This window comes from Rousettus aegyptiacus, unplaced genomic scaffold (genome assembly GCF_014176215.1).
Source record: "Rousettus aegyptiacus isolate mRouAeg1 unplaced genomic scaffold, mRouAeg1.p scaffold_m13_p_10, whole genome shotgun sequence".
Classification (NCBI taxonomy): domain Eukaryota; kingdom Metazoa; phylum Chordata; class Mammalia; order Chiroptera; family Pteropodidae; genus Rousettus; species Rousettus aegyptiacus.
The window spans coordinates 96,754,564-96,895,545 of NW_023416285.1; the positions used below are offsets into that span (position 1 = coordinate 96,754,564).

The following is a 140,982-nucleotide window of genomic DNA, read 5'->3' on the forward strand; positions in this document are numbered from 1 at the left end:
TCTTCAGCAGACGCTCAACGGGCACCTGAGGGGTACCAGGCGCTGGGTTACATTTGTATAAATACAAAATTAAGCAAAACGCAGTTCCTGACTTAAGGAATTTACAGTCTAGAGGAGGGTTCCCACGGCCAGACAAAAAAAAAAATAAACGAGGGAAAAGACAAATGTCATTTGGCAGCAAGAAATCTAGCTCGCAGAGTACATGGGCTATACCCACTGGAAAGGCCCAGAACAATTCGGGAAGAATCCGGGCGGAGGTAGAATTCTTGTAGAGAAAAGTCTGAGATGCGTACTTGGTGATACGGTCCGAAAACACAGGCTTCATGAACGCCGTGGCTTACTGCCACGCTTGGTCCCCTTCGTATCCACACGCCCCTCACGAGAAGAACCCGCTCCACGCTCTGCTCAGCCTCCAGCGCGCAGTGACATGCAGGAAACACGAGCCGCGTCGCTCGGTCACGTTGCAGTTACTTTATTCCCCGTATGTTCGCTGAGCACCTGCTAGTGCATTATTCTGGGCCCTTGACTATTCACCTAGAATTACAGGCGAATAACACAAGGCTCTTGTTTTCGTGGAGTACAGACTCTGATGGAGTGTGAAAAACAAACAAAAAGAAAGAAAGAAATACGCAAAACAGCTAATGATAGGTACTTGGGGGGAAAAATAAAGAGGGTGACGTGCAAGGGAGGGGTTCGGGCGATCCGAAGCCACCCTGAGGTGCCGTATAGACTGACCGCTCCAGGACAGCGGCTGCGTGTCCCAGGCCGAGGAGGCCGGCGTGGGCGCCTGGCGGGAGATGTGATCTGAGCAGAGGCCGGGGTATCACGCCCCCACGTGGGGCATGCGGAGGAGAGACGTGGCCGGGGCCTCACGGGGAGCTAACACGACAGACCACTGCTTCTAGCAGCTTTTTACTGATGATCATGTAACAAAGAGTCTGGAGACGCAGGAACAGAGGGGAAGGAAACAGGTGGCCATGTCCGTAGGCCACGCGAAGGTGCAGGTGGCCCAGGCAGAAGCAGCAATAATGGGGCCCTAGAGGAGTGACAGGTTCGGGGCCTATTTGGAAGTGGGTTTGACAGGACTAGCTGGTGGACTCGACCTGGGGAATGAAAAAAAGGAGAGGACGAGTCGAAAGCCCCAGCGAACAGTCACCTTCCTTATTACTCTTTAGCCACAAGTCGCAAATCAGTCATTGTCCAGACACTTGAGCTGTATCTCCGCAAGACGGTTCTGGTTGGGCTAACAGACAAAGCAGAGGCCAACACTGAACAAGATCGGGCAGATCCTAGAAAACAGCCTAAGCATCGCTTTCCATCTGGAAAAATCAGTGGATGACATACGATCAGTTCCTCATAGGCCACCTAATTTCAAACTGGAAGTGACCCCTGTAAGAGTAACAGCGGTCTGGGTGGGGTCAGTAAGCACTGTGCTCACTTCCTCTCAAGAGCACCTCAAAATCACAACTGGGAGTCGCCTGCAGTCTAGCTGAACAGAAGTCTCATAACCGGGGACACGCAGAAGACTGTACTATATGACAATTTTAATCGAAAATATGCATATAAATTTTTAAAAATAAAATAAAGGTCCCAGAACAGTGCCCGACATATAGTAAATGGCAATAAACGTTAACTATTGCAATTAAAAAAATAAAAAGAATAGCAATTTAGACACTTAGGAGAGACAAAACTCTCGCCGGCGGGAGCCCACAAATCTGGGACTACGAGTCCACATGGCCCCTGTCTGTAAGCTGAACGGATGTCCCAGCCTTGGTAAAGCATCAGCTCATTTCAGAAAAGGGAGGGAGGGAGACAGGGAGGCGGGAGACCGGGAAAGGAGGTGCAGAAGGAAAGGAAGGAAAGAGAAAGCAAGACGGGCAGTAACACTAGGTGGCAGTGACTCCATGACTTAGGAGGTTTCCAACGGGGCCGCCTGTCAGCGTCACTGCCAAGGGCGATCCCCGCCTGAGAGCAGAAGCCCGGGATCCGGGTCGGACTCCTCTGCATCCCTCACCCCCGACCCGCCCCCCCCCCACACCCCGTTCTTCTGCGAAGAGAAGGATCAAGAAGGATCGCAGGGCGCAGTGCGTCTCAGACGCCGAAGGGGGGCAGCGGGCGTCCCGAGGCCTCGCCGCGCCGGCCTGAGGGTCGGCTTCCTAGACACGAGCGAAGGAGAAGGGTCGGGGTGGGGGGGACTCGGTGCAGGGGGCGCCCTCCCGAGGGTCCCCGCTGCACGCTCTCGGGGCCACTCGCGTCCCCCCGCGCTCTGCGGGGACCGTGCCCGGACCGCGGCGGCGGCTCTGAACGGAATTACGTCCCCCCAAAATTCAGGTGACGGAGCCCTGCGCCCAGGGTGCCCACCTCCGGGGTCAGGGGCTAATTCAGGGGAAACGAGGACCCAGAGCGGCCGACGCGACGGGGTCCACGTCCCTACGAGAGGTGCCCGGGAGGGGGCTCGCGCCGCTCTCTCTGCCGCCGAGGTCACGGCGGGAAGGCGGCCGCCTGCGCGGCAGGTGCCACACCTGCCGGAACCTGGGCCTGGGCGTCGCAGCCCCCGACGCGACAGCGTGACCGTCTTGTCTCTGTCCCCAGCGCGGAGCCCGGACGTTTCCCCGCTTCGCGGCAGGCCCGGCGCTCGGCGGCCGATGCGCCCCAATCCCCCGCGCGCCCTCCCTGGCCAGGCTCAGCTGCTGGGGATCGGCAATCGCCCCCGTGCCCCCCACGGGTCCAGCGGTTCCGGCGGTTCGAGCCCCACTCCGCGTTACCCGGCGATCCCCGCAGAGCCTTCTCCCAGGGGGGAGGGGGCCCGAAGACCCCGACCCTGCACAGAGGGGCAGCCAGGGGACAGGCACGCCGTGCACCTCGCGTGGCCCCGCATGCACGCTGCTCACCGCGGGCGCCGTCCACGCACGCTGGTCACCTTGGGTGCCGTCCCCGCACGCTGGTCACCTTGGGTGCCGTCCACGCACGCTGGTCACCGCGGGCGCCGTCCCCCGGCTCTACGGGGACCGCGGACTCGCCCAACACCGTGCTCTGCGCCCCGCGCTCTCGCCCTTACCTTCGCTGCCCAAAGCTGGGTGTCCCCGGGCGCTGGCTGCAGATGTAGGACCCAGCCCCGCCCACGGGCAGAATCAGGGGCCCAGCGGACCCCGGCCTCACGGTCCCGGGGAGCTCCCGAGGGCCCACGGAGCGGCTGGCCGAGGGCGGGTCACGGCCCCGGGGGGCGGCACGCCGCGGACGGCAGGTGTGACCGGGCAGGTCACAGCTCCTCGGAGCCCTCGTGCCTTTCGGACATTGGACTGGGAGACCCCGAACGTGCCATCCACCCCCCTGGCGACTCTGTCTGCCCTTTCCTGTCCTTCCGTCTGTAGAATGTGCAGAAATCCCAGGGCAATAGTTGCCCCGTGATTATCCGCTTATGAACTGACTTGACATGAGCTTGAACTGTGTGTGGCTGAGACTGCGACAGGGCTGACCTTGCCTGAGAGGTCGCCAGTAGCTCCAGCCTCCGGGGGCAGCAGACCGTGGCCGCTGTGGCCTCTGCAGGACTTGCTTTCGCAGCCGTGAGTGGGCCCCTCCCCCACCCCGGGGCTGTCCAGCTGCCTCGAAGGCCCTGGCGCCCTCTGCGGCCCAGAAACTGCCGGAGCGCATGGCACGTGGCGACTAACGCGCTGGCGCCTGCGCGAGGCCTGTGCAGCGCCGACCGTGGGACGCGGCCCCACAGCTGACAGACGGCCGCTTCTCTTTCTTGCAAACCCCTTAGCTGACGCAGCGGCTACGCTCCGCAGAGGCCTCCGAGCCTCCCTAACTCTCCCTCCAGTTAGACTGGAGTCTCAGACTCCTCCCAGGAGCCACGTGCCCGTCTCAGGGTCCTGACGCCAATGCTGATGGGGAGACCGGCCACCGAAGGGGAGCAGGCAGTCTCTCCCCCGTGAGCACACACGCAAACCCCCAAGGAAGAGCCTACGGGAGCTCGGACGGCGGATTCATACTCAGAAAACATGGCCTCGTGGCACTCACTCGGGCTGCAGGTCACTCAAAACAAGTACAAAGCAGACTAGTGGTGTTACTAGGTTGACTTGTCTCCTGGAAATGTAAGATCTTTCCAAAACTTCTTTACTAAGTGGCGTGAGTAAAAGTTTCCCCCTTTCCTATCCATCAGACAGAAATAGTCACACCTCAGAATGACTAAGTGTTTTTGTCGCCAGCCTCAGAAGACAGTAGCTGCGGGGAAATAACTGGGCCCCGCTCACCGCGCCGGAGATGTCTCCCGGCGACCTGGACGCTTCGGATACCAGGTCCAGGGCTTATTCCCACTGCCAACTCCTCGGAGGTGACAGGCAGTAACCAGGAGCCAGTCCCCTGGGACTTTAGAAAATGGACTGGTGCTCAACCTACTCTTTGTCTCACCTCTCCCAACCACCCGTGATGAAAACAAGAAGCCAGCTTCAGAAGAGACTCGTGGGCAGGGTGTTCGAAGCAGAGATTCTTGCCGCCTCCTCCTCCTCTAAGGAGCCTCCCGTGGGTCTCCATCAGGTTCCGGGGACCTCTAGTTTTCAAAAGCTTAAAATTTTTTAATTCCATTTTTTTTATATTTAAATTTTAATACAGGTCAGATTTGATGTTCACAAGCTAATTGGGGAGATGATATCCCATGTTGCAAATAATTATATTGCTAAACCAACACATGTAGGCAAGCCGCTATGAATTAATATTTACAATATTTAGAAATATTTTTCGACAATGCTATTACAAGCATTTGGCTGTATGTATGTTAAATGTTTGTAATCTTTAATAATCCATCTACGAGATCACCAGTAAGTAGCTCTTATTATATATAAAAAGTAGTCTATGGAGTTGTGTTTCATATTCTCTAAGAACAAAAGGAAAACCTGGAAATTTTGTATTGGTCAGTGGCCCACCATTGATAAGAGAATAAGGCAATTTGTTGAGATGTCTCCATTCGAGTTTAGCCAGGAAAAGGGAAATTCTTCGAGTTTTCACAGCGATGCGAGCTCACTGCTGGGAAGTGGTTACACTGACGGTGAGGCCCGAGAAGCAGCCTGAGGCGGCAGATAACCCGGAGGACAGAAATGGCAGGAAGTCACTGCTGCCCTCAGGCGGGGGGCAAGAGGAAGAAGCAGGGCCCCCTGAGACCAGGGGCCAGCACCACCCAAAGGAAGCCGGGCGCTAGGAGCTGGAGTCTCAGGGAGGCATGGCGGCTACCAGACCGGGGAGGAGGAGCAGAACGCCCTGTCCTCTGCCCTCCAGCCCCCTCCGATCGCTCTTCAATCGCTGCACCCATGGAAAGCCAGCGGACAGGGGAGCCTGGGAAACCCACCCTGCAGAGGGCAGACACTGAGCAGAGAAGGGGCAGGGTGGGGAACCGGTCCGTGGGCCGCAGGTGGAGAAGTGCTGTGAGCAAAGGTATGTTGCTGGTTAGGCGTGGAAAGGAGGGGAAAGCTGGTCCCCAAGGAAGAAGCTTGCCAAAGATAAATTACAGCCCAAGAAAGAATGCTGCATTATCAAGTTCAAGAGAAAGCCACGGGTAGGGAACAGGCTCCTGGTTCTGCTTATAAACTTGACTCCCAAATCTAAGAAAGTGCTGGAAAAACACAATACCTTATGTAAGGATATAAGACACAGCAAAAGTCATACTGATGTCATCTCTACTACAAACTGTTCTTTGCTCATAACGTCTTATGACCACCAGGTTTCAGAAATATGAATTAATCTGAGGTAAATAATACAGACTAGGTAAAAGGAAAAGGCAAAAAGACACCTGATTATCTTGGAATCTCCTACGAAAAAGAACTTTGTTTAGTATGAACGATTTTTTACGTATAATGAACTTTCCTCTCATTAATATCAATACTTTTCTCTCTTATCTTTACAGTGAATTGGAATAGACAATATCTCTGATTTATAATCAATTTTCTTATTCTTTGAGGTTTTTAATATGCAAAAGACTACTTTAATAAATTCTATATTTTACGAAAGTCAGTTTGGAGTTACGATGTATTAGCTTTAATTCTCAAACTGCATTTAAATGTTTGGTATTAGAACCTACATTTTATTGTACTTCCAAATTTAATACCTATGATGTATTAGAAATGCCAGGATCTGGATGGCCTGTAGATAAAGAAAACCAAAAAAAAAAAAAAAAAAAAGGAGAGAAAGGTGAATTAAAAAAGAGAGAAGAGAAAACAAGAAGAGAGGAGAAGACAGGAGAAATATCAGCGAGAATCGGAATCACAACCGTCGCACTATCTAGTGACTGGATGCGTGTAAATAATAGCTGCACTAACTATAAATTTATAATCCATTCAAAGACAATACTTTTCCTGTAAAAAGCCACTGGCTTACCCTTTCTGTGTCAATTTTTTTTTTTTACTTTTTAAATTATGCTTTGCATCAGGTAAATATATTACATTGTTTTTTCCTCATATCTCTATTTCCAGTCATTTCTTACTACTATATCATTCTGTTTTCCCAAATTACTTCTAAAACTTTTTCCCTTTAAACATCTAAAAATATTTTTAAAACCACTTAAGCATTAGTTTAATACTGTAGATTTAGTGAAAGCATAATTTTATAGATCCAACAAGCTCATTGATCTCAGGTTGGGTAGAGAGAAAAAAACAAACTTGCCTATAAGCATACCATAGGCAAATTAGTAAAAACAAAAGATAAAGTAAATCTTGAAAGCAAACAGAAATGACACACTACATACAGAAGACAACGAAGTATGACAAACTTTTTTGTTATAGTTGTTTAAAATTTTTTAGATTTAAATTTTTTTTAAGTTTTTGGTTCACAGAAAAATTAAGAAGAAGGTACAGAGATTTCCCAAATACCCCCTGACCCCAAATACACAGCCTCGCTAGTTACCAACACACCCCACCAGATGGTACGTTTGTTACACTCGATGAACCTACGTCAACACATCATTGTCACCCAGAGTCCACAGTTTACATCAGAGTTCACTCTTGGTGTTGAATGTTCTGTGAGTTTGAAAAAATGTAGAATGACATCTATCCATCGTTATCGCATCATCGGAGTATCTTCGCTGCTCTAAAAACCCTCTGTGCTCCACCTACTCATCCCCAGAGCGTAACCAACCTTTCAAAAGGAGCAGTAGAGGCCCAAAGACAAGGGAATGTCATATTTAAAGTTCTAAAGAAAAAAAAACGCTGTCAAACCAAAATATTCAATCCAGCGAAAGTGTTTTTCAAAATGAAGGCAAACTAAAGATTTTACAAATGAAAGAAATCAGATAGTGTGTCACTAGAGGACCTACATTTAAAGAATTGCTAAAGGAAATTACACAAGTGGACTCACAGACCTACAGGAAGAGAAGGCACCAGAAACATCAAATATGTGGATAAGTATAAATAATTTTTTAAAAGGACATATGACTGTTTAAAGAAAGGCTAATAAAATTGACAAAACTTCAGCCTAACTAACCAAGAGAGGAGGAGAGAGACAGATAGACAGAGAACCAGAATAAATAAAATTATAAATGGAAGAGAAGACTTTACATTTGTTACCACAGAAATATAAACGATCATAAGAGTATAAAAACAAACACATGGACCAGTGGAACAGAAAAGAGAGCCCAGAAATGAACCCATGTCTGTACACCCAGCTAAAAAAACAAGGGACCCGGGAACACTCAACGAGCAAGAGATATTCTCTCCAATAAATGGTGTTGTAAATCTGGATATCCACACACGAAGGAATAAAACTACCCCCCCCCATCTTACGGCATACGGAAAATTAACGCAAACGAAGCAAAGAATTTAACGTAAGACCTGAAGCCATAATTCTCCTAGAAGAAAATATAGGGAAAAAGCTCCTTGACGTTGGCCTTGGCAATGATTTTTTTTTTTTTTTTGGATATGGCCCTGATTATATCAAACTAAACAGCTTCCGCACCGCAAAAGAAAACCATGAACAAGATGAGCAGGCATCCCACGGAAGGGAAGCCATCACACGCAAGCCACCGATTTAATAAGGGGTTCATGCCCAAGGTGCTAACATAAGGCAATAGCAATAAATAAATAAATAAATAATAGCCCATTGAAAACTGGACAGAGGAACCGAACGGACATTTTCCCAAAGAAGACACACAGATGGCCATCAGGTGCGTGGCGAGGGGCTCACCGTCACTCACCATCAGGGAAATAAATGCAAACCAAACCTCAGTGAGATGGTGCCTCGCACCTGTCAGAAAGGACAAGAGGTACGTGCTGGTGAGGCTGCGGGGGAAAGGGCGACTTTGTCCAGTGCTGGTGGGATGTGGACTGACGGCCATTGGGGAAAACAGCATACGGTTTCCCCCCAAAAAAATTAAAAACGAAACCACCCTATGATCCCGCAATCCCACGTCAGCACCGCCGGGTTCACGACGGCGCTATTCGCAGGACCCAAGACGAGGGGACGGCCATTTGCAACAACATGGATGAAACTCGAGGGCCTTAGGCTAAGTGAGCTAAGTCAGACAACGGAAGACAAATGCCGGAGGATCCCACTTATACAGAGAATCTTTAAAAAATCAAAACTCGGAACAAAGAGCAGACCGCAGCTGCCAAGGGCAAGCGGGTGCGGGAAGCCGAAGATGGTCACGGGGCACCCACTTTCGGTCCCCGAAGGCTGAGTCGTCAGGGCCCAGTGTACAGCGGGCGGACCGAAGCATGGTATATACACATGAAAAGTTGCTGAAAGACTAAGCCTGAAAAGTGTTCACCGCAAAAAAAGGCCAGCTGCGTGAGGCGACAGATGTGTTAGCTAACCTCATCGTGGTAATCGCTTCACGAATTCCCACTTTCACGCTTTAAATTAGCCATTAAAGAATGAACCTCCAAACCTTAGACACCCCGCCATTAAACCCTAATGAAGGCAGAGCCCCGGGTCCATCCCCAACCCCGCTCTCCCTCCCTCTCTCCGCGACCTCACCTTGTGGTCCCAGGTGTGCCCTACACCCTCCAGGCGCTGAGTTGTAAGTCTTGTTTCTCAAAGCGCCCTAAGGACTTCGGGCTGAAGTGCGTCCATTGATCGTGATAAAAACCACACAGCTGGCCCAGCCACAAACAGGGGGGCCCTGGAGGAAGAGTCTGTGGAGATCCCCATGACGGACGTGAGCCCAGGTGAGCGCCGAGGACGCAGCCAACAGTAGCCTGGACCTATGGAACAGACGGTCTTTTAACAAACAGTGACGGAACTGGACGCCCACGTGGAGTGACATGTGCCCGGCCACACGCTGCACACGGTGTGCAGAAACTCACACAGACCGTCAGAGGCCACACTGCGAAATGCACCACTACAAAAGCCCTCGGAGACCCTAGGAGAATACCTTCAAGACTTAGGGGTAGGCGAATGTTTATTACGTAGGACCCAGAAATTAATAACTGTAAAAGAAAATGTCAGTTAATCATATTTCAAATTAATTATTTATCAAAATAAAAAAGGCATCAAAAACATTGATAAGAAAATGAAGGGGTAAGCCACAGACTGGGAGAAGCTCTGTAATACCTGTATCTGTAAAAAAAAAGAAAAGAAAGAAAGAAAGAAAGAAAGAAAGAAAGAAAGAGAGAAAGAAAGAGCCTGTATCCAGAATGTATTTTTAAAAATCCCTCCAATTCGATAATAAAAAGACATCCTTTTAAAAACATGGACAAAGTCACTTGAACAGACACCACACAAAGAAATTTGTATTAACAGCTAACAAACATATGAAAAATGCTCAATACGTTGTCATTAGGGAAATGCTCATTAAAACCACAAAGAGATATCACTACATACCCACTAACAGGGCTAAAATTCAAAATACTGAGCAATCGGAAATTGCATGCATTGCCAGTGGGAGTGTAATATGGTTCACCTGCTGTGGAAAAAGTTTAGCAATATCTTATCGCACTTTTTTCCCCATTACCCAGCAATTTCACTCTTAAATATTTACTCGAGAGAAATGAAAAGGCAGGCCCACTCAGACTGGCAAACCAGTGTTTACAGACACTTTATTCATGATGGTCCCAAACTGGAGAAAACACAACCAAACGAAGAATGAATAAACCTCAGAAAGATGAAAAGTTTGGGGTGCTCGGTCACACAGAGGGCCCTTTCGAGAGACCTGAGGTGTGCCTCAGTCAAACCAGGGGGCCCCTCAGCAAGCTTGAGGGGTGCGCCTTCATCCATGCGGCCAGTGCTGAAGACGGGGAAATGGCTATCTTGAAAATCTTTGCGGTTGTGTCTTGTACCAAACGGAGTGAAATCAGTAAAATTCAGTAACAATCCACTAACTTCTTAAGGAAAGCGTTTCAGCAGAAACACTGACGCTCAGGCTAAAGGGGACCATGGTCGCGGGGAACAAAGACGAGCCATTGCGCCCCCCCACACTGCCTGGCAGGAAGCAGGCTGATAAGACCACTCAACGGCAAACATGAGCCGCCTTCCGTGAAAAAGGAAGGATGGGCGACCCAGCGTCCAGAAGGGGAGGGTCCCCAAGCCAGGGGGGGGTTCCCAGGCCTTGACATCTAACCAGGCGACCCCCAGGGGGGTTGGGACCGCCTTTAACACGTTGGCAGGTTCTCACCTTCCTTTTCCCCATTTCGTGAGCCGCAAGGATCAGCAAATGCCACTCCTTGCCTAGCCCCTCGCGGTGTGTTGGGAGCGGACGATGTGCATGTGTCTTTAGTTTCACACAGCCACGGCTGGAGAGAAGTCGCACGCAAGCCACTGTGCTCGGCGGGTCACATCCAGTAGCCTCAGTCACCCCCCGCCCCCGGCTCCCCAACTTCCCCGGCGCCAATGGCGATTTCGGGTTGGAGCTGGGGAGATTCAGGTGAGACCGTGGACTCTGGATCGATGCTGTGGGATGAGACTCGCGGGAACCTTGCAAGGTGGATGTATTTTGCCCGGTGTCGATCGGCACAAACGGCACAGTCCTTGGGCAGCCCTGAGCCTCCCCAGGACCCAGGGGTGCTACGGCCACCCTAGGGACCTCCAGCCGTTAGAAACTAAGTTGGGCTGGTTCGAGTCTCCCAGAGCGAGGGGTTGAGTGAAACCCTTTGTGCGGAGGGCGTGCGGTCCTCACGGGCCAAGGTCGAGGCCTCATCAAGAAGAGGGCTCAGAAGAGCCCGAGTCTGATCAGGAAGACGGTCCTTGTCACCGGTGAGATCGACTGCACAGCCCCAGAGCACAGGGTCCTGGAGACATGTGTGGTTTCTTCTGCCGACACAGCAACTAGTTACCCCACGGGGGGCCTCCACACGATCAGAGTGTCTGCGAATGACTCCTCACTCCTGGGATTTAAGTCTCTGAAACTGAGAGCGATGAGCATTTGGGCTGGGTACAGACACTGCAGATCATATCAGGTCTTCTCCTGGTGTAGATGAGAACAGGGATAAGAAGGGAAGACCACAGAATACCCCTCTCATGGCTGATAACCGTCCGTGCCTGAAAGGACGGGAAGGGAGTCAACGGTAGTTTAAAAGCTGAGCTCCGAGGATAGAGCACCAGGGTTCAGAGCCTGGCCCTTCTCCCTCCGAGTCGTATAACCTCAAGGAAATTATTTGAACCCTGTTAAGCCTCATTTTTCCATCTGTAAAGAGGGTATAATATGGTAGCTGTCACATAACACCGTGTTGAGATCTCAATGCTTGTAAAGTGCTCGGCCTCAAAGCCTATTTTTATTAATGGTCAATAAGCCTTAGCTTACGGTTTTACAAATGGGAAAATGACAATCTAATGTAAAACTTGAACATTTATATATATGTTTATACTTTTTTTTATTCTTGCCGAAGTTTTAGTCGTATCTCAGAAGAGGGACTCAAGACGTTTCTGAGATTTTAAAGTCTGATTTAAGGTTTGTCATTCAATATGGGGCTTTACCAGCACTGGGTAAAGACCAAGATATAATAGTTCAGAGCCGGTGATTTAGAGCAATGCAAGGATTTCTAGGCAATAGGCTGGAATAGTCTTGGAGTCCAAACTATTGTGTGATGTTTTCTAAGGAGAGTCAATAGGTCTTTCATGAAATTCTTGAAATGAGCAGTAAGGTTAGCAAGAATTTCATTTCCCTGAGGGAGGAACAGCATATTTATGTTAATGAACAGATTGGAATAATAAAGTCCCACTCATGTGGACAATACTCTCTAATTTCTGTTTTCAATGCAGGGTAAAATTGTGGTTAACTCAAAATTCATTTCCATAGAAAACTTTCTAGGATAGATTTTTGCTGCAAACGTCAATTCCAAATTTCGTTTTGTAAAAGGTGCTGTTAGATATCTTTGTATTCATTCAGCACTTCCTGTCTCGCACAGAAGAAAAGGAACCATGAAGGGGAAAAGCTGGCCTGAGGCTGCAACTTCTCCACCGAGATTGCATAGTTGCAGAACTCAGAAGCAAGTTATGTAATGAACAATGCAGCGTGACAGCAAGGGTCCAGGCTCTTTGTTTAGCAGGCTCTTCAGGTTTATTTGGGGTCACGATACTGAAATCCTTTTCTTTTTTTCTTTCCTTTTTTTTTGGGGGGGGGGCGGTGGTGGTGGTGATGGAGAAAAGCATTGAAGAACATGGCGACAATTCTCCCTCCTTATCGATCTTCGATTCCGCTGTATCTTCTAATCACGCACCCGCCCTCCCTCTGGGCTGCACGTCCCCTGCTGATTCATTTTATAGTCTATAGACCAACAGCACAATCGCTCCCATCGCTAACACTTCGGATACCTTGTCCCTTTCTTTCTAGGTCCCTCTTATCTTTCAAAATACCATCCACTGATGAACCTGGCCACTGCTAACCTGGAGCCGTATCCACGTACACTTGACCGCGCACAATTTTCCGTTATTTTCAGTAGCTACCAGTACTTTGAAAAGTGAGAAATGGGTGAAGGTCGGCTACGTCCTCACTTGGTTGTAACGAAATCAAGTCACAGATCAAGTAGGGTGGCACGCAGAGACATTCCGTATACAACCACTTGACAGTGAGCAAATGGGAAGGCTTTGCAAGTTCTCTGACCTTCCAGAGAGCTGTCCGCATCCTGCACGAAACCACCTTGAAGCAGACGCAGCGCTGCAGAAATAGGGTTCTATTACCCTTACGCTTGTCATCAGACAATCTGAAAACCTTAGACCAACGTCTAGACACAGGTCCCTTCAGGCAGATACTTCACCCCTGTAAGCAATGTCTCCAAAATAGTTAGGCCACCCGTATATCTTGATTACCACTGATTCTACCATCAACGGCCCATTTCCAACAACTGTGTAAATTCATGAGCCTCTAATTTCACAAATAAAAATGCACTCTTAACATTCATGACGCTAATTAGAGGAAGAGCCTGGTGTCGATCAGAGATAAAAAGAACTAAATGTTTGTAGTAAATGCCCATGAAATAAGGCCTTTCTGATACTCCATAAGGTAAATTTCTAAGATGACAATTGTACCCTCTAGCAGACTTTCTCAATCGTTTTTAATCTGGAGGAACCCTTTAAATGATTTCTCGAATATAAAAGGTTAAATAACTATGATATATGTGGCATGTGGTATATGCAAGTGGAAATTTGTTTTCCTTGTTTAAAACAAACAAAAAATATGACTCTGTAACCAATCTTTGCTTGGAAAAAGAAAAACAGGTAGTTAAGCTTAGTTTATCTCTCTCAAAATTACGGTCTTCCTTTTCTTTAAAAATTTTAAGCGCTTGTAAAGAAAATATAACGAATGTCTGCTAAATCGGTAGCTTAAGCCAAAATAGAATTTCATTTTCTAAACTTAGCTCCATAGAGTTAATTCGAAGAAAGATTATGCGTTTACTTTAATGGTATTTACAACGTGAAATTTTATTTACAAACGATGAATAGCAAACCTTCTAAAAGCACAAGCCAAGGCGAAAGGAGTAAAAGATAGCTTCAGAAATGGTTTTACGGAACGCCGCGCGAAAGCAGCGCGAGTGTGGACGGGGGATCTCGAGGCTCAGAAGCGGCGGGCGAGCAGCCAGCACAGACCGCTGCGGATCGCTCCGCACGGCAGGTCCTGCTGCTTCCGCCTACGCCCCCCGGACCCTGCCCTCTCTAACCTGGGCCCCTCACTTGGCAAAGGCCTTTCTAACTTTCTTTCAGATCCTCAGATCCACTGGAGAAAGTCTTACCTTCAGATCCTCATCACACTTTGCCTGAAACGCTTCCTACCCCCATACCAGTTTTTTTTTGCCTGACTGGCTCATTCTCACCTTTAAATCTTAGCTAAATTAACACCTCCGCAAAGTGGGCTTCCTCCATCGTGCACCCAAAACAGCACCCGACCCTCGTTTGCAGCACCCTCTTCTTCTCCTTTGCTGCTCTGTTGTCTATTTATTATTTATTCATTCATGTGATTATTTGCTTTATGTCTGTCTCCATCAATACGATGCACACTCCATGCTTGCTTTGTTCATCTTTTCACATTAACTGGCTCCTAACGTTTAATATAGCTGGGCTGTAGTGAACCAGCCCGCTGTGTTGGAAGAAGGTCATACTCATCCACGAAAGACTTCATTTTGTGTTGGATAAGAGTCGGGTCAGTAAGTATGAGAAGCCTGGTGAGGAGGTAGCTTTCTCACCCCCATGGTAAGCATGGTGCACCCAAACAGAGTTGCTTTGTGAAAGAATTTAAGAAACAGAGCTATAATCATATGGGGAGATCAAAAAAACGGAGAAAGTGGATATTTGGAAGAATGGGAACGTAGGTAAGGTAAAACAGATTATGGACACCTTGCAAGCCAAGCACAGGACACATAGCTATTTGATTTCCTCCGAGAACCAGGCAAAAAAGGGTTAGCTTTTGTTGCGATACCACTAGTCAAGTTTAGCCATTAGAAAGGTCTTCCCATAAAAGCTACATGTCGCTGATACCATAATTAAAATGCCAAAGTTAAAAATGAAGAGGGAATCTTAAAAGCAGCAAGACAAAAGAGAAAAGCAGTTAGTTACCTACAAGGGAGCTCCCATAAGACGGTCAGCAAAAAACAATTTATAGGCCATAAGGGATTGGCATGAAAAGCAAGAAGCTACAATCAAGATTACTCAGCAAGGCTATGATTTAGAATCGAAGAACAGACAAAGAGCTTCCCAGTAAGAAAAAGCTAAAAGAGTTAATCACCAGCAAACTAGTATTATAAAAATTTTAAAGGGACTTCATTAAGAAGAGAGAAATATCAAAATGTGAATAATAAGATGACAGTAATGACATATCTACAACAATTACTTTAAATATAAATGGATTAAATGCCCCGATCAAAAGACACAGGGTGGCTGAATGGTTAAGAAAACAAGACCCTTATATACGCTCATTGCCTTCAAGAGACTCACGTCAGATCAAAAGACATACACAGACTGAAAGTAAAGGAATGGAAAAGGATATTTTATGAAAATGGAAACAAAACAAAACAAAGCAAAAAAGCTGGGGTAGCAATAATTATGCCGGACAAAAATAGACCGTAAAACAAAGGCTATAACAAGAGATAGAGAAGGACCCAGTTATCTCGCTTCCGAGTATCTCTCTGAGGAAACCCAAAACACTACTTCAAAGAGGCACGTGCATCCATACGTTCATTGCAGCATTATTTATAGTAGATGTGGAGGCAACCTGGGTGTCCATCAATAGATGAATGGATGAACAGAGAAAGAAGAGGTGGTGGGTAGATACGATGGAATATTACTCAGCCATGAAAAAGAATGCAGTCTTGCCACCTGCAACGATATGGATGGACCTAGAGGGCATTGTGCTGAGTGGAGTAAGTCGGACAGAGAAAGACAAGTGCCACATGATTTTAAATTATATGTGGAACCTACGGAACAAAATAAATAAACAAACAATAGAAACAAACCCATAGATACAGAGAACATTTTCATGGCTGCCAGAAGGGAGAGAGGTTGGGGGGATAGACGAAAAAGGGGAGGGGGATGAGAAGCACGACTTGCAGTTACAAAGCAGTCGGGGGGTGTAAAGTACAGCCCAGGGAATGTGGTCAGCAATGTCGCAGTAACTACGTACGGTGTCGGGTGGGGACTGGATTTACTGGGGCGATCGCTTTGTGAACTACGGAAATGTCTAATCACCATGTGGCACACCTGAAACGAATAAAAACTGTACGCCAACTGTAATGGAAAAACATTATTTTTTTAAAAAAGCCACACGTCATTGAAACAGATTAACAAAGAAGCCGGTTACATATCGACTCCAGAGAGGGGAGGGACAATCGGGGACCTGAAAACGGAGAGGAATAAGGAAACGTATTCTTCCAAATCAATTTGCACTTTGTCGCTTTTCTTCTTGAGTTCATCGGCCTAAAACAAATAATTTTCACTACGAGGTTTAGTCTCCACCCGCACGCATCCGCAGGCCACATGGGACCTTCGTAACTTGTAGCTGGGCCCGCTTTGTGGGTGCACAGCCCACAGCCTCACAGCACCCCACGCTCAGAAGGGTGACTCCAATGTTCTCTGTTTCGCTCCATGAAATTCCGCTCATTTCTGAACAAGCGATCCCGAATTTTCTATTTTGCACTAGACCGATTAGGAAGCCCGTCTTGCTTATACTACAAGTTCTGGGCTGCCTCATACTTAAAAATATATATATATATATATATATATATATATATGGCCCTGAGTTTTATTTCAAAATCTTATTTTATTATACGAATTTGGAAGGTACAACGTCCGCTCGCCCTTCCCAATTCCTGGTATTTCCACCGCCGTCCCTGAACTGCCTCATGATAAGCACGGATGAGACTTCTCCCTTAAGCGTGAGCTCCCGGAGAGAAAGCTCGCTAACTGACCGCACTTGCCCCAGGGGCAGGGCCTGGGCCTTCACTCTGTGCCTGCGGTCCCTGAGCCGCCACCGCACCACATCCACGCCTACACGGAGGAACACGGGCATGCACGGGGGCGGGGGGAAGGCGCTCATTCACTGGCTCTGTGAGCAGCCGAGCTGCAAACCAGCGCGTCCGCTGTCCTGGAGGTAAGCCACCCTCCCTCCTGTAGCTTCGAGCAGAAGAACGAGGCTTCTCTCCAGTGAAAGGGTGTCTTGAATTCCCAGGAGACAGGCCGTGGCCACAGGCGTGGAAGCGGGGGCCTGCCGGGTCAGGGCTGGGGAAGGGGTACCACTCGATCGCAAAGATCCTTTTTCTTGGCACTGGTCAGAGAAGAGGACAGAGCCAGCTGCACGTCCGCATGACATTACTTGGCCCTGCCTTGCACAATAGAGGAAAAAAACTGTCAGGGCGAACTTCCAGTTTATCTGGACGCAGCTGGGCGGAGGCCAGGGTCACCCCCTCTCCCCGCGCCCCGCCCCCGCTGGTCCCCGGAGCCGAGCGGCTCTCGGGGCCTGAGTCACCCGGCCTGGGCAGGGCCGAACGCAGCGGGCTCGCAGCCCTGACGCGGGGCGCGGCAGTCACGCGCCCTGCGCCTCCATCCTCGCGTCCGCGCACCCCGACTCCCGCGCGGGGGCACACGGCCTCCCCCCGGGCATGCCGCACACGCGCACCGTGCACGCGCGTGTCCGTCCCATGATGCGGCCGCACCGCGCGGGGCGCATTCGCGTCTGCGCCCCTCAGACGCGCGCGGCGTCTGGCCACGAGGACGCACAGCTGGCCGCGTGGACCCCGCAGCTCCGCGGGGCGCACGGTCCGCCGTGGGCTCCCCTCCCCCTGCGCCCCTGGGGAATGTCGCATGGGACAGACAGGCACCGGCCCCACATGTGTTAGGTCAGCTACGTGACGCTAGCCAGCGGCAGGGAGGACTCGCGACACACGGTCCTGGCCTCTTCTCGTCTGGGAGGAAACGGGCACCCGGGAGGCCACGGGGCTGAGGGGCGTCTGCGGGGCCCCACCACGCGCAGCCCAGGCTGGCCCCGCACCCCGCGGGCTCCTCGAGCAAGTCCACGCTCGGGCAGGACGTGCTGACACAGACCCCTGGCCGGGGACCCGGGGACCCGCGGTTCGGACCTCGTGGGCAGCAAGGGCCCTCGCGCCCTCCCGGGCCTCAGTGCTCACGGGGGAAGGACATGACCCCCGCCGGCCGCGCAGCGTGAGGGCCGCGTGGGCCACGCGTACTGAGTGGGTCGTGCTGGAGCTGTCCACCTGGCACAGGGCCCCCGGGGTGGTCCGTGGCTCCCCCCCCCCTCCCGCCCGCCTGCAGATCGTCGTGCGGATGACTGAACGTCCCTCAGTCTCACTTACCCCCTGCCCGCAGATGGAGAAAACAGCGACTGCATTGCGCAAGGGCCACGAGGCGCGGAGGACGAGGCGGGCCGGCCGAGAGCGCCCCCGGGGGCGGCGGGACGGCTTCTCCCGCCACGCTCCTCCCCCGGTCTTTCGCGTAGTCCCAGTTCTCCCAACAGTCTGCCGCGTTCCCAATTCCCTGAGTCTTTAGAGGGCGCGTCGCCATCCCCCGGCCGTGGACGAAGCCCGGACCAGCGTCGCCGTGACGGCCTGAGACTCCGGCCCACCGCGGCAGGACCTCCGCCGGCCGGCCACCACGGAAGCCCCGAGCCCAGACGGCCACCCCCGCACGCGCTCCCGCGCCCTCTGCCCCGGCCACCTCTCTTCGCCATTCCTGTTTTCTCGAGTCGATTGTGGATGTTCACCTTCAGCCCGCATCTTGCATCACTCCAGGAGCTGGCTGGGAGACCAGGACGTCGCCTCTCGGTCTCCCGACCACTAAGGTTAGTTTGGGGTCTCGGCCTCACTCCTGTCCCAGGACTCCTGGCGACCCTTCAGTCCCAGAGGCCTGTCCTTCGGGGCCTTTGAAGACTCTTCCTTTTCCTCCTTAATGGACTTCTCAGAGCCTTGGTGGGGGGCAAACTCTCTGGCCCCTCTCTGGGGACACAGTTAGGGGGAAGTAGACAGAACACTTGCTCCCGAAGATGTCCACATCCTGATCCCCCGGCTCGTGATTATGTGACCTCGCTCGGCAAAGGGGGCCTTGCAGGTGTGACGAAGGGTCTCGAGGTGGGGAGACTACCCTGGATGACCGACTGGGCCCAATGTGTCATCATGAGGGTCCTCATAAGAGACAACCGGCTGGCTTTTAACGTGGAGTGAGTCCAGAACGCAGTGGCCTCCGGAAGCTGGCAAAGGCAAGGAGCAGGTCCTCCTCTGGAGCGTGCAGACGGGGCTCGGCGCGGCCAGCACCTTGGTCTCAGAACTTCCGGCCCCAGGGCCAGAACAATACGTTTGTGTTGTTTTCGGCTAAGGTCGCGGCAATTCGCCGCAGCAGCAATGGGCACCTACCACGGGCGTGTGGGCGAGCAGGACGTTGGGAGCCCACCGCAGAGCCCCTGCCTCCCTAAGCCTTCCGATTCCCTCTTCTGCCCGCAGAGTCCTCCGGCGTGGGGCGCCACCTCCCAAGCCCGTGCTGCGGTCAGGCCACGGTCGATGCTCGGAGCGGATGCCGGGAGCCGCCGCCAGGTGATTACGCTCACACGCGGAGCCCGGGGTCTCCAGGACGTGGCCGCATCCCATGAACTCAGCCTCGCCTAACATGACCTTCTTTTCTTCCGGGCCCATGACCTTTACAACCTGCTCCCCCACCTGCTTTTCCCTGCCGATGTTAACTAGCAAAGTCTCGCAGCTGATGGAGTGGGTGAGGCTCCCACCTCTCCCCCTGGGTCTTACTGGGGGGCCTGGCTCTGGTGATGTGAGGGGTGGAGAAGCCGGGCAGTGGGAGCAGTCCTGTGAGAACAGGCATCCCCAGCAGGTCGTCACCCAGGTGAGACCTTCCCTGGAGCGACAGGGACCAGCGGTCTGTTCCTGCTGGTGAGGAAGGTCGTTGGGGTCGGAACCTGCCCGACGTCCTCCGCCAAGCCTCTTCCCCAGCACTGTTCTATTTTCACACACGCACACGCACACGCACACGCGAGGCTAGACACGCGGGGCCGCAGCTCCGATGCAGCAGCACACGGAGGCAGACCACGCCTGACTCGCGGTTGCTTCAGCCTGTGGCTACAAGACAAGGAGGTGGCTCTCGGGCACCCAGAGGTGTTCCTTGCTTCTGTTTCTTAAAAATGCGATTTAAACCTGAGCCTATCATCTAGGTTCTTCGTTGAGCTTCCGGCGCAGTTAAGAACAGGTGAGCCCTATTCTGAAGGTAGTAGGGTACCGCCGCTTTCAATCCAACCAGGTAAGACGGCCACTGCCAGGTCCCTATTTTCCCGAGGATACGGATACTAATGACTATCGGGTAACAACAGTTCAGCTGCAGAGAACAGTCTCCATGCTGCTGGGTTAAAAAACAGCTCTTATCACAGGCAATTAAACACATTCTGGAACCGCTGCAGAAGCAAACTCTGCGCTGTGCTTCTAAGAACGACTTTTAAATTGCACGGCAGAGCCTGGCAGCCACGAGAGCCGAGCCGCAACCCGACCTCAGGGGGCCGCCCCCCAAGGGATCCGCGCTGCTCCGCATTCGCTGGCTCCTGAGCCGCCCTTGCTGTCCCGGGACCCACGCGAACAGGAAGGAGGCCCCCTACCCGCCTCCGAGCCAAGTTCCAAGCCAACGTTTCTGCCCAGCAGACCCCGAATCATACCCAGAAAACCCAACCGCAAGGGCTTCTGGGAGACGCAGCTTCTGGGAACATCCCGCCCTGTGCTCTGGACAGGCCAGTGACAAGAGCAGCAGCCCACAGCGATGGACCCATGCCCTGGGGGCTCTGAGCGAGGGACATCGAGACGCTGTCTGGAGAACAGCCCGGTGCCGGCAACGCGAGCCAAACGGTGCACTGGCGAGTTCGGGCCCTGCCAGGCATCTCTTCTCTGCCCTCGCGCCGGAGCGCCCGCCCGCGTGGAGGGCCAGGCAGCCGCGGGCGGCACACGCCGCGCTTGGCCCAGAGGCTGGACCGCTGAATGCTGTTCCCTTGTTCTCCCTTTCTCTTGCTAGTTACTCTCTCTTGTTTTTAAAAGTCCCCCGATTTTATTTCAGAAAGGGAAAGATGATTTCTCTACTACATTCAAGATATACAGTCGAAGCAATACTGAGAGAAACATGGGTCCTCTCTGGGGAATTCCATCTGACAAGCGGCTCGATTTAAGATTTTTCTCAGCTCACCTTGCATTTGGTAAATGGAGGCCAAATATGCACTGTTTTCATTTTGAAATTTGGATCTATACAATTAACTAAGTGAAAGCGAGCATGCTATGTGAATGCTAAAGAATCACTCCTCATTTAAACAACAACAATTAAGCCATTGTTCAAGCCATACTGGTTTGCATATGCAAATTGTGTTTTTCTCTGCAACTGGAAACTCACCCATCACAGCTGCAAGAAAAACTGGCTAGTTTATGAAGTTTCCATCACTCTTCGTATGACCGACAACAACGCTTAGTTCTGCAGAATTAATTAGCATTTGCAAATTAAAAGATTCGCTTTCATTTAAGTCTACCTTTAACTCCTAGAATTGTGTAATTAATTCCTGAGAGAACTTGTGGAGAAGAATCATTTACTGGCAAATCAGACAGTAAGGCATTTAGGCCGGGACGCACGCTCAGGATGAGCCGGCGAACCGGGTGCTTCCGACAAAGCGAGCCCTTCTGAGTCACATGACAGAGACGGCTCTGAGAACCCGGCCAGCAGCTCACGCCGGCAGAGTCCCCAGTGACTAAGACCAATCTTGTTTTCTCTACACCTTTTCCACTTTCCCAGAAGTATTTTTAAACCATGTGCTGTTTTCTGCACTGAAATCATCAAGTCACCTCCAAATTTTACGATGAAGCAAGAGGAAGTCCATTCATTAATCACGGTAGTGACGGGCGCAGAAGGTGTTTTATCTCCCACATTTCCTGCAACCAGAAACCAATTGCTCCCTCCACACTCACAGTTTTGTTTTTTGTTTTTTCTCAACTCACACCGAGAAAGACTGGCTGGGTGTCGTTTATTCGGAGATGTACTGGGGGGAGGGGGTGGAGTGTATCTTAAAAGAGAAGCTATCTCTAAGCCCCTAAGCCAAATCATGGCAAGAAGGCAGCCCCCTTGTTCTACGATTACTTAGTCTAGAAGCCAGCTGTGGTCTCGGAGCAAGCCCGAGCATTTGTAGACTTTCGATCCGGATAATTAAGTATAGGAAAAACATCCAACGTTTCCCGCAATTTCCAGCCACGAATCACACGGTTCCTCTGGGTCTTAGAGAGCCCTTCGGGACAGACATGAGACTTTTCACAGAAAAAAAAAAAAAAGCCCAGTGGGAAATGTGCCTGGTACGGTTAAGAAATAATCAGTCACCTAGTTCAGGAGAGGGGACGCTTACGGAATTCGGGGGACATCGATTGGAGGAGCCAGGATGGGACGGGACCACGGAGCAAGATGACGATCAGAATAAGAAATCTGGACGTTTATTCCGCCAGCGGTAGGGTCTTACTCACTAGTCAGTGACTCGACTGCTCTCGATGACCCGTGGACCATGTGGCCCGGCAGTGGTGAGAACGCATCTCAAGCTGCACAGAACACAAAACACGCAGTGCGCTCTGGAACCAAACAGCTCCCCGCCCGCCAGGCATGGGAGGCGTGGAAAGTGTACGTAGCAGAGGCAAAGGCAAGACCTTGGTGTCTGAGGCTGAAGCCCCCGGCCTGGAAACCAGCGATTTTTGTGAACAAAGCCACTGATTTTTCTCAGAAACCATGCCCCCTGGATTCTGAGACTCGCGAGGTGCTTCTACGGTGTTGGCAAAGCATTAAAGGCTTCACCAGCAACATGGCAAAGAGCTAAAGTCGTAAGATGATTAGGCAGTCACGGACAACAACCTGAAGGCTATTTATTTGTTTCATACACTTGTACTCAAGTCGCTTGGGATGTCTGCTTTCCCTCTTCTCAAGCACTCAAAAATTCCTTCAAGCGATCTTGAAATGTACAATAACTTTTCCCCTTGCTTGGCCCATTCTGTTTTGAGATTAACTCTTCGAGATTCAGTTGTTTAAGCTTTTAGATCATTGTGACTCCATTACATGAGCAATTAGCCTCGAATTTGCTACAACTAATTATTTTAAAACACGTTCTAATACTTGCATTTCTTTAGGCAGAGGTAATACAATTGACAGAAATTACAAAAATTAGCTGAACCGCTAATTCTCCTTAATAACCCTGTTGTCTTTGGTAGTGTTCTGGTGATGTTTCTATTGTGGTGGTTTCTACTGAATAAAATGCTTGCGTGAGTTGGAAAAATCCTTAAGAGTGACATTATAGGGTGTCATTTTTTACCTATGGAAAAATTAAAACTCAAAAGTACTTCAGAGACATTACACGTTGCCTTCGTTTTAAGAGCTGTTTTTGTCTGAAATGGAAGAAAATCTACCATGGTTACCCAGAATTGACACGTCTCCATCAGTTAGAAATCACATAGCAAAGTGTGATTTCGATCAGTAGCTTGAGGCGTCCAACGAAAATGCTTCGACTTGCCGGTGCCTCCTTCCAAGGATGCTGAGCGAGCAGGTACGCTTTTTCACAAAAGAGAAAAACCAGTCCCTGTTCAAAACCAACATGGTGAGGTTTAGAACCCGAGCGGCATCTGTAAACCCACCAGCAGGCAGAGGGGGTAATTTAACGACAAAAAAGCCAAGGAAATGACTCTGCAGAGACCTCTTTTACCCAAAGCGGGCTACGGGGGTTGATGCAATCAACTTACTCCGGCTGTCCCGCTGAGTTTACGGTTTTCTTCTCCAAAAACACAAGGCCGACTCTTGCCACCGCTGCTGTCATCACCGAGGTCTGAACGTCCCCTGCCTCTGAACACCCATCTGCTACTCCATTCGAACACGACGGTCTCCAGGTCCCCCAAACGCATTAGCAACTCCGCCGCGTCTCGTCTCCGCTCGGGCTGTTACGGCTTCCTGCGCGGGCTCATCCCTCCCCGTGGAGAAAGCCCACATAGTCTTCCAGATCCAGCACGGTCCCCCCACGAAGACATTCGAGACGCCCTGCTTCCCAGAGGCACCACATGGGACAGGTAGTCCTTTACCTTCTGCTGTGTCCCTGCCTCCCCCCGCCCCCCAAAATTAATATGTCGAAGCCCCAAATCTGTCCACCTCGCTACGCACCGGACAGCCCCAGAGGAATGCGTCACGCTTCTCCACAGTGACATGCTCTCTTCCGTCGCAGTAAGGGAGCACCGCAAAAGCTCCAGGACTCAGCCCGGGCCCTCTCCTTGGCTCGTCCCCCACACCAAGCCCATCGGCCCCATGTGGGCTGGGGTCACGCTTTGCAAAAGGCCCTCTCTTTCCACGATTATTACCGGCTGTCCCCGCTCCGCTGCTCCCTTGCCCTGTGTCCTGGAGCTCGGGTCTCACACCAGGGAGCTCATGCCCTCACCCGCCCCGCCGCCCGCCCCGCCTGGTTCCATCCTGTGCTTGTCATGGCCTTAGACACCCGCCAGAACCCGTGGATTCTGTATCATCTCCTTACTCCTCACGATAACACCCCGGCCCAATTTCCCCTCCTTATCTCAGCCTTTCGTTGCCCTGTGGGTCGCTCTCTCTAATCCCCTGGATTTTTAGCTCCTCTCCTGTTACCTTCTATAATACGGATTCTGCCATAAATCCACGCACGCAGAAATGACCCTTCTACGACGCTCCTGGTTCCTTGACCTTCTTCTCCTGCTACTTCTCATCCCTAAAACTCACTCGCTCCCTCCTCTTGAACTTGTCATCGTCAGCAGTTAAAAACCTGCCATCACATTCTGTCTTTCTAGATCACCCTCTTCCACTGTGTGAGGTGATGGGTGTGTGTCGATTAACTTGATTCTGGGAATCATTTCACAATGTACAGGTACATCAAGCCATAGTGTCGTGCATGCTAAATATATTATAATTTTATTTGTCGATAACACCTCAGTAGAGCTGGAAAAAAATAATCGTCTTTGCCCCATCTACCCTATTATTTTTAATGAGAACTTCTTAGCTATGAGTTATTTATTGCTACATTAAAATCAATTTTTATATGTTAATTTTGTGTATGCTAACCTTCTAAGCTCTCAACCTTCTAATCCATTCATAGATTCTTTTTAGTTTTCTAAGTACACATATCTCATCTACAAATAATGATTAATAGATGTTTTTTCCCTGTATCCAGTCCTTATGGGTTTATTTCTTGCCTTGTTTTACTCTGCCAACTGGAACTTCCACTGTAATGCTGAAAAGTGATGAAAACCAACATTTCTGCCTTGTTCCTAATATCAGAGGAGAACATTTTTAGTGTCTGGCTATTAACTTGACTCTGGGTTTTTTATATATTTTTTTTATCAGATTAAAGAAGTACTCTTCCATAACTAAGAATTTTATCATGGACGGATATCAAATTATATGAGACGTTTTTCTGCATTTCTTGAAATGAGGGTAATTTTTCTCTTTTAATCAGTTATTGGGGTGACTTATATTGATTGACTTTCTAGTGTCAGACTAATCTTTCAGTTTTAGATAAACGCAGTACATCACAGTGGATTAAGATTACTGGAATTGTTTCACTCTCAGTTTGCATCTGTATTTATGAGTAAGATTGGATTGTGATTTTCTGTACATCCTCAAATTTGACAGATGAACTGGTAAAGAAAATGTGACATATACACACAATGGAACATTGTTCAGCCTTGGAACAAAAGAAAAAAAAAGAAACTCCTGCCATGTCGGACAACGTGGATGAACGTGGAGGGCATCGTGCGAGGAGGAGTAAGTCGGTCACGGAAGGACCGACGCTGTGTGACTCCGCTTACGTGAGGAATCTAAAATAAAAACAGCCAAATGGTGGTTGCCAGGGACCGGGGTGGGAAGGGGGTGGGGTGGACAGGGAGCCACTGCTCGACAGGTGAAGAACTCCAGATGAATGAGTTCTCACATCTGCTGCACAACCTGCCCACAGGTAATACTGTGTAATGCGCTCAGAAATTTGTCACGAGGCTAGATTTCATGTTGCGTTCTTAACACAATAAAATTATTTTTAAAATAAAAAGTGTCACTGGCTTCCTAATATATGTCGGGATACCTTTTTTTTCTAGTTAAGATCAGGTGTAAGACATATTATTTTATTAATTTTATGGTTTTTGACAAATGTATTAAGGAATGATTTGCCCGCAGTAAAATTCATACGTTTTAATGGCACAAGTCAATGGCTTTTACCGACTGTATATCGTGTATCCGCCGCCCAGTGGAGATATAGAGACTTTCCATCTCTCCCAAAAGGTCTCCCGTGTCCCTACCTCGTCAGCCTCCATCTCAGCCCCGCCCCAGGAAGCCACCGCCAAGGTGAGCAGCTGATACGCACAGTCACACCCTGTATGCTCGCCATCAGCTTCTTCCACTCGACACAAGGCAGAAGGGGTCCCTCCTGGACCAGCAGGACGCAGGAGGCTGGCGTAGCGGGGCGGTGGGGGGAGGCACCAAGGCCAGGTCCAGGCTGGCGGGCATCGCCCTGCATCCAAGGCGGGTGTGCGGGCCAGCCCTTTCAATGTCACCTCTCCTGGCTGAAGTCCACGCTGACAGGTGTCCCGTCCCGTCTGCCTGCAGCCGGCCTCTGCCTGCTTCTGCGTCTGCTACGGTGTAGGTGCAGCTTACGGTTCCTTGTGACTGTCGCTGTTTTCATTGTTGCTCTGAGGTGATTTTCGATAGGAGGAAAAAAAAAAAACAGTGTTCTTTTTGATCTGCCATTTTAACCCTGGAAGTCTAACCCTTAGCAGCGTAGGTTGGAGTCCGCTGCTCTCTCCGCCTGGAAGTCTCTGCTGCTCCAGCCCCCTCCCGGGGTCTGACTTAAATGTCGCTCCCTCACGGAGACTGTCGCACACCGCTCTGGCCCCTTACCTCTCATATCCGCCGCTGCACCTTCTTCGGGGCATTTATTATCATCTGAAGTGATCCTGTTCTCACGGTTTTTTCCTTATTGCGGCCTTTCCCTTACTAAACTGTATTTAATACTTGAAATAGTTCCTGACCCCAAAAGGCTTTAATGAATTTGTGAGTGACTGCACTGATAACGTTATTAACTGAATTTCTGGTTTATAAATCAGTCTCCTATAAGCCTCTTTAATATAAATTGGTCTCTCTGGGGCTGACCTTTCTTGATAGATTTTGATTCCATCAAAAACCATGACTATGCAAAGTCGAGGGGACTTGGGCACAATGCAGTATCTAGTCTAAGAAGCCACCGGTGTGACCCTCTGTCTCTCTCTTTCAACCCAGACTTGCAGCCTGCTGAAAACTCGTCTCAGCAGTAACCTGCTTTTAAGATCCTTCTGGCAGTTACTTTTCTGGAGAAATAAACCTTTAAATTCTAGGAGGTAACATTTTTCTGAAACTATCAGTGAAGAATGCAGATAGCCATCCCCTCGTTCCCAGATGTCACTGAGTTGCAGGCCTTAAAATAGGAATATTATCCTGGATTATCTGGGTGGGCCCAATCTGGCCCAATGAGCCAAGAGAGGCAGAGCTTTGTCCAGCTGGTGGTAGGAGACATGGGAGCAGTTGAGGCCGAGAGTCCACCAGCCGAATGGACCGGGCACCCCCTCGCTGGACCTCCGTCGCGGGGAAGACGCACAAGGACCAGAGAGGCTTCTAGCAGTATGAGCGGCTCCCATCTGGCAGCCAGTGAGAAAATGGGGCGGGGTCAGCTCTGTAGCTTTGAGAAGCAAACTTTCCACCAACCCACCCGAATGGGTCTGGAAGGAGACCCGCCCAAAGTCCCCCATGCGAGCCTGGCCGACACCCGGATCTCAGCCAGGAAACCTCGAGCAGCAAAGCCAGCTGGGCCGACCCGGCTCGGGCCTCCGGGCCAGGAGACGGTGGCTCTGGGATCCTTTAAACGGCTAAGTTCATGGTAACGTAAGAGCAGCAACAGGACTCGGAATACGGGCCCTGTTTCAAGACAGCGGGTCCCCACGTGGCGCTACTGAGTGGTCATCAACTTATAAATATTTTTATTGACTTCTTACTGGTTTCAGGATTCCAATTTTCTGAAGGAAGAGATTCCATTGAAAGTAAAGGATTCGCTCTTTGTTTTTATGTGTAAACGTATTGAATACTCCTTATGATCTGGGTCGCGTGAGGAAGGTGGGCGGGGGAAGGGGGGCCTGGGGAGCAGGAGTCAGCGCCGGGTGCAGCAGCGGCACGTGTCACGCGAGGGGCGGGGGGCGCGCGACACCAGCGCGCGCCTCACCGCGCCAGGCACCGACGCGCGTGCGCTGGGAACACTGCGTGGCCGCGCGGGGCGCGGGGCTCCCGCTGCCCGCGCGCCGCTGCCCCCGCTGAGCCGGCCCCGCGTGGGCGAAGCGCCCGGACGCGCCCCTCCCGGCCCACGGCAGGGCCTCCCCGGCCACCCACGCCGGCACTGGACGTGCTCGGCAAGGCCGCCCCCGGGAGAGGCGCGCGAAGCCTCGCCGTCCTGCCCCTGCGCGCGCGCCTCCTCCCCGGCAGCGGCTCCTCCAAGCAGCGTGCGACATTTCGCCGGGAGCGGTTTTCCCTGGCTGCCGGGTCACCCCACCTCCTGCAAGGCGCCCTCCAGAGCTCACACGACAGCATCTCATGAGAACAGGGTTCACGTAAGACTCACCCCCACATGTCTAACTGTGTTAGATGGTTACATTTCAGGAAATTCAAAGGGCTCTTTTCGGTTGGTTTTTTGTTTTTTGTTTTTGTTTTTTGCATTTCCTTCTGATTCACTGTGACATTCAGGCATGTGCTCACACAACTAACTGACTAGGTGCTCTCTAAATATTTATTGAGGAAGTCATTGATTTTGCATACAGAGGAAAGGCGACTGATTACGGTGGAAAACAGAACTGGACAAACATTAGCCCTGAAGGCGGATTCGCCGGAGGAAGAGCCCTTTGGGGCACGCCCCTGGGCTTCGCGGCAGGGCTGACAAGGGACACTCAGAGCCAACAAACGGGAAGGGCCACCAGGAAAGGTATTTTCTCCCGATTTCCTAGAATTTGAATGAAAAGAAGAAAAGAGTGGCCTCCTGAAAAAATGCTGGCAGCGTGAAAATGTCCAAGACGCCGAGGCCTCTGCGGTCAGGCCACCGCGGTTCGGCCCCAGGGGTGACAACAGATGCAGCCAGGCCCTGTTTTTCCAACAACTATGAAACTCGCAAAGGCTGACAGCCCTTCTCGAGAAGAAGTTCTAACGCGGCTGTCCGTGTTTAAAGGAGCTCCCCGCAAACACTCTTTCTGAGTTACGCTGTTCTGTTTTCTAGTGGAAATTCTAACCACAGGCTACCTTGTTTTCTTTCCTGTGTTTGAAAACCACATGTGTGTTACTGAAAACATTAGAGTGAAAAAATGAAATGGGAGACCGAAATGCGAGGAGCCCGTCGCTGGCAACGGAATGTCTCGCCGCCCGCGTCCTTGGAGGCAGCAGGTTCTGGGAAGCCGAAGGTGTGGCTTTTCGTTGTCGACCTCAGCTGAACACAAATCACGGTTACTTATCCAAAGTTAAAAAAAGAGTACGAATATTCGCCAGAGTTAGGTCGCTCTGTGCCTTACGGACTTTTCAAGCTGAAAGCCGCAGTGGCTAGTCCGTGGCTTGGCTCTAAGGCCTGGAGGGACACGTCGTCCACGTGGCTGGTCAGTGGTGAAGGCCGACACACACGTGGACGTCTGTCGCTCGGCGCGCACGCTTCCGCCACCCGCCCCTGCTCCCACCGCGATACGCCAGGCGCCATCGGAGAGGCGTACGGGGCACACGCCGAGCGCTCACCGAGACACTTCTGGGCGCTTGCCTTAGACGGGTCTTGCCCGCGAGGTGGGACCATGGAGCAGAAAAGGGCCGTAAAACGTACCGAGTGCCTGCTGCATGAGCCGGCGCTTTGAACGTCCAAGCGGCGGAAGTCCGGCCGGGCAGGAGGGGGCGGGGCCTCTTCGCAGCTGGACTCTGAGAAGGGGACATTCACACTCCCCTAAAAGCACAGCGCGGGCGTTCTCTCCGAAACTCTGACCTCCTCAGCAGCGCCAGAAACGTCCCCGGGACCACAGCACGCGCTGTCGCCACCCCGCCCGCTGCAGCAGGAAGAACACGGGGTGTGGGGGTGAAGGTCGGGTGGGGGTCGGGGCGGGGGGTGCTGGACGGCGGTCGGCCAGGCGCCCGCGGGCCCAGCGCCACCCGCTCGCTCATACTGCGTCCTTCTCCCGCCGCACAGCTGGCCCGCCGGTGGCCGCTCCGCGAGACGGTCCCACCCCAGCCCCCGGTCCCCGTGTGGCAGTCTTTAGGAACCCGCTTTCGTCCGGGTGACTGTGCGTGACGAGAAGGCCACCTCGGAGGGGCCACCTCACGGGATACGCAGGAGACGAAACCACAGATCGAATGCGATTTTTGTGAGCAAGGATGTTTTTGAAAAAACCGATAATGAAGGAAAATGGGTGTTTTCAAAAGGATCCTTCCGTCAGGCTAACAGAGACGTGGCCTTTGGGAGTTTAGCAATGCAGCTTTCGAAATAAACATTTGCAGCCCCTCACGCAGGGCGCGACTGAGAACTGAACGACTCGGAAGGACAGCGGACGGGTCCTCCTGTCCTGCAGAGCATTCCTTATCAACCCTCGGGCTCCGTCATTAGACCCTCGTCTTTACCTGCCTAATGTAGAAGATGTCCCCTGATTCTTTACTGCCTTTATTCGCATTCCATGGTGGGTCCTCTGCAACTTGCGCCGAAAGCAGCCCAATGGGTCGAAGTGCCCGGCCCGCCTGGCCTGCACCCGGTGCCTGTGCTCTGCTGGGTTCCGCTTTGAAATGAGCATCGACTGCCTTGGGCCCCACTCGGGAAATGCTCTATCTTTTTCAGATTTTTGAGGCATTCGCCGACCGACTACAATGTAGAATTCAAACTTTTCTGGACTGTGTTATCTCCGCTGAACAAGGCCTGGTGCAGGGAAGCGGGCGAGGCAGGGAGAGAAGATGGGAGCTCACGGCAGTGGGCCGCAGCTTGGGGTGAGCGCGAGGGGTGGCCGCGGGTGGGGGGGTGGGAGAGAGAGGGAGAGAGGAGAGTAACAAAGACGAGTAAGACTCAGTCTCAGGCAGACAGGGGGACAGGATTGACTCATTTGCCACAGCGTCTGCGCTCACTGAACCCTCGAGCGCCCTGTCACCTGGCCCACCGACCTTGTTTCTGGCACCTTGTTTCTGGCTCCTTCTTTTGGCGGCTTGACTCATACGGAAAAGTACAGGAGCCACAAAGGTGCAACCTGACGAATTTTTGCAAAGTGGGCATGATGTACCTGGGGACCCGCCTCCTCCATCGACCGCTATGCTATCACCAACTCGGCATCCGCCGTCCAAATGCCCTGTGCCGGACGCCAGGCCGCCTGCCTCCCCAAATGTAGCAACTACAACCCTGACCGCTCGTGACGTAAATTCCCTGGACCCGCTTTGGAACCGCGTGGAATGAAATCACGGGGTCTACACTGGCCTAGCCCTGGCTTCATACTCATCCTGGCCGCATCGCGCGGCGGGGTCTGTCCACGCGCCGTGTCTGCAGATGGCGGACCACGGTTAACGCACACCGCAGTGGGTGTCACTCGGGCTGCTCCCCGTGCAGGGAGCCGACAGGCACGTGTACCTGTCCGCGGGGCGCGTGCTCAGCCTCGGCACACACCGCCGACCCGTTTCGCAAAGCGGCGCCTCCACTTCCTCCCTGCGATGTGCGGAATGGCCTTGCTGTGTCCAGGGAGTCCCGAAGAGGGTCATGGAAGTCTTGGAATTCTCTTTCCCAAGCTAAGAAATAGAAGGAAGAACGCTAGTTTAGAAGAGAGCTCCATTCTATCCAAATAAAACTCCAAGGAGGAGAAAGTATGAATCTGCAAAAAGGAAACACATCATACGATCGGTTTTTTTAACGACTCCTTTGTGTGCTTGGACCCTGCGGGACACACCGAAGGCCGTAACGACCTCACGAGCCCACGGTCACAGACTCTCAGCCACCTTGCTGTCTGGTCTCTTCAGCTCTGGTTCTCACTCCCTCCTGGGAAGGATCGGCGCCTGGTGACGTGGCCACAGCTGGGAGACCATGCCGCACCCGGCCGCGTTCCGCCCAGAGCCTCCTTCTGCTCCGAGGGACTGAAGTCTTCCCCAGTTCTCTGGCAGGGCAGGCCACGCAACGCAGAGGTCCTCAAGCAACCGCTTGGAGACTTTCTCAGTGTGACTAAAATTTAAGCCGGATCTGCGGCCCTCCCAAATTTATGTAGCATCTAAACTTATTTACTTAAATTGACAATTTAGTGTGTCAATTGTTTTCACCTGTCCCAAAGTTTTCTCCTCCAGTTAAAAGCGCATGATCCAGTTAGGAAGCAGGGAGTTGGTGGTTTTCTTGTTCTGTGCAGGGGAAAAATGCCGAAAGGAAGTTACGTTGAGGGGAAAAAAAAAAATTAAGCCATTCTGTGGAGTTAAAAGGGCAAATTCGAACAGTACCGTTATTCATTTTTAATGTGTTTTTATATGTATGACAGTAAATTTTTGTCCTTTCGTAAAAGGCAAAGCAGCTGTTCCTATTTAGACAACCAGAGCACTCCTAAAAATCACGTCCATAATTCCTTGTAAAACAAAACAAAAACAAATCAAGGCAAAATCAAGTAGTAAGAACACTGATATCGTAGCCTGTGAACTGCAAATCGTGTGCGTGCGCGGCTGCAGCTGCCGGCGCGGGGTTCCTGCCCCGAGCCACGACCAGGCCCAGACGGCAAAGTATGAACCGTCGACCTTTCTATTTTGAGATTATGAGGGGTTTAAAATTTCCTTTATGTGGATTTTTATCTTTTTCAAATCTTCTATGATGACAACTCATTAGTTTATAATCGGGCAACGAGTAGAAGTTATTTTTAAAATAAAATAATTACAAAAATTATGTCTAGACAAGGGAATGTCAGGAAAGACACCAAATGTTCAGTGCCTTCGAGCTGGGGAATTATGGGTAATCTCTTTTCACTTTTCTCTAATTTCTAGACGTGTGTGTGCGTGTGTTTGCATGCCTAACTTTTCTCATAGGAACAATAATAAACATTATTTTTCAAAATCCGCATGCAGAATATGATCCCTATTCTTAGCCTCTGTCGTTAGTGGCCAGAATTCGCCAGATGCAGTTTGCACCGGTGTACATGGGACCCGCCTGAGTTTTGAGTCTGGCCCTGCCACTCACCCGCTCTGTGAGCTCGGGTGAGTTACTTATCCTCTCTGAACCTCCATAGTCTCATCTGTAAAGTGTGAATAACATCACCCACATTGCAGGACTGTTCTGAGGGTTAAATAAAATCACATAAATACAACAGCACGGTACATGTGTCCCCTAAAGGGTAGTTTAGATCATTCAAAGCACAACATTCTCAAAGTTTAGAGAGATAGATCACCACACTTTGGAAGTTTTATCTATTCAGTCTTCCCTCTGAAACTGACAGGATATAATATGTGTATATACTCATTTATTAATTGTAAAACAAACACTGAGAGGAAAAGATTTGCGGAATAATACACGGCATTTGTAATGGATTTAGAAAGATAGCATCTCTTCCAACTGCAAACAGATTACCACGTGTCTTTGGTTTTGAGCATAACATCTCTGCCGAGTTCTGATATGAAGTATGAAGAGATTCATGTTCGTTTTTCATTGTTTTCGATGTTGCATAAATGTGCAGATATAAGCCATTAAAGTGGCAACTTGAACACTACAGATTTTTCTCTAGTCATCACGGTACATTTTCTTCACATACGGGCCAATTCGGGCGTGTGCGCGTTATAATGTGTGAGACGCAGAGGAAACGTCTGGTTTCTGAGCGATGTGCTGAAGCCCAGTAGAGAGCTTCACTTCTTTTGTTTGCTGACTCTGCCTAGCAACGAACAGGGGGGAAAAAAGAAAAGGAAAAAAAAAAGAGAGAGAGAGAAAACATCGGCTTGGATCTCCTTACGACATATAAGCCCACATAAGTTTAAGGAATAACCAGTCTCTAGGGTTGCCCGTTGGGGTGAAAAACAACCATTTCAGGGGCGCGATGCTTAGGCTGGGGGACTCGATGCGACCCTACAACTGAGCACGCCTGACTCACGCGGCAGCCACACACACACGGTCGGCCTCGCCTCGGTGGGCCACCGTTCTAACCACTGGGAGAAAAAGAAATTCCTTCCATTTTGGCTCCACGAATCCTTGACTTTAGCGTGGCTGCAAGTGCGGCGCAGACAAAGGAGAGAGCAGTGATTTTCCGTGTCTCCCCGGGTCGGTCGTCAGCGTGTGACTCCCCTGACGGTGCTTGAAATTGTTTCCATACCAGTGAACGCAGTCAACCAGCAGGGAATACGACTAGAAGCAAATTACGTTGCACCCCTTGTCACTGACAGTTAGAACTTCCTTTTAATTGACACTTATTCTCAGAATTTTATACCTGGAAGAAACCCGGCAGAACATCCACGTAGCCTGACACACTTTTTTAAAATGAAAAATGCCCTTCTTCCATTTGCGTGTGTATATGTGTGTGTGTGTGTGTGTGTATGTGTGTGTTAATAGCAGAATAAAACCATCCACAGTACAACCATCCACAAAAGAGAGATCGAAACGTATGTAGTTTGCTCTAATGCGCCCTCATTGACAGATTTTCAAATCTGGGAGCAACTGCCTTGTCACACTGCAGAGACACAATCATCAAATTTACGAGTACGGCAGAGGGTTTTATGTCAGTCTGTTCCTCCTGGATTCACGGATCAATTCTCAGATTTATTGATCCCTTCTGGGGAGGACTCAGGGTTGCCGTTGCTTTTCCACTGGTGAACGAGAACCACTAAAATGTGGTCTGTATACGTTACTCTCTCTAGTCAATGTCTCTTTATTTTCAGACAAAATTTTATATCCATTTGGGCCGTACTCCTTGGGCTGATATCACTGACTCACCGAATCCAGAACGGTATCTGTGGGTTCTTAGAAATACAAGACCTGCCCCTTTTATCCTGAGTCTACCCGTAGAACTTACAAACACTTCCCAAGGTAGTGTTCACTCGTATCTATGTTAAAACAACTGAAAATGTTATTCGCTCTCTGATTCAGATGCTTAGGTTTATGATTAGCGTCTCTTGATTGGCAGTGATGACTTCAAAAAATAATCAGCATCTTTAGGACTGCAGAAGCTACCATCAAAATGAGACAATAATATTGTTTTTATAGCTACCCCACCTTTTAAAAAAATAATAATAAAGGAAGACTTTCATGTTCTGTTTCATTCTTTTATAATGTAATAATAATTGATGCTCAGGAAAAAATGATCTAAATGTTCTGCATCATTAAAGATTAATTTTTTTTTGTTTCCTGTAGTTGTATTAGTAAGTGGGCGTTTTGACATGTTATAATTTACCCAATTGGCCACTTGCACATGTGTTAATCCTCCTTAGAATACCTTATTAAACAGGACATTCACCAACACACTGTTTCAAGAGTTATGCTGTCATTTCAGGTCTTATCTTGTTTCTGCTACATGATGGCAAAAGTTATGGATTCAGGGGGTCAGCAGACTGGGAGTCGAGCCACGCCCACCGCTCCCAGCCTCCGTGAGCCTGGCCAAGTCCTTCGTTTGACCCCTAGGACTCAGCTGTCACATGTGTACCATCACGAGAATGTTACCCATCTCAAGGGATCTGCACAAGAATCAAATGTGATCACGGAGATAAAGTGCTCAAGGCCATGCCCGGACCCAGGCCCTCAACGCACAGGGCTGCTAGCTAGCATCGGGCCCCGGCCTTGCCTCTTCCAGAGCGAACACACAGGATCTGCCTCCCTTACCTTGCCTAAGATTTCTAGATTAACTTACAGTCACCGAGCAGTATCCCGTAAGGAACATTGTTCCTTCTTTACCTCAGAGCGAGGTCTGCATTCACTTTTCGCCATCCCCCTTCCCATCCCCCCATGGCTTGCAGGAGTCAATAGCCTATTATTGACAGAATTCAAGGTTTATTTACCCCTCAGGGAAGGCCAGTCTTGCTTATAACTTCTGATTCTCCTTGGAAGTCTAAGTTGGATTAAAGAGGGGAAAAAAACGTTTTCCCTTGTCCGAGCTGTACCTGTTCCTTGTCTGTACCTCTGCCACTTGGACCCAGAGCTCCTAGAATGAGTCTGACAATTTCTGAACAGTGTCACATTAGACTCCACACGTTTCCCAAGTCTCGGTGAGGGTAGGTCGCTGTGTTCTAATCCCACGCAGACCCTTCTGAGGATTCAAGGGGCTTGCTGTAGAGGCAGCCTCAGCCGGACCTGTGGACAGTAGACAGCCAGGTGGCCAAGCCCTCAAGAAGCAGCATGACCCAACTTCCTCCGACAGGTAACCTCTGCAGAGACAGAGCATAACAAGCAACTAGGTCCAAAATAAAAGCCAAACGAAGTCCTGGGCTCCCTTCTGCAAGTTCCAGGTTGAAGGAAGAGGGGCCCACCCACGATCAGCTCCCTGGGGTGCTCGGTCCATGGCTCTGGGTCCACAGCAGGAGTCGTGTGTCTTCAAGGCTGCGGCGAACCGAGGCAGCTGCCCCACGGCGTGTGCTCAATGCGATTCCAGGAAACTTCGGGGTAAAAACTGAAGGAGAAAGAGAAGCGAGCGCCTGCAAGTGCGGTGCGTTTCTTGTAACGAGCGGAGTCTCACCACCCACACGCAGGCCCCTCCAGGAAATGCCATTTCCTCTTCCAGGAAACAAAGGTGTGGAGGACTTCTGGGCAGCAGCCATGCCGATAAGATGACGAGACAAAGTCTGGTGGCAGACGGAACGCCTTGTGGCCTGGGGAAGGGGAAGGCTGGCCAGGCAGGGCGCCGGGGGCCCAAGTGCCCGGAGCTCTCCCCCACTCCTGGAGGGTATCAAGACCAGATCTGCATTTTTTTTTTCTTTTAGGTGAGACTCAAGGGGAAAAAAAATCCTTTAAAACAAGGGTGGGTCCCCAACCTCGGAGCTGCAGACTGGTACTGGGCCGGGGATTATACAAAACTGGGCCACACAGCAGGAGGTGAGTTGTGGGCCAGCGAGCGAAGCCTCATCTGTATCTGCAGCTGCTCCCCAGGGCCAGCATCACCGCCTCAGCTCCGCCTCAGATCCTCAGGCGTTAGATTCTCACAGGAGCACCCGTCCCTGGGGCTACAGAGGCCAGGGACTGCTGTTCTAAAAGACGTAGTCTTCACACTAATGAGCTTCCAATTTACAGGACTGGATGGTTATAAAATCGTAGAGCAGCACAAGTCTCCAAGACCAGCTGTCTGAAGAGAAAGCAGCAGAAAACGGGGGGTGAGGGGGGGTGGGGGGTATGGCTGAAGACTGGAGGTGGGAGTCGACAGGGCTTGGGGGGCTGCTCCACGCTGGCCTGAGTCTGAGTCCTGGTTCTGGTACTTTCTTGACTGGGGGATCTTGGTCAAGCTGCATAACCCTTCTAAGCCTCATGACTCCCACCTCTAAACTGGAGACGATGATGCTGAAGATGATGGTGACGGTGATGATGGTGATGGTGATAAGACGGAACATCCCCCTCATGAGGTTGTCGTGAGGCTCAAAGAGTGCATCAAAAGCGCCCATCGCGATGACCGCCGTGCAGGTCCTTGGTACCTAATCATCATTATTTGAAACTTTTTTCAAAAGCCACTGACTAGTGATGACTAAATTAAAAGGCCATATGAATTTCCCTTGAGCCCTCTATGTGCTTGGCCTCCTTCTCAAACAGTCAGTGAAAACCCCAGCGATGTGGACTGAGTAGGCTCCCCATCTCCTGGGTGGCTGCGCGGGGCAGCCACCGCCGTCTGCCAGCTCCTCCCAGTGGGATGGGCGGGAGAAGGGGCAAGAGGCAGGCACCTGGCAGAGAGAAGCGGGGCCTCTTGGGAACCTGGGGGCGTCTCAGCTCAGCCAGCTTGTTCCCAGCCATGGATAGGGTTTTCTGGCACATTTCAATAACAAACATACAATGAGCACCTACTACGTGCCAGGCTCCGGTGACATCGGGGTGAGCCGACACATGACCCGCACCGTCCGCCCTCACACCTTCCCGCTAGAAGCTTCCACCTGAGAGGTGGCGGCGTCTGTTACACAGTCCCAGCCTGAGGGGCCAGTCAGCACTGTCTGGATGCCCACAACAGGGACAAGGGACTAGCTCTCGCGGAATGTACGTTCATCCTTAAAATTAAGGCACCTGCGTTTGCTCTGCTGGAGAAAGCCACCCCAGAGTCTGGTTTCCCAGCCAGACGGCTCCGGAAGCTCATCAGGGCTCCAAACCCTGCTGGGCCTCGGTTTCCCGTCTTTAAATCAAAAGTTAGGAAGTAGCTGTAGTCTGAGGTCCTGCTCTGCCGGCCCACGGTCCTTCCAGGACCAGAAGCCCGCCGGCCCGCGGCGTGGCTCCTCCCACCTTAATATCTTCCGATTTCTCTATCTCTACCTCAAATAATAATGATTAATAATAATAATGATAAAGATCACCTCTGTGCTTCAGACTATCTGGTCTTAGTTCTAGCAACGAGAGCACTAACTAACCCAGTACATTTTAGTCATGTAGTGTCATCATTGAGGGGAAATAGCCCCGTCATAGTGACCTGACGCACAGTGTCTAACCTGAATGGGGAAAAAGGGATTCTTTGGCGGTCGGGAAAGCCCGCCCCAGTGACACTCGGCACCATCGTCATCAGCATCTCCGTGAACGGGGCATAGCAGCCTCCAAATGACAAGGGCACCGTAAAGACGCTGCACGGCGGCTTCGAGGACTGTTGGCTTTGGACGCTAGGAACAAAGCGACAGGTGCAGACAGACAAAAGCAAAATCGCAGGGGGCGGGCCCCGGAAAGGTCCCCCCCACACGCACACCCCCAGGCAGCACCGCCCAACCCTCCTCGGGCGCGGAACTGCCGAGCAGCAGCGCACGCGGCCCTTTCTGGGGTGAAAACAGACAAGACGGGCGACGCGGCCGTCGCCGAGTGACCGCGGGCCCCCCGCGGCAGGGTGGTCCCCGCCCTGCAGCGCGGCTGGCGGTGGGGTCGTGCGACCCCGCGGCCCGCGCCGCGCGCCCCTCCCCCGGCGGCCGCCGCGGGGCGCCCTGTCCCCGGCTCGGGGGGCGGGGCGGGGGCGGGGCGTCGCCGCCGCGCGGCTCTCGGGGTGACGAGCGCCCCCTGGCCGCGCCGCCCGCGGGCGCACCCGCCGCGCCGGCCCCGCCAGTGGCCGCGCCGCCGCCGCTCCGCCGCGCGCTCGGACCGCAGCCCACCCGGCAGGTAGGTCCCTGCGGGGCGCGGGGCGCGGGGCGGGGGGCGCGGGGCGCCGGCCCGGGGAGGGGGCTCTGTGCGCCGGCCGGGCGCGCGCGGGGGGCCGCCCGGCCCGCCCTGGCACCTTCCAGAAAGGCGGGCGCCGGGGGACAGCGAAACGCGAGAGACACCCGCGCAGCGCGCTTTCGGCCGCTCGCGCCCCGGGGTGCGCGCGCGGGGTGCACGGATGCCGCGGACCCTGGCCGGGGTCACGGTCACCGAGCCGCCGGGGCTGGGGCGGGGGCGCCGCCTGCCTCGTCCTCCGGCCCCCACCTGAGCTAACGGAGGAGGGAGGGAGGGTCTCCCATTCCTGGCGAACGTCTGCAAGGAGCGCTGTCCGATGCCCTCGGCCACCTGTCCGCGCGGACGGCGTGTGGCTTGGGCTCCGTTGCCACAGAAAGGGCCGTGGACACTCAGGCTGCGGGGCCAACCAAGTGCCCTCCCGCCGGCCCGGGGCAGGCAGGGTGAGGCGGGTCCCTGACAGACAGCAGGGAAGTTAAAAAGCGGGTGCAGGGCGCAGCCCCGCAGCCTCGGGGGACAGCTGTTGGTGCGTGCACTTTCGCAGGAAGCGGAGTCGTGCGTCTTTCTTTCCCTGGGGTTGAAGGGCCCCGGCTGTCGGTGTGGCACGGGCTGGGTGTGCCAAGCGCTCGGGCACTCGGCGGGCACGTGCGAGGCGCGACCCGAGGCGGGACCCGAGGCCGCCCGGCCGAGAGAGTCTGGTTGTTTCTGCAGGGAGCGTGCGCCCAGCTGCCTTGTCCTCGCGGGGCGTCCTGCCCAGCGGTGCTAATAAAAGATGACTCGGTAATGGCACAAGCGGGCAAGGACGGGGTGGCCACGGGAAGCTCCGGGCCGCGGGGGTCCCCTGGCCTTGCTCTCCCGGAGGGTGTGTCTCCCACAGGCGCCCTGCGCTGGGCGCCTCCTCCCCTCCCCACACCTCGACCTGTGTGTGTGAATCACCATCTTCGCTTTCTCTCTCGAACTCACCTCTGGTAGCTCCTAAAATGGCAGGCTCCCGCGGAAAGGGTGCTTGATCTCTTTCAAAAGTGCTGTGTCTAGCGGGAAGGAGGGCGGACACTTGCTAATCTGGTTGCACATTACTTTTGAAGTTTATGCACAGCTGTTTAAAATCCCTCCGCGATCAGGGCCATTGTCTGGTGCAGGTGCCTGTCACAGAACGCTCTCCTTATCTCTTCCTTGGGCTGATTGAATGTGCACACACTTCAAGGCGCCGCGTAGGCAGGGCTTCTAAACCCTCCGCAGCCTCAGCTGTGACACTCCGACGCCGAAATTAAGTCTAAATGAAGTTTTGTTTTGTTTGGGTCCTTTTTTTTTTTTTTTCGCTCAGAAACTTTTATCTCCAGTTTCAAGGATAACCTGCTCCGAATCCCCAGCCTTTGGGTCAGCCTCCTGCGATGTTCTTGTAAACTTATAAAACGTACACTTCCAGGGAGGGCTCTCTGCACCGTCACCACCCTCTGCTCCGTCACATTCACTTCCGCCGCCGGCTGGTGCCGTGATGCCTCAGGATGACAGGAGCCCTTGGGCCGACTTCTCGGGTTCTCCTTGCCAGTTCCACCTCCCCGCACCCCGTGACCGAGTCCACTTTGGAAATGCACGGGCCAGCCACTGGGACTTCGGTTCCCTGGCCGGTGTCCCCTTCTCCTTCAGCTACGTGGGGTCGCCATTCTGTTTTTCACACTTCGGGCCTTCTTATAATCTCGGGGACCCCCTTCGACACCCAGGTTCGGTTGCTCTTGCTCACGGCATGGAACGTGGAGACCCCTTCCCCCCCGACTCGTTCATTCGTCTCTGTCATTTCTAGAAAGGCCCCTCATTCCACTGTAACAGAGTCTCTCTCTTCTGTGGACAAGACAGAATTCGCCTGTGTCACCAGTTTGGAGTTTTATCTAAAATTCCCGGTGCACCGGGTCCGGGGTTTTCTCTTGAGAGTGTGGGTTTACGGTGCACACCTGTGACGGGCATTCGAGAGCACCGCTCTGCAGAGCTCCTCACGATGCAGCACTTCGCGGCCGGACGTCTGCCTCCCTGGACTGTCACAGAACGCTCCTTCCTTCTTTAAAACCGTCCGCGTTTCAGAGCCGCTCTCCCGATGCGCACCTGGACCCCTGCGACCTACTTATCTGCCGTGACTGTTTGACGTGACGGCGTGTTTGGTCTCAGATGGTTTCCTGTTCATGGGGGCCCATCTTTTTTTTTTCCCCCTCCAAGTAATTTCCCCAAATCGTTTAAAATAAAGAGTTGCTAAAGGATGAAAAATCCCAGAGCACGCGGATGTATCATCTGACTCCATGTTTATGTAATTTTATTGCCCCGAGTCAAACCTGTCGTTAAAGTAGAGCAATGAGTCTTGTGATGACATGCACACCATTGACCTCACTCTCTCTGTTTACGTCCGTTTCCTTGAAACTTTCAAGATCTCGTTTTCAAGCAACGGTACATCTAACTTTCCTTTTTCATGTCTATTGTATTAAGGCAGAAATCATGAAAAATGCATGTTGAGTCAGAAAAGTGAATTAAAAGGCATTTTTTTTACAATAATGGAGATATTTTGTTATTTTTAGGTGGCAGGCATTTATACACAAATTCAGTCATCTGAAAATATCCTCGGGGTGAAATAAGAATCAGCAGTTTCAGAAATTTGGGAGCGCTCACCCTGAGCCCGGAATCAGAGAGGCTTCTGCCCGGGGATTGAACCAGCAGGTGTTTAAAGGCACTGGCTCTAACAGTGCGCAGGTCTGTAGGTCGCTATGGGCTAACTGAGTTGAACTAATGATACCGATGAAAATAGTAATCACGGCCAACAAAAGCAGGAACATAGTTTTGTTGAGTCATTATTGTTTCCAATTTCTGTGCCAGGCATTATACTCAGAATTGTGTTTATATTTGACAAACACTACTATTGCATTTAATCTTTGCAATGCTTTCATATATTAAATACCATCATCATCATCATCATCCTCATTTTATAGATGAGGAAGCTGAGGCCCAGGGCGGGCCAGTCACTCGCCCAGACCTTACAGCCGATAGGAAGTCGGGTCGGGTCTGGCCGACCACCACGCACCAGCTGGGCCGCCTACGAATTAACTGCTTTTGGTGCGTGTGGTAAAATGTACCATCTTAATGTTGCGTAAGCACACAGTTTAGTGGCATCAGGTAACCTCACGCTGGTGTGCAGCCAGCTCCGCCGCCCGTCCCAGAAGGGGACGGAACTGAAACCCTGCCCCATTCGACACCGACTCCCCACCCCCGCCCCTCCCAGCTCCTGGCCGTCACCTCTGACGGCTCCCGATACCTCCCGTGAGTGGGATCACACCAGAGTTGTCTCCGTGCGACCGAGCCGCTTCGCTTGGCACGCCGTCCTCCGGGTTTGTCGCGGTGTGCTCCGCGTTGGGGCTCCCTTTCCAAGCTGGGTGACAGCCCCCCGCGCGTGCAGACCCCTTCCCGCACCCACGCGGCTGCCGCCGGGCGCTCGGGTCGCGGCCGCCTTGGGCTGCCGTGAATTTCGCTGCCGCGAACGCGGGCGCACGGACACCTCTTCGGGTCCCCGCTTCACGTCCTTTTGGCTCTGTGCCCAGAAGTGGGACCGCTGGATTCAGTGCGGATTCTGCGTTTAATTCTTCTGAGGGGGCCCCTGCTGTTTTCCGCGGCGGCCGTGCCTGTCACAGCGAATCATTCGATGTGAGGTGTTGGGGCCGATGGGGCCGTTCCCTAGTGCGGGACGTTGGTGTAACTGCTGGTTAAGCATCCCCGAGGGGCTAGGGGATCGGGGCATGTGGGACGGGAGGGCGCCCGAGAGACGGGCGAGAGGTCCCTCTAAGCAGGCGGCCCCTACCTACCTGCCGCAGGCAGCACTGGTCAGTTAGGAAGGACAGGACCGTACTGGCTGCCCAGAGCGGGGACCATCAACCGGGCGGGGTGGGGGGGGGCACACATGGGAGCGGCTCTTGCCTCCCCAACACGGCCCCCTTGATGCTGGGGGAAGACGCCTCGGGGGTACCGCGAAAGACCACCTGCTTTCCCCTCCAAAGCTGGGGCCCTGGTGCTGCCCTGGGACCTGCCTCAGGAGAAAGTGGCAGGTGCCTCACGAGAACAGCCATGCCCTGTCCCAGGCTGCAGATCTGTCCTCTCCGCCGCCTTCCCTCCTTCCTCAGCCAGGGCGCTGCGGAAGGCGCGCTCCCTCTCGGGTGGGACCCCGCCGTCTCGCGTGGGACCCCCCTCACCTGTGTCTCCCTTTCCCGCCTCCTGACCGGCTGCATTCTCTCCGCGCTAAGCGGGCTTGGCCCCCGTCCTCCTCTGAAGAAACTCCCACCTCTCGTTGCCTCGGTCCAGCCGCTTCCTTCTCTTTCCTCCTCATCACGACCAGGCCCCTCAGGCCGGCCGGGCGCCCGCCGCCCTGTGCCGTCTCTCCACGGTCCGTGCCACGGGCCCCCGGCGCGGCCACCACCCCCTCCGGGAGCCACGCGCCGGCCCTCCTCACGGCTCACTCCTGCTGCTCGCCGGTCCTTCCTGTGTAGCAGACCGGGGACGGGGCACTCCTGGACCGTCCCCCGGGAGGCCGATGCCCCTCGGCCGTCTCACACCGGGGGCGACCTGGTCCCCGCAGACCCCGACAGCCACGTCCTCGCTGGGCACCCCCCCGGCCATGCCCCACCCGAGGTCCCGCTGGACCCTCCCCCGACGGCGATGGGCTCGTCCGGCACCACTGGGTCCCAGACCTCATGTGTCCGGGTCCCCCCCCTTCCCAGGACTCCCCCCGTCCCCCGTCCGCGTCGGGCACGGCTCCCTCTGTTCCTGCGTAGCCAGGAGTCCGAACGTTTTTCCTCGACCGCCCAGCTCCGCAGCTCGCCCCGGACCAAGCTCGGTGAGTCCCACGGCTGCCCCTCGCCGCAGCCGCCCTGCCCTGCCCCCAAACCGGTCTTGGCTACTGTGGACCGCTCTCCACACCGCGGCCGGAAGGATCTTTCTAGACCCCAGGTCTGCGCACGTCACGCCCCAGCTCTAAGTTCTCCAGAGGCTGCCCAGTGCACCCGGAATAAACCCAGACTCTGGAACACGGGCCGGAAGGTTCCAGCTGCTCCGCGCTCCGCGTCCTCGCCAGAGCCACCGCATCGCGGTCCTCCAGGTCCGGCCTCTGGGCTTCTTCGTACCCCCACGCATCCCCTGCCGCGTCACCCCTCTGCCCGGCCTCTAAACCGCTCCTTCCTTCGGCCAATTCCTATATGTCGACAGTCCCCACCTCAGACATCTTCCTCCGGGAAGCCCTCCCTGACCCTCGAATTAAGGTTTTGTTTCATCCCACACATTCTTGAAGCGCGTAAGAGACCGTCTCTGCAAAGTGCTTGGCACCAGGTGCGGCCTACGGTGACCAACGGTCCCCACCAGCCGCCACGGCACGTAGGACACGGGGCCGTCATCTGCTTGCTTCTCGATGTGCCCAGCGGGTCACAAACTCTGCGAGGGCAGAAGCCACGCTCTCGTTCTCTGCTGAGTCCCTGGCGTCTGGCGCCACACCTGACGCACAGTAGGTGCTCAGTAAATATTAACGGACCGAACAAATGAGCTGCACGCGTCCGAGCCTGTAATGTCTAGGGAACCGTGCGCCGAGCGAACGAAGAGCTTGCCGGTCTCGCCCTGCAAATGTCCGTTTGCACCAGTATCGTCACCGTTGTCCTGGGAAGCGTTGGCCCGGGGTCCTCTGGAATTATCCAGACAGATGCTACCAGGACGCCAGAGTCGAAGGTCACAGGAAACATGTTAAAATGCAAAGCAGCAACGCGCTACGAGGGCGAAACACCATCTCCCCATCCGTGGGGCGATTTTCTCCCTCTGTCGCCCTCCGTTTCTCGCTCCGAAGAGCGTAAGGCCAATGATAAAATTAGCGGAAAAGACGAAGCTAAGGGTGATGAGGAGATAAAAGGTCATTTAAAAATATTCTGACATAGCCTATAAGCAGAAGGAGGAAGCTGCGGTTGACAACATACAGGGACCGGCTTCACAGGAGTCGCCACGGCACTCGGCCCTACAGACTGCCCCTGGTCCAGCCCTCAAACTCGCCCTGAGCACGCGGACCCAAACCGGAGTGCTCAGAGCGCTGAACACGGATGCTTAGGCCTGGAAGGTGTCGGTCGCACTCAGAACCCTTCACGCTGGTGACTGGGGGAAACTCGGGACATCCCCTGAGGCCGAGGGCGTTCCTGAGCTTCAGGAACAGGCAGACATTCAGTGTAGATATACTGAGAACTCAAAAATCATTTTAATAAAAAGAAATCATTAAAGGATAAAAGAGGTAAAAAAAAATTAATGAAATAGCAAAAGACTTCAAGGACCCTTCAGAACAAAATCGTAATCCTCTGAAAACTCATTAAAGCAGACAAGAGTAAAACAGGTAAGAAGTAAAGACTAGGCTGGAAAATCAGGATGATAAAAGCGTGCCAAAGATAAAATAATTGAAAGCGTTCAAAGAAAAATGTTTTAAAAATAAAGAGTAGTAGAGGATTCAGGGGACGCACTCAAAGGTCGGTAACAAAAACTAAGAAACCAAAGAGGAGAAAAAACATAATCTTTTAAAGGGGATTAACAATAAATCCCAGCGACGGCCTTTGTGTGGCCGCTTTCCCGTGTGTCGTGTGTCTGTCTGCCCGGCCTCTCACGCTGTCCCGCGTCTCTGGGGACTTGGGTTCCCGTGTGGCTCGCCGCCGGGGCTCGGTAAAGGCACTTTGTCTCGGTTACCGTCGCCTCCGGAGGGCGCGTGGCAGGCCCTCTGTGTCCCTCCTTTCCTTCTCTCCTGGCCCGTAGCTCAGCCGGAGGTTGTGAGGAAGCTCAGGAACGCCCTCGGCCTCAGGGGATGTCCTGAGTTTCCCCCAGTCACCAACGTGAAGGGTTCTGAGTGCGACCGGCACCTTCCAGGCCTAAGCATCCGTGTTCAGCGCTCTGAGCGCTCCAGTTTGGGTCCGCGTGCTCAGGGCGAGATGAGGGCTGGGCCGGGGGCGGTCTGTAGGGCCGAGTGCCGCGGCGACTCCTGTGAAGCCAGTCCCTGTACGTCATCAACCGCGGCTTCCTCCTCCGCGGGTTGAAGTCCCGCCTCTCTACCCCTTGCTCTCCAGTCTCCCTGGGGGCATCAGGAAACATGGGAGCTGGCACGCGAGGGTAGCGAGAACCCAGATTAGACTGTCCCTTTCAGGGGAAGAGCCTGGAGGGGGGCGGTAGAGCTCGTGGCATCACCCCCGCACCTTGTCCTGCTCCCCGGGGGCCGTGCCAGTCTCAGAGCGGCCCCGCGGCGAAGGCAGAGTGGACTTGGGGGCCCAGAGACCGAGGTCCCCACTCCAGTTTTGCCATATTGAGCACAGGATGAGCAACTTGGATGAAGGGGTGTCCAGGACCCCTCAGGAACCTGTTACTTTGTACCGGTTTGGGGGGGTCTCCTTTTTGAATTCCTGGGGTGTACGGGGCTGAAGAAAGGTTAAGGACCCCGGGCGGCGGTCGGCCCCTGGGCAGACGGATGCTGACGTGTAACCCTTCGCCAACCACCGAAGCCATTCGACTACCAACACGCTCGATTTCGCAATATCAAAATGTCACGCCGTGATAACAGCGAGGCGGGTCCTTCGACTGCGCTGGTGGCCGCGGTGACTCAGGATCGTCGTGGCCGCCAGGTTTTCTCAGAACGCTGACTTCGTTCTGGAAGATAAGATGCCGACGCATAACAGCCAGACGGACTCTTCTCTCCTCTGGAAAAGTCTCGATTCTTCGGCATTAGCATGCGACGATTAAAGCAAACCGCCGTGTGTTTCTTTCAGGACACAGTCGGGCTGTGCAGAAGGGGTGACATTAACAGGAGCCGTAAATTGACTCTGTCTTAGGAGGAACTTGTGTTACTCCGCCCCTTGCTTACATAATGGATCCAACCCTGGAGTTGTATAAAACCCTTTTAATGTTGATGAAATAATCCCGTCAGAAATGACTCGCATAATTCCGGATTCCGCAGCAAAGGCAGCTTAAGTGTTTGCCCGCGGCCAGCACAAGGCACTGTGCCCTCCCTCCCTCCGCGGCTTACTGCTGGCACCCTTTCCTGGTTCCTGGGCACGGAGATTTGTTAGTGTTTATAGTGCACTTGAGTTCCGTGACTAAGCACCCTTTAGTAAGGCCTCTGAGCGAGAGGAAAACGCTTTTCGTTACTTACTGAAACAAAAGAAATGCAACTTACTTGACAAAAAAAAAACAAAGTTGCCAGTAGTCCTAAACCCAAATTAGCACACAATTTTAGAAATGAATGAAGGAGAGCTCAATCTCACGATGTCACAAAAAATGAAAGAACAGCCTCTCGTCTTCAGAGAACAGACTAGACAAGTGTCCAGAGCACAGAGAACACATGTGCATTTAAACATGTAAAATTCCATTGTCTCCTGGAAACCATAATAGGTATTTTCTCAGGGAGAAAGAGCCTTGACTCCGGGGTCTCGATAGCTAGACCTAGAGAAAGAGCGCACGATTCTTTCACGCCCTGTCCCGTCGCAAGACGCTGAGCCACGCAGCAGAGAACGCAAACCGTCACGACCCCGCCCGACCCGCCACCCCCCCCCCCCCCGCCGGCCCGCAGCTCTGCGGAGCGAAACATGCGCTTGTGAGGTCGTTTGTCCAAAAACCGCCACAATGGGAAAGTTCAGACTGAGCTCCAGAGAATTTTAATCCTCACACCACGTTTTCTCAGCCTTTCGCAAGACAGACTCAGAGGATTACATTTCCTAAGAACCCCTTTTTAAAAAAAAAAAAAAAAAAAAAAAAACCCTGCATGCTAATCGGTGGAGTGTGACACAGGCTCGCACTGCGGTTTGGTAGCAATCGAGGTGACACACGACTGGGCTCGTGTTGACAGCGACCCAGGGCTGTCACCGCCAATTCGTGTGACCCAGAGCGTTGCTTTGCGTGTGAAACGCTCTTAACAGACTGCCCCCCAAAACTTGGCGGCTTAAAACGACACCACTGTTCCTTTGGTCACGATCCTGCGGATCGGGAATTCGGGTTGACTCTGCCGCTCGCGGTGGCCCCTGGGGCCTCTCGTGGGGTTGCGCTTAGCTCTGAGGCGGGGTCGCTCACGGATGTGGTGCTGGCGGGTATGTGGCCTCCCCACGTCCCCTCTCATTCTCTGCGCGGCCGCCTCGGGCTTCTTCTCGTGGCGATTAGATCCTAAGAGTGACATAAAGACAAAAGCCCGGATGTCCTCAGGCCCAAACAGGGACGTCACGGCATGTCAGCTCTGTCGCGTGCTGCTGACCGGAGCGCATCTCGGGCCAGCCGAGCTCACGGGGAGGGCAGCGGCCTGCACCCGCGGGGGGCACTGCCGGCCCGCCGAGGGAGGCACGTGCCCTCGTAGCCGCCGTTGGAATCCCGGCCTCTCTAGCACAAACGTTCAGGCTGTGGCTGTGATCCCAGGTCACGGGGGCCCTCGAGTTTGTTTTCTAGCCGTGCTCCTCGCCCTGTCCTCTCTCTGCGGACAGAAGGTGCTGACTCAACAGACGTCTGACTGCCGGCTCCTCCCCAATCTAAGCACTGTCGGGTCGTTCCATGTCACCTGCACAACAAAATCCAGGCCCTGCACGTGGCTGGCGGGTCTGTCCCCGTATGTCCCCGACTGCCTCTCCGGCCTCCCAAGTCCAAAGCCCTGCGCACGGCTCTGTGTGGGACCACGGGCTTGCGATGCACTTTGCTCCATCCGAGCCCCCACTTTGTGGAGCCCTCAGACATCACCCCCCTACCCTGTGCGGCCCCCTCACTCTGTACCAAGCAGAGGCGACAGTCCCCTTCCTGCCCCCGCCACACCGCGAGCCCCCGGAGGGCCGGGATCCGCGTCTCCCCCTCTCTGGCCTGCTCCGCCGGTAGCACCGCCCCACACACAGGTGCTCAGGAAACACTTCCTGAATGTCAGCTTCGTGCAGGCAGATGACAGGGCGATGGAGTGCCCGGGACGGAAGCGCAGAGAACCCCCAAACAGGAAGAAGGCGGGGTGACGAAGAGGAGGGCGAGCTGCATGACGCGGCCAGCGTGGCCGGCGCCAGACTTCAGACAGTGCGGAGAAAGGAGGCGCGAGCTCGACGGACGACAGGAAGCGAGCGCGGCCCGAGGGAGAGCTCGTCGAATGGGACGGGAGAGGCGGTGGGGGCGTGCGGCGTGGGCCAGAACGGAGAAACGGCGAGGAGACGAGGAGACGAGATGCCCGCCCCGTCCACGCGGCGTCTGGCGGCTCCGGGGAAAGCAGAGCCCTGGAGGGGACAAGCCGGAACCCAAAGACGACACAGCCTCCCGCCTCCAGACGCCGCGCGCTCTCAGGGTGCCTGGCCGCCCAGCCTCAGAGGGCAGGAGAGAAGCAGGGCCAGGTGCAGGGGCGCTGCTGCCCCTGGGGAGCACCGCGGGACTGTCCCCCCGTACCCAAGAGGCCGCTTGTTTCACTGGGTTGAGTGTCTTCACTCCGGAGCCAAAGCAACCGAATACCATGCAAGCGCAGCTGACTGGGATGAGCTTGACTCCGGCGGCGAGGAACGGGGGTGACGGCGTGACCGGGCAGAGGCGGGCGGCGGCTAAGCCCCGACGGGGGACACCCGCCTCGAGAGAGCCCATGCCGCGGCCTTCTCGTGACAACACAGCTGCGAAGGGCGAGACGGTCAGGACAGACGCTTTTTCCTACGAAAGACCGGAGGAAGAAAGCACGGCCATCGTTCTCCGGACTCCGCCGGGTGTCGAGACTGAGTCCTCGTGACGGCGACGGATACCGAGCTTTTTCTGCGGACCAGGGGCTGCTCCGATCGTCTGACACCCATTAACCCATTTCGGGTCGGTCCGGTTATCGTCCTCATCTAACTGATGAGGGCGCTGAGCAGCTCGTTCAGAGTCGCGGAGCCACTGAAGGAAGCGCAGGGTCGGATGCTTTAGTCCACGTCGGCGCGCTCCCTGGCTAAGCCGGATCCTGGCGATACCCTGCGTGTATCGACTCTCTCTCTCTCTCTCTCTCTCTCTCTCTCTCTCTCTCTCTCTCTCTCTCTCTCTCTCTCTCTCTCTCTCTCTCTCTTTTAATGCTGCTCGACATAGGTATTCATTCTAAGAAGTGAGTTTTGACACTCTTCCCTCTCCAGATCTCAGTTACGGTCGGGGCCGTGTTTCTTTGTTTCGCTGTGCAAAACAAAATCACTCATTTCAGTGACAGAGAAAATGCTCACTCGGGTTCGGCTTCGCACATCGAGCCGGAAGCCCCGCTTGGACGCAGGCCGCTTTTCTGGATCCTTCTAGGGCATCTGCTCCCGGCCCCAGAGGGTGGGCCCGGGCGCCCTGGGCAGCCTGCAGACTCTTCCAGGCATTCAGAGGGACTTTAAAAAGGCCGGAAAACTGCGTGGAAGCCTCGAAGTTTCTGCCCCTCGGGGGAAACAAAGGAGGGGGAGGGGACAGGCTAAGTGCTTCGCTTTGGCTCCCGCCGCTGACCACTGACCGCTGACCGTGTCACTCCCAAGTTCCTGCGGCGTCTTTTCTTCCTCGACCTTGACCGTCCGCCGTGACTCCTACTTCCTAGCTCCCGGCGTTCTTCCTCTCCAGGAAAGCCGGACATCAGAACCGGAGTCACCGCTCTGCGTTGCCTTTCTGCCCACTGTCCTCCACGCCCACAACACCGTAAAGGAAAAACGCATGTTAAGTAAACTTGGAAAACGTGTTTGAGAATCCCAGTTCACTCCCCCGGTCTTTTATTCACCTCAGATCCTCTTTACGCCCCTCTCGAGCTCTCCTCTGACATCCGTATTCTTCTTTCGTCAGTCTTTCTGTGTTTCATGCTATATTTAACGATACACTACACAAATTGAAAGTGGCGAATTCTGTCCTATAAGGATGGACATGGGCGCGCGCGCGCGCACACACACACACACACACACACACACACACACTGCTGTAACTCGCAAAGAGCAAGTTAAAATTCAAAACGAGTGAGACAGGAGCCAGATTAACATTCCTTAGCAACAACTTTGAAGTCTGAACTTGAACCTGGCGGGGTTGTCCTGGAAATTAAAAGACGAATATAGCGTTGCATCGTGAGGTAAACCGGCTGTCGGTGTGCGCCGGATGTAACTGCGTAACTTGCTTTTTAGTCAGTGTGTTCTCACATCCGAATCACTAACGAGATTCGTGCTAAGTTCCTCATCCTTTTTTATGTCTATTATTAATTATTATTTGACAAGTGTCTGAAGCACGAGATTCCAGAAAGTTCAAAGAGACATCCATACTCAAGAAAACATTTCTTTTGCCAATTTTTCCTGAAGAATAATTTCAAGCCATCTAGACGTTATTATTTTTGGGTTGGTTTGCAAAATCAAATCACCAATACAAATGGAACGCTTCATATTTGAGCCAAAGGACAGTTTTCAGAGGTTGAGCAATTGATCGAATATGTAACCCTTCGCCCTGAAAATGAGTAAATAGGAAAATAATAATAATCGCCGAGGCACAGCATAGCCACGGTTCATCATCCGGGGGGTGGACGCGGAGCAGCTGTGCTAGCATGGCTTCCATTTTGACCTCCTCCCTCTGTCCCTCGAGGACCCCGACAGATGGCCGTCCCACGGCCTGCACTATTAGAGGATTTGTGGACTCAGACCTAGAGGAAAGGACGAACCTGTCGCAACCAGGACAGCACACAGCATTTCCTTTCCCCGGCATACTCTCCCCAGCAGATCGGAGGGTGACCGCCTTTGGAAGGCGCCTTCCCCCCCGATCGCAAAACGCCCTCCATCCATCTCGCTGCCAGGAAGTCCTTGCGTCACCCTATCCCGGCACCGGAAATCCTGCCGGCGGAAGTTTAAGGAACACGACCCTAAAAATGCAAGCACCGCTGTGGCTTCCTTCACTCGGGAGAGGGGCGAGGCAGCCACCTAGCGAGAAGGGGTGTTTTTATGACGGGGCAGGCGGGATCGATGTCAGGCACTTAATTGCTCGTTGGTCAGTGACGGATCCGGGTGTTTCAAGAACAGCGGAGAAAAAGGGCCAGGGTCCCTGCCCTCGTGAAGCCTACTTTCTACTAAGGATACAGATAATTAAAAAAAAAAAAAAAAAGCAGCAAGTAAATGAGGTCCTTCAGCCCATGGCAGGTGCTGCGACGTAACAGCGAAGAGAGGGAGGAGCTGGAGCGGCGGGTCTCTCTCTGCGACCTGCCTGCGCTGACGCCACGAAACGCTCCCCTTTCACGGCGAGGGAGGCGGCGGGAAGGGCCTGCCGCGTCCTCGCCGCCGTGACGTCGCCTGGACCGGGCAGCCGGGGGCTGGGCACGTCGTCGGGCGGTGCGGGAAAGGCGTGTTCCGCGCCTCGTCCCAGACAACCGCGGCGCCTGCCTTCGCACCCCCTCGGGGACACGCTGGGGACACGGCCCGCCGCACGGGCACGCCCCCTCGCTAGCGCGTGCCGGGCGCTTAGTAGGCACTCGGTAAGTGCCGGCTGCTAAATGCATGGCCTCTGACCGCTGACCACTCGGATTCCCATGAGGAATAAGGGTCTGCGCCTTTCCTTAAGAGTCTTGGACTTTGCATCGCCTCCTGCTGAAATGGGCAGAAGGAAACGAGCCCAGAGGGCGCTGAGCAGGATGTACGGGGTGTCACAGCCGGTTGGTGGCGGAGTCAGGAAAGACCACACCGAAAGCCTCTGGCACCCACTTTTTAGCTCTGGCCCTAAATCAACCTTAACAGACACCAGTGCTCTTCCATGTCAACTTCAAACATCCAACTTCAACCTAAAAAATCTCATTTCTCTGCCTGTATCAAGGTGACCATATCCCCACGACTAAAAAGGACATGGTCCAAGAGGTGATGATACCCCAGCAGGCAGGCGACCCCCTAAGGACGGCATGCTCCCAGGGGCTCCGTGGAGGCTGCCCACCAGCTTCCTGGCCCTCGGCAGTCTCCGGGGCGTTCGTGTTATACCCACGATATTTACTGTTAAACCATCAGCTCAAGTTATTTACCCCATATCCTTCATCTCAGTTTTCTGGCTGTGTTTTATCTAAGTCATCTTTACTTTAGTTGAGCTAAAGCTGTGGTTTTGCAAGTCAAATCGGTTGTGGGTTTCTGCACATGCCCCTCTGTGCGTTTGCTAAGCCGTTTTTTTTTCATTAGCATTACATGTCTGTTTTCATCTTTATAGTCGTGTGTGGGAAGATTTGTTTTGGTTAAGGTTCTTTTAAACAAACTCACGACGATTGACAAGAACACACTCTAAGAAACCAACACATTTTTAAATGCCTTGTGTAATCCATACCTACACCTTGACGTGTGTCCATAATGAAGAGATCATGCGGACTTCATACCTGAGGCAGAGAGAAGCTGCTTCGTGTTTTCCGACGTGAAGGGCAGCTCTTGCGTCTGACGCAGAGGAGGAAGAGGCGGCGTGCAAAGGCAAGGGGTCGGCACCGACTCGGGGTTCACCGCAGTCGTCTAGAGGAAACCTCTGAAGCTCTCGAGCCGAAAGGCTGAAGAGCAGGGATCGAGAATGAGAGATATACGGAGACAGAAATCCATGGGCTTGTTGCAAGGTTGAATGTAAAGAACCCAGCATGGTCAGTAGACGGTAATTCCACTGAGCGAGCCGGGAAGGAGAAGAGGCCGCGGCGACGAGGGACAGGTGGACTTCACCTTTGTGCTGGCTGTGCCCCAGGTGCTGGCAGGACGCCCCTCGGAGAGGTCCCAGTAGGTAGCTGAAGGTATAGCACTGAGGGAAAGTGCAGGCGTCCAGTTCGAGGACAAAGTCCTTGCTGAGGGCATCACTAAGTAGAGGCCCCGCAGCCACTGGCGTGGGCGAGATGGGCCAGAAAGGAGGCAGGTCGGAACCTGGACGTGGGCCGTATTTATTTAGGCAAAGAAAGCTGAACCGAAAGACGGGGCCGAGCAGTGACCAGAGACGGGGGAGGGGCGGCCGCCGTGTACGTCACACACCAAGGAAGAAGGCCGCGAAGGGACCGCCGCACCTAGCAGGCGGCATTGCGGCGCCCCCTGGGCGAGACCGGCGCGGCGGTGGGCGGGGGCCCGGGCCACTCCCGCGGGCGCACCGACCCCGAGTGGCATTGTGGGCCCCTCTGCCTGTTCTAGGGGGCTCATGGTGTTTGTGGCTTTAAAGACGTGATCCAGAAAATGAGGAGAAAGGAAGTCACGAGAGGGTCGTCATTCCTGCTAGAAGGGTTTATAAACCCCATTGCTCATCCGCCGTGTGGTGCCCACTGCCCATCGCTGAAACTGGCATATGGCCTTACCCTTAAAGCAATGCATCGAATCAAAGTGACTCATATAATCGGACTGGATGCAGCCTTCGAAACCCCTGAAATTCTACTTATCTGAATTTATATAGCCTGAAATAGACGTTCTTTAAGATACTTTGTATATGCACCGTTTAGAAGGACGAGAGGTTTCACAGCTAAGCTATGCAAACAAGTAACCACTCTGCTCTAATGTCCCTTAAAGGGAACACAAGCAGATCCTTACTTCTCATGAGGAGATTCACACGAGTCACCATCGCACTGGACTAGGTCATCTTTCATGGAAATCATTTTTCTTCCCAGTAACAGTAAAATGTCAGAGGAGACATGTTGGGAGGAGCGTCTGCTATCACAATCATCTTCTAAGTGCGACTTTCATTTTCGTTTTCCGGGGAGAGAGCTGGCAGAGCTTGCGTAGTGGGGATGTGTGAGCTGTGTCCCTTCCTGTCACGATACCGGGCGGCCCTCTAAATGTCAGCTCTCGGCGGAGATGTCGGCAGCCACGGCGACCCCGGGCCCTGGCGCCGGCCGCCGTCCTCACGCCCTGCTGACCAACAGGGGGCTGCTGTCCATTCCGTTTCTCTCCCCAGCCTCTGTCCCCTCGTCCCACCCCAGGGCCCCGACCCCCCAGCTCAGGGCCACAGACTCCTCTCTTCAGAGAAAGCCCTTCAGACTCCGGCACCAACTGGCCTTGGTTGCTTTGCGTGACCCCGTATCCTGACGACACGATGTCTTCTTAAAGGTCGCGTGTTTCCGTCCACGCGGTCCTGAAATATTCACATTTCGCAGAGAGGACATCGAGCCCAGAGAGGTAAAGTTGCTGCCCGAGGCCACACAGACGAATTCTGCACACGGGTGGTTGAAGTAACGCTGAAGAATGAGGGAAATTGGCCATCGGCGGAAAACAAATTAAAAAACTGTCCCGTATTTATTTCCATGGAATACTAGGGAGCGGTAGTTCGCAAAGTGGGGTCCGGACTCGGGGAGGCCTCGGGTCAGAACGTCATGGAACGTCTAGAGCCTTCTTTACTGTTCCGCTGTCGTTCCGTGCGGTGGAGTTTTCCGGACACCGCACGTGAGGCCGGCAGCGGGCCGAGTGCCCGGCTGCCCGTCACGCCGACGCTAAAGCGCCCTGCAAACAGCTCGAGCGCCATTGTTCTCGTCATTTTCTTTTTGCTTTGGAAAATATTATTATTTACCATAAAATAAGGGCATTTATGTTAACATAGGACGCATAACGGGTTTTTATTGTTCTTTTTAATGAATAAAGAATTGTTTCCAAATCTTCTCAGTGTTATTTTCTGGCGCGGCAAAGGGTGGTAGATTTAATCCACATGAGCCAAAGTTTTCTGTCTTCCTCAGTCATGCGTAAGAAGATGAAGGGATCCTAAGACCAAAAAATTTAGGAGCCACTGCTACAGAGCCAGGGAAGTGAGTAAATCAAGACCACTCATATCAATGGGAATAAATCTCACGTTTCTTACACGGTTGCATAAGAATTTAAACAATGACTCACAGTGAGTTTTAAAGCCGGTAAGATAGTCTACATATAAGATAAACAGACAGACAGGCAGAGAATTTCATGTATAAAAATGGCAGCAGTAATAAATCTCGCAGTCTGGATAGTAAGTCAGTTGGCGGGTACTAGGAACATGAAATGAACACTTATGTCCGTTAAGTGTTCTTTTTTTAGGTTGGGTTGTAAGTACAAGGATGTCCATTCGGTTATTCTTCAAAGTATTTTCGTATGCCTGAAAAGTTTCGTAATACAATTTAAAAGCTAATAGCTATATACAACTCGACAACAACAAAAGCACTTTAAAAAGTGGGCGAAGAACTTGAATAGAGATTTCTGCAAAGATGACATACAGACGGGCAAGAGGTGTATGAAAAGATGTTCGACATCGCTAACCATCAGGAAAATGCAAATGAATACTACTTGAGATGTATATCACCTCACACCCACTAGGGTGTGGCTGCTATGAAAAAAGCAAATTAAGTTTTTGTGCATGGTCGGTGGGAATGTAAAATGGTGCAGTCGCTGTGGAAAACGAATAAGTTTAAAATAGAATCATGGCACGATCCGGCAGTCCGGTAGTGGGTATATACCCAGAAGAACTGAAAACAGTGTCTCGAAGAGATCTTTGCACACTTACGTTCACGGCAGCATTACTCACAATAGCCGATAGGTGGAAACAAACCAAATATCTATCGATGGATGAATGGATAAACAAAATGTGGCTAAACATACGATGGAATATTATTCGGAGTTAAAAAGAAATTCTGACATATACTATAACATTGGTGAACCTTGAGGATATTAAGTTAAATACTGGTTGATTTCCCTTACACGAGGTATCAAAAGTAGCCAAAATCAGAGAAACAGAAAATAGAATGGGGCTGCTGGAAGGCAAAAGTGGGGAATTATTGTTTGATGAGTACAGAGTTTCAGTTTTGCATAATGAAAAGTCCTGGAGATCGTTACACAGCAATATATATACTTAATACCACAAAACTCCACGCTTAAAAATGGTTACAAAAGGCTAAATTTTGTTGTGTGTTTTTACCATAGTAAAAACAAAACATAACAAAACAAAACATAGTCATCACAAGATTTTTTTTTTCTAAGCTAGAGATTTTCGGATTCCTTGCTGTGACTCCGGTAATCATGAAAATAATACATAAGCTATATCTGATTAACCGAGCTGACCGCCTGCTTCTGCCCAGCCTCCGACATCGGCTCTCACTGAGTGCTGTGCCCCTCCGGCCCCTCCCGCCCACCTGCATCCTGCCCGAAGGACTTCTGAGGCACCCCCTGGAGGGTGCCCGGGCGGGTCCCGCTCTCTCCCCGATACCGCCAGGGGCCACCCTGAGCCACCTGCAACCCCCCTGCCCGGAGGACCGCAGTGCACGTCCTTTGTAGACCACCTACAGTCCACTGTTCATCTAGTCCATGGACTGCTACTTAATTTTTCAGAGGTGTTCGCTCAGGCCTTCGGAAGACAGGGATCAGTAACAGACGGCTGCTCACGCGTGCCTATAACGGAGCTTCGCATGGGGCTGGCCCAGCACGAGACAGTGAATGCATGCATGGACGGATGAAGGGGTGGAGGGGGCCGTACGATTTTTTCGATGGAGCTGAGCCGAATGACGCAGGAATCAAGTATAACGTCGTCTCCGAGCACCTGTCACTCTGGCTTCCCGACGCTCTACCTACGGTCCTCACAGCAAGCCCTGAACTTCCTCGCGACAGCCCCGTCTCGTGCTGTCGGAAGAGGCGCTTCGAGGCCACGCCCGGGTGGGGCGAGGGTGAGGCGGTCCTGACCCCCCTACCCTGCCCTCACTGCCACCCCGTTTTCACTGCCCTTTGGTTTGAAAGGCTTTGCTATTAACTGATACGTAAAAACAGACAGCAGGTAACGAAAACAATAAACGTCAGGCTCCGTACTGCACCGTCAGACAGAGGCCTGGGTCTGCGGCCACGCTGCCCGGACCGTGCCCGACCTCGGCTGAGCTCGGAAGCTCAGCAGGGTCGGGCCTGGTTGGTACATGGATGGGAGACCGCCTAGGAAGACCAGGCGCTGTAAGCGTTTTGAAAAATGAAGACTAAGGCCTGGAATGTGACGTTTGCCATCTCTGAGCTCAGTTCTTCGTGGGCTCCTAGCTGTGCGTCCTTGGACGATTTAACTCTTTTTTTTTTTTTTTTTTGATTGTGGTAAAATGTGCAGAGCATAAACTTCGTGATCTTAACCATCCCCACCGGCCGCCTCCAGAAGCTTTTCGTCTTCGCGCCCCGCCGCCCGGCACCTGCTGACCGGCGGCTGCCCCGCCCTCCTCCCGGCCCGGGGGGGCGGCTGTGCATTCCACCTCCTGCCTCTGCAAACGTGGCGGCTCCAGGTTCCTCATCGAAGGGGAATCGCAGAAAATCGGTCCCTCTGGGACGGGCTTACTTCGCTCGGCACCACGTCCTCGCGGTTCATCCGTGCCGTCGCCCGCGGGAGAAGCTGGTCCCTTACTCTCGCCTGTCCAGATCTCAGGGGCCTCCTCCGTGAACGGCCGCCCGTTCTTCAAAGGCCGCCGTGAGGACTTAGCAAGGCCCTGACAAATGCCAGACAGCATGGTGGGTCCTGACTTCGTTTCCTTCCCTCCCCTTTCTAGAGCCAAAATTTCATGAGAACCAGGTGCCAGAAATATGCCTTCCTCATTCGCGTATTAGTGCGTGTGCAGCAATTACTGTGTTTAATCGAATTGAACGATGTCCTCACTGAGTAACCCAGAGAGGGGCTCTCAGGGTCCCAGCTATATAAACATTTCCTGTTTCATTCCTCCCGATACGTCCTCCCTGCTTAAGACACAGGACGTCATAACAGAAGGAAAATAAAAGATCCCCGTCACTCAGGAAAACGAGGCTGATGTAACCCGCCATGAGACCCGATCCCTAACGGCTTGGGTGAGCGAGAAGGCTGGTCGTCAGATCCCGAGGACGACCCGGACGACGCGAACCACCAGCAAAGTCCCAGTTCTCGTTCCTCTTGATCTGTAATCGTCCTCCGGCCGAAATCGAGGAGGGGTCATCACTGTGGGATTAATGAGAGCACAAGTCCCTGCTGCTACCGGTGCATCCTGTGGTCGCTGCATCATTGAAATGGGCCGATGGGCACCGCGGCTGGCCGCGTGGCGGGGGACTTAGAGGGGCGAACCTGACAAAGAGCCTCGGGCGATGTCGATGCTGGTGGACGCGCAAGGCCATCGTGAGCTTCGCAGAGCGCACGTGAACGGGCAGGAGTCAAACCCCACGCCAACTCTGTGACGAACCGTCTAACTTCCATCAGATTGGCTTTGCCCGTTGGTAAATTTCTGTGACAACAATTTGCATTCCCTTTTGATCCTGAAATCGCCGTTTTCCCCAAATCTCTCTCAAGCGCGACCCGAAAGATAGTAATGTAACATGAAAGCCGTTTGCCTCGAGGACTTCTTTTATCTTTAACACGAACGCGTTCGGGAGGGTGCAAGCTTTTCAAAACCCCACGGTCCGTTCAGCGACTCCCGCCTGTCCGCACTGAGCAACGACACACATTCGTTCTGCAGAAAATCACGCCGCGTCCACTTCTTTAATCAGCTCTTAGGAAAAAACCCAACCGGTGAAAGTCCGTGGATATTTTATCAGGCACCAAACACAACAAATAATACCGCTTTTTCCAGCTGGCCGAAGGCAAGTGTGTCATTGTCCTTAAAGAACAGGCCTCTGAGCGCTTGAGGCCACCCCCAGAGTCAACCAGAGCGCCTAGGGAGGCTTCGTTCGTGCTCCACTGAACCCGGAGCGTGAAGGAATCTGGGGGGTGCCTCACAGCGCCAGGGCTCTGTCTAAAAATAAAGGTGGGACATAGCACTATGCGAACGACACCGTCGCCCTTTGCAGGGCCGGGGGGTGCAGGGCCGGGGGGTGCAGAAGCCCCTCGGGTCTGCGTGACATGGACACAGGGCTGACGTGGTGGCCGTCTCGCCTGCGTCCCCAAACGCACGGAATATGGTGGCCTCTCTGTCGTTCGGACAAATTGTAAGCAAAGCCGGTGATATTTGAGGAGAGTCGCACCGTTTCAGGTCTGTTTCGTTAATTCGGGGGCACGGAGAGTCATTTAAACAGTTAGAGACGGGCTGTCCAGGAGGGAGCAGCCGCCTTTGCAAGCGGGGGCCGGGGGCCGGCGTGCGGGGCCCCAGATGCTCGGCCTCCCCTTTTCAGTTGCAAACCGCTGGGCGCGATGTTTAACCTCTGTGCCCGGCTTCTCCGTCTGTAAAGTGAGGGCACAGCCGTGACCTTGCGAAGCTGCTGTGGGCGTTTTCTAGGTGGGTTAGAAGACGACCGGGAGGTGCTCAGTCGGTGGTGGCTAATCGTCTTTCTAACTCACGTTTCCGTTATAAAAATCTGCAACTGGCACACGCGGGCACATCCGCCGAAGACTTGAGACCGGCTGGGTTTGGTACTTAGCACAACCCGCCCCACGGCGTGCGTCCCCGGGGCGCGTCGCGATCCACCACGCGGGGACGGGGGCGGGGGGGAGGGGGGTGGACTGAATCAAGGACGTTTCCATTCGCCGTAGGAGGACAGACGGGTGACGTCATCCGCTGGCCTCGCCTGAGGGGGGAGTGGCTCGCAGTCTTGGAAGCCGCATGCGAACGGTCTGAAAACGCGGGACCCTCTTAGTGGCGCCCGGCTGGAGACGATACGCCCCGTCCCGCCGCGTCTGTGGCCTGCAGGCCTGACAGCTGCCCACGCGAAGCGTCAGTCGAGCGAGGTCACGGTCACTCCACCCGGAAAGACACCCTGGAAGAATGAGTGACGGGGTGGGGGGCATGCGTGGAAACAGAGCGCGAACCCCCAGGGGCCCCCCCACCGGCATTCATCCCGGCTCCTGCCAGCCGGGCCTCGGGGCCTTGGCGCTAAGTCTGCTTTGCTGGGGGCGAGTCCACCTCATCGGGGAGCAGGGGTTTCGGTGCCTGGAGGTGTGGTTTGCTTTTCTGATGTGACCACAAAACAGCGGTTAGTTTCTCTCTGATAGATAAGGGTGGCAGAAGGTGCTTGCTGTTGGCTTCAGGGTGATGTGCGGACTCCTGTTCTGAGCGTGCGCTTGGTGAGTTTCGTCGAGACGGGCCGGTGCTCACTCCACCCCCCCCCGCCCCTCTCCCCGTGGGGGTGGGCCCTCCCGTGCCCTTGGAGGGGGAAGGGAGCCGGAGCGGGCCCAGCCGGCAGGGCCGGGGGGCGCCCCACGCCGACAGCAAGCTCAGACGCCCCGGCCCCAGCTGCGTGGCTTTTTCCAACTTCCTTTTTAAACTTGAGCACAGCAGGACGTGAGTGTGCCGAGTGCGGGGCTGAGGGTCCACTTGAAAGGTCAGCGGCGGGAGCCGGCTGCCTCCCTGCCAGGCGTGCGAGGGCCGTGCGCCCCCACCCCTGGGGGGAATGCTGACTTCCAGCCGCGACATTTCCTAGGGCCCCATGGGAGGAGGGAGAGGGCAGCTGGCCGCGGGGTTCCCCTCTAGCCTCGAGACCTCCTGAACCCAAGCAGAAGAGGAAACCTTCGTGCCAGTTCGTTCGGCAGAGCAGGAGCCGTGGGGCAGGTGGACGAGGAAGCAGACAGGGGCGGCCTTGACCTTGGCCTCCCGGCCCCGGCTCCACGTGGCTTCGTTATGGGGGCAAAAGCGTCTTTCGCCAGAGAAGACGCTGGATGAATAACACCTTCTCCTCGTCATGTCTCTGCCGGCAAGACCAGCCACGGCGCACTCGGTGGGAACCCAAAGGTGTCTTGACAGAGGGCTCCCCGTAACGCAGTCGGATGTCATTAAAGAGAACGTGGCGGGAGGGCCAGGAACCTCGCGTGCCTGCGGAAGGGGCCCCTCGCGCACCCTCCTCGCTCACCTGCCCCCGGGTCCCTCTCCCCACCCCTACCTGGCACCCTCCGGGCTCGGTGTCGCCTGAGGGCCACCCCCCCGCCCCGAGGCATCTGGGGCGCTCGGATCCCCCGCCCCTCCCAGGGGTCGTTCCCCGTGCTGACCTCTCACCGCCCTTGGCCTTGGCAGCCTCTGGGGCACCGGGAGCCGGGAGAGGGCCCGCCGCCTCACCACTCGGTAGGAAGGAAGACGCCCCTCCCACTCCGCACAGGGCGCCCTGGGGGGCGGCGCCCAGCCCACGGCTGCCCCCCGCTGCAGGCGGCTTCTCGCTTCCATCCGGCACTGGAAGGGCGTGCACGCGGGACTCATCATCTCAGTAACATTCCCGTGGAGAAAGGGTTCTCCAGGCTCCTCACCCAAACCTCGTGGCCACGTCTGTTGCGAAATTCGCACTTCGTGAGGGTGATAAAGTTGTACCCTGAATGTCACAAAGCGCCCCCCGCGAGCTGCATGCTGCGGGGAGGGCGTCAAGGGCTGTACCGAGAGCGATCGACAGCCATAAAAAGCCCACGTCAGATTTCGCTAAGATACTAGTGCGTACGACAGAATAAATTAGTTGTGTTTTTTCCCCTGTGTTCAGAGCTCTTTGAATTGGGGCATTGCAGAGGAGGGCCTATGGAACCGCTAACCCGACACTTCCCTCATTTCTAGTGAAATGGCGCCTTTTCCTGGTTTACCGGCCTTTTGTAACATTTCTCCTGTGAAACGCCTGCTCTTGCCCTCGGCCTCCTTCGGCCGGGCGGACGGCACTCACCCGTCAGGTGGACCCTTTGCGTGGCGCCCGCAGGCCTGCTCCTCGTCCGTGAAGTGAGCTGCCACGCAGCTTTCGCCCCCCGGGCTATCTGTCGGTCGTCTTACGTTTTGCTAACGTCAACCTTCTGGGGGAGCAGGGTGTGGAAACGGGGCCCTCTGCGCCGTGTGGTTTCGCGGCTCAGACGAGGGGGGCCTGGCCCGGCCGGTCAGTCCTACACGGCCTCGTTTGCTGTAAACAAAGGACGTTGCGGGACTTCCACGCCACAGAGAGCCGGGGCGGGGTCTGGGCGACGCCCCCCCACGCGTGTGCCTTCGTGCACAGACAATTGCCCTTTCTAGTTTAGCGCGCGGGGGACTCACGCTCCCTCCTGGCACTGGCCCCGGGCACAGAAAGCCGGCCTGCAAACGCTTCCACGCAGCTGTGCCTGCCACACGCCTCGGCTCTCGAGACACGCACACACACACACACACGCACGCACACACACGTGTGCTCGAGAGGAGTGTGTGAATCCCCACTCCAAACCTCCTGGGCACAGTCGGGAACATTTCGAAGCCACGATTTAAATGTTGTCACTACTTCCGTGACTCCGGTTTAAGTTAAGCCTTGAATAGTAATAGATCCTCAAAACACGCATTATCGGATTCTGATGTTATTTTTTTTTCTCAGCCATCGGCACCGAAGTACAAACTTTCAAAAGAGCTTCAATACCGCAGAGTAAAAGTCGTTCGTTTTTTAAGGCTCTATTTCCCCTTAGTAAATCGAGGCTACTCTTGATTACTTTAGATGTAAATTTCATATTTGATTATACGAATTCCTAGTTTCCTAATGTATATTCTCTGTATTTTATCTGTATAATCTCGAGGTTTATAATCCATGCCTTAAAACGACAAAATATATATTTTTTAATTTGGTTTTTAAATTATCATATGTTAAACTGCCCTTCGTTTTTGGTGTATAATTCTGTTCATTTAGATTTCTCTGACCACCGTCACGATCAGGCTACAGAAGAGTTTGATTTTCCCCCAAAACTTGCCCGTGCTACCCCCTTTGCAGCCACACCCTGACCCCCCACCCCCAACCATCGGAACCGCTGATACTTTGTGCCCACTTCACGTTGCCTTTTTGTATAAATGCAATTACTTAATTACGTAGTATCTTGTCTCCTTTTACATTGTTTCAAATTGCTCATAGGCTGAACGTTCTTTCCAGGTAACTAGTTGCAACTATGTTTTCTGGCTGTTGCATAGTTAGCGTCCTCCCCGCTTACTCACTCGGGTCGTAAGCGGTGTTTATCGACGCAGGTTTGCATGCGGCTCATCATGTCCGCAGCGCGATGTCTCGCCGTCTCGCTGACCGTCGGCACACCCCCTCGCGTCTTTGCCTTTACGCTCCACTGCTTTTTAAAATATCCGAGGCCTTACGAGCACTAATATCGTTGGATTCTGGTAATAGTATAGTACTCTCCTGGTCTAGCCAGATATGGTGTTCCTAATTTTTTTTTAAAACATTGCACGCGGATGCTGACCACAGCATTATTTCTAGCGTGGAAAAGTTGGGAAGGGTCCGCGTGTGAAACCGGAAGCCCTCAGTACAAGGCTGCCTCCCTCAAAAGAAGGCCAGGCCAGGGTTCAAAGGTCGCGGGCAGAGACGGTGTGGCAGCGTGCACACTGCTTGTAGGGCAGAGTTACGGGCTCCGCAGAGTCCCACACGCATGCGGGAGCTCAGCACGTAAAGCGAAACACACCAAAAGGCCAGAGAAAAGACATCGAAAGCCACGGTGACTTGCTTTTATTGGTGGCACTGTGAGGAGGCGTCCCAATTCTGTGTGGTTTCTTCGTTTTTTCGTAAGGATCACATTCCTGTCCCGGGACGGGGAATGATTCTGAGTAGCTCAGAAATAACGTGCTGCCTCTGGCCTTAAAAACACATGCCTGAACTTGAGGCTCTGTTTCACCACGTGTGAGGTTAAGCGCACAAATGCCAGTCCCGTCTGCTAAAGGTCACGCCGTCGGATTGTGTCGCTGTGGCCAGACCTTTAGAAACGGAGGCAGTGGGCTGGCTGTCGGGGAGGTGCTCGTGGGGGAGGGGGCGGGGCAAGCTCGTCCGGTGACGTGGCAAGGGGACCCGGCCGCGAGTCCCTGCAGGGGGCAGAGGCGTTCGCCGCACCCCTCCTCCCGCTGCACAGAAACCCCGCGTACCCCAGAGGTGCCCGTAGCCCCGGGTGGCTTCTCACGGGTGTGTGCTGTGCTGCTGTCACCCCCGCCTGCAGCCAGCCTGGAAACGGTGGGGCATGTCCCTCCCTGAAAGCCAGTGCTTGTAACTCAGGAGAGTCAAAGGTCCCTCCAGGCTCGAACAAGAATCACCTCCTTGACTCGTATGGAGGAAATCTTCCAAAGGACCGCACGTGGCCAACGAGGACAGTTCTGGATGATTTCCCCCGGTCACTGGAGAAATATGTTTGGTCCCAAAGACCTGTGTGGGCCTGGAAAGGGGATGGGAGGCCTCAAAACAGTTTCTCCAGAGAACTCTAAGCTCAGAGTAGATAAAGGGTCTCCTAAAGATAAATCTGGATGTCACCCAGCTGCTAACTGGATGGGGCGACTTCTACAGAATGTGTTTTAGAGACGAAGAACACCCAACAAATTATGAGGATTCCATACCCATCTCCCTTAGGCAGACCTGCTAAACGGGGGTGGGGGGGTGGGGGGGGTAGTGGTGGTGGTGGCCGGGACTTCCTGAATCCCAGGAAGTGACAGCCATTGTCAAGGGCCCCTACTCTGTCTCTCCGTAGGTCCAGAACACACCCCGAGACCCTTTGCACCCGCGGGACCGGCGGAGTTCCCACCCTGCCAGATTCACGATTACAACCGAGATTTCCCGCCCCGCCGCTGATTCGCCAGCCAGATCCTTCCCTGTTATCCTGAGTCTCTTCCTTCCTTTGCAAAAGGCAGGTAAGAAAGATAACGCCTTGTTTCTGTCACCTTTGGCCGGCTTTGGGAAGCCTGGCGATGCAAGAAGAGGGAGGGGCAAGGAAGTAACTTCTGCACTGAGCACCTGGCTGCAGTTTCAGAGTCACACGGCCTCAGGAAAAAGCACTTTAAAGAGAGAGAGAGAAAAAAAAGGGTGTTTGTGGAGGTAGGTGGAGGCCACAGTAAAGGAGGAAAGGAAGGGCCGGCAGCTGACCATTGGACTGGAACCCTGACCATCGGTAGCAGACGCCGTGATGACTTTCACCTCTAACTCCAAGAAATTAGCGTAATTATTAGTTAACTGGCTTTTATGAAGGACTTTGTTTACCCGTACACACTGAAGCACTATTATCTGGTGGCCAGTAATTTAGAGTTTTTCAAATAGTTCATGATGTTCAAGGGCTTGTTTTAGGTATATATATGTACGTATACATATATGTGTGCGTGTACACACACACACACACACACACGTCTGTGAAGGATGCAACCTTTCTGAAATGTCTGAAGCCAAAAGGGATCAGCTGCTAAATGCCCAGAGCCAAGTCCATCACGCGCATAAATAGCCCATGTAAGAATTCTGTGGTGTCATATTTAACGGATGTGACTTAAAATAGATTTGGTCTTCATAAACTCATTTTCTTATGACTGCGGGTTGCTTTCCTGGGCACCTACTTGAATAATAGAAGAAATAAGCTGTCAGAAAGTGTCGGCCCCTGTCTGTGACTATTAAACGACCCCGTTAAATCAGGCGTGGGCTGCAGGCCTCACCGACGGGGCCCAGCACCGCAGGCTTCTGAGAGTCCGTCCTCGGCAAGGCGGTCTGCGGTCTGGGCCGGCCCCGCGGCGTCTTCCGCGGTAGGGGCCAGGGGAGCGTCTCGTCCAGGGGCGCGGGGGGGGGGGGGGGGGGGCCTGGAGCCCTGGCCGTCAGGGACAAGCGCCGGCTCAGCGGGGGTGGGGTGCCACAAATGACACGCTTTACCGCCCCTGATAGCACTTGCCTTTCGTCACCCTGCAGGGCGCGACCATGTCCCCGTTTCTCCGGATCGGCCTGTCCAACTTCGACTGCGGGTCCTGCCAGCCCTGCCAGGGCGAGGCCGTCAACCCCTACTGCGCCGTGCTCGTCAAAGAGTACGTCGAGTCGGGTGAGCTCGAGTGGGCCTTTCGGGGGGGGGGCGGGGGCGGGGGCGGGGGTCCCGCCACACACCGGGGGCCGCCGGCTCCGCCCCGAGTGTGCGGTGCAGGAAGCCGACGTTGGGGACGCTCGTGCCCCTCCCCTCCCCCTGCGGTGGTCGCCGCGAAGCAGACCAGGTCACCCACCTCGCATGCCACCTCGAAGCGCCGCGTTCCCGCACGCACGCATGGAGGGAACGGAGCGGGAAGGAAGACGCAGAGCCGGGTCTGCACACGGCCCGCGAGGCGCTCACGGGGACAAGGACCCCACGGAGCCAAGCGGAGCGCGGGCCGCACTGGTCGTGACGGATGCGGCCCGCACGGCCTTCGCGCCGGCGCCGAGGCCGGCTCCGCGGAGTAGGCGACGGATAATTCGTTAGCCATTAGCCTCCGGATCTCAGAAAACCTGCTTCCGCGTCCACGAAGCCCCTGGATGTGCAGGAATTATCACGTTTTGCAGAATCACGGAGGTTGGGGGGAGCCGTGACGGTCTTCCGAGACGCCTCGTGTGGGTTTAGATCATTCCGTTGAAGTAATCTTATTCTGCCTTCACCCGGCTCCCACGCTCCTTCCCCTGCCCCCGTGGAAAGGCAGAAGGGAGTTCACGGCCCAGGTTCTTCCCAGCTCCCCCCGCCCCGCCGTCCCTGGTCCCCTCCCTACCTTCCTCGTCCTAGCCAAGCCGGTAGAGAGCGCGGCGACCCCGCCAGGCCGGCGGCAACGACAGGCGGGGTCACCCGGCGCTTGCACAGGGCGCGTCTGGTGCACCTGCTGCACGCTGAGACAAGCGCCCCCCCTCTAGAGCAGGGTCCCCAAGCCCCGGGCCAGGCCGGGTATTCTCCGGGGCCTGTTAGGACCGAGGCCGCACAGCAGGAGGTGAGCGGAGGGAGAGTGAATCCCCGCGGGTATCTGCAGCCGCTCCCCACCTCGGATCCTCGGGCCGGAGGCGCTCACAGGACGCCGGTCCCTGGGGCCACAGAGGCTGGGGACCGCTGCTCCAGAGCGTCTGTCCTGGCGGAGGAAGACAGGCAAGGAGCAGGAAGCGGCCGCGGCGTGTGCCCTGGGGTCCCGGGTGGTGCTGAGGGGCCTCTCAGGGCCGACACTCGCAAACGCGAGGGGGACCGGGGCGGCCTCCGGCCTCCCGTGCTGGGGGCCCCCGCCCAAGAAAGTCTTGGCCGCACGGTCGACCTCAGCCCACCAGCGACCGGTCACGGCTGAGGCGCGCTCAGAACCGCCCCGACCGCCGGCCCGCCCGCCCTGGTCTCTCTCCTGTGTACGTAGACGTGAGAGCTGCTCTCGCCACCCCCATCTGAAACCTTCCAAATGTCACGGAAACCTTTGAAGTGTAAAATGTCGGACGTTTTCAAAGCCGCCTTGGACTTAACGGTCCCCTGGCTCTCGTTCCCTTCACGGCCTCGGCTTTCCCTGACATTTGCCTCCCGGGAGCCTTTCATTCATTTTTTTTCTTCTTTTGGCCTTGCCTTTGAACTTGGCCTGATCATCCACGTGGATCGAGAGCACATCGGAAAAGACCGTTTTTCCAAAAGGTTAGCCTGGGGAGTTTGGAGATTTCGGGTTTTGATCTCGTTTTGATTTTGTTCTGAAAAAGAAAAAAACAACCCCCACCTCTCGGCACATGATCGCTCAACACGCTGCGCCTTGGGGTGCGAGGCTGCACTTTCCACGGTGAGTCGACTCAGGGACCGACGGGACACGGTGCTGTGGGTCCGGGAGCCTTAGAACGTGGGGACACCCGCCGTCGACCGGGCCCAGCGTCCCGGTCCTTTTCATAGGTGACTACGAACCCGCGACCCAATGCGTGAAGCGTGGCCGGCCATGGGGACGGACGTCCGTGCCCCGGCGGGCGTGGACACCACCGCGTGCTGTGGTCCTCCTCGCCGGACGCGAACGCTCATGCACAGCCGCGCCGTCCGCTTCTGGAACGATCGGAGAGCAGACGCTACGGAAGTGCGGCGGGGCGCGGAGCCACAGACAGCGCTGCTGCGTCCCGCTGGAGAACGCGGTCCCAGGCCCCCGGCGGCTCTGGGGAGGCTGCCCTCGAACGCCCTCCTCCGGCCCGCGCGGCTTGTCGCCCCGTCTCCAAGCCCCCCGCCTGCTCCTCCCCCACCGGCAGGGCAGACGCCCCGCGGGGGGCCACCGCCTCTCTGAGCACTCGCCAGCGTTTGCCGAGGGCGCATGGTGCATGTCAAACGTTCCCTCCGCTGAGAATCGGAGAAGGGAAGAAGGGCTCATTACGTTGTACAGGTTTCACTCCTTCGTGTATTTACGTCAAATGGAAAACATTTGAATAGGTTTTTAAAGGGGTACGCGTTGAAACCCCTGGCTTTCACCGCTGTGTCTTTCGGATGGCCACGTGGCAGTTCTGTACTATTTGTTGTATCAGACGTTAGTGAAGTGGGTCGGCCCCGGGCCCAGGCGTCCTGAAGGGGCATCCCAAAAGGCAGACGAGGGTCAGAGGCGTGAAGTGTGGGCCTGGGGCACGCTCCCCTGCCGAGTGCAGCAAGCCATCCGTCGCCTCTGGGCATCGCCCAGGTGGCCACGCCCAAGGGGAAGCAGGTGCGGGACAGGAAAGGGCGGCCTTGCCGGGTTTCCGTTGCCTGAGGCGTCGAGACTGACTTTCCCCTGTTGGTCCAGCCCCTTGCCTGCAGACCCTTGAGCCGTCCCAAATTGCTTCGTGGGCTGCTTCTGTCTTCCCGACAGAACTCATTACCTGTCCCACAGAGCAGACGGCCTGGGCGCCACGGCCACGCGGAACCGGACGTCCTTCCCAGAGCCGGCTAACGGAGTAACGAGGACGTATCTCTGTGTCCCCAGAGAGTGGACAGATGTACATCCAGAAGAAGCCGACCATGTACCCGCCCTGGGACAGCACGTTCGACGCCCACATCAACAAGGGGCGGGTGATGCAGATCATCGTGAAGGGCAAGAACGTGGACCTGATCTCCGAGACCACGGTCGAGCTGTGCTCCCTGGCCGAGCGGTGCCGGAAGAACAACGGGAAGACAGAAATATGGGTAACTATCCGCGCCGCGAGCTCCGTTCGAGAGGCGTCTACCCTTACGCGACCGGTCCCGTGTTTGCTAAAGACGAGCTCAAATTGTCCACGTCATCCTAAAGCTGTGATGCGCGAGCCTCGCATAAACAGACCCCCCCCTCCCGCTCACTCACTGGCGACTCGATCGTGACAGTGATTATCCATCGAGGACTGCAGGACAAACCTACATACTCGAATCGCTTTGATTCTTCCGTAAGATAAAGAAGGTGTTGCAGGCTGTGAAGAGCTGTAGTTTATTTATAACAGTAAGCTCAGAAATCGCACAGATTGCCCCTAACTTGGGAACCTAACTGTTGTCTATCAAGATATTACATAGATTTCTCGGTATCTGATAAGACAGACCGGATGGTAGCTAGGTAAGCGAGAGGAGAGTGCGTGGTGGTCTCTGTCCTCGCTTTGCCGATCCCTATTAATTTTTTTTAGCCATAACACAGTCGCCTAGCTTACTTTGTACTAAAAAGTGCACCATACAGAATCCACATCACCATTACTACAAGTTTTTGAAAACCTAGGTTTTAACTGTTTGGATAGCAACTGTTTAGAAATGTTCAAGGGAAGAGTGACATATAAAAGCATAAAAAATTCTAATGAAAATTCCTGGGGCCCACAAAATGGAAAAAAAATAAATTATGTCTATATACATATATACACATATATATACACACATACATACATACATACATGTGTGTATACACACACACACACATATCAGTAAAAACTGCTTCGAAATGATCTGAACCCCAGGAAATATTTTCAAGTGTTTATATCGTCTATGCAAAAGGAGAGAATCTAAGCTTTCTGCTTATGTCCTATAACTCAGATTTTTAATAACTCCACCCAAAAGATTTTTGAGTTACAGGTTTCACAATGGGAATGACCTAAGCCAGAAAACTAGATTTTTGTGTCAGTTTCGTCTTTCTGGCCTCAAAAAAAAAAAAAAAAAAACGCCAGTGCTTTTGAGGCGAGTGTGTATCTGCATAGATAGATCTTGGCTCGTGTCGCTGAAGTGATCTTTGAAGGTGATCTTTGAAGCTTAGCTTCCATTGCTTAGTTCGGCAGGATCGACAAGCACTTCTGTGCTCAGCTAGGGAAAGCATTATGGGAACGGGACTCGCAGGAACAGGTGAGTTAGCAGGATCGCTTAGCGATGAAGGGTTCACACTGGCCAGGCGAGGGAGAGGCGCTGGCTGCAGTGGGGCCCGGCGCCGGGGGCGTGCGCCAGGCCGAGCTAGAGAACGTCTTCCCCCTTCTCCCCGATCCCAGTTAGCTTCTTTCTGCCACATTGAACAAAAAAAAAGGAGTCACCAAATCCCTGATTTTTAAAAGCAGTGTGCTGCTTGATTTCCTTCTCAGTTAATGAAAGGATAACTCATGTTTTGACTCCTGTGTCAAGCTTCGCCGAAGACCGGGTCGCTTTTCTATCTATCTGTATCTCAAAGTTGCATTCAATTTCTGATCTAGGCTTTTTCTGACTCTATCGTTATCAAACTTTTCACACTTTTTTGCAGTCTATGACTAGTCAGACACAGCGCTTGGTGGCCTTCATGTCCTCATTTAACTATCAACCTTTTTACATTTCCCTTTTTTTTTTCCCCAAGGTCGTTGCTTAGTTTACTTTTATTCATAGTGTTTAAGAGCCGACCAGCTTTTTTTTTGGATTTAGATTTTCCCTTGATTCTGCCGAAATCTGCTTTCATAAAACTGATTTCTCCATTTAAAGAAAATCGGTTTCTCCAAGTCGCCTTTCGCCTCCACAGACACCCTCGCCCGGTGTGTAGCCACCGCGTGGAGCCTCGCCACCTGCCCCCCCGAGGCTTTCGCCATCTCGCTCTCGAAAACGTGAGGCACTGTCTAGGGACACTGTTCTCCCGGCCGCAGCCGGTTTAACTCCCTCCCTCACCACCGAGTCCTGAATCCTGACGACTCCGTGGTCACCTGGGGCCGGTTTTGCCCACCTCGCCGGGGAGCGAGACTTCCATCTCCTGCTCTGCTCGCTCTGTCTTCGCCTCCATCTTAAGAGCCTATTCCACAGACCAGACAAAAACGGCAGACATACCCGATGTCGGAAGCCCGTCTCTTTTCATTTACCTGTCTACGCTTGCAAGAGAATTTATCGCGGGCCAAGCGGCGCGAGCTTGCTTTACCATACAACTCCAGTGGTCACGATGCCGCGACAGAGGCGTGACTACGATGTCAGCGATCTGTGAGGGTTCAGGGACTGGCACAAGGTCACATGGCCAATAACTTACTTAGCCACATCCAGACTCAGTCCTGGGGTCGGCGGGACACCTCGTGCTATTATTTCTCAGTGATTCTAGCTAGTGGGTCCCTTGAGGTGGTTATCAACGGCGACGTTCAGGTCCCCCTCGTGTCTATGTGGACGTGTGAACGACTCAGGGTTTTAGCGAACCGGCGCAATAGTGGCCGGGTCACCTCGAATTTGCCATTTCTCCCCTCCTGCCACATCACAAGATATCCTGCATCGTCCCTTAAAATGCTCCTTTGTTCTGGTCCCTTCTACATAATGGTACTGAAATACCTGGTTTAATCTCTCCTGAGGCCAGTTGGGTTAATGTTTGCCTTAGCAGAATACCCAGGGGAAAGAGGCCACTCCCATTCGCACCCGGACTAGCCCGGAGGCCGCGCGGGGTCACCCTCAGTAAGGACCTACCCTCCCTCCCAAAGCCCGGCGTGCTCCCCGGAGAGCTCGCCCCATGTCCGTGATCCTTTGTCCCCGCGATGAGGTCTGAATCTGTCCTTTACGGGGGTCTCCCGTCAGCATCGTTGTGGGCCCGGAAAACCAAAGCGAGTCTCTTCTGGGATCTGGTGGCCTCGTCACGGAGGTCCTGATCTCCAAGCAAAAAAGGATGAGCTGCGGGCGGGGGGTGGGGGGGACGCGAGGGGGCGGGCGGCCCTTGCATTCCGCGCTCGCGGCGACTCTGTCATCGCCGGGCTCACAGTCATTGTCAGTCACTAACCCCAGCGTCTGCTCCACATTCTGACTGGTGTTTCTTTCCTTCTCTCAACCAGCTAGAGCTGAAACCCCAAGGCCGAATGCTAATGAACGCAAGATACTTTCTGGAAATGAGTGGCAAGTGACTTTTCTTCTTCCCATTTGGGGGCGGTGAGGAGGGCATAACCCCTCTCGTCATGTGCGACTTACGGTCCTTTTGCAACAGCACGGGAAGGAATCAGGCGGAAAGTGGAGCCCAGGGCAGCTCCTAAAATCCCCAGCCGCGCTCACGCCTCCGTGGGAAAGACACGGCTGGTCCAGAGAAACACAGGAACGCAAACGCGTTTATAGCGTTGGTTTATAAAACGTGCAGACTCGCACGCCCAGGGCTCTTTCGGTCGGTCTTTGTTTTAGTTTGAGAATTCAGTGCCACTTCTAGGGGCCCTGAGGTGGGATGTACCAAGCCATCACACGACTCCCTTCTGACACCAGTAGGGTACAGAATAAATAAGAACCCGATAAATGCTTCTCGTTGTGCTGGTGGCAGCACACTAGCGGCTTCAAGTTAGTCACTTTGAATCTTTTTAGTAAAGGAGGAAGGAAAACGCTTTGCTAAAGAGTTTCAGTTCCGCGTCACACACAGACGCTGGTCACAGAAGTTACATTTACGGGCGTCTGCCTGTCATGGCCTGGCAGTTTCTGCTGCTGCATTTCTATTCTGTGGTCAGGTGCGGTTCAAACAAACCTACTGCTACCGCTCGTAAAATCCTGAACCTCGGAACGGGCATGTGCACGTACTGCTGACAAACTGACTTTAGTATTTACTACATTCGTTTTGCTACCAAGAAACAACTTTCAAAGGTGTATGGTGCTTTCTGGGTTTCTGCTTCCCATGTACGATTCCTTTGGGTCCAGATTCAAACAAATACGTTGGGGGTTGGGGGGCATATTATGAGATAATCAGGAAAAAGTGAACACTCGCCAGATGTTTGATGATATTTTGACGCTGTTGTTAATTTTCAGGTGTGATGATGAGATGGTGGTCATGTGTTTACAAGGGTCCTTATCTTTAAGCCACATGCTAAATTGTTTATAGAGAAAATAATATAATACCAGAGATTTGTTCAGAATGACCTGTAGGCCTGGGGCGGGGGCGGGGGCGGGTGCCGTGCGGGGTCAGCGACCACTGCCCGCACATGACAGCGACCGGAAACCCATCGCAGGATTTGCTCAATTTTGTACGCATTTGAGATTTTCCACCATAAACCTTTTTTTTTTTTTAAAGAAGAAAAACCTCTTAAAGAGGGAACAATACCATATGACTTTTCTTGTTTTATCTCCGGAGCCTCTACGTAGACGGTCCACGTCCGTCCACCACTTCCGCGTGGGCAGAGAGCTCGCAGGGCCGCTGGGCCCCTGCGTCTGTAGGGCGAGGGCAGACCCTCCTGAGTGACAGGGTCTCCTCCCGCCCATTCACAACATGGCCCGGGATGAACCGGTCAGTGGAGGGAGAGATCAGCTGCTTCGTAAAGTAATCCCGTGGCCACCCGTCCTGTTCCTACAGGGCTTAAATCTTGTCTTGCAGTGAGAGCGAATTCAGGTGAACCAAAACCAACGGTATTTCATAACCAGTAATTACGCAAGTCCAGGAAGCTGCTATCTGACTTTTTTTTTTTTTTAAGAATTAAACCTTGTAGTATTTAAAATGTTTTTTTTTGTCTGCACCCAAATCGAGATCCACCTTTACATTTTTACATATCAGAAAACCTTAATTTTTAAAAAAGCGATATTGTGGAATAACCGGACTAGAAAATTCCCTGTGGATGACAAGAAGTGTAGGACGTCATTCGATTTTAAGAACGTTTGTTCTTCCATGTAAGAAGTGGTTTTCTGGTTCCGAGAGGCCAAACGCGAGTCCTCGCACTCAGCGGCCTCTAACCCAAACTGGAGAGGTGGTGCAGATGAAGCAGAATTAAATCCCAAACCGCGTCAACGCCGATTAACCAGGAGAGAACTATGGGTTAGTCACCTTCATTCCAGAAAATTGCACGCTGCCGGCCTTAAAGGGCAGGCCTAGCTGGGATCTGCAAAGGAGAGGGAGGACAGAGCCGTGGGCCTCTAGGGAGACAAAACTGTGGGCCCGCGCGGGAATACGGGCGGACGGAGGCCGGGGAGACGGCAGGCGGCCCCCGCGGTCGGAGCCGGACGTTGGCGGCTGAGGGGTCGCCAGCGAGGAGCGGCCGCCCCAGTGAGCAGGACTGGACGGGGCGGAAGCGGCGTTCGGGAGACGTCGCTTGCGCGGGCGTGTGGAGCAGGTTTGAGGACGGACACAGCCCGGATTTGGGGGAGCCCGGAAAACGCCACGTGCTGCGGTGGGGAGGCGGCGAGCCGGCCCGGGGCTGGGGCACGGCGGTGAAACCCCAGGAAGGGCCCCCACGGACAGGGAGTAAGAGTCCCCGGCAGCGCGGACCGCAGGGCGCGCCCGCCGCCAGCACGGCCTCGGGGCGCTTTCAGGGTTCTTTAAACACGAGGTCGAATGAAGGAAAAGCGTCGCTGTCTCTTAAAATGGCCAGACTAGGAAAACGATCCCGGGCACGGCAGAAACGGGCGATGCGGGGAGAGAGGGCGTGGGGGGGGGGGCGGGGGGAAAAGGGGGTGCTCGTGCACCCCGATCGAGACGCGAGCACGTCTCCTGCACCCCTCTTTCAGAGAAGCCCCCAGTCCTTGCTCCTCTGCTGGCCCCTCGCGGCTCGCTGCTCCCCACGCACAGCTCACTCCGTTCCCTCCTTGAAGATCTCCGCCCCTCAGCTTCCGAGCTGGGATCCTCGTCGGGGGTCGGGGTTCACCGCCGCCGCCGCCCGGCGCCCCGCCGCCCGCTCACCCTGCCTCCTTCCCGCACGCTCCTCTGTCTAGGTCGCTGACCGACCCTCTCCCGCAGGGCGTCGCTCAGAATCCCCCTCCGCCTCGGGGCCCTGGTCGGGTGGGGGTCGGACTCCCCGGCTCCCCACGCGAGCCCCCGCCCCGTCGTCACCGGCTCCTTCCCTTCGGCGCGCACGGCGGTGGGTGCGCCCGCAAACCTCCCCTCCCTTCGGCCTCCTCCCACCTTAACCCCCCGATTTCTGCCTGCGTCGTCTGCTTAGCAATGTTCAGTTTTATCCGCTGCTCAGCACGCGGCGCCGTCATCCCGAGCCGAATCCCGAACATTCTCCGCGGCTGTCGGGAGGAACCGTGTCGATTCCCTTTCGGAATCGCCGTGCTGCTGCCCGCGGCCCCCCCCGCTGCCCGCGGCCCCGTCGACGGGAAGGCGTCACGCGCCCCGACAGCCACGGGTCCGCGAGGCGCGACCCCGGGCGGCCACTGCCTCGTGCCCCGCACCCTGGGGCGCCCGTCTCTGCGCCGCGCTCGTCCCTGTCGTCCTGCGAGGACCCCCTGCTTCCCCCAGGCGAGCGGGAGCTGCGCCTCCCCCCTCGGAAGCCAGCCCGGAAGCCGTCCCCGCTGGACGCGTCCCTGTCCGGCTTCCCTCGTCCCCTCGCCTCCGCTGGCTGCCCCGGCTGCTGACTGTCCCCGCCCCGGGTCCCCGCGCGTCCTGCGAATGCGGCTCTCCGGACCTTTACTGCTCCCCCGCGGACTCTCACCGCGCTGCGGGAATGCGGCGGTGGGACCCACCTGCCCCGTCTCTGCGCCCGGCTCCGGGCTGAGCGCTTAGTCAGTGTTCGTGGAACTGTCCCATGGGACCCACTCTGGGATTTACACATTCCTTTCCTTTTCTCTTGAATCCCATACCATGGCTGTTGCAAACCCTCCTGCACCCCTCGGTCTCCGTGGGTGTCTTACTCCTGTCGCTCTTGGGGGAGACTCCGTCCTCTCTGCACGTGGAGCGGGGCCGCCCCTCCCGCATCCTCGCCCTGCTCGTCTGCCCCCCAGGGAGCCCCTCCGGGCTGGGTCTCCCGCCTGCCGCCCCAGCAACCCTCCGCCACCCGCAGCCTCACCTTCTCTGTTCCGAAGCCATCGCCAGCACGGACTGAATCCCGCCCTCCCTCCAACCTTGAAGATGATTTTTTTTTCATCCTTTTTTACGTCCAACAGTTTTTCCTTTCCTCTCCTCCCAACACAGTCCTTGAAAAAGTTGTTTATACTTCTAAGTCCCAGTTTCTCTACTACCCCGTCCGTTCTTAAGCCCTAAGAGTCTGGCTGATATTTCGAACAACCTGCTACGTGGCTTTCTCCAAGAGCATGAATCCTGGAAACGCATTCCTGTTTCTTAGCCTTCGGTTCCCTTGACGTCTCTGAAACCCCCTTTCATTTCCCTTGGCTCGCCTGATGTGCCTTTACTCGAGTTTTCCTTTTCTCTCAAGTTTTCGGCTGCCTCTTCGTGGCCTCTCCTGTCATTCTTTCTCACCCTCCTGAACCATGTGGGCGTGCACACCTCCAAGCACATTTCGCACCGTCAGCCACGGCTCTTGCTGTGGGCGCCACGTCTCCCCGGCTTGGCCGTTAGACACTCAAAGCTCAGGGACAACAATCGGCGTAGAAGTGTGCTCACAGCTGCCCAGGAGATGTGTGTGGTTGGATAGGTTAAACTAAATAAAGCGATTAGGAGCCGTTACTGTAAAAGAAATAATCAGATACACCAAAAAAAAAAAATGAGCTTCTTCGAGCCAATAAATAGAGGAGCAAATTACTTTAGAAGTAAATACAGTAAAGACCAGATGAATTCGAGGAATTCTGAGTTTTTATAAATTTACTGTCTTGTAATGATTAGAGGATAAAGGATATCACAGGAAGTAGCAAGGGAATAAATCCATTTCTGGCACTGACAAAAAAAAAAAACTATTATCGTCTCATGTGCAGAATATAATTATATGTATATAATTTTTAGTAAGGGTTCCCAGAATAATTCCCTTCCATTCCCTGAATTTAAAAGTCATTTAGTACTTTGTTTATTTCATATCAGTTCATCTGCATCAAAATAGAAATGAGTCAGGTCTTATGACAGGCACCCTGCTGCGCCAGTCACAGGCTGTAAACAAATCCCACATGCGGCCCAGGGCTTGCGGGAGAAGGCGCTGGCCTCGGTGACCCGGAAGTTAACCCCTAACTCCCCGGCCCTCGCTTCCCTCCAGCTCAGTTCCAAACGCCAAGCCCCATGTTACCCGGGCTTCAAGCATTCGGCGGTGTCGTGCTCCGCCCGGGGCCTCCGAACGTGGCTGTTGGGGGCGCTCGTTGGCTGGTCCTGAGACGCAGCCTGAGACTTGGCTGGGTCCCTGGGGGACAGGCGTCCGTCTACACCGCCCCCGCCCGTCGGCTCGGGGTGTTCTGGCCTGCCACCGTGAGGGACGGGAAGAATCAGGGGCTGCGGCAGGGACGTTTGCCCCCGGCGTGTTGTGAGATCTCTGTCCCTGCTGAGCCAGAACAGAAATAACTCAGTTTAAACACTAACTGTGTATAGTCGTGAACTATGACCCCTCGTTCTCGCTCACGAAACCTCCATTATTTTTTCGAATTAGTAGTCCGAGAATCCCCCGGCCGTTTGCTCATCACTGCGATGCCGGGAGTCGCACCCATCACCCGCGTCATCCTTGTTTTACCGACGACGCTGACCTCCTCCTCCTCCTCCCGGTTCCCGGAGGCACCCCCTCTCGCTGTCCCCCGCATCGCGCCGTTGAACCCAGCCCGCCTCGCTCCCGTGCGGCCTCCCCGGGCAGCACTGGTGGCCCCGGAATCCTGCCGGCTTTGGGGGAGAGGCCGTCTGGGCGTTCACCGGCGTCCCCGGGTGCAGCGACCCGTCCATTCCCGGCCCTTCCCACGCCGACCTGTGGGGCCCGTGGCCGGCGCCTCTCCCTACTGTGGCCGTCGGGAACCAGCACAGAGGCTACTCCCAGGTGCCTTCCCCTCCCTCACTCGTCTGGCCAGCGGCCTCCAACCTGCCACACTCTCGGTCACTGGACGCAAAGCATCCTGGGACCTAAAACATCGCCGTTTCCACGTTGCCGTCCATAACCGCATTGTTTTCTAGAACTACAGGCGGAAAAGTAGTTGCCACTTCCCGCCTTTTCTGGCTGCCTCATCGTCGACGGTGACTAGGAGAGGGCGCTGGAGACCTTGACAGTTCTGGCCTCTGGTTCTGAAAACTGACCGAGGATAACGCAGCCCCATCACAGGAGGGCGAAGGACTGTTAAAAAATAAAATAATAATAATAATAATAATAATAGAAGGCTTAGTGCTGCAGCAACCCCAACAGGCACGGGGATTTCCCTGGTCTCGACACCTGCCCGACCCCCTCCCGACCTCCCCACCTCCCGCCCCGGCCGTGCCGGCCGCAGCTCGGGGTTTAACCTCGCCCCCTCTGCTCTTCCGCAGATGCGAAGGACGTGAGGGAGTTCGAGACGGAGGGCCTCTTCGCCCTGCACCACCGCCGGGGAGCCATCAAGCAGGCCAAAGTGCACCACGTCAAGTGCCACGAGTTCACGGCCACCTTCTTCCCCCAGCCCACCTTTTGCTCCGTGTGCCACGAGTTCGTCTGGTACGGTAACGCGGCCGTGCCCTTAAGGTTACGCACCACCGTGTGGCAGCCTCCGAACCCGCCCGGCCGGGCGCCCCCCCTTACGGGAGCGCGTCGGGTTAGGCTCGGCGTGAGAGCCTTCCGTGGCCTCGCCTGGCTCGAGGAGGCTTCGAGGGCGGGATTCTCTGAAAGACCACCACGTCGCCGCTCCCCGACAGCAAGGAAGCCAGCTCCTGGGGCAACGGGTTCCGGGGACGTCCGTGTCCCATGAAACGGGAGGCTGCTGGGGTTGGGGGAGGGACAGAGGAGGGGGACGCCCTTCCTGCGGCACAGGGCTACCTTGGAACCTCCTCCACGTGGACAGCGGCCAGGTCTGTGGCAGGCGGCGCTCCCCCAGCGGACGGAGCCCAGGAGCTGAGACGCTCCCAATGCGCTCGGCACCCCACGGCCCTCGGACAGGGACGGTCCAGCCCCGGGGCGCACACGGCAGAGCAATGGCTCCCGTCTCTGCTCTTGCCTCCTTGCGGGGTGCCCTGCCCTTTGGGCTGCAGAACCCATTAACGCGCAACCCCAGCCTCCCCGGGGAGTCCGAGGTCAGAGAGACCTTGGGCGGGCCTCCACCACGCTGCTGCCATCCAGCGGCCCAGACTTCCTCCCTGGTACTGGCACTCGGGAGCTCGTCCTCTGCTGCAGAGCCCCTTAGTCGCAAATGTTCTCAGCTCCCGGGGAACGGGAGGTGAAGCATCACTCAGAGGTCTGGGCCGAGCCCTCCCGAGCTCAGCGAGGCCGCGAGTGCTTACGTGCGGGACGCGGAAAGTCGCCGCTAGGAGCTCGTGGTGCATTTCCGATCAGGCGTTTGTACCTCGGCGCGTTTCTGTGGAAAATACACAAACGAGGGGGAGAGTGGGTAGTTCCTCATTTGTTCTGCCATCGGACTTTTCATGAAGCACTTTAAATTTTTTTTAAAAAAACGTGTTAACCCTTGGGGAATGAGAGACCGGGGCCGCTGAGTCTGAAGCACCCTGTGCCAGCAGGACGCGGCCTGGGCCCCTCCCCCCCACCCCCGGGCGTGCGTGGCGCGGCCGCCGGCCCCCGCACCCCATAAACACGCGTGTGCTTTATTGCAGGGGCCTCAACAAGCAAGGCTACCAGTGTCGACGTAAGTAGCCCGGTCCCTGCCCTGCGACCCCCGTCCTTTTCGCCCGGTGGTCCCTCGTCTCCCCAAAACCTCGAGCCGCGATCCTTCCCTTTCAGAATGCAATGCCGCCATCCACAAGAAGTGCATCGATAAGGTCATAGCCAAGTGCACGGGATCAGCCGTCAACAGCCGAGAAACCATGGTACGCGTTTGGATTCTGTTCTTTGCCTGACATAGGACGACGTCATCCTGACGTTAAGTTTACAGCCCACCAACTCCTCCTGATAACCCTGCCTGGGACGTGGCTCCATAGTGCGGCGGTCAGCACGTCTGCCTTCCACGCAGAAGAAGGTCCTGGGTTCGCGCCCCAGTGGAGCCACAGTCCCTGGTCTACGGCCATATCTACGGACATCCAATCGCAGGTGTCAAACAATGTCACATGCACTTGGGGTTTGTAAGAGCCAGTGGACCAAATCTGTAAATTAGGGAGCAGCTACCGAACCGGCAGAAACCGAGCTGCCGAAGAGGTTTTCCGTTGCGAGGGTGCAGAGAGAAGGGAGTCGAGGGTCGGCACTGACCCCAAGGGAATCCAAGCTTAGGTGTCAGGAGAAGAGAAGCCGCTTGGAGGGGCTGAGGACGCGGGGTCCGGGAGGCGCTTCGCGTACCAGGGGGAAAGGCGGAGCTGTGTTCAGCGTGCACAGCCGAGATGCCGAGGAAAACGAGGTCTCCGTGAGGCCCCTCCCCAGAGATCTGGACAGGTGCCCCCTCTTTGGCCGGCGCCGGAGGTCCCTGGAAGGTGCTGACGCAGGAAGGACCCACGTATAACATCGCCATGACGACTGACTGTGGCGGGGACCACTGAGGCAGCATGGCGACTGGACGGCGGGCGCGGGGAGGCGCGGGGGTGGAAATGCCCCCGTCGCCAAAGGCGGTGGCCACAGCCGGAGAGAGGGGCCGCCAACGCGGCCGGCCGTGGCCAGAGAGGGGGAGGCCCAGGGCACGTGCTCTAACGTAACAGGCGGTGGGCGACGTTAATCCCCACGTTACGCTTTACTTCGCCCCGAGCCGCCCAGACAGCAGCGTTTCAACGTGCGATCAGCGTAAACGTCGCGTGGGTATAATTAATACACGTGTCCGCAGCCCCCGGCGGACCCGTCATCTGCCTCTGGCCTCGGCCGCTCGCGCCCAGCCGGCGTGACCCGCCGCGCACTCGGGCTTCACGCTGGTACCCCCACGGCGAAGCTCCCGCTGCGGGGAGCGGCACAGAGCGTCCTCCGAAGGTGCGGGCACGCGCTCTGAGGGGAAACGGACAGGGACGTGTTTAGGTTAGAACAGGACGGGACGTGGCGTCCGCCCAGCCCTCGCCGAAAGGGGTGACCCGCGGCCCCTCGTCCTGCGAGGTCGGCCTGGCTGCGGGGACGGCTCCGGCTCCGGCTGTCCGTGGGCCTCCTGACCTGGGCCTGCCACGTGCTGGGCCCTCGCCCAGAAGAGCCCACGGCGGTCTGGGTGTTCGGGTCGGACTGCCAAGCTGGACGAGTAGAAGTGAGGGTTGGGAACGCGCCCCGTTCCCACGGCTCCGCCGCTCTGCTGGCTCGGCGACCGGCCTGCTGAGCCACGGAGGGCCGGGGCCCTGGGGACACACGCTGGGTCACACGGCCTGCTTTCCTGTCAGTTCCACAAGGAGCGGTTCAAAATCGACATGCCGCACAGATTTAAAGTCTACAACTACAAAAGCCCGACCTTCTGTGAGCACTGCGGGACTCTGCTCTGGGGCCTGGCCAAGCAAGGACTGAAGTGTGACGGTGAGTCCAGCGGGGGGCGAGTGTGGCCGCCGTGGAGCCCGCCGCCCGCCACCCAGCGCGGAGTGGCCGGGGGGGGGGGGGACGCGGGGCCCACGCAGCCTGACGAGCTGCTGATGGGGAATGAGGGGGCCCGGGCCAGCGAGCCACTGCCGTGGCCCTCCCTGCCACGCACCACGCACGCGCACGCGCACACGCACGCGCAGATGTGCACACACACATGTGCAGGCATACACACATATACACACGTGCAACACGTGATACACACACGCCCACACACACCATGCACACATACGTGCACACATAAACCACACATACGTGCATGCATGCACTTATGTACATGGCACATCGCGCGCAAACACGCATAACACACATACACACACCACGCACCATGCACGCACCCGCCCACCACAAATGTACATGCATACACCGCACACACATACACAAACATACATGCACACAAGCACACACATGTACATGCACACACATACACCCACCACACACATACACACACCACGAACCACGCACGCACCCGCCCACCACAAACGTACATGCACACACACACCACACACGTACACGCTCGTGCGCACACACATGCACACTCATATATGCATGCACACATACACATATGCACGCATGTTTGCACACATGCGCACACATACAGGCAAGCACACCTGTACACGTGCACATACACGCACGCATACCACACACATACACACACACCACACACACATACTCGCATGTGTGCACACACGCGCGCACACACGCATGCACACATAACCCTTGAACCCAGGTGCGTGCAACACCCATCCTGCTAACCGTCAAGGCCCTGGCCCGCTGCAGTCCGTGGCCTCTGGCCTCGGCGGGACGAGGAGGCGTCCCCTCACCGCCCGCCGCCTGCTCGCGGCCTGGCCTGCCGTCCCCCGGCCCTGCCCTGGTCCAGGTGGCGGCCCGTGCCTGCCCCAGCCGTGAGCGCCGTTGTGCAGCCCCGTGAGGAGCAAGCCTGGCCCCTCTGCGTGACCGGCGGGGGGCCCCGCACAGAACTCTGTGGCCCGAGCCGGGGTCCACCCCGACGTGTGCTGCGCCCAGCTGGCCGGCCCCGCAGGCCACCCTGAGTGCGCGAAGGGCCTCCCTGCTCTACGCTACACCGCTGAGGCCACAGATGCCCTTCAGAAACGGGCGCTGTCGAGCCGGGGCGGGGGTGGGGAGGAAAGCGCCCAGCGAGGGTCAGGAGCGCTTCTGCCTGGAGCCGGGGCGCAGTGGGGACCTGGCCTGACAACGTTCAGGGCGGGGGGCGGGGGGGAACTTCCCTTTGGGCTGACTACAGAGAAGAGCCGCTCCTCTTGGCAGCCCATCTTGTTTTATGTCGCTGGCCAACGACGCCTCCTTGTCTTTAAGTGGGAGAAGTGTCCGGCGTAAGGCGACAGCTCCCTGCCACCCCCGTCCGCGTCCCAGCTGCGTTCAGAGGGACCCCAATGGAGGAGGGCGGGGGGCGGGCGTTCACGTCATCCCCGAAGGCCCGACCCACACCCGGCCGGAGTCCCCTTCACGGCCCGGCCGGAGCCCAGGGCCGGCGAGCTGTCCGCTCCACGCCAGCTCGGGCGGGCCGAGGAGCGCGGGGTGTCTCCTCGGGCTGGGGTAATTCCAGCTGTCCTGACTGTACGAACGGGACGGGACCGGCAAAGCCCTGTCCCCCGGCCGCCTGTCCCCTCGGGGCTCACGTGGCTCGCTTTTCCTTCCCCTGAGCCAGGCCCCCCTGGGCGCCCCACCGGGCAAGCCCAGGCCCGCCAGCCACGCGGCCACGCTCTGCGCTTAGAACCTCCGCGAAGGTTCTCGGCATTGTTCCACGGCCCGCGCCCGCGCCGCCTGTCCGGGTCTGCTCTTCCTCCCTCCCATTCCATCCTCCACCCCGCCCCCACCCGCTTCTCTCCCCCCTACCCCCCTCCCCCCTCTCCTCCCCGCCCTCCTCCCGTCTCCATTCCTGCCGACACCCCCCCCCAAGCCCGGCCCACCTCCTCATGCCCCCTCCCCCTCTCCCCCCCACGGCCCTTCGTCCCTCGCCCCTTGCCACACCTGCCCTTCCCTTGCTGTCCTACCGGCCGCCTTCCTAAGCGGGGCTCCCCTTCACCCCGACCCTCCCGCCCCCTCTCCCCACTGCAATTCCCATGAAAATAGTCATCAAAAGGGACTTCTCGCGCGCGCAGAGATCGAGTTGCCGCCTGCTAGGTCAGTAGCAGCCGTGGCACCGTCTGGGGGGAGCAGAGCACGGGCCTCCCTTCTCCACGGGTGTCAGAGCCGAGCTTTGGTGGCCGTGCTAGAAGGGTCCACGGGGATGTCCGCAGCCCCCCCACCCCCGGCACTGGGTGCCACGGCAACGAGGGGTCAGAGGGCGGCAAGCGTCCGCCAGGGGCACCGTCCTGGGTCCCGGATCCCGCTTCGAGCGGATTTTCACGGCCACACACGTGCCCGTGTGCTGGGACGGGGAAGAGCGGCTTCTTCACAGAGAAGATGCTGTTTTCTTGTGTTTCGCTGTGAAATGCCCGAGGAAGCGCGGGCGAGTCAGGACTGAAGCGAAGGCCGCTCAGACCTCGCCTCGATCCTTCGAGGACGAGTCCGGTGTAATGACGGTGAAGCTGAAGGAGGCGTTGTACCTGCCGAGCGCCTGCGCGAGGCTAAGCGCGGTGCGGTTCTTCGCACTCGAGCGGGCTCGCCGCGAGCAGACGAGAGGGAAACGGCCCGACTCTGTAGCTGCTCCCGCCCGATTCCACCCTCGCAGTCCCCAGCGAGCCCCCTACACAGGGCGGGAAGGACCTGCGCCCCTCCCAGCCGCAGCCTGGGAGTCTTTACGTCGGCTTCGCTCTCGCTGCGACGGTGACATTGCACGGGCGGAACCCGAAGGTCCGAAACCTCGGGGCGCGAGTCAGCTCCCCGTCGCCGTGAGCCGCAGGGAGCCGGCGCCCGCTCTCTCCCCCGGCCGAGGCGGAGTCGAAGCACAGAGCGACAGCGGACTCCCCGCCGAGGACACGGCCGTCTGGCTCCGGCCGCCCGGGGAGGGGCCTGCGGCCTGCGCGTCCACTGCGGGAAGGGGCGGCGGGCGCGTGGGGGCATCGCTTCTTCGTGCGCGGCGTGCCCCTCTGCCGGGACGATGGCCCGGCCAGCTGTTCCCGGAGCGGGCCACATGCCGCGCTGTTCCCGGAGCGGGCCGCGCGCCGTGCCCGTGGCAGGCGGTCCCGTGGCTCCGGCTGACGGCCTCACGGTCTCGCTTTCAGCATGTGGCATGAACGTGCATCACCGATGCCAGACGAAGGTGGCCAACCTGTGCGGCATAAACCAGAAGCTAATGGCCGAGGCGCTGGCAATGATCGAGAGCACCCAGCAGGTAGGGACGCTCGCGGCGACCAGCTCCCCGACGTCCGGCGCGGCAGGGACTACGGCTCCCGCCCCTTTGCTCTCTGCTCTGTAGCCGCCGTAGGGGGCAACGGGGAGTCTGTTTTGAGCCCTTGCCTGTCCCTGTCGCCTTCAGGCTCACATGTCCCCCCTTTGAGGTATTTGTGGAACGCCTTTGCAGCGTATGGATCTTTATAAGATCTTCGATTCTCTGTGGAAGGAGCAGGGGCAGAAGCAAATACACTCGTTCATTGACATGACAGAGGAGTCATCGCCTGTATACCAGGGCTGTATGGGGGCCCGGGGAAAACGCATACTCACTAGAGTCACCCCGAATGCCCCCCGAACACCGAGCCCAGGGCGCCGGCCTTGCCCCTCATTGGCGTGCTGAACTCACGTGCCCACGAGCAAACCCTCCCTGGGCCTCGGCGCGGCTATTTCTGACCTTTCCTTCTCACTGGTGACAGAGGGGTGTGGGCAGCAGGGGAGGAACCGGTCAGCCCCAGGGCCTGCCAGGGCGCAGAACCCGGCACGCAGACTCTCCCGGGGTCCGGGCCCCGGGAGGACGGCCGGGGGAGCGGGGACTTCCGGCCATCCCACGCCTGTGGAGGCCTCCGATGGCTTCCGTCCCCAGGGACGGCCTGACGCCCGTTTGTAACCTAGGCTCGCTGCTTGAGAGACACCGAACACATCTTCAGAGAAGGGCCGGTTGAGATCGGCCTCCCGTGCTCCGTGAAAAGCGACGCAAGGCCACCTCACGGGCCCGCCCTGGGGAAGCGAGGTAGCTACCCCCGCCGCCCGTGGGACCCCGACTCGCCCAAACCCGGGGCCTCCGCGTGGGAGAGGGTTTTTTTTTCCCCCTATGTAAAGACCGTAGACCCAGGCACCAGCTGAGAGGCTCCCACTTCTTAGACGTGAAACCGAAACACGCCCCATGGGCAGGTGGGAGGGTTTTTGGGGGGACAGGAGGGGAGAAAACGGGATGGTTCAAAAGAAAAAAAAAACGATAAGTTTTTCCTTAGAATTTTAGAACGTTACTGCCTGTTAGCATTAAACAGTTTTGCAAAAATAAATCCACCAGAAGACTCACGGTGAGCATGCCTCAGAAGACCCTCATCCTTCCCCTCTGAGGCCGCCCTGGGAAGGCAAAGCACAGACAGGGGACTGGCGGGGCCCAGAGCCCCCCGCTTTTGTGACGTGACGCGAGTTTCCCCGGCCTCCTGTCTGAAGGTCGGTCACGAGAGGTGACGCCCACCCTCCCTGGAGCCCGAACAGTTTCCGCGTACTTCCCAAAATGTTTATCTCGAATCTCGGCAGAGCATGAAAGATAAACCTAGAGGCTGAAGAATAAATGATTCCAGCCACACACACACACACACACACACACACACACACACACACACACAAATAGTAATTATGGGACATGACAGTGGCAGACATATCACAATATGTAAATCTATCAAAGTCAGCGTGTGGTGCCCCGTAAATTAACACAATGTGGCATGCCGAATATATTTCAATAGAAAAAGAAAATATAACCAGGGAGGAAGGAGGGATCCAAAAACCTTTTCCTGCACGTCCCCTGCACAAACCGACTTAGGATGTTTAAGAGGCAGGTTTGGACGAGATCTGGGGGCCGGGGGCGGGGGCGTCCGGGCAAAGAAGTGGACCGTGCCATGTGTTGACCTGAAGACTGTGATGGACGATGCAGTTTGGGTCTTTGACCATCAGCTCTATCCATCCCTCCCATCCCGCTCGTAACCCATGGAAACAGAGGCCACCGAGCCTCTGAGCCACGCGAGTGCTGAGGACCGTCCTTCCTCAGACCCGGTCAGCATCCCTCCCCGGCCGGGGTCCACCCCTGCTGCAAGGGCTCGCGTGGAACGTGGAATGTAGTCCTTGCTCAGCGGGGCTTCTCGGCCTGACTTCCCCACCTGCAGGACGGAGACCCCTCCCCAGCCCCACCCCACAAGCCGGGCTCCGGCGGGGGCGGGGCGTGCATCCTCCAGGCCTCGAGCGCACCCCCTTCCCCCTCCCCCGGCTCCCCGTTCCCTTCTGACCGTGGTCACCGTTTCCAGAGCCGCAGGGCATCTCCTGGGAGTGTCCCCTGGGCGAGACGGGGGAGACGGGCTGCCGCCCAGAGCCCGAACTGAACGCGGAAAGGTCGTCTCTGCGCATGAAATTGAAGATCGAGGATTTCGTCTTGCACAAAATGTTGGGGAAAGGCAGTTTCGGCAAGGTATGGCACCGCGCCATGGGCCGGGAGCCGCGGGCGGGTGGGCCGCAGTGTGGCCCGATGCTCTGCGGGAGGCAGGGGTGCCGGAGCGGACGGGCCGGGGAGCCCGGGGCCCCGGGGACGAGCAGCCTCCGCCTCCTGGGAACTGTGGCTCCCAGCCGTTTCGCCTCGAAGGCGCCCATCCCGCGAGCGAGTGCGCTGGGTGGCGTCTTTGGACACGCGGCCGGGGGAGCAGCCTCAGTGGGCTCCGAGCTCACGTGGCTTTTCGCTCGGTTGGCGTTTTTTGGTTGTCATTGTTTTGCCTTTGTCTCAAACTCGGAGCGTCTTTAACTCCTCTGGGATTCTTTGTCTCTACCGAATGGCCTCGGCCGTCTCTGAGCTCGCTAGGATAACCGGGACCAAATGGCGCAGGCTGGCGGCTTCCATAGCGAAAGTTATTTCTCAGTCACAGCGAGGAGTCAGATCGGGGGTCTGCAGGCCGGGCCCGCGGCCGCTCCCTGCATGCCCTCAGGGACGACCCTCTGTGCATGTCTGGGTCAGGGCCACCTCGGTGACCTCATTTTAACTTCGTCACCTCTGTAATGACTATCTCTTAAATAGGGTCATCCTCTGAGGCCCTGGGGGTCAGGATTTCAACCTACAGGTCTCTGGGAGGGACTCAATTGCCCGCTTAGCACCGCTATAGCCTGAGAGCCCTGGGAAAAGCTTCTCAGAGGAAGTCCCTCCTCCAGATCCTTCCTGCCACACACTCACGTCACGGGCCGTCTCTGCCAGCCACAGAGGACGAGGAGGGAGGAGGAGGCATTGTGGGAAATCGTAGCCGATCGTCTGGGACGGCGGGGTGCTTACAAGCGGGTGGCCGTAAGGAGGGGTGACACGGAGCACAGAAGTCGAGGTTGCTTTGGATGCGGAGGATGTGTGAGGCGCCACGTTCCTGGCCGGGCCGCCCGTGAGGGCCTTAGCCGGATACTGTGGTTGGTTCCGGGGCTCGGAGCCTTCCCGGAGCCAGCGTTGTGCTCGGCGGCCGCTTGCCACGCTGCGGCTGGAAACCCTCCCAGTTTACTTAATAATAAACCAACTAAAACGCAGCTGGCCGTTGTCATGGCCGACGGATTTAAGGGACGGGGCATGGCCTGTGGCAGCGTCCACTCCGGTCATTCCTTCAGATCATTCCCACGGTAACACGGGCCGCGGCAGGCCCCTGCGGTGTTAATCCGCGTGTAACAGGCAATTTTACTGCCTATGAAGATTCTAATTTTGCATCAATTAATGTGCGTTATAACCCCGTTACCAAAAATTGAACGCACCTCATGGAGATGGAAATTACCTTTTCAGCTTCTTCCTTTACGGCTGGGTTTGGGATGTTTTATTGAAAAGAGCAATTACCAAAAGTCTACGTTGAATTGTTAACGAAATGTCTGTCTGTCTTTATTCCCGGGGCGGGGGGCGGGGGGGGGTGGGAGTCTACACTTGGCCGTGGTTAGGAAAGACATGACGTTAAACCTACGAGCCTTGGCGCATATCCCGAGGGGCACGCGGGAGCCTCAGGTATCCCCGGCTCCGAGTCCCGGCCACCAGCGCCCTGGGCCCCTGCCGTCGGGGCCCCGGGGAAAAGGAGGACGAGGAGCCGCAGCAAGGCGCCAGGGCCGGAGCTCGCTTCCTCCTCCCTCCACGCCCTGCACAGCAAGCGAGGCCCCTCGCCGAGACGGCGACCTCCGCGTCTTCGCGGAGGCCCGGGAGGGCGAGCGGCATGTTTTCTGATGCCGCGCGCGTGAATTCCCGCCCACGCCCCCTCCGCCCCGCCGTGCCAGCCGCCCCGGCGCGGAGTGTCGGCCCCGCGCATCCTCGCTGCTGGCCTGGCATCTCTGACGTCAGCATCCCCTGACAGTCAGTTGGCGCAGCAAGTGACGCGTGTGCCTACCGAGTGTCGCGCGGGGAGCATCCTGTAGCTCACGGATCGCGTTCCCGCGGGGCGTCCCGTGTGACTCCACGGCGGTCCTGTGAGTCGGGGAGCGCGGTGGCGGTTCTCTTGGACGCGTGAGGGAACGGAAGCCCGCCCAGGGAGGTGGACGGGTCCGCCTGCCTCCCCACAGCCGTGCAGTGTCTGCGACGCGAGGCCGAGCGGGAGCTTCCTGCCTCCAAACGGCAGGCTGTTCCCGCACCGCTCGCAAGGGCGAAAGTTGGAGAAACTCTCCATTGTGTGCTATCGGGTGCCCTTTCGCGTGAGATTCGTGGAATCGAGCAGAAAAAGTCACCCTCGGAGTTAGATTTCCCACTACGTCGCTCCATGAATTCGGGGAAGTTTCGTTATTCTTTGAACCCAGCTTTATTATTATAATTATTATTATTATTATTTTATTCTCCCTGTATGTCCCACGGAGCATTCTAAGCCAAGAAACAAATAGGTAATAAAACGAGATCCCACACGTAGAGTGCGAAGCACGTCTCAGGTGGCGTTAGCGTCTGCGGCACCCGGTCAGGTGCCATGCAGCCTTTAAGCGCCTTGTAAGGAGAGCGGTTCCCCGGGCACCTTTTTGGGCCTTGAAGACCGGGAAACGCCTGGAGCGAGGCGCTCCGCTCGCCCGCGGCGGCGTTCCCAGGACAGCCAGGTCCTCCCCTCCGCGGCCTGGTGCGGCTCCGGTCCACACGCGCCCGTCTCTGCGCGTTTCAGTACGAACCGCACTCGGGTTCCTGGGCGTATCTCTGTACACGGAACTTTCCAGGGACTGAGAATGCCCCACCCCACGGCGCGGTAGTCCTGTGCAGCCCTTCGAAAGGTACAAAGAGCAGGAGGGTGTCGGGCGACCCCCGCCCCAGGGTCAGTGTCCACGCTGTGTCCGTGGAGGGGACGGAGGGCTGGCGGGAGAACCTTCTCTCCTCTCCCGACGCATCTCGCTCGGGCCTCAGTCTCTCCTTCGAGGCGTGTGGATTCAAATTCCACCATGAAACGGCAGCCCCCCCCCCACCCCTCGCCTTCCATCCAGGTCTTCCTAGCCGAGTTCAAGAAGACGAATCAATTTTTCGCAATAAAAGCCCTGAAGAAAGACGTGGTTTTGATGGACGACGATGTGGAGTGCACGATGGTGGAGAAGAGGGTTCTGTCCCTGGCTTGGGAGCACCCGTTCCTCACACACATGTTCTGCACATTCCAGACCAAGGTGAGCCCCGCGCAGACCGCCGCCCCCGCCGCCCGCAGGCCGCCTGCCCCACACGGCGCCCTCGGCGGAGGCCTGGGCCGCATCTCCACCTGCTCCTCCTCCACCGTTCCGTCCGCCTCTTTCCACCCAAACGAGTCTCTTCTCTAAAGGCCTCTGAAATTTTCCTTAGAATTTTTGTTAATGTGGCCGGTCACGGACGGGCTGTACTGCTGGCTTTGTCTGTGTTTGCTTGGCCGGGGTAGAATCTGGTTTAACTCACGTCACAGCTAGGCTTCCCAGCAGTGTGTGACTTGCTGGGCAAGCAGTGCTCTATGAGGGGGACATCGGGAGACCAGCTCATTCGTCTATATATACCTGTTTGACGAGACGGGAGCTGGAACACAGATCACATGTGTGTGTGTACAAGGTTCCGTTCCTCTCTAAGGCCAGAGGGAAGCAAGGCCCGGGCAGGCAGGGAAAGGGACATGCCTCCCATCCTGGGAGGATTTGCATCCTGGTCTCCTTCATCCTTAAGAAAAAAAAAAAATTAATCGCTTTTTTCCCGACTCGAAAAGTCATCCAGGATCGGAGGAGAGCCAGGCGCTGTGGCTTCGCAGGGCCGGGGTTCTGATGTGAACTCACATGTACACCCCTGCCTCTGACGTCCACGCCCCCAGGCCGAATCGGTTGAACCCTCTGAGTCAGAGCCTCTCTCATCAAAAAGAAAACTGAGTTTCACTCCCCACTTACAGAAGGCGCGAAAGCCTGACTTCTGGGCCGGCCTCACCGTCATCATCTCTCTCCATGGGTCCGGGCTCTGATGTGATTGATGCCCGAGGCTCTGTGTGACTTTCAATAAGTCGCCGAATATTCCTTTGTCGCCTTGTTCTCTTTTTGCCTCTGAAGAGATGTTTAAAAAAAAAAAAAAATTGGCGCCTGCAGAGGAGTGTGAATCCTTTGCGGAAAAAGCGCCAAAGATTTGATTACTATTTGAAATCAAAGAAAAACTCCTCTCGACGTGGTGATTTTTTAGAAAGTATGTCATTCCGGTATTTTCATGGTTTGAAGCAAAAATCCATCTGAGATTGCCAGAAGGTTTTTAATTTCAAGCATTTTGTGCAGAAACTGTCGCATCTGAAGCTCTCACCCACACTCTAATCCATAAATGCTCCACTTCAGCTGGGGGAGCTGGTGATTACCGCAGTTTAGAAGGAAAAAATAAAAAAAAGCGAACCGCATCCCCAAAATACTCGGATGAGTGAACTGGGACAGGAGCTGAGGGCTGGTGGCATGGAGCGATCGGTCTCTTCTGCAGAGTGCCCGGCGGCTCTCGGCACCCCGGCATGCCTGCCTCGACGCCGGTCCAGAAACCACACGCCCCTTCCGTGGGCTTCCACGCCCCTTCTGTGCGACTCAGCCGTGACTCGGCAGATGTTCGATTCACAGCAAATTTACAGCCATCGGTAAATGTCCAGATTTATGGTACATGTGCGCTGGACTCCCCCACCCCCCTCCACCCCCCTTCCCCCCAAGGCGCTAGAGCTAATCGGCAATGAACAAGCAAATACTCAGGTGTCCTCTGGGACCCGAGGCTTCTGGGATGAGTGTGATGCCACGCCCTGTCCGCACGCCCCCACGTGGCTGTGATGGTGACTCTCCGGGCTCCTGTGGCCACGGGGTCTGTCAGCTGCTCTCAGAGCCCCGAAGTATTGTCCCCGGCTCCCCGCAAGACGTGAGCGCCCTGCAAATGCACTCGCCGCTCCGCGAGGCCGGCTCAGGCGGCCGCTGCGTGACGGCGTTCGGACCCACTCACCCTCCTCGGTTCCTGTCCTTTGCCCCCTCGGCCTCCGGCTTACAAGACCCGGAAAGGGCGGCTTTGTCCCCGCCCAGCCTGGCCTTTGCCGTGACTCCCTCCGGAGGCGCCTGCTCCGTGTCTCCGTGTAAATAACCCTCTCCTTGATCTCGAGAAGCATGTTTCGTTCTTTTCCTGGTTTGCATTTTCCCACGGAATGCTGGGTGGTGTTCTGGGGAACCGGGGGAAAAGCGGTCGCCCCCCGCGAGTCCCCTTGGCTGACAATGCAGCCGCCGGGACCCTCAGGTGCGGCAAGGCCGCCGGGCGAGCTCGTGGGGGGCGGGGAGGGGGCGGCCATCCTCGGCCCGCCGCTCCCCCTCTCCGCGCCCTTCGGTTCCACTACTCGCTCCCCCTCTTTCCGGGGTCCCACTGCAGCTGCCGGGCCCCCTGCCCTGAGCCTGAAACCGCTCTCATGTCCTGGTCCCTCCACGTTAAACCTCCTGTCACCACCATGCCCCGTTCTCAGCTGGAAGGTCGGCTGGAGAAGCAGGCGGGAAGCCGCACGTGCGCCCGGCAACGGCTTCTCCCGGAGCAGGGCGCGGCGGGGCGCAGCTCCACATGCAGCCAAGACCGCACGGCGTCTGAGGGGTCGCCGTATACCTGAGGGGTCACCATGTGCACCTGAGGGGTCACGGCACACCCAAGGGAGGCACAAACGCGGGACTCTGGGAAACCATGGGAGCTGGAGGAAGCCCACTGCCCAGGCTCAAGCACCAAACCCACGAGATGCCCACTCCTCAGGAGGAAGAGGAAGAGGAGGAACAGGAAGGGTCCTCGGGAGGCACGGAGAGGACCCGCCGAGTGCAGTCCATGGAGAGGAAAGAATTCCAGGAAAGAGGGGACCGCGTAGCAGAGTGGGGGAGGCCAACTTTGACTGTGTCCTTCGGGAGGAAGGGAAGCAGCGTCTCCTCAGGAGGCGAGGGCCTGGGTCACGTGACGGGCCTGAGGGGCGGGGGCAGGTGGGCGCAGTCACTGGCGACCCAGAAGTCCCTCAGAAAGAGAGTTTGGGAAGGTGAGGCCTGCTGTGCCCACGGGGCTCAGGGGCTCAGAGGAGGACGCCTGGCTCGCAGGAATAAACCACACAACGGGGAGGCATTCGAGGAGGAAGATTCTGGAAGACGAAGGGGTCAGGATAAAGACCGCCCCTGAGAAATGAGGGGAAAGGAGGCGGCGGGCGAGAGGCTCGGTTGAGGGTGCTCAGGGTGACCGCCATCACCCCAACACAGTGGGACGCGGCCTCCGGAAGGAGACGCACTGGAAGGGACTAGGAACCCAGAGACTCAGAAAAAGGCTTCACGCGTCAGCCGCGGGGCCCCAGCAAGGACTCGGTCAGGGACAAGCAGCAGTTTTAAGGTCCCATCTAAGCCTCCGAAGCCGAAGAGAGAATGCAAGCCCGGATTTTCCCAGGATGGAAATGGGGAACGGCCTCAGGACCAAGTGACACTTGCCTGTGGTCTACACACATTTGCATTTACCCAGAAGGAGGGAGCTCTCAAATCCTAAGTGCTAACAGGCTAAAAAAAAAAGAAAAAGAGAAGAAACGGCAAGTCTCTAGGCGACTCTATGGGAAAAACGATTTCTAGAGGAGCAGTTACAAATATTTTAAATGGAAACTGTCAGCCAAAATAAATAAAAACATGTTTCTAGAGATCATATTTTTGAGGAAGATTTTAAAAAGAACCTGCAATGCTACCTTCTTTGTGTAAATTTCTACCTTTATAAGGCCAATGAACGTTATGAGAATGTATAAGACTTAATTGGTCTCCGTGTTCTTCAGTCCTTATTTGATGGACATTTGCATAAATTCCTTATGAGGAAGAACCTAAACAATGCTTTTCTTCTGGTCACGTACATGAGCGTTGCTTTGACTGTACTGGCTGGTCCGTATCTACCAGTTTTCTGAATAAACTTTTTTTTAGACCAGATTTAGGTTTGGAGGAACATTGAGTGTCAAGCACAGAGAGTGCCCACAGGCAAGTCCAGCCAGGCCCTCACCCGAACCGGGCGCCTGCTGAGGCCCAGGGCGCAGCACCCAGCAAAGGGCCTGCAGGCGCCCACGCCTCCTGCATTCAGAAATGCTGCGGATCGGCCAAAAGATGCTGGCGATGTTTTTAAAAGTGACCTCCATATAGAATTAGTTCCTGTGAAATCACCTAAATCCATATAAAAAGGAGTGGTCGTGTTCTTTGTTTTCCTGAAGATGCTGAAGGTCGGGCTGTGGTTTCTGTCCCTAGGAAAACCTCTTCTTCGTGATGGAGTACCTCAACGGCGGGGACCTGATGCACCACATCCAGAGCTGTCAGAAGTTCGACCTGTCCAGAGCCACGTGAGTGTGGGGCGGGCGCTGCTCCAGGCGGGCACTGGGTCCCCACTCCGCCCGCAGGACGACACTTCGCCCCCGCGGCATTTCTGCCTACTGGCTCTGCACGCCTGACCCCCAGAGCCAGGGGGCCTGGGGGTCCGTGTCCAGCAGCCCAGGGCCCTGCGCATGCGTCCGCCGAGCGCTGCGCACAGCGCCCGCGGGCGGAGCGGGGCCCTGTCGCCGTCGCTGTGTTAACGCGTTCACCGGGAACCTTCGTCCGCTTCCCCCAGGTTTTACGCGGCTGAAATCATTCTCGGGCTGCAGTTCCTCCACTCCAAAGGCATCGTGTACAGGTAAACGTCGCTCCGCGGAGGTGCTCTCTGAGCGGTCCGGACCTCCCGGTCCGGTCCACGCGGTCACTGTCCCTCGGTGACGTGCCATGGCCAGGGTGCTTTGGGGACAGAAAGTCCCACGCGCAGGCTGCCTGCCCATAGGGAGGACACGGGTGGTGACTTAGTAACCACCAGGTAAGGGATTCCAGCCTCACGAGCGATGCGGTCCTGATCGTGTTTCATTCTTCATTCCGCTTCTCGCTCTCGTTCTCCGCTCACCCCCGTTTCCCTCATTTCCGTGCATGCCTCCGCTTTCTCTCTGATATCCTGTTCCCTCTCTCTCTTCTGTCCCCTCCATGTCCCCTGTTTCTGCCTGTTTTTGCTTTGGGCCACCCAGAACTGCTGACTGAGTGTTCCCCTGTTGGGGGAGGGGGGCAGGGGACCCTCCCTTGAACGCTCAGACACGCCTGTAGACACCTGCGAGCCTGCACCTTGCAGGCAACCACGGGACGCCACACACCCTCTCCTTTGGGTGTGGCCAGCTGTCCACAGCCCCCGCTGCGCACGGTCGCCGCGCAGTCCCCTTAGATGGAGGCTGGTGTACGCCCGTCTCCTGCCTTCTCGTCTCAAGACAGAGCTGACATTAAACCTTCAAACGCTCAGTCGTCTGGTCTCGGACTCATTGCAGTTTAAGGGGGAAATAAATATAAAAAGAAAGGCCCCCGGCGGGGGCTGGCCGGGCTGCAGGCCGGCTCAGCGGGGCTGGGGAGCGGGCATCGAGGGAAGACGCAGGACAGCCCGAAGGCCCCGGGGCCGGGGGCGCGCGCGCTGCTCCGCGGCCAACGCCCACGGTCCTGGGCCGGGGCACCAACGAGGGTCAGGGGGCGCGGCACCCAGCCCTGGTGCTCGGGCCGGCCACACGCCGCGTACGGGACCGTCCGCGTGCCCGGCGTGTGGTGGGGGGCGGTGGGGTGCAAGCGAGGGCCGCCCACCGACGGCGAGGGGCGAGGGGCCGCGCGCGGTTCCGTTTCAACAAGGTTGCCCTGGATGGACGGAGACGGTGCTTTGCTCGTGTTTCAGGGACCTGAAGCTTGACAACATCCTGTTAGACAAAGACGGGCACATCAAAATAGCGGACTTTGGAATGTGCAAAGAGAACATGCTGGGGGACAACAGGACGAACACCTTCTGCGGGACACCCGACTACATCGCCCCAGAGGTGAGCCGCGCAGGGCCTCCGCGCCGGCCCCGCCCCCTGCGCCGGCCCCGCCCTCCACAGCTCCGCCCTCCTCACTGGCCCCGCCCCCGCCCCGCCCCGTTCTGCCGGCTCCGCCCTCACTGGCCCCGCCCCCGGCGCTGGCCCCACCCCCGCTCTGGCCCCGCCCCTGCAGGGCCCGCCCTCCCCATCGGCCCCGCCCCACCGGACCCCGCCCCACCCGCGCTGGCCCCGCCCCTACCCGCTCTCCCCACCCCCCCCTCCTCCCCCGCAACCTGAAGGTCCTGGGAGTCGTGGTCCAGGATCCAGGTTTTTGTTCCCGAGTGTTTCATAAACGCAGCTGCACACCGGGGCCCCGTAGTTGCTTCACGGGGAATGATAGTCGTGCTGACCACGTCCTCTCCCCAGGTCCTGGGTCACACGGTGCATCCTCTCAGTCAGGGTTCTGCCCCGCCGCGGCCCTGAACTATACCCACTCTGCTCAGACCTGTGAGAGGAAACGGGGGTGAAGAGCAGGGAGACACTGAGCCGCCAGAATACGGGCACTGGCTCAGAAAACCCCATCCATCCAACTCTCCCCGCCTCCCCTGTTACGGAGCCCTCCCGGCTGCCACTCGGGGGAGACCAGACACCCCCTGACGGCCCAGTCCACCCACCGCATGGCACTCGCCATCGCTGCTTTTTATTTTGGACTCTTCCTGCACGACTGGATGACAGCTCTCAAGTCAGGGGCTGTTTCTCATTCCACTGTTAATAACTTTTATTCTGAAATAGTTATAGATTCACGAGAAGGTGCAGAAATTGTACAGAAGCGTCACCCACATGTACCCTCCACCCAGTGTCTCCCAGTGGCTCCTTCCTATATAACTGTGGTGCGGCCGCAAAACCAGGGCGCTGAGGGTACAGGCAGGCAGCCCTACGCCACGGTCCCACGTGCGATCTTAGTCACTTCTGCGTGCAAGGACAGAGTGCAGGGCTGGGCCCGTTATGGTGCTAACGAATAACCTTTGGGGAGAATGAGTAACTGTGTAGATACGTGTGTACACGGGGCGCTTGTGGTTTCAAACGCAGCGGTGGACCCCCGCCTTCCTGGGCGAGACACATCGCCCCCAGACATCTGCACCTGCCGTGTGACCGGCACCCTGAGAAATGTGTGTGGCTTTGCCCTGAGCTGAACTGGTAGTCAACTTTGATTCCAAGCGTCTAAATGCAAGAGCGGCCTCTGGTCAACAAAAATGACAGCTTTTAACTTTCCCGTCTGCAAATGCCTTCGTCATACACATCCTGCCCCTGGCGACCTGTCTTTCCTGATTCCGTTTCCGCCTACATTGTCCAGAATTTAGCTTCGCCGGCTTCTCTCTTTGCCGGTCAGTCTCTCATCTTCAAACGTGCTTGTCTTCACGCGATTCCGTGACCGGTCCTCTTCCCGTAACGTGCGTTCTCCATGAGCAACTCTAGTTCTGATTTCCACTCCAGACTCAACATGGCCAGCCCAAACTACTGCTTCTGGCTCCGGACCTATATCTCCATTTTGCCTGAGCTCTCATCCAACAGCCACAGGCCATTGGAGCACAGCAGGCCCCAACTCCTCCCCCTGCTGAGCCTGCCCACCCACCCGCCCCTCTCCTTTACCCTATCAGTGGACGGCACATCCATCCACCCAGCCACCCGGGACTTATCTAAGGTCTCCCCTCTTTCTTAACCCTCCCATGTCAAAACACAAAGACCTTTTAAATTTAGACTGCGGTATCTCGGTCTGCTCTCCCCTCCTCAGTCCCGTGACTGAATTAATTCCCCCGTGAGTCCCTCCCCCGTCCTCAGATGAACCCTCTGCTTCCACCCCGGGGCTTCCCTGGCTCCCTCCCACCATGCTGTGGGAGCCCCGCTGTGGGTACCCCGCTCCGAGCCCTCTGCAGCTCGTCCATGCCCCGTGATACGGCGCCATCCCACGGTTCGTGCGTCTCCTTTACGTATTTTCAAACTTCTCCTCAGTTTCAGAAGCACCCCAAGTGTACGTATACGTATTGAATGTGAATCTCATACGTTGCTGCCGACATAGTCTGCGTTATAAAACACGCATAAAAAGGAATATAATCAGGTTGAACTGATGATGAAATAATTTTTAGCAACTAAATGTTATTCTATCAATAGTACACACATATTTATGCTTCATTAAAATAACGGGCTAAATACCCCAAAGGCCCGGCTTCACAACATAGCTTCCAACTGCTAACTAGACCTGAAATAAGGCGTGTGACCCGAGTCCAGTCACCGCCCCCATTGGGGACGACAGGGCCTGCCTCAGGGCTCATAAATAAAGCACCCAGGCGCGCCGGCCTTGACCCATGCCGGCTAGCACCTGCGCACACCCCATTCCAACAGGGTGTGCTGGGAGAGAAGCTGCTCTTTAGCTCCTTCCTAAGCCTGGAGTTCTGCACTAACACCCCTCGCCCTCAAAGCCGTAATTTCCACCACAGCTGTCTCCCCTCCTCCACGGGTCCCTCCGCCCCTCCCGCCCAGGAAGTCTTTAGGAAGATGTGATGCTCCTGCCGCTTCTGGTTGCTCTGGGCTCCCCCTGGGGGCACTGCTGGGAACTGCATGTGAACCGGGCCCCGCTTGAGGCAAATTTACACCTGACCTGACTGTGCACATGTGTGTGCGTCTTTATTTTCTTTATCATTCTCCGGCTGTCTGCCTACGTTTAGGCTACTCCCTAAGGCAAAGTTAATTTTCTCTAAACTTGAAAGTGAACTTAAGCGTTTAAACATCGAGCTGAGGCCACTGAGCAGCGTTTTTGTGCTGGAAGCCGGTGGTGGATGACAAGATTCTGCTTGCGGCTAGATCTTGACTTTCATGCGTGGGCACCAGTCCATCTAGGTGGGTGTTTGTCACAGTACAGAGTCATCTCCCTATGACGAAGCACTTTGTCTTTCATATTTTTTCACTGGACCCTCACAGCAGCCCCGTGAGGAGCTGGCCAGGTGTTACCACCGCTTTCACAAAGGCGGCTTCCGGACGTTAGGGAGTGTGCCCGAAACTACAGCAGGAGGCTAAGCACCCCACGGCTCCCCAGCCCACCCCGCGGCTCCCTCCTCATCCTGCAACTCCCCTCCCACCCGGCAGCGGCAGGCATGAAAGACAAGGGTCACCTCTTCCTCACTCAGCACATTGTCATTGGGCCCTTACTGTGCACTGATTTTAATCGTAGTGAAGTATACCATAAAATGCCATAAAAGACACCATCTCACCCATTTTTAAGAGCACGATTCAGTTGTGTTAAGCACAGTCACGCTGCTGTGCACCTCATCTCCGGAACTGCTCCATCTCGCACAGCTGAAGCGACGCCCATTAAACAGGAACTCCCGTGTGCCCCAGCCCCTGGCAGCCGGCGGCCCGCCTCGGTCTGCGAAGGCGACCACTCTAGGGGCCTCGCCCAAGCGGGATCATACAGCACGTGTCTTTCAGATCCGCACCCACCGCCCCCTCCCACATCGCGGCTCAGTGGTTACGCCTCAGGCCAGAGAAAAAGTCCAAGTTGAACCCCGAAGCCGTCTGCTCAGATTTGGTGCCGGCCGGTCATGAGCTCCTCCAAAGACCCCGTTTCCGGTGTGGTCTCCGTTAGAACCGCACACGCTCTCCCCGCCACCACCGACGCACTGCACGGCCCCCCGGGGCCCACGCGGGGTGGGGGGGTTCCGCCCCAACGCCAGCCTCGCCCCATTAACCGCATCTCTGCCCCGCGCGCTTGCAGATTCTGCTGGGCCAGAAGTACAACCACTCCGTGGACTGGTGGTCCTTCGGCGTGCTCCTCTACGAGATGCTGGTCGGCCAGTCGCCCTTCCACGGGCAAGACGAGGAGGAGCTGTTCCACTCCATCCGCATGGACAGTCCCTTCTACCCGCGCTGGCTCGAGAAGGAGGCCAAGGACCTTCTGGTGAAGGTAAGGAACGAGGCCGGGAGACTTCGCCGGATCCCCGCGAGGTCCTCTGACCAGCATTCCAGTCTGCGACTCACACGAAGGGGTGTAAGCGACATTGTGTCAGGTCCAGTTAGGACGGGATGCTCGCCACCCGTCTTACCCAGGGCGCCGACGGAGCGGACATAGACAGCAGCACGAGGCTCGCGCAGGCCCCCGTGCACTGAGAGGTAGCTAGTCCACGGGGCAGGAACGGTCTTGGTGTCCCCCTGGTCCCTACTAAATCTATTCTCCTGCCCCCGGGCAAACTTTGGACAGGGTACACGACTCCTCTGCTCACTCTGCGGTAAAGGACGAACCGCTTGTCACCCTTGCATCGTAAAACACCATGCGCGTCAAGAAATTAAAACTGTCCGGTCCAAGATATAAGTCACCCCGTCAGTCCTGACCCTAAAGCCACCCTCTGCTCCCTCCCCTCCGGTCGAGTTCATGGCTGGCGGCCGCCAACCTCCGGAGAGGGAGTGTGCTCATGCTGTGTGTCTTGGCCTCTTCCTCTGCAAGTCCCGAGGCTGTTTCAGACCCCACCTGGTCTCCAGCAGGGAGGGCTCGGAGGGCACGTGGCCTGCGGCCGAGGCCCCCAGGAGGGTTGTCGAAACGCTTCCCACGGGGGCCATTTCTGGCCGTTCAGCGTGTGCCCGAGCCCAGGCCCTGCACCGCCTGCCGCCTGCTGAGTGGTGTCTGAGACCGGCCCCGTGTCCCCCGGAAGTACTGGCGCACGTTCCACCCCGGAACCCCGAGGGGCGTAGGCGGTCACCGTCCAGCAGCAGTCTCCAGCACCCGCCCCCGGCGCAGGAGTCAGGCCCGTGGGTGACAGCCAGGACGAGCCGAGAGGCACAGCAGAGCGCACCAGGCGTGGGCTGGGCGCTGGGAACCACGGGCCCCGAGGCAGGAGCTCCGAGGTGGACCGACGCCCGGACGGGGACCCTCAGAAGCCGTCCGAGGGCCCCGGGCCCCGGGCTGCGTCCCAGGTCCCCTTTCTTGAGGATGTGAAACACCATCTACAGTGTGTGAGTGTGACGAGTTATAGAAGCTGGAAATAAACCCTGGACACACGCGTGCTAATCACACGTAACGATGACGACCACCGGCGTCGAGTGACCCCTCCCAGCAGCCGTCGGGTCAGAGAGGCCGTCCCGGCAGGTCGGGGGGCTCGCGCGTCTAGAGGAAGCGGACCACGCACGCGGGTTTTTAAGCAAATCGGTGTTTGGATTTCACCTCAGCTGGCTAAAAAAACCGTCGGGGAAGTGCTTTTTAGCCCTGCTCTTCCTACGTTAAGAAGGACGACAGGGTCAGAGCTTTGGACGTCAGAAGCTGTCGGTGACTTTTACGTGTAAACTTGGGGACACGTCACCTTTGGTCGCCGGCCCGCCTCTCCCCGTGAGGAGATCCGGACGGGACTCAAGGCGACACGCCTTCCTTGCTCACGGAGCTGAGCGCGCCTTGGGCGTGTGGGACGGGGGGCTGTTCCGGGGCCCTCCTCCCTGACGGCCGACACGCCGGCCCGGGGCGCTGCCGAAGCCCCCTCGGGCCCCCCACCCACGGCCGCGGGGTGTCAGACTCTGAGCTTTCACCGTCTGCGGTCCAGACGTAAGCGATAAATGGAGAAAATAAACGACCAATTCACGTGGCTTTTACTGACAGAAGGAAACTGCAGAAAATGAAAGCCGATTTCGAAATTAAGCGATTAGAGGGCAGACGGCGGTGGAAACAGAGAGCCGCCTATGCCGTCCGCGTAACGGCGGGTTCCGATGCGGCCGCGGCCGCGTTCGCCCGACGCCTGGCTTTCGGAGGACTTAACGGGAGGCGTGTTCTCGGCCGGCTCCGGCCACGTGACCAATTACCACAGACCGGGCAGCGGGGACGACAGAGAGCTCCGGAGCCGAGGCCGAGGGCCGGCGGGGCTGGCGTCCGGCCTGAGGACAGCTCTCCGCCGTCCCTCGCAAGGACGCCGATCCCGGCGGAGCAGGGCCACGCCTCTGGCCCCGCTTCACCTGCCGACATCCCGACTCCAGGTGGGGCCAGGGTTTGGAGCAGACACAGCGTGAGGGGCCGCCCTGGAGGCCCGGGCCAACGAAACGCCCCAGAGGAAGGAAGACAGGGAAGGGCCGGGGGCTGTCCGCAGGCCCCGCGGCCACCTCTGCAACCCGCCGGCGGCCGGCGGTGCCAAAGCTGGGCCGCTCCGCTCTGCGCCCACGCCCAGCTCCCCTCGGGCCCGGGGGACCCCGGCGAGGGGAGACGGCCCAGGGGTGGCCGGCGCCAGCGGAGCCGAGCTGGAAAGGTGCTGGGCGATGGTCTCAGAGGAGAGATGCCCGGGAGGAGGGAGGGGAGTCCAGCCAGAGGAGAAACGAGGGAAGCCGCGCGGGCAGGGCGCTCGGCAGGAGACCGTGCGGGGAAGGACTGTCGATGCGCACACGGAGCCGCCCGCGTCGGCCCCCAGGGCATCGTGCCGGCCCGGAAAAGCCCGCCTCAGAGGCCCGCACGCTGCGGGGCAGCGCGTTTCACGTTCTCGGAGGGACGACCCTGTGGAGGCGGAGGTCAGCTCAGTGTCGGGGCGGCTGGGGCGGCTGGGGAGAGCGGAGCCGGGGGACCGACCGTAAAGGGGCGCCCCAGGGAGGCCCCTGCAGCGACGGGGCAGCTCTGCCCCCTGCTCGTCGTCCTGCCCAGGACCCCCACGGGGGAAAACGGCTCAGAACTGGACACACGCAGGTGCCTCCTGGGGCTCGGACCGCGCTGTGGTTCCGCAAGGCGTGAGCGTGAGGGGGCCCGGCGAGCGGCACACGGCCCCCCTCTGTGCCGTCTCACATGCTGGGACCCTGAAAATGCACAGGACGAAGCCGGACCCCCCAAGGCGATGGCCATAGGAGGCGCGGCCTCTGGGAGGCGACCGGGTGCAGACGCCAAGGCCCCTTAGTCCCGTCGTAGATGGGGGGAGCAAGGTCTCTCGGCCCACGTGCGCGCCCAGGACAAGGCCGCGTGGTTCCACAGCGGGAAGGCAGCCCGAAGGCCCTCGCCGGAACCCGGCCACGCCGGCGCCTTGGCCCTGGGCTTCCGGCCCCCAGAACTGCAGTGAATAAGCATCTGCTGTCTGAGCCGGAGGCCTGTGGAGCTCTGTCGCAGCGGCCCAAGCGGACGGGGGCCCTGTGACGATTTCGAACCAGAGAGCTGACAAACAGGACAGACTCTAAGGGGACAGGCCAGCGACCACCAAAAAAAGCTCTGCGGAGTGTCAGAGGCAGGAAGCAGGTTTGCCCTGAGCGTGGGAAATGAAGGTGATGACTGGCGTGGGAGCCGAGTCACAGAAGAGAGGGCGTCGCGGGGGAAAGGAGGTGTGAGCCCACGCGGAGAGGGTGGGTCGCTCCTCCTCCCCCGAGGCCGTGAACCCTCCACGTCCTTGCCCCGTGGGGAAGACAGCTCCGTCCCACGCTCGGGCCGCCGGGTGAGGAAAACTCCAGTCCGCTGGCCGCGGGGCTGGCTTCCCGTTCCATCCGGGCCCCCCCTTTGGTCTGTAACTGTATCCAACAGCCCCAACTCCTCGGGCTCCCATTTTTGCAAAACTCAAAGGCAATGTCACCTCTGAAACGCCCTTCGCGACGGCGAACCCGACGTTCAAAGGAGCCGAGGTGGTCGGAGGGGAGGGGGTGTGTGCGCTGAGCCCCGCCGGGGGTCGGGACTGGAGGCGGAGGAGGGGCCGGGAGCAGAAGCGAGGGGAGGCGTCTCCTCGCAGGAGGGACGCGTCATCGGGAAAGCACGGCGGTGGGGGGCGGGCGACGTGCTCCCCGAGCCGTCACCTCCACGGCAGAGGGGCGCCTGGGAGCCGCCCGGGGGCCCGGAGGACGGGGGGCTCCCCGGAGCACGCAGGGCACCTGGCCCCCCGCCGCTGACGGGGGCGGACGCGCACCCTGGCCGCACCCCGCTCAGCAACCCCCCGGGGGCCAGTCTCCTGTCGCCCCCGCTGTGGGTGGCTTCCTGCTGGGGCGCTTCGGAACCCCAACATCCGCTGAGGGGCCTCAGCAGCCACCACGGCAAGGACAGCGGGAGCCAGGACCGGGTGACGCGGGGGGCCTGGGAGTCCCACGAGCGCATCGCCGAGGGGGTCCCCTCGTTCACAAGGACACCCGCTCCTCGTCTCGGCAGCTGGGCGGCTTCCGCGTTTGTGGTAGGGCGCAGCCTCTGAAGAGAGTCAGGTGATGAGGTCACGTAAGTCGGGCGATGTTTCCAAACGCAGACCGGCTAGCTCTGCAAGGGGTAAGGGCCAGGGACCCTGCGGCGGGGTGCAGATGGAGGCCGGGTCCTGCCGGGAGCTCACGGGGGGTCACTGCGTCTCCCCGTGGTCCCTGTCCGGGACCCACGGCCTCCGGTGACTCCCCGTAGCCGGCGCTGGTGTACTCCGTACACAAACATCTAGCTGGCGTGAGGAAGCGGGGTGACTGCCCCAGACGCCCGGGGGACCGGCGGCTTCCCCGGGATTCGGGTTCATGCTCCCCGACCCCTTAGCGCCCTGACGTGCGTGGTTTAGGTGGGAAGAGCGTCCAGGGGCGTGTCCTGTCCTGGCCGAGTTTCACTCGGCCTTCTGGGGGACATCGCAGGAGCAGGCACAGTGTGGACAGGAAAGTCTCCACGGAACAGGCCGGAGGCGACCGGAGCCGACCTGTGGCGGGGCCGGAAGCCCAGGAAGGCAGCTGTGCAAGAAGCCAGGCTCGGTGGAGGGGCAGTTGGCCACGCGGCAAACAATCGGGCCCTCGTCATGCCGCGGGGCCCCACGGCCAGGAGCTGGGGTGCGTGTGTCTGTGTCGTTCTTCCGTGGGGCCTCGGCGCAGCCCTGAGAGGTGGACGCCTGGCTCACGCGCCTCACACAGTCCTGCTGGAAACACAGGGCGAAGCCGATGCCGAGCCGCGTCCGGGCCCCCGAAAGCCGGCCCCGCAAGGCCCAAGCGCGAGGGGGCCGGAGCGGCCAGGCAGCATGTCCGGGGCAGGGCGGCCGCCGGCCCGACCCGCGTGGACGCTCTGCCGGGGCACGCGGGAAACCGGGGCTGGAAACGCACTCGGCGAAAGGCCAGGCCCCGCCGTCACGGAGTCAGAGCCACGCGACTCGCGGCTCCCTCTGCGGCTCACTGGCCCGTCCCTGGAGGAGTCACTGCCCCCTTTCTGCTCCTTCTCAGCTCTTCGTGAGGGAGCCCGAGAACAGGCTGGGAGTGAGGGGCGACATCCGCCAGCACCCCCTGTTCCGCGAGATCAACTGGGAAGAGCTGGAAAGGAAGGAGATCGACCCGCCGTTCAGGCCCAAAGTGGTAAGAAGCAGCCCGGCCGTGACCCCTGTCCCCGGGAGGGCGGGACGGGCCCGACTCTCCACTGCGGTCCTGTAAATCCGGCCGGAGAGCTGAGCTGGACGCCTCGCCGCCCGGCGTCGGGGATGAGAGTCCGTCTCCCACTCTCTCTCCTTCCTTGTCACGAGCACCAAATGCACGAGGCGGCCCGAGGCACACTGGCCCCAGACCGGGGGCAGCCAGGGGCGCAGATGAAAGGGCCGGAACGGGCCACCCCCAGAGCCGCCCCTCTGCCCCCAGCACGGTCCCCGGTCCCTGGAGGCGGAAGGGCCGAGGTCAGGCCTGGGCTCGCCAGCTTTCCGAAGGCGCCAGTCCCAGGGCGCGGGATCTGTTAGCTGGACACACGGGGTCCTGTTGGAATGCACACGGCGGAATGCCTTCCCGTGAACGTCGTTAGACTCCCAACAAGGCGATGAGCCAGAGGCTCGCTAAGAGCCCGCGCGACCCTCTGTGAGCGCGCGGTTCAGGGGGTCGCCAGGGCACGGCCGGGGTGACCCCCGACGCGGAGACGGCCCGGCGGCTGAGTCTCTCCCCTCCTCCCCCCCCCCAACCCCGGCCCAGAAATCGCCGAGCGACTGCAGCAACTTCGACAAGGAGTTCCTGAGCGAGCGGCCGCGGCTGTCCTCCGCCGACCGCCGGCTCATCAACAGCATGGACCAGAACCTGTTCCGCAGCTTCTCCTTCGTCAACCCCGGGGTGGAGAGGCTGCTGTCCTGAGCCGCCTCCCCGCGCGCACGCACGCACACGCGGGAGCCGCCATGTCTGGGCACCGGGACGGAGGGAGCCGCGTGGGAAAGGACCGGAGCGCTCAGCGCGCACGGCGGAGGCCGAGGCTCCCCGCGGGCCGTGTCCACGGCCGACGACGGCTCCACAGCCGCTCCCGAAGCGGGGTCGGCACCCGCCGCGGTTACTCACCTGGCAGGTGGCCCCCCGCACGGCGAAGGACCTGAACACGGACTCTGCTCGCAGCCACGGCTCCTGCCAGGGCGCCGACTGCCAAAGCAGCGACTCGAGTAGCACAGCGAGGACAAACCCCCGAAGCCCGGGACGGCGTGCAGGGGGGCAGCGATGCCTCCCGGGGACACGCGACCGCTGACCCTGCCTCTCCCGTGCACGCCTGGAAGGGGGCGGGCAGAGCCCCGGGTCGGCTCTCATGGGAATCGTTCACAATAAATGTAGCTTGTACCTGGGGATGTGCGAGGCCGTTCATTCCGCCCGGCCAGGAGGTTCGCGGGACGGAGGGAAGTGGACAGTGGGCGGGTTTCCCCACTCCGGTTAGTCGTCCCCCTAGAGAGTGAAGTCGGAGCCCAAAAGCACAGAATCGGGCGCTCCTGCCCGAAAAAGCCGTCCCCTCCCGTCCCCCCGTTTCCGGTCGATCCCAGAGCCGGCGGCAGTCACTCCCTGCCGCCCCCAGACGGGACAACGAGAACGGCAATAAAGTGCGTAATTCCTGTGAGAGAAGAGAGAACCAGCCCCTCGTCACACCGCCACCGGCGATGCGACGGGCTCGTCGGCCCCTGCAGGTGCCCCTCGGGGTACAGACACAGCCTGCACGCAGCCTGCACCACCCACCTCGTTAATCAGGGTTCTGGCTCTCCGCGCCAGGGTTAAGTGTCTGTGCTGTTCGTGGATTTTGATGGATTGTTGTGACTCAGTGAGGAAGAGGTAGACATGCAGAGATGGAATGAATAAAAGAAAGACGCCTTCTAATAGCTTAACGCCCTGCTTGTCCCCCAAGTACTGGGTTCCGACACGGTGACCGTCAAAAGGCAGCGAGCGTTCAGTGGAGGTTCTAAATTTGGGGAATCCTGAAAACTCCCAAAATGGGTGAGAAACTCTCCGGCGACTGGTTGACGATCCCCTCCCTCATTCTTTGTTTTTTAACAAAATCATCACGATTCTGCCTCTGCGGTCTCTGCAAAGCACAGACCCACCTCTACTTTGTTTCCTACTAAAATGCCTGGACCGGTCTCCCCATCTTGAGCCTCCCTCTCTATGTCACTACAAACTTTAGGATAGGAGTAACTTTTCGTGTGCACGCTTACGTGCCTGGGGCCCCGCAGATTAAACTGACGAAAGACAGATTAGCCAGAGAAGCATGCTTCTGTTCACACAACTCGTCCCCGGGAGGAGCACTTGGCCATGAGCGGTTAGAACTTGGGGCTGAAACACCTAACTTCGCGTGAAGAACGGAGGGAAGAGAAAAGGCTCCTATGGGAGGAACAAACCGGTTTCCTTAGGAAAGGCAAGTGGGGTTTCAGGAGAACAAACGGGAGATAAGACAGTTTGTCATGGTGTTTGTCCGTACAGGTGCAAGCGGTCTTTCCCAGAGCCATAACACTCCCCAGAGACGAGATTCACGGGACGCGGCTCACGCAGCCTCACTCCTGGGAACAGACCTGCCCCGAAGGAGGAATTCGTGGCGGCCCTCATTTCTCAGAAGTTTTGCTTTTAGTGAGACGGGAAAAGCTCTGAGGCAGCCTCTTTTTGTATCTGTTGAATCTTCAATGTCATTAGCTTAAAATAATCTTTATTCTTTATGAAATATAAAAATACTGCTTCCACCAATCAAAGTTTTATCACATCACACTCATGTTGAAAACCCTGTGTGACCGTCACTGTCGAAAACCCCTTCGGGACGGCAGACCCGGTCCCCGGACCACCCCACCTTCGTGCCCCCCCACCTGCCTTCACCTCCCACACCTGCCTCTCGCTCACCTGGGCCCCAGTCCGTCCGAACTGCTTAGCCCTGCCGGGACACACCCACCACCGTTTGCCCCCTCTGGGTCTCCCCGATGCTGGCCTTTCTGCCTAGAATGGCCCATTCCCGGGCCTGCCATGGGGCGCTGTCTGCCTCTCCGCGCCGGGGCTGGTGCGCCTCTCGCGTCTCTGAGCGCCGGTCACGTCTCCGTGCTTTGCGTGAGCTCAGCCTTCCCTCTCCGGCACCTTCCGAGAAGCTGCGAAACTCAGGAGCGACGCTGTCTGCATGCACAGACACTCACGACTCCGCCCTCCCGGGCCGGAGGCCACCCTCGGGCTCCTGCCCCCTCCCGGCCGTCCCCGGCCTCAGCCTGGGTCCCCGCACACCCCCTGCCCAGGCGCCCCGTGTTCCCGTGCCGCCCCCCGCAGAAGGCGGCTCTAAGACTTGGCTCTTAGAAATAATAACACTCAGATCTGTTACAGGGCCCCGAACAATGTTACTTCACAGCTGGCCCGGAACGAAGGTTCCCTGTGGAAATTTGCCGGGCGACCAACAACATTTGCCTCGTGTGCCATTCTGTTTTGACAGGCGCCCTCTGAAATTGCCTATTAATAGACCTCACAGATGCGGACGCTGAGGCTCAGGGAGACGGGCGTCTCCGAGGTCACACCGGAAAGCCGCCCGCTGGAGACCTGAACCCAGAGCCCTTCGCGTGGGACTCGGCTTCACTCCAGGCTGTAGCCCTCCTGCTGCGCCCGTCCGACACCGTTATGTCCTGTCGTCCACTAGAAAGCGGCTTCACGGACTCACCTGGTGCAGGTTCACACCTGGCCTCCCCTGCGCCATCTCTAGGGAGAGCAGCCCAGCGAGAGCCGCGCGGACGCCCGGCTGCCTCGTCACTGCTTCTCTCCCGCGGGGCCTACGCTCCATCTCGCCGGGAGAGCCTTGCCTTGGGGCCCACTCCAAGGCGTCACAAGAGGGAAGGTCGGTGTTTCTTTTAGGGCGTTACGGACCGAGCGCCTGACTGTCCTGACGGGCCCTTTGCCGCACACGCAGGCAGACGGGGCGGGGCGGCCTGCGTACTTCCCGAGGCAAGGCGTGAGCCACCGCGAGGCTGCGGGGTGTCTCGGGGGCTGTTCCCACGGCCTGCGGGTGCGGCCGCTCGGCGGGGGCTTTGCCCACCAACGCCTACGAGCGGGGGAGGAAGCCACACAGCACCAGCCAGAAGACAGCGCCCTTGACGCATGCACAGGGTGCTGACAGAGACCCCGGGATTCAGAACACGTCTCGGACGGACCCAGCAAGGACCCCATGAGACGGAGCAGCCGCTTTAAGCGCCTGCCAGGCCCAGGAAAATGCCAGGATCCATCCCAACTGAAGACTTCTCCCGGGCCCCTACTCTCTCCCTCTCCTCTCCGCTCCCCACCAGAGGGCGGGGAGCGGGGGCAGAGACCACGCTGATCAGGCCAGGAAAGGGGAAGGCAAGACGGAAGCCTGGAGCAGCGAGGAGGCCGAGGTGCGGGCCGCCCCCTGCCCCTGGCGGGCGGGTGGCCAGCACGCAGCCCGCGTGACCGGGAGCAGGGCGAGGATTTCCCGTGAACGGGTCTCGGATGATCCCAGGGCACCGAACGTTTAAGCTGCCACAGCGGGACTCGAGGGAAAAGCGCACGTGGCCGACAACATTTCCGATCACCTGAAAACAGCCAGGGACGTCCGGAGACCCACGAGATCTCCGGGCGGACGGCATTCATCCCCCGGAGCGGGCGGGTGGACAGGAGGCACGGACGGCCACGACTTCGTGTTTACGCTGCTCCCCCCGCGCGCCCGCTCGCTGACCGAGGGGCGGGTGCCGGACGCGAGGTCACGGCGCTCTCGGTGCCCCCGGGATTCCGGAGCCCGCGCCGCCCCGCCCTCCGCCCCGCCCTCCGCCCCGCCCTCCGCCCCGCCGCCAGGCAGGTGTCAGCAGACCTGCGGGACGCGTGGGCTGGACTGTGGTCGAGCTGCGGCTACGAGCCCTCGACGCACGGGGCAGGTCGGCGAGAAGGCCGGGGCTCGGTGCTCTGTCCGACAGCGAGTGGCTGGACTTCGGCACCAGATTCTCCCCTCTGGGCAATTCTAGCAGAGGCAGGAGCCAGCTGACCGAGAGCGGTCACCAGAGCAGAGGCCGCAGGCAGCAAGAAGGTGAGTAGCAGCGGCCGGGAGGCAGAGAGCCAGCCCAGGGTGGTCTGTCACCTGAACAGGTGACCAAGAACGGACCGCGCCTGGGGGGGCGAGATGGCTCTCCCGTCCCGGAGTCACCGACGGGGCCGCCAGGCTGCCAGGAAGTCAGTTTTGTAGGCGACCGTCCGGTCAGCCCTGCGTCCGTCCCCTAACTCACCAAACTCAAACTCACTCGGGGAGCCGTCCTCACAGGTGGGAGCACCCCGCAAGGAGAGAGCCAGCCGGGGGCTGACGTCGCTGGTGCACGCCTTCCCTCGGTGACCCGGGCCGACCCACACGCGGCTCGGCATGAGGCTGACCCTGACTGCCTCGTTTCTCCCTGTACCCCCAAGGGCCTGAGCCCGGAGCGTGTCTCGTGTGTGTGTGCGTGTGTGCGTGTGTGTGTGTGAGAGAGAGAGAGACAGACAGACAGACAGAGACAGAGAGAGATGGACAGAGAGACAGAGAGAGAGAGAGACAGAGGGAAAGAGAGACAGAGACGGAAACAGAGACAGAGACAGAGAGACAGAGAGAGACAGAGAGACAGAGAGACAGACAGAGAGACAGAGAGAGACAGAGGGAAAGAGAGAGAGACAGAGACAGACAGAAACAGAGACAGAGACAGAGAGACAGAGAGAGACAGACAGAGAGACAGAGAGACAGAGAGGCGGGGCGGGGTGAGGCTGAAATCAGTTACCGTTTCGGAGCACACACGCGGTGACCAGCGTCGGCCCCCCCCGTGACCCGCTGCTCCCTGCCCACCTGCCCGATGTGTGTTCGCACCCCAGGACTTTGACTCATTTCCTCCTGCCAGCCCGAGAGGGCCTCCCACACCTTTGGGGGTGAGCGGCCCACACCCGGCCCGCCCCGAGGCCCACACCCGGCCCGCCCCGAGGCCCAGCTGCCGCTCTCAAGGTCTCAATGCCCCTCCTGGCTTTGCCCTTTAAAGCCGCAGCCCGAGGCGCCTGGGGAGGGCGCGGGCAGCCCCGAGGGCGTTTCTGTGCAGCCCCTGCTCGGCCAGGAAAGCTCCTCGAAGGGCTGGGAACCCCTCCCACACCGCTCGGGGCTGCCGCGGCGGGCCACAGCCCTCCGGGAGTCAGGAAACCAGCCCCCCACAGGGAGCCCACTTCCTGCCTCTCGGCTCTCTGCCTTCTGTGTCACTTCTGCAACTGACGAGGCTTTGGCAGCAAAATGCACCGGCCGGGCAAAATGACCCGGGGAGGGCGGAGGCGGACGGGCCGAGAGACCACGCTGGCCGCAAGACCACCCCACGGAGCCCGCCCGCCTGCGCCCACGACGGCCATCGCCCCCGGGGCTCTGTTAAGAGAACCCGGCTTTGAGGAAGTCGGAAGCGCCCGACGGACCTCTGAGGGGCCGGCACACATGGGGGTCCCACCCACAGCACCCTGAGCATCCCAGGCCGGTCACGGTTTCTCAGCATCCTCTGGCGAGAGACCGTTATCGGTAACTTTTAGCAATCTAAGAATGTTTCATGCTCAAAGACGGACTGTGCCTGACAGATCTCAGAGGTGCACCTTGTCATTTCCTTCTAATAACCCCAAAGGTTCTCTGAATTCACACGTGGCCCCTGAAATGCCAACCACAGCATGTCATCGATTTAAAAACAATTTAAAACCTCCCCGTTAAGCGCCAGTCGTAACGATGACACGGTTATTGGTTTTCCTGCTGCCGCAGGCTCTGAGAAGCTCTGGCTGTCTGACGAATGAGAGGAGACTCTGAGCCCGCAAAGCCTCCTCAAGTCTCGCATTCCAGAACACCAGCCGATGAATGACATCCACCCAAAGGAAGGCACCCGTGGTCACGCGGACCTCCCTCTCGTCCTGCCCCAGGGACAAGACCCCCCTCACTGCGGCCATGGAAACCGTTCCTGAGGGGTTTCCTGACGCGTCCTCTGTTGTGTAGGAAGGTAGAGACCTCTAGTGCCCGAAATCGTATTTCCTCCGAGAACAAGTGGCAAATTCATCAGGAGGAAAGTCGATCCTCCTGGCAGGGTTTGGTCCCAAAGTGGCTGAACCCCGGAGTAGAAAAAAAAATAAGAACCTGAGCACTTTACGCTCGTTGTTTGTCCCCTTGACCACGTCAAGAATCCCAGCTGCTTTCCGTGGCGAGTGAGCCGAGGGGCCTATGAACGTGTCCAATCTTTTCCCAAAAACGAATGTGAGACGGCGGTCAGCAGAGAGGCCCCGTCCACGCCGCGGCCCCGCCGACCCCACGACCGCACATGGACATACCCAGGCCTGGGCTTCGCACCCCGCAGGGGATTTGACGGCCGGCGGCCGCCAAGCCTCAGCCGCGTCTCCCGCGCCATGAGCTCGTGCTCGGACCTTCACCTTCTCGACCTAACCTAGGGCTCGGTGAGGGAGACGAAGTTTCTTGCAAATTGGGAGCGCGTGTGCCTGTATGCGTTTTCCTGGGTTTGCGGTTTCTCTTTCTCGCCGGGGAGGAGATGTCCGGGCAGCTGTCTTCAGGTTCTCGGACGTGGGATTCGCTGAGCTCACCACCTCTGCGGCTTTAAAGTTTTCATCACCTCCGTAAACCTGGGGGTCGTGCTTTCTTTCTGTATTTCCACTTCCTTCCTTAGGGAACTCCAATTGCATGCGCATTTGACCCTCTAAAGTGACCTAGTAGCTCACACTGGTGTCCTGTTGTTACTGGGGTTGGGTCGGCTCGGGCGACCTTTCTCTCAGGGATTATCCTGGATGATGTCTATGGCCCCGTCTTCAGGTTCATAGACCTTCTCTGCTGCGACTTCTAATCCGCCGTTAATCCCCATCGACGTATTACTCGTCCCGGACGCTGCAGCTTCCGCCTCGGCAGACTCGCTTTTGCTTCCGGAAGCCCCTTCCGCGTGTGCACGTGGAGTGTGCACATCGCGTGTGCACGCCGCGTGTTCACTGTCTCCTCGAGCTCGTTGCCCTCACGGGACGCACTCACAGTAATGCGTGTGGGGTCCCTGCCGGCTAATTCTATCGGTTTCGTTTCCGGATCGGTTTTGATTAAGTGTTTTTTCCTCTGCACAACGGGATTTATTTTCCTGTTTCTTTGTATGCCAGGTAGCTTTTTTAGTGGCATCAGACATTGAAATTTGGGGGGGGGGGGCTGGTATTTTTGCACTCCTAAAAATGTCTTGGAGCTTTGCTCTGTACCCTGGGGAACCTTTCTGATCTCGCTCTGAGCTCTAACAGACAAGGCTGGCGTCGCCGCCCTGCGGGGCGGGGTGAGACCCCTCCCCCGTGCCCGGCAGCCGCCGCCGCGCGGAGCACGACCCCGCACTCCAACCCACGTAAACAGCCCCGCCTGGGCTCCCGTGGGCTCTGGGCGAGCTCCCTCCAGTCCTTCCTGGCGGTGCCCCCCTGCCGAGGGCAGTCTCCTCGTGCGCACACGCTGGGCGGGGCTCGACACCTGAGTGGGAGCCTCTGCGGGCACCAGGAGCTCTGGGCGCCCCCGTCCCCCTGTGTGCCGGGCTGCGCAGGCGCCACCTGGGATTCCCGGACCCCCAGCTCCACCTGCTCACCGCGGGGAACCCCCGGCGGCATCTCGGCTCCCTGCCAGGCACCCCGACCTCCGGGCGGAAAGCTGGTGCAGCCCCTAGACCCCTCTCATTCTTACCTGGTGTGCAAGGTCTTGAGAGCCGTTATTTCATTTATTCTATTAGTTTTTCGTCGTTTCAGTCAAGAGGGTAAATCTAGTCCCTCTTACTCCATTTTGGCCAGAAGCAGAATGCTCGAACATTTTTAACACATCATCGTTTAGACATTTAAGCCAATGCTTCCTAACTGCGTGTGCATGTGTGTGTGAGAAAGAGACAGACAGACAGAGACAGAGAGAGACAGAGGGAGGGAGTTTTCGGTCTTCCCACGTCTGTATCTACCGGAGGATTGTAAACGCTTAGGCTGAAGAACAGACTGCCGCAGAAGACAGGCCCAGGGAAAGCGGGTCGGGGCATTTTCCTAGTCGTGACGCTGGCAAGGAGTGAAGACCCCAACCCTGCTCGAGGGCTGGCTCGCGCCCCGACCCCGTGACCTCTTCCTGCTCAGCCACACTCCCCACGACGGCCGCCCGAAAGGAAACCAGGTCTCTTAAGTGCTGTGTTTGTCATGCTGTCAACCAGCCCCTTGGCACACTTCACCGAAGGCGTCAGGAGCTAACCCTTCCCCGTCGCGAGATCTGTAATTCTGCCGTTGCAGTAAGTGCATGAACAAACGAACTTCCTCGTGGTTTGCTCCCTGGATCTTATTTTCCCCGGTGCATGAAAACGCTGAAGTTCCTTTTGCCCCCTCTCCATGACCGTGAACCTGAAAAACGCCGTGAAATACCACTAGGCGTCCACCAGGTGGCAGCAACGAGCCGGACGAGAAAGCGGGGCTGGGAACCTGGCACCCCCGCTAGCGAGGGCCCCAGAGAGCAGTGGAGCTGAGCCCCGTCGCACCCTGCACCCTGCGACTCAGCCGCTCCATCTCTGGAGAAATGCTTGCTCCAGTTATCAACCAACAGGCCTGGCAGCACCACTCCTCACAGCAAAAACCTGGAAACAGCCCAAACGCCGCGCCAGCATCCAAGGGGGTGAACAGTAACATCTAACGAGGTCGCAGATCTAGCCATTACACATCGACAGCTTCGAACGTCTCCAAGTAAAAAGACAACCACATTTCATTTGGCTCGTGGAAGAACAGAACAACGTCTAAAAGTAGCCTCGCCAAAAAAAAAAAAAAAAAAAAGAATAGATTCTGAATCTGGCCAAACTTCCACATCCAAGTATTAATTCGTAAAAAAAAAAAATACAGAACACAGAATAATACGTCAAAGTACACTCATACTTTGTAATTGGCAAGATCCACAGTGGGCAATTACACAAGACGAAGGTTTTCTTCAATAAATAAATTGTAAGGAAAGTGAGGGGAGGTAAAACTATAGACTTAAAAAGACTTAAAGGACATCAATTAATAACAGTGTGTGGACCTTGCATTGTTCCTGATTTAAAAAAAAAAAAACTTAAAAAAAAACACAAACAAAAATGACATGAGCCATTGGAAATTTGAATACTAAAATCTGATGGTATTAAGAATTAGTGTTAATCATTTTGGTGTGAAAATGGTATTGTGGTTTGTTTTTTAAAATATATATTTTATATACATATATATATTTAGAGATACAATGAAATGATATGATATGTGGGATTTGCTTCAAAATAATTCCGGTGGGGACATAGGAGCTGGTAATTATTGAACCCGGATGACGGGTACGAGGAGATTCATTACACTAGCCAATATTTGTGTATGGCTGGAATTCTCCAGGTAATAAAAAGTTGCGTAAAGTCGACAACTGTGGATAGCACATTCATTCAGTGAAAAATAAATACGACAGTTAAAATTAATGACTCACAGTTCAGGCATCGGCACATTTGCCTCCAAACACATGAGGCTGAGTCAAAGAACTGTGCCACAGGTGAACGTATACACTCTGCTTCCACGTGTATGAAGCTCATAAACCAAAGTAAAAGAAGCAAAAAAACGATTTAAAAAAAAAATACAGGAAAGGAACATTAAAACAGAGAGCGGTCACCTCTGAGAGGTTCATTATTCGAGTACCAGAAGGCATTATAATTGTTTTTGACAGAAGCATCTGTAAGTTGTACTGTGCGGCTCCCTGAATCAAAATTCGGTTAGTCATCAGAGTGCAGCTATTTCCAAGGGAACTGTAAGTTATGTCTACAGGGAGAAGCGCTGACTGAAGAGCTATACCTCCAACTTCGCTTAAAAAGAAAACAGAAGAAAAGAAACCCCACGTTTACGTGTGACGTTTGATTACTAACCTATTCCACCAAAATGTGGCGAGTGCCGCGGCGGAGACTGCCCGCCTGTGCCCCAGCATCCTTTCTCCTCAGCCCCGAGCACACAATGGGATTTCACAGCCTCCCTGCGGTCGGGTGAGCCCGCGCACCTGCATTCTTCCAGCCGATGCCGTGAGCAAGGACATAACGCTAGCTGCTCTCAGGCCGGCCCGTGCCGCGCTCCACTGTCCTCTTTCCGTCTATGAACAGGACGCTGACCTCTAGGGCGACCACGGAAGCTGCCCGCTGAGCAGGCAGGGACCCATGGGCCTGGCTCCCGCCAGCCCGCGTGGAGCGGAGCCTGCCATCCATCCGACTCTCCGCCAAGGATGGCCATGTTGAACTTAACAGGAGCGGAACACGCAGTTCCCCTGTGCCTGCGCTGAGTCACGAGTCCCCTGTGACAGCTGGCACTGCCCGACTCACGCGCAGCCCACGCAGAGGCCCTGTGCGGGGGGCACCCCGCCAACACAGCCTCCCGGAGCCCGCAGTCCGGTAGAGTGGAAAGATGGATGTGTAGTTAGTGCTCTGTAGAGGAGGAGGAGGGAGGGAGGGGAGCCAAGAGGCATCACGAAGGGAACAGGTTTTCAGGTGGGAGGGCAGAGGAAGTTTCTCTAAGGAAGCGACATGTAAACTGGGACTTGACAAATCAGCAGGTATCCATCAGATCAGAACCAGAAGGGACGGCCTCAGGAAAGAAGTCGGCGCACCAAAGACTCTGGGAGAGGCCGGGGTGGCTGGGGTGTGAGTTCGGCCACGGCTCGGGCACAGCACGCAGGCAGCGTCACGCGCGATTCGGCCAGCACGGCCTCTCGCTGCGACGGGACGCTGCTGACCCTTTAGACGTGGGAGTGGCAGTGTCAGAGTGCCCAGGCCACCGGCGATTCGGACAGTTAGCGTACGATCTTGGACATGAGAGGCTTGGGGAGGAACGTTTAAAATGGGGAGTATCAGCCTACGGAAACTGTTCGAAGTCATCGGGGAGGATGATGTCACCTGTGGAGAAAGCAGGGGGCAGAAGAGGACGCGAGACCGAGCCCAAGGATTGCTGGATTTGGAAATCAGGGAAACGGAGGAGGCCCCAGCAGAGAGGAAAGAGGAGGCGCGGGGCTCACCAAAGTGGAGCGAAAGTAACCCTCGGGGGGCGGGGCATGGCCGACTGACGGGCGGCCGAGAGAGCGAATGGGAGGACGAAAAGGCGACCATCGGATTTGGCTCCGAGGTCACCGGAGACTGGCAGGGCAGTTTCCACGGGGGGACGGAGAGAGGGGCCAGGCTGGACCGGGCAGAAGAATAAATAGGCGCAGGAGAACAAAAGCCACACGGACGGAAGCTTCCGGGTGCCGGAGCTGTTCTGCTTTGCGGAGATGAGCTGCGTTCACCCGAATGCACATATTCCTCAGTTCCTCTTGGGACTCTCTCCGACTCACACGATAAGCTCCCGGTGCACCTATGTTAGCGGCCGCATCGAACTCCACGGTAAGCATTCGTGACTTCGTCGCCCATTTCCGCATGAAGCGGCATTCGGCTCGGCTCCAGTTAGTGGCTCCCGCCAACGACGTGGTAAGAAATAGCCTCGTGTATCTGCTTTGATTTCCAAGAGAGGGATATTCGGGGGGAGGAAGCGCCTGGTTGAATGTCTGTTGCTGCTTTGCCTTCCAAAAAGGCGCCGGGCGACTCCGACAATGACTGAGAACGCGCCGTCTCCGTGACATGGGTCCGCTTGGCACTGCGGGTCCGGAGGGGACAGGGCGGTGGCTCGCGGCCCCCGGCATGGACCGCACCACCCCCCCCGCCCCCCCGCGGCACGTACTTCTGCCCACTCAGACTTGCTCTTCCGTGAGAGTTTCTACTCGTATCATGTGTCCGTTGTCCTACTGGGTCATATGGCCTCCTCTGGTTTGCTTCACTCCATCCGTCGGAAGGTTTTTAGGCACACTTCCTTTTTCCAAGCTGAAGTTCTCACTTTATGCGTCAAATACGTCTTCTTTTTTTTTTTTTTCTCCATAAATTCTCGGTTTTCGGTTTTGATTAGAACAAACTTCAATATACCTATGTTCATGCATAGGTCCGTTTGGGGTGATACGAGTATGGGAAATACGAGAAGCTACTGTGAAACCGAAAGCACGGGGAACGAGAGGTCCTGAGACGAGGGGGAACGGGCAGCCACGAGAATAATGCCAAGTCCCGCGCTGAGACAAAGCGTGTATACGACCGCTTGGAGAGAGCCATACATACTTCATTCATACATGCACATGTATGTGCGTATATGTGTATATGGGGGGCGGGATTTAAAGTAATTATGAAAATAAACGAAACACAAAATAATCCCAAACGAAGTTTAGGCGATGCATTTATTTGTCAGGCAGTTTCTATCAGAACTAGAGCGGAATTCGGCTTTCTGGCGCACGATGGGCTTTGGCCCACTGCTGCTCACGGCAGCTTCGATGGCTGGTTCCGTCGGTCGTCCGCTGGGGGCCCCGCTGCGGATTCCCCTTCCCCTTTATTTGTATGTTCACCTGAGCGTTTACTGACACATTCATTCACATCCAGGTGCCCTTCCTGGGTCCCGCTTTTCCCTTACGGACCCCGCTCCCGAACGGCAGTTATTCACGCTAATGCCCAGGTTGCCCGGTCTCGGCCGTTCTCCGAACACTTCCTCACGTTCCGCTGAACGAGGCGCTGGGGACTCGTCACACACTCTCCTTCAGCCATTTCTCCAAGGAGCCTGGCTCCCTTTAGGAGTGAATGGCATTTAGAAACCCAGAGCTGAGAGCTGGGTGCGTCGTCGCCGGGGTGTCGTTATTTTAGAATTTCTCAGAGGATCGAGCGAGGAAACGTGTGTTGCTAATAAAAGTGTGAGCAAATAAATATTTCGACACCTACCTAAATATGTATTAAAAGCCATAAGTTCATAATGACATTTCCTATTCCAACCCAGTACCACAGTGACCGATGAGAAGAAGAGGCTTCTAGTTTCAGATGAGGAGAACTTTCTTCCTCTTTTTCTGGAACTAGCTCCCTATCTCGCACTATACACAAGAACAACTGCGGGAGAATTAAACAGTTGCATGAGATATTTTTTAAGTTGTCAAAAGAGCATATTTTAGACTATCCGTATGTCTTAAAAGTGGGAAAGGATTACTTAAATGCCACGTACACAAGGCAAAACAAGCCACAAAGGAAAAAAAAATTAATTCGACTATATTAAAATGTAAAACTTTTGCATGAAAAAAAAAGCCATTTTAAAAGTGAAAAGATAAGCCATATATTGGGGAAAAAATATCCACTGAAAATTTCTTATCCATCAGTAAAGAACTCATACAAATAAGTAAGAAAAAGGTTCCAAATCAGTAAGTAGAATAATAGAACGACGATTTGAACAGGCCGTCCACAGAGAGGGACTTTAATGGCAAGAGTGTGATAACATGCTTACCCCCTCTAGTAATGAGGAGAAAACTTATTTTAAAAAATACGATTTCACATCAGATTGGGGGAAAAAAAAGAAAAAAACGAAGTCAGACGATCGCGGAGCACAGGCCAGCGTGTGAGGAACTGGGGCCCCGCGCGCACGGCCAGACTCGCGGGGGAAGCTGCCCGGAGGGCACCCTGCGCCACGGGGAGGCGCCTCCCCTGGGGCCCACGCTCCTGCTCACGGGCGAGGGGGGCGGGTCCAGATCATGCAGCATTTCGCTGGGCGAACACGCGACTCTCCTGCCGCTGAGACGCTCGGGCTGCTTCCCACTTCCTGCTGGCGCAGTGTTAGAGTCAGTGTGCTTGTCACGCTTCCTGTCCGCAGTCGCGCGGAAGTCCCTGTGGCGTGCGTGGAAGACGAGCCGACCGCGGGACTGCTCCCCGCCGCTGCCTGGGGGCTCGCGTGGCGGGGGCTTGCGTGGCGGGGGCTCCGACTGCCACCGGAAGTTCCGCGCTGACGTCGTCGGCTCTTGTCATCTTAGCCACTGGGGGACGTGTTCAGCGAACCTTGTTTCACAGCTAAATTCTAGCACCAGTTAGAGCTCAAAAGAACATGGGGCCCCACGGTGCAAACTCACCCTGCTGGAGATGCCCAGAAGACGTCCCCTGGCTCACGGCGGCGGAGGCTGGCCTAACAGTTTAAAAAGAATCATCTTAGGATGAGAGCTGATACAGGAATGCTCTCATTGATTGCAAACGAGGGTTTTCTAAACTGCCGTCCCCGCGAAATCCACACCACGCTTTGGACTTCGCTCTTTTGCAAACCCATCTCAGGTGCTAAGGGCACGGTCTCCACTCTGCTCTCTCTCCGCTTCGATAGAACATGGAAAGTCTGGGTTACCACAGGGGCCCAGGACCAACGGCCGAGCGGCCCGTGATGGTGGACGCCGGCCGTGCAAGCGCCGGGGAGCCGGGTCCAAGTCGTCTCCAGCCAGAGGGTCTCGCCGGCTTAGTGCCCGAGGTTCTGGCATGGTCCCCACAGGGCGGCGGCAACACGGGCAGGTTCGTGAAGCAGCCGGCAGCCCTGCGGTCTCAGTTCGAAGCCCAGCACCTGGGCGGGAGCGGCCAGCCCCCCTGCACCCGGCATCGCAGGGATGTCCTTCCAGAAGGACCAGGAGGAAGAAATGCGCCACCTTCTGGGCATGGCTGGAAAACACCAAGTGGCCTCTTGCAAAACTTGCGCCTTCCCACACTCGCGGCTCAACACTTTGCTATCGACACTCTTTTTTTTTTTTTTTTTTTTATTGACATATAACGTTGAATTAGGTTTAGGTACGCAACGTAATGATTTGAAATACGTATATATTGCCAAACGATGACCGCGATGAGTCAACATCTTAGGTCAGAAAGATTTTCAGGGCCAGGGAGTTCCCGGTCGAAATGCCAGTCGCGCTGGGTAATTAACGCGGAAGTTATTACGGGTATGCGACTTGATGACCGGCCAGAAAGGAAGCGGACAAGGCCCTGGGTTGGGGGCCAGGGCACACACGAGGAAAATGGCTCAGGAAAGTCAAGCGGGGAAAGGCCGAAGAGCTGCCTGAGGCACGGATCTGTCCAGAACAGGCAGTTCTGCCCGCTCTTCAGCCGCAGCCGCGGAGGATTGAGCCGCCGGCCGCCTGCCGCGGTGCAGAACGCCGCGTCTGACCGTCCGACCGTGTGCGTTTCCAGCGAGCCCCCAGCTGCTGCCCGCCCCCCGTTCCCAAACGATGTCACGCCCTCTCGCCCGAACCACGTCGAAGGATTTCGCCTTTAACTAACCTCAGCAAGGAAGGGGTCGAGTTCTGTGTCTATTGTTCTTGCTACTAAAACCGCGATCTTCCTGGCTGGAAACCGTCCGCCGGGGACCGGAGCCTGTGGGCGCTCTCTCTCACGCAGATCGCCCTGCGGGGTTTTCCGTTCATGCGTCTTCCTTGTTTGTTTAGTCCCTGGAGCCTGGCGTCTTCCATCTGTTCTTCGCCTGCACCGTGAATTATAAAAGCACGAAGACCTTTCTCAAAAGCCTCCCTACACACGTACCTGTGGGCCTAGAAACTGTACTAAGTGAAAAATAAGCATTCGTGCGTCCGATTGGAACGACGCGGCATCGCCGAGGCTCGCCGTCAGCCACGCATGTGCGCATGCTCGCGTGCCTGACACGGACAATTATCGGGCACCAACCACGTCCCAGGCACGGGCAGGGGGCACAAAAATAAATCTGCAGAACTCAAGCCCCGTCGCTGCTCCATCCTAGGAGACGACGTAAGCTCCGGATTGCCTTTCGGTGAGCTCGGGCGCAGCAACAGCAGTACGCGGATACGAACGGGCCCGCGTTCTATGCGAAGCCCCCACCGTGACCTTGCCTGGGATGCCTCGAGCCGCCAGCGTGGTGAGAAGCATTGCTCCCGTGGCTGTGGAAGGTCTTCTCTGAGACCCGCGATGTCAGCGGTCAGCGGGGACTGACCCAGGACTGACGAACGGTCCAGCGACACTGGGCAGGTCCCAAGGTGAGGCGGGTCAGTGAGGGAGGCCTGGGTGCTGAGCTGGACTCCCGGAACGAAACGGTGCAATCCGGCCGCTGGACCCATCTGGAAAGAGAACAGCCTAGGACCCCTCCCTCCTCCCGCAGAGAAGGCGGCGCCCGGAACGCAGCCTCCCTGGCTTTGCCCGAGGAGCAGAGGGCGGACTCCTAGGTGTGCGTCTGATTACAGCGCCATTGGGAAGTCCGACTCCGGCCGCCCCCTGCCCGAGCGTCAGCCTCCGGCGCAGAGGTGAGCGGTCTCCCCGGGCCCCACGGCACCCCAGGGGTGACGTCCCCGCTCTCCTGGCGCAGAATCTTGAGTGGGAGAGGAGATAAAACACAAAGGGGTAGAAGAGGAGGAGGGGAGAGGAAGAAGGGGGGAGGGGAGGGAGAGAAGCAGGAAGAGGCTTAGAGAGGGACCAGGTGGTCAGGAGGCGGCGTGAGAGAAGCAGGAAAGCGTGGGCCCGTCGCGGCCGCGCCACCCTGAACACGCGGATGCCGCCTGGCCTGAAGCTAAGCGGGGTCGGGCCTGCTTAGTACCCGGGCGGGAGGCCGCCCGGGAAGGCCGGGTGCTGTAGGCATAAAACCATAATAATAAAAGTAAAAAAAAAAAAAAAAAAAAGTGGCCCATTCCCTTAGCGCCGGCCTCGAGGGCAGCACCTCATCTGAGCCCGGACAAGGACGCTGAGGCTCCTGCTGCTGCGGGAAGTTTTGAATCTTTGCTTCTTTCAGCGCAGGAAAAGGTCGCCAACGCGTCCAACGTGGAGAGGGGCTGGGCCCGGCTTCTCTCGGCGTCTGGGGACAGCGCGTCACCCACAGCAGGCCCTTGGCGGGGAAGGACGGACAGACGTGGATAAGGCCCGGCTTTCTCTGCGGCCGGCCTCGGTCTCCGCGAACTTGCCCTGACTCCCCGGGGCACGGGGCACACGCGACAGTAATTCTGCAGGCTCGTCACCAGAGGGCGCCAGAGGAACAGGAGAGAGGCGGCCGCGCCCGCGTCCCCTGGCGGCCAGGGCCGGCTCGGCCCGGGTCGGAGGGGGCCGCATTCCGCTGACCGCTAACCGGCGAGATCAGAAGTCGAGTGAGCTGGATTCCTCTGCCTCGCCTTTAATGCAAAACGCGTACCCCAACTTTCATCCACGTAATCTAGATATTTCTCAGTAGGAAAAAAGCTCTTGTCATTGGGCCACCCAGAATGCCGAGGTCCAAGTCACAGGGGACCCAGGCCGCCCGGTGGGAGCCCTGTGCAGACCGTGAGACCGTCAGGGAACCAGGCGGGGGGTGGCCGGGGCCCTCTGGCCTGCCCCGCCGCCGAGTCCTCTGTCCCCCCTGGTTTTCGTCTAGAAGGAGGGGTACTCGTCATCGTAACCACCGAGCTGGGCCGCCAGGCCCACTGACAGGCGAGACCTCCTTCCTCCTCGAACGGCAAAGCCCACCACGGGGGGGGGGGGGAATCCGGTCACTCCCCGTGGCCGTGCGTTCCCGTCCCGCGACCTGAGGTCCCCCCAGGGGGGTCTGGAGAGAGGGGCCGTGGCCGCTGCCGCTCTGAGCGCCGGCCTCGCAGGGCTCTGGCTGAGCGGAGGTCAATGAGTGAGTCAAACCCCTCCCGCGCAGGAAAACCGGACGATTTAACACTCAAAACGAGTCTTTTGTTGTTGCTGCTTTTTCTGAAAGGGGCACTTTCAGCAATCGCTCCAGGAAATGAGTCTAAAGGACTGACCCGGCCGGCGGGCCTCGGGGCGCACGGCCCCTTTCCCGGCACAGGGCTTCCTGTGCAGTGCCCGGACGGACGCACTGCGGGACCGACTCGTGTAACGCTCCCGGCGCCCCAGCGGAGGCCGATGCGAGATCTGCTGAGTCCCTGCTCGGCGCCCCGGGGCCTCTAGAATCTTAGGGTACCCCGAAAAACGACAGCCACGAAAGCCAAGACCGCTGTCCTTCTCAGGGAGATGGGAAAGGCAGTCAGCGGTAAGCCCAGCAAAGGACCCAGTGCCGCGGCCTGGGACGGTGTAAGAGGGCCGTGGGCGGGAGAGGCCGGGGTGCAGGGGGAGCCCCCGGGGGTGAGGGTGAGCCCCCGGGGGTGCAGCGGGAGCCACCGGGGGTGCAGCGGGAGCCACCAGGGGTGCAGGGTGAGCCCCCGGGGGTGCAGCGGGAGCCACCGGGGGTGCAGCGGGAGCCACCGGGGGTGCAGCGGGAGCCACCGGGGGTGCAGGGTGAGCCCCCGGGGGTGCAGGGGGAGCCCCCGGGGGTGCAGCGGGAGCCACCGGGGGTGCAGCGGGAGCCACCGGGGGTGCAGGGTGAGCCCCCGGGGGTGCAGGGGGAGCCCCCGGGGGTGCAGCGGGAGCCACCGGGGGTGCAGCGGGAGCCACCGGGGGTGCAGGGTGAGCCCCCCGGTGGTGCAGCGGGAGCCGCCGGGGGTGCAGGGGGAGCCGCCGGGGGTGCAGGGGGAGCCGCCGGGGGTGCAGCGGGAGCAGGCAGACTGCCCGGCATCCCCAGCTGGGCGCAGTGGAGCCGGCTCCCAGCTGAGGCGATGCCCCCAGTTCCCGCCTCCAGCCGAGGCGCCGTCTCCCCTCCGGTTCCGCCGTGCGCACAGCCGCGCCCCGTGTTCGAGCCCATCCCCCCCCCCGCCAGTGGCAGAGGGCCGCGCCCGAGCCCGGCGAGCTTTTCTACCAGGCAGCTGCCTCGCTGACCGCCAACGCGATCCGGGCCACCGCGGACGCACGCTGGGCTCCCGCGGAAACACAGCGCCCCCCACCTGGAGGGCTCGGGGCTCACGCGTCTGGGGGAGTGGCCGAGAAGCCCACCCAACGGGGGAAACAGATGACCCGGCGGGAAGGACCGGGCTCTCTCAGACGCTGGACCGCTCGAGCACCGAGACCGCGTGATGCGCCCACCTCCTCCCCGCCTCCCCACCCCGCTCTGTCTCCTCGCCCTTCCTCGTCTTGTGACTCTGGCGGAACTCCAGGGTGGTTATTCAACCTGTCTCAAGACACCCGAGGGCCGACACAGAAAGAAAGGGCAGTTGCCGGCTTCAGGACAAAGCCGGCTGCCAAGAGGACAGTCAGATGCGCGAGGCTGAGCTGTGGACAGACACAGAAGCCTCGGTAATGCGGAAGGCGGCCGCACCAAGAGGCGAGCCTGCGCTTGGCCCTCTGAGCCTGCCCTGCCCAGGTCAGAGGCCGCGGCCCCTAGCCCCGTGAGCCCTCACGGCAAGCGTTTGCTGATGGCCTACGACATGCCAGGCCCTGCGCTCACGAGTATTTGCCTGTGTGCAATGCCAGGCCCTGCGCGCGCAAGTATTTGCCTGTGTGCACACTGCAGCTTTCACACAAATCTCTTTCCCTAGGCTTCCTTTTCACATCTAGAAAGCGATGGAGTTTGAGCTGATGATGTATAGAAAGTCAGCCATCAAATCCTGACCAGTTCCTCGATAGCCTGCGAGCGTTCTGAATACGGAGACTGTGCCCCCAATACCTTCCCCCTGCCAGCTTCCAGCACAGGCCCTGACACCCCAAAACCGCTAGGTTGACGTCTGTCGAGGAAGCTGGACTTCTGGGATAAGGCTCCTCAAGGTCTCCACCACCAGCCAGAGCCTGACTCACGTGCCCATGACAGACGCATGAGAAAATGTTTTATAAATGTCTTATTGTTGAACGCTGGGCCTGTAAAAGCTTTTGGCCTCCACGAAAGAATATCAACTGATGTCCGAAAACCTTTCGAAATCTAAAAGTGTCCATGAACACACAAACTGTGTGACAAACAACATTTTGTTTAAAAATAAGCACCATTTTTTTGAAGAACGGAGTTAGGGGACTTACACAGCCTGATCTCAAAACTTACCACAAAGCTGCAATAATCAAACAGTGTGGGGCTGGATTAAGGAGGGATGGATAAAACAATGGAAGAGAGAATTCAGAGAGGAGCCCTGAGGGTGGCCACCGATTTTCAGGAAAGGGTCAAAGTACTTCAGTGGAGTAAGACTAATCTTTTCAATACATGGTGCTGGGAACTGGGTAGCCACGTGTGACCCCTACCTCACACCATGGAAAAAAAACTAACTCGAAATGGACCTGAATAAAAAAAAAAAAGAAAACTGTAAGATTCAGGGAAAAAAACTTGGGAGCCAGTCTTCATGAATTCTCAGACACGGCGCCGAAACCACAGGGGATAAAAGAAAAAAAACTGATAAACTGGACTTCGTCGAAATTAAAAATGTTTGTCCTTCAAAACAACATCATCAAGAAAGTAAAAGACAACCGACAGACTCAGAGAACGTATCTGCAACGAAAGGAGAAATAGCCCAAATGCTCGTCACCTGAGGAGGAGCCACACAGATGCGGTACAGCTGTCCAGGGGAATACTGCCCAGCAACCAGACAAAAACCAAAAAAGTGCAGAGCCGATACACGCCACCGCGCGGAAGAGACTCAACAGCCCCGCGTAGGGGGAGAAGCCGGTCGCGAGACCCCGAGTACGTGATTCCTGCACAAGGGCGGCCCGAGCACATCCACAGAGACATCCGTCGGTGGAGGCCGGGGGCCGGGGGCCGGGGAGTGACCGCACATGGATGCGGAGACCCCTCTGAAGGTGGCGAACAGATTAGGTCGTGGTGGTAGCTGCACAGCTACAGCTGTAAATAAACCAAAAAACAAAAACAAAAAACAAACAAAAAACGGAACTACACACTTTAGAAGGGTAAATTTTATTTTGTGGTGTATAAATTATAGCTCAGTAAGGCTTGTTTAAAAAATGTCGACTTTTGAGGTGTTAACGTCTGGCGAGTGGCCAGGGGAATGAATTTGGGGCCTCTAATACTGAAGAGGGGATTTTTTTTTTCAATGTATCACTCGAGCGAGATAATCCTAGTTATTTGGATTCCCAGAGCGAAAACGGTGTCAGCCCAGTGGCTGCCTGATACGCGGCAGTTTTAACGTCTGCTCATTTTTCGCCCCTTGCGCTGGAAGGCCCTACTATGCGAGGAGCCCGCCCGGCCTGCGCCCGGCTGACCGAGGACATCAAGGGGATGTCGCAGAGGCTCACTCACACCTGCCGTGGCCCCCCAAAAGGTGGGCGCAGGAGAAGCAAAGTGGGGGTGCCTGCAACATGCCCGGCCGGAGCACACGGGCGGGTCTCGGTCTCGGCGACGCCGGCGGAAACGGCGGCCGCTCGGGCCGGGCCGGGCCGGGCCACGGACGAGCTCCAGGAAGTGCTCGTGGGAAGAGGACGGGAAGACGTGTTTCTGGGGCAAAACAGCTCTCGAGGAGCCGGCCGTTCTCATTCTGACGTGCTCACCGTTCGCATCCGGGACAGCGGGGTATAAATCGCCCACGTTCTCAGAAGCAAGCTGGATTTTGTTTTCTCTTCTTGGGTCCTCGGCTCTGACCCCCTCTTCTCTCCATCGGTTGTTGAGCTAAATTCATTTGATGCCGCGTGGAATCCCAGCTGCCACGACCTGGCAGGTACGTTTACGTGTGTGAGGAGGCGGGTCCCCCGGTCCCCATGCTCCCCGCAGGAAGGGCGACGTGCCGCCCCCTGAAGCTGACACAGAGAGCCGATGACGCGGCGGGCCCCTCCCGCTCTGGGAGATATTTTGTGTTCTGACTCTTTCCCCCTCTTCTCTGGGAGATAAACGGCAAGTGAGAAAAATAACCGACCTAGTTCGAGGCCCCAGGCCACCGCCAGTGGACTGTTTGCGCTGTGAATCAGCAAGGGCACTGGAGCCGCCGCATCTCGTCCGGAGGCCCGGCCTCCTCACACAGCGGTGAGGCCGATGGAGAGGCCCCAGGGCGCGCGAAAGTCAGAGCCACTCAAGTCTGTGCCGAGCCCCTGCTACGAAGATGAGGGTAGACCGAAAGGCACCTTCCCAGGTAAACCGATCAGACGGTCACCATCCTACCCAAATGGCGGGGCCAACGTCTTTCTTACTCACCTTCAAGAAATCCTTTCTGCTTGCATGTGAGTATCTGGGGAATAAATAAATACTAGAGGTGTGGACGGGGGTCAGTGGCTCTATACAAATGCTGAGGCCTCCCCCACCCTCCTACCATCAGGCCTGAACCCCCGGACGAGAGATCGGTTGAGTTTTCTGAGGCTTTTGCTCCAGCCCCAGAAGACAGGGGAACAGGACAACCCAGGGACTTCGGAAGCTCAGCAGCTCAGCCGGCCGGCCCTGGCCTGAGGCCATCGGCGCCTCCGCCCTCACGCACACCGTCTGCATCCGGTCCGGTCTGGCTTGTGGTCTCCAGCTCTAAAAACATCAGGAAACGATCACAGGTTACCAGACAACTGACAAAAATCTCCAAAAAGAGAAGTAGAGCCCGAACGAAACAAGCGGAAACAGCACTTTAGAGCAAACGGCATCCGAGAGAGCGGCCGTGACCCCGCGTCCCAGAGCCGGCCCGAGGCACATGCGGGAAAGGAAAGGACCCCTGGAAAATTAAACAGAGGACCGCGGGAATGCAGGGCAGCAGAAGAGTTAGAGCAGGAAACTGAGGAGCTGCCCTACAAAGGAGAGCGCACACGGCAGATGGGTCCCAGGCGAGGAAAGGGAAGCCGGGCATCGGCCCGGGGGGTCTCTCACCTGAAGGGCAGGAAGGCGGAGGGCAAGAAGGGGAGGCCGTCATCGCTGAGGCGCCCCCCACGACGTGACCCGCCCCTGGCCTGCCCATCCCGTGTCCTCGCACGCTCTGGCCAGGCTCGTTTTTAGCGTGTACTCCGTCTGTTTACGTGCTGAGTCCTGTCATGTATTGTGGTGGTTACTGATTTATGGATCGACCTATAAATCTCTCTCCCTCCATGCCTCCTTCCCTCCGTATCTGTGCGTGTGCGTGTGTGTGTGTGTGTGTGCATGCATGCATGTGTGTGTGTGCATGCGTGTGCGTGTGTGTGTGTTTACTGGCCCTGCTTCTCTGGGGAACCCAGAGAAGTCAAATACAGAAGCAATCTGTGCTCACTGGCAGGAACTCCGGCTGGCTATTCTGAGTTTTGGAGAAGAGTGTCTTCCTAACAATTCTGGACAGGAAGAAGTGGCCCTTCGCCGGCTCCCCTTGCCCCAGCGTTCCGGGGCTCCACCTGCAGGGGGCCAGATGTCGTGACCACCCCCACCCTGGACTGTCTCCAGCAGAAGCCACCGCATGTCCCGGGCGGCGGCCGAGTCCTGCCTCCGAGCCCGTGGAAGGAGTCTCTCTGCGTTTGCTCTCTTTCGGCCAAAACTGCTATAAAAGTGACTGTTCATCACCAGCTAGCAATGCCCTCCGAGAAAATGCATCTAGTTCCTGGGATACCCCAAGAGAGAGCTTCCGAGAGAGGAGAGAGTTGACAGACAAACGCGGGTGGCCCTGGGAGGCGGTCCGACAGGCGCGCCCGAGGGACCCCTTCGGGACTGAAGAGGAAGCAGGCGGCAGGGGCCCCCTCACCTCAGCATTGTGACGTGACCCCCCACTGTCATCTAGTCGGGATTAACCACACAGCGCGGCCACCCGGCTAACCAGCCCGCGGTTCACAAAAACAGATTTTGACGCAACGATTCACTCTAAGAAGAGAAACACTAACCACGGCGTGCCGAGCCCGCCCGGGCCTGGGCAGGCCACGTCTACCGCACAGCGGAGTTCGCCACCCTAAACTATTCCTCTTTGGGACACCGATCACTTTACCCCAGTTATTTTTGTGAAACAAACGGTGCAGAGAGCGATCCCTGGGACGAGCTGAGAAGACGCATCGACAGCACTTAGAGGACCCTCTCAGGGGCAGAGCACGCTTCCCGCGGGTACCGACTGCGGTCGCGAAGTCACAGAGCCGCCTTCAGCTCACGCGCGTCCGCACGGCGCGCACCATTCGCGGCTCGCCCGCGAAACGCAGTCGGGCGCGCGGCGCCGCAGGGCCCGCTGCCCTGCCCGGCGTCCGTGCCTCCGTCTGGCGGCTCAGCAAGTGGGTGGCGGCGACGGGGCTGGGAACGCCGCCCTCGGAAACGCCGTGGCGGCGGCGGCGGGCCTGCAGGACTCGGCCGGCTCGGGCCCCCGCGGCCGTCCCCGGGGCGTCTGCAGCCCCACGGCAGAACCTCCGGAACTGTCCAACGCAGACGGCGGGACCTAAGAGACTCTGGCGCGACCGTTCTCGTGAGGCGACGGCCTTGGGGACCTCCTGAGCGGCGGTCGGCCAGGCCGGGTGCTCGGCCCGGGGTCCCTCGGCCGTCGTTCACACGGGGCCCGTCTGAAACACAGTGTCCTCGGAGGCTCAGGGGACGTCCGTATTCTCGGCTCCTCCCCCCCGTCCTCCTGTCCCAGGCCAGCCTGTGTCCCACAATTCCTCCGACGGACGGGGAGCCCCCCGGCGGCAAGGCTGTGGGCACAGTGCCCGCCGAGGGCTCCCACGCAGAAAGTAGTGGAGAAGGGATCAGGCTCGCTCGGTGGGGCAGGAGGGAGCCCCGAGGCTCCACCGGGCCGGAGCCACCTCCCCATCGGGCCCTCATTCCTGACAGCCAATTTTGTCACTGCCTAAGTAAGGGCCACACCCTGTTTTGAGCAAAAATGTTATTTTTTAAGCAGCTCTATTTGGTTAGCTGACAAGGACGGGATCCTTCAGACTGTCTAACTAATGAAAACGCATTGCAAGTGCACCCCCGGCAGGGCGCGAGGCCGCCGGGCAGAGAAGAGGCCGGGGCCGACGCCGGCAGCCAGCCGTGGGCGTCACGGGCGGCCCGCCCGGCAGGGGAGTGAGGCCGTGGCCGCAGCAGGATGGTGCTGGGCGTGGAAGGGGAACAGACGGCCCCGAGCACCGCAAGAAAAGTCGCAACTGCACCCAGGAGGGCCTGTCCCCGGAGGACATTCCAGCTCCCCCAGCGACCCGAAGCCCTGGAGAATGAATAGGTTTTGTGTGGCTTTTCTGAGACGCATCTTAATTCAAGTGTTGTTGCCCGAGTGAGTCAGAGGCAGGCAAGTCTCCAGCTCCGCTCCAGCTGGTACTTTTCCATCCCTTCCCCTGGATTATATAACAGGGCACATTTTTAGAAACTTGGTCTAGCTGCAGAGACTTCCGTGCTGAAACTTCGGCTTCCCGGTCCTCACCCTCTCAAATTCCCAAGAAAGGGTGTGCTGGCGTTCTCTGCACTAGGAAGAGGGGGCTGGGAGAATAAAACATCCCCCCTACACGCAGAGGCGAAAACGAGCCATCGCGAGACGGCTCCTCACGCGCCTTGTCTCCACCGGGACAGGGCGAGGGGGCCTGAGGTGGCTCCCAGGAAGGGCCCTGGGGAACCGCTCGGCTCAGAGGCCGTGGCATGCGGTCATGGGTGCGGGCAGAGAGAGAGTTAAGACAGAGGAGAGAAACGTGCAGACGGAGATGGGGGGCCGTGGGCCCGGGGCGAAACGGGAAGCTCGGGCCGAGGGGGCTTCGGCGTCGAGTTCGTAGTTCGAGAAGACGCGTTACGAGGACCAGGCGCCAGGTGGCTCGTTTCTCACCTCGCTTGTTAGCCCGTCCGGCCTCATCCCCTCTGAGCCGTTTTTCCAAAGCGGGCCCTCGTCCCGAGTGACCAGGAAGGGAAAAGGCAACAGCCCGATTCGCACAGAGCCAAGCGCGCGGGGAGATGCGTCTTATTTAATGTCTGCTCAGCTGCCGGAGATCATAAAACCTTAGTCACAGCCCACAGCGCCGGCCGCAGCCAGCCCGGAGCGTAGCTGCAGGGGAGCGGAGGCACAAAACGGGCCGGTCTGCCGTCCCCCGCCCCCCGTCCCCCCCGAGACCTCGAGTTTGACCACCAGGTCCCAGCCGCACGGCGGGAACCGTGTCGTGGGAACCGCGCGGAGAGCTAGGCCCAGTTCTGGCCTAAAACGTTTTCAGGCGACTCATTTTGGCAGCAGGTGGCCGCCGTGTCCTGCCTCTCCTCTCGTGCAAGCTTTCTCGTGCCGACGGGACCCGCCTGCACCCCAGTTCCGGCTGCAGGTGCGTTCGGATGGACGCCACGCCCAGGCCCTGAGAAGCGAACCAGCGGAGAAGCAGCAGGGCCCCGATACGGCGGGTGCCGATTCCTGTCCCCGTTCCCAGAATAAGGGCAACTGAGTGCACAACGCTCATCCCGCGCCTCGCCGGGCAACGTGGCCTTCTTCACAGCGCCCTCTCTGCGTAATGACCGCCGTGTGACAACCACGGCCCCTCCCTCCCACGATTCGTCCACACAGCAGGTCCGCGGAGAGACGTGGCGGCCACCGACTCATCCACGTAACAAACTCCGATGGCAGCTCCAGACTGAGTGCCTGCTCTACGCCAAACACGGGGCTGGGCACTAGTCCCCAAAGACGAACAGGACACGTCTCCATGTCCTACACACTTGGACAGTCTGTGTGAAAACCGTACCCATCTCTTCCCAACGCACACTCTGAAATGTCACGCCGGCGGCGTGCAACCAGCCACGGCAGAGTATTTACACCGCAGAAATCGGCAGTCGCCCCAGAGGGCAGTTTGGGTGTTGCGGTTTCTGGGCGCGTGCTGCGAGGCGGGTCACCGGCACCCCGCTGCCTGCAACGACGGAGCGACCAGCGTGACCGGCGTGCCGTGGCCGAGAGCGCCTTTCCCCGCCTTGAGGCGAGGGGGCTTTAATGAGACCAGGTGCTGGGTGTGCGTCTGGAGCTGAGTAGGATTTCACCAGGCAGCAAAAGAATTCCAGAAAGACGACCGCACACGAAGACGCAGAAATTTCTCATTTAGAAAGCTCTGGGGATTCGGAGAAAGAAAATCTCGTTCCCTGCGACGGGCGGGAGCCCCCGCGGCGGGCTCCACATGCCAAGGGGAGCGCCGAACATCGCGGGACGGGGCAATCGGCCTCCACGCACTGCACGCCGCGGGAGGGACGGGGCGTCCGCCTTCGGTCCAGATTCTCGGCGGAATTTCAATCCCCACGTTCGGTGCGAGGAACCAGTGTCTTCCCAGGGCGAGAAACTCCTTCCTTTAAGAGCGCTTGCTTATTCCCTTCCTCCTCCCCGATAACGTAAACGGCGAGTGCAGAAATGCTGTGTTTTTGTGGTTTAAAAATTAGCACAAAGGCCACACACAGCTGTCAGAGCGGCCGGAATCCCGAGTGCAGAACGCCGCTCGCGGCCGGCAGGGAGGCCGAAGGCGCGGCCGCTTCCGAGGGCGGCTCCGTGGGCGGCTCCGAGGGCGGCTCCGCGGGCGGCTCCGTGGGCGGCTCCGTGGGCTCTCACGCAGCCAAACGCGCTCCTCCGCGGGCTCCGGCCTCCCCGCTCCCTGCTCTTGGCCCAAACGAGCGGGAAACGTCCGTCCACACGGAAACCCGCCCACACCTGCAGCAGCCGCGACGCGGTGAGCGAAGAGGGGGGGGGACTGGTCCCCCAGACGACGGGGCGTTACTCGGCGCTGAAAAGGGGTGAGCCATCGGCCGCGGAAAGGCGCGGGGGAGGCTGGAGAGGCCCGTCCGGAAAGGCCGCGCGCGGGATTCCGGCTGCGCGGCACCCTGGAAAAGGCAGAGCTGCGGGGCGGGACGAGGAGCAGCGGCCGCCGGGGGCCGGGGCGGGGCCGGGGTGGACCGGCGGAGCGCACGGGGCCTTCGGGGCTGCGGGACACTCCGTGTGACGCCACAGTGGAGGGCGCGTGTCGCTGGACCTTTGTCCAAACTCACGCGCGCGTGACAGCGAGCGTGACCCCGATGCCAGCTGCGGGCTCTGGGTGACGGCGGCATGGCCGTGCGGGCGCGGGCGGCGGGCGGGCCGTGTGGGTGCGGGCAGGGCTGTGGGGAGCCCTCTGAACCTGCCCCCGCTTTGCTGTGAAGCTAAAACTGTTCTAAAAACTGAATTTTTTAAAGAGGAAAGAGCTTGGCACGGGGGATGAAGCCCGAGCGTGTAAGGGGTCCCCGTCCTCCGGAGCACCCCCTCCTCGCCCCCGAAGAGGGTCCGTCCCCTCCGTGGCGCCTGGGTCCCACGAGGTGGCGCCACTGCGGGCGGAAGGCCCCCCGGCTTGGAGGCCCAGTCGCTGAGACCGGGACCCTGCCTCTCGCACAGCGACAGGCAGATCCCTTGGGAGCGCCGAGCAGACGCTGAGGGGTGAGGAGGGCCCGCAGACAGGGGCGAAGAGCAGTCCGACATGGGAACAACGTGACGAGCCCGTCGCAGCCCGGGGTCACCGCTAAGCCACCGAGACTTCCGCACGGAGCCTTCGCCTCAAACGGATGGGAAGGGAAGGCTCTCTGGAGGGACGCGCGTCCGTCCCGTTTGCGGGTGACCCCGAGGACAGTGCGGGGCTCCCGCTGGACTGCAGGGAAGAGGTGACCACACCCGGCTCAGCTCTAGACGAACGGTTCGGTGGCGTGAACAGAGAACTTGGAAAAACGCCCAAAACACAGACTTGACCGTCTCTTATGGACTGGAGGTCTGTATCCCCCAAAATGTATCTGTCAAAGTCCGAACCCCCACTGTGGCTGTTCGAAGGAAGTGAACGTGGTTAAATGAGGCCACAAGGGTGGGGGTCTGCCCACGGGGCCAGGGTCCGTAGGAGACCCCCCGAAACCGCGCTCTCTCCTCTGAACCCAGCAAGAAGAGGCCACGTGAGGTCACAGCGGGACGGGAGGGGCCTCCGCCCAACGCCGCTGCTGCCTTGGTCCAGGACCGCCGCCCCCGGGCCTGCGCGAAGGCCAGCGCCTGCTGTCCGGACCCCCAAACGCGCTCACGCTGGCGGCCCACCGACCGCGCACCCCCCGCCCATGCGTGGGGGCCCTGCACGGGCGCCCGCCACGTTCTCGCTCCTGTATGAGTCCACATGGGAGACGACACCGGTCTGCAACGGCCAACAGACACGGAACCGTGCAAACAGACGTGGCGGGCGTCTTTAAAAATAGAGCTGACGCTTGATGGAGAAAAAGGTGGAAGACCTTTCCAAGGCTGGCTCGGAGGTTTGCAGTGGGTTTCAGTCATGATTAAGATTAAACAGGCAGGAAAGGGGCCCGCAGCCTTCTCCCCAGCCAGCATCTCTTCACCGCGGACAGATCGACTTTAACCGACGGCCGCATACTCCTCTGACATGGTCACTGTGAGCGGGAAGTGAGGCCGAGGCTTGCGGCGGGGGAGTCCGCCTCCCGTCTGGTCCACAGTGACCCCGAGTGCCACGCGGAGTGGCAGCCACGGCCCTGACCTCCCCGGGGAGCGGCTGCCCAGCCAGACGAGGGCCAAGCTGCTGCCTCGGCCACCGTCCGCACGGCGCGGTCCGCCAGGGGCACGGACCGTGCACCAAGAGGCACGAGGCGGCTCGTCCTGACATCCTCCTCCAAAGGAGCCAGGCGAAAAGGCCCCTTTCTGCGTGCGTGACAGAATTGTTCGGCTGAGACCGACCGAATCAATCCCATGCTCACGGCTGCACGGCAAACCTCGGCCCCTCGACTCCTGCCCCGTGCGGGGCTCCCAGGAGAGCCTGAGCCTCGAGCCGCTTTTCATGGCTCACGGCATTCAACGGCGGCCGCTCCGCCACGGCTGTCGACAGGGAGACCTGCCGCCCGGTCTCGCGCGTGTGTGTTTAGTGACCGGCGGCAGGAACGGCCTCGCGGCAGGAACGCTACGATGGTGCCGCTCTCGCCTGCGAGGTGTGTGGAATCTAATCGAAGAGGCCGATATAGAATCGCAGTATAAATAAAAGTTAATTATGCAGCAAAGTGCTCCCGTCAGTAAGGGAAGCGGAAGACCCGCCCTCTTAACCGCGTCAAACGCCCGCCCGGCCCGCGAGTCCTCTCCTGCACGCCTCGTCCGGCCGCTCGCGCCTAGAATGGCCTCTGTCTCGTCTGAAGTCCCCCCGGTCGCTCGTCCCCGCCACGCAGCCCGGGACGGGCGGCGTCTGAACGTCTGTCCGGCGTGGACGTGCGCGCCAGGCCTGGGTTAGCCCATCAGGGGAGGTCGAGCCTTATTCGAGCCACAGTCCGGGCTGGAGTTTCCCTGGAACCAGCCTCGTGCTGGAGAGACTACATACCACGGGACAATGCAAGGAGGTCTGGACGTGGCAGAGCACGGGGCCCCCCGGGCGTGCGCCCCCAGACCCGGGTCCTGGATCGGGGCGTCGACGCCTGCCCTTCATGAAGGCACGGAGCCCGGGCTCCTCTGGGACCCCGGTTACACATGCCTCGTGTCCTTCCCGAAGCTCCCATTAGAAGAAACGCCGGCGATAACTTCCCACGGTGGCTCCTCCGTCTGCCGCAAACTGAAGCAACAGCAACTAAACTAAAGTCTCGACCGAGATGCTAAAAGTCGCATAAAACTGGGCCAGCGAACCAAACGCCCTAGGTCAGTTAGAAGCCGTTCTTGCCGGAGACCAGTCGCCTCTTCTACCCTGGAATTCTGTAATCGATGAAAACCTGCTAAACACCCAACACAGGCCACTCTTATCTAATCATCGGAACATCTCCATGAGTAAGTATGCATAACCCACTTTAGAGATAGAGAATCTTTTATTACCATCATTATTATTTATGCCGACAGCACCTGGTCTTCCTAGTGGTCTCCCATCCAAGTACTAGCCAGGCCTGACCCTGCTTAGCTTCTGCAATCAGACATCAGGCTTGTTCAGGGTGTCATGGCCGTAGACCAGGGACCGTGGCTCCACTGGGGCGCGAACCCAGGACCTTCTGCGAGGAAAGCAGACGTGCTGACCGCCGCACTATGGAGCCACGTCCGAGATAGAGATACGTAACTCCCACTACGAACTCCTCGGAGACAGAAACCGTGTCCCGTGCACCTGTGGGCCGGTGCCGCTCGGGATACCACGAGAAAGCATGAGCGAGCTGCTGTGCGTTTCCAATGCGCACCCACCCGTGAAGGAGGTCACCCTTCCTCATCCCCACGTTGCTCTGCCCCGCCGCGCCCACCACCCACGGACGGATGGCCCGTGTCTTTGCAAGGTACACCGGGGCGGAGTTTGCTGATTTTGCTCCCCAGATGAAGAAGTTCGACACCATCCTCGGATGATGACCTGGTCGCACGCAGAAGTGCCAGCCACTGCCAGACAGCGAGTTGAACTCTAGTGCACGGTTCCATGCGTGACCAGCGTTCACTTCAACCCCCACCCCTACTGGGGACCAATTTGTGCGCAGGGTCCAGTCCTGGGTGCGTTTACAGTGCTTGACCCCCACGATGACTACCCAGGGTCAAGTGTCCGTTTTAGAACTGGGTTTTCCAAAAGCGACCGTCCTTAGCTTCCTAGCGGGTTCAGTTTTAAGCAGAAAAACACTTAAAAATGTGTACTATGTAATATTTTCCCCCTCTTTGCCATTTTAAATTTCCATTTATTTAAGTGAAATTCAATATGCGAATAAACACAAATTAACTCATCAAAAGGAAAGCAGGAAGAGAAGCCAATTATTTCCAAGACTTTCTGCCAAAGCCTCCCTTCGTCTCTCCAAAAAGGCAGACCCAGGCTGCCTATTGAAATTTGGCACTCACATGACACTTTGCAAACACAGCATCCATTTTTAATGAGTTCCTGCACATAAAAGCCCAAAAGAGAAGTTTTGAGGCATAGCTCTACCCTCCCCTCTCCCCCCCGCAAATAAAAAGATATAATAAAGATACATAATACATCTAATTAGTAAGAACAGAAGTTGGGCTGGTGATACTTTATATTCCTCTTTACTGTTTAATTTTTGCCTGAAACACGTATTCATTTTCGAGTTTAAAAAACTCAGGTAAATAAAAGGGTTCTAAAAATAAAGTTCACTGTTAACGGGCCAAGTGCCCTGAATCAATTCAGTCATTCAAAACTATCAGACTCTGCACATCCAGTAACTACAGGTGAGTAAGAACCACAGGTTCCATCACCCCTCACTGTGCTACCAGGAGTCGAGAGATTCAGACAGCGAATCCCAGACCACGTTCCACTGCACACGGAAATGTTTACTAGCGAGCAGGCAAATAAACAGCCATTCCTGTAAGCTCGAGGAAGTCCCACCCTTTCTGTAGACTGTTAACTCAAAACAATGCACCAATATTCTAGCAACAGTATTCAGTGGCCATGCTGGTGGGACCCAGTTGCTAGAACCCTCTGCGAATACCTGGGCACAGGACAAATGGAGGTACCTGGTTTAGACATCACTCGAAAGTTTGTCATTTGTTAGCATTACAGGATTCCTAAACCCTATTCATGCAAGAGCCAGCATGTCCTTACGTAGTTCCTAGCCAACTCATGTGTCTTGGACGACGCTCAATTCTCCAATGAACTATAACTTCATATATTTATCGGGTTCATCAGGGGACCCTCAAAACTACCATCTACCCCCAACAATCCCAGAGGATTAAGTGCACACACACACGTGCATGCACACGTGCACACGCACACACACACATCTCACCGTGTATACTGAAATATTTTTAAGTAAATCTTAAAAGTAAAATGTTTAAATTTTATGGGCAATATAACAGACAAGACAAAAGAATGCAAGGGTAATGGACGAACTTTATACAGACACCCCAGGAGTATAACGATGGAGTCCCTGGCACATTTTTTAGCCTTAATTTGGTTCTTAGTTATACCAAAACAGCACAGCTTACTTTCTTCATTTTAAACCCAAATAAACTGAGGCCCAGATAAATGACATGACGGGCTCAAGGTTGTCCTCTGAACCAATGACAGAGCCAAACCTGGCACTGATCTCTAGTCTTTCCATGGCTGCTGCGAAGTTTCTGGGAAAAAAAAAAAAAATGTTTCCAAATACAAAAATAACCCATAACTTTTTTTTGAGGGATTGTACCTGGGGTTTCTTTTACTGAATTTATTAATCCATAACCTTTAATATAAAATAGGAGAGGAAATAAAAATATGAAAAATAAAAGGTTATCCATCATTCTTCACTCAGATATAGCCACTGCTGGTACATCTTCTTCTAGATATTAACACAGCATATATCCATGCCTTGCAATTTTAATGTATAAAATTCACATGCATTATGCATGGCTTTATGGACTGCTTTTATTTAACTTGATGTTATACTGGAAATTATCCCCTTCATAAATGAGATGTCTGTAATGACTGCATGAAAGTTCATCCTATTATCATTTATTTATCCATCCCTCTATCGTTGGACATAAAGGTTATCCCTAAGGGCTTGTTAAAATCACTCCGGGGAGAACGTTTTGCCACTGGAATGTAAATACTATGAAGGAGTTTGCTTGTCTTACTGATCGGAGCACCCCCAACGCCCACGATGTCCGGCAGAGCAGAAGCTCAGTAAGGAGAGACGCGTGGATGGGGGTACAGCTGGTCCCGGATGACGCTGATGGCCGGACCGATGTGGGCACATTTCGGTATGCGTCTCCGACGGCGTCTCAGACCTCACCTTAGCCTGAGCGCTGACACCGATATTCTGGCTAAGGCTGCCATATAAAACACGGGACATTGGTTTATCCGAAATGATTCGTTTCCTATACTAAACACGTGTTCATTCTTTATCTGACATTCGTCCGAAATTATTTATCTCCCCGAAATGTAAATTTCACATGACATGCCACAGTTAGATTTGCTAAATCTGACAACCGCGATTCCCGATGTACCTACCACCTTCACAGCACAGCCTGCCGAGACGACCCCGTCCGTCCCTGGGCAGAAACTGCATCCTCTGAAAGAGTCTGGACCCAAGGGCCTCGGACAGCCAAGCAGCGAGCGCTGTGAAACCCCACTCCCCTTGGAGCCCCTGATCACGTCCCTTAGTCGAGACAATTGAGAAAAACGGGTAAGAAAACCCCCAATGCGAACGGCCCGAACAGGGTCTTCCCGAGCACGAGTCACAGCATGGGGGGCTCCTCGGCGCTGCACCCCACCTCCCGGCCTCGCCTCCTGTCAGTCCACCCGGCCCACTGCTCGGCAAGCCACAGAGGGGCTGCCGACCTGGTCCCCGCCCACGTCCTGACCCTGTGCCCCTCTGCACCACGGCCCCCCGCCCCCGGGCCTGTTTCGTTCCTCCCCCGGGCCCGGCTGCTTCCCGCCCCGGGACCCTTGCCGGGCCCTGCTTCCTCCTCCCTCCTGCCGTTGCTTAGCTCGCACCTCATCACCCTGCATCTCAGCTCCAAAGCCGCTTCCGGGAGGAAGCTGTCCCCACCAGGGCTCACCCGGTCAGCCCTTTTGTTCTAAGTTAGTGAAAGCATTGTGTGGTTTCCCGGCCCTGCGTTGATCACAGTTGACATTTTACTTTTGTTCTTGGGATCATTTATTTAATATGTGTATCTACT

General features: G+C 56.8%; 1 protein-coding gene, 1 long non-coding RNA gene and 2 other non-coding genes across 6 annotated transcripts; 2 read left to right on the forward strand and 2 right to left on the reverse strand.

Moving 5' to 3' along the window:
• Window positions 1-32,313: 32,313 nt before the first annotated feature.
• Window positions 32,314-41,394, reverse strand: LOC107505978. The gene is made up of 3 exons (XR_004953163.1): window positions 40,193-41,394; window positions 35,917-37,193; window positions 32,314-33,806 (listed from the first exon to the last, which is right to left on the reverse strand). It is a non-coding gene; the product is annotated as an uncharacterized LOC107505978 (long non-coding RNA).
• On the forward strand, window positions 39,113-106,778 carry PRKCQ (protein kinase C theta). 3 transcript variants are annotated; one of them, XM_036228199.1, is made up of 19 exons: window positions 39,113-39,178; window positions 65,486-65,645; window positions 66,679-66,805; window positions 69,666-69,865; window positions 72,937-72,997; window positions 79,221-79,383; window positions 80,490-80,521; window positions 80,617-80,702; window positions 82,173-82,302; window positions 85,569-85,678; window positions 86,350-86,467; window positions 87,765-87,925; window positions 90,907-91,080; window positions 95,146-95,237; window positions 95,504-95,566; window positions 96,626-96,764; window positions 100,513-100,701; window positions 105,897-106,025; window positions 106,623-106,778. In XM_036228199.1, exons 3-19 carry the CDS (start codon window positions 66,688-66,690, stop codon window positions 106,776-106,778), a joined length of 2,121 nt encoding a protein of 706 aa, XP_036084092.1. In that variant the 5' UTR covers window positions 39,113-39,178; window positions 65,486-65,645; window positions 66,679-66,687. The 3 variants fall into 3 exon arrangements, with proteins under 3 accessions (XP_036084092.1, XP_036084094.1, XP_036084093.1); XM_036228200.1 differs by having other exon boundaries at window positions 39,119-39,178; window positions 65,486-65,641; XM_036228201.1 differs by lacking the exon at window positions 72,937-72,997 and having other exon boundaries at window positions 66,679-66,791.
• Window positions 80,804-80,879, forward strand: TRNAG-UCC. The gene has a single exon. It is a non-coding gene; the product is annotated as a tRNA-Gly (tRNA).
• A 30,581-nt stretch (window positions 106,779-137,359) lies between the features above and the next one.
• TRNAG-UCC lies at window positions 137,360-137,432 on the reverse strand. Its single transcript has one exon. It is a non-coding gene; the product is annotated as a tRNA-Gly (tRNA).
• Window positions 137,433-140,982: the final 3,550 nt, after the last annotated feature.

What these genes read in the sequence shown, in the direction of transcription:
- PRKCQ (XM_036228199.1), top strand. Translation starts at nt 66,688, where the DNA reads ATGTCCCCGTTTCTCCGGATCGGCCTGTCCAACTTCGACTGCGGGTCC. An exon ending in GTGTGCCACGAGTTCGTCTG is followed by an intron (nt 79,384 to 80,489) that starts GTACGGTAACGC and finishes GCTTTATTGCAG; the next exon opens with GGGCCTCAACAAGCAAGGCT. An exon ending in TGATCGAGAGCACCCAGCAG is followed by an intron (nt 85,679 to 86,349) that starts GTAGGGACGCTC and finishes TTTGTAACCTAG; the next exon opens with GCTCGCTGCTTGAGAGACAC.